General features: G+C 38.1%; 4 protein-coding genes and 1 long non-coding RNA gene across 9 annotated transcripts; 2 read left to right on the plus strand and 3 right to left on the minus strand.

Annotated features, from left to right (window-relative positions):
* Positions 1-5,422: 5,422 nt before the first annotated feature.
* On the plus strand, positions 5,423-8,929 carry LOC127447072 (stress-associated endoplasmic reticulum protein 2-like). Its single transcript, XM_051708584.1, has 3 exons — positions 5,423-5,506; positions 8,539-8,611; positions 8,750-8,929. Exons 1-3 carry the CDS (start codon positions 5,423-5,425, stop codon positions 8,788-8,790), a joined length of 198 nt encoding a protein of 65 aa, XP_051564544.1. The 3' UTR covers positions 8,791-8,929.
* Positions 8,930-12,303: 3,374 nt separating this feature from the next.
* LOC127447035 (TSC22 domain family protein 1-like) lies at positions 12,304-76,559 on the minus strand. 4 transcript variants are annotated; one of them, XM_051708506.1, is made up of 3 exons: positions 73,448-76,555; positions 14,157-14,208; positions 12,304-13,571 (listed from the first exon to the last, which is right to left on the minus strand). In XM_051708506.1, exons 1-3 carry the CDS (start codon positions 76,021-76,023, stop codon positions 13,314-13,316), a joined length of 2,886 nt encoding a protein of 961 aa, XP_051564466.1. In that variant the 5' UTR covers positions 76,024-76,555; the 3' UTR covers positions 12,304-13,313. The 4 variants fall into 4 exon arrangements, with proteins under 4 accessions (XP_051564466.1, XP_051564469.1, XP_051564468.1 ...); XM_051708509.1 differs by lacking the exon at positions 73,448-76,555 and adding an exon at positions 21,573-21,984; XM_051708508.1 differs by lacking the exon at positions 73,448-76,555 and adding an exon at positions 14,636-15,141.
* Positions 76,560-82,203: 5,644 nt separating this feature from the next.
* On the plus strand, positions 82,204-106,308 carry gtf2f2b (general transcription factor IIF, polypeptide 2b). Its single transcript, XM_051708566.1, has 8 exons — positions 82,204-82,272; positions 88,561-88,634; positions 88,724-88,742; positions 88,919-89,060; positions 103,487-103,568; positions 103,663-103,762; positions 103,846-103,989; positions 106,177-106,308. The coding sequence occupies exons 1-8, from the start codon at positions 82,204-82,206 to the stop codon at positions 106,306-106,308; spliced, it is 762 nt and encodes a 253-aa protein (XP_051564526.1).
* LOC127447061 (BTB/POZ domain-containing protein KCTD4-like) lies at positions 94,821-96,366 on the minus strand. Its single transcript, XM_051708564.1, has one exon. It carries the CDS (start codon positions 96,325-96,327, stop codon positions 95,467-95,469), a length of 861 nt encoding a protein of 286 aa, XP_051564524.1. The 5' UTR covers positions 96,328-96,366; the 3' UTR covers positions 94,821-95,466.
* A 1,529-nt stretch (positions 106,309-107,837) lies between the features above and the next one.
* LOC127447074 (uncharacterized) lies at positions 107,838-109,741 on the minus strand. 2 transcript variants are annotated; one of them, XR_007898278.1, is made up of 4 exons: positions 109,462-109,519; positions 108,745-108,893; positions 108,548-108,631; positions 107,838-108,313 (listed from the first exon to the last, which is right to left on the minus strand). It is a non-coding gene; the product is annotated as an uncharacterized LOC127447074 (long non-coding RNA). The 2 variants fall into 2 exon arrangements; XR_007898277.1 differs by having other exon boundaries at positions 108,745-109,741.
* Between the last annotated feature and the right edge of the window lie 34,438 nt (positions 109,742-144,179).

The following is a 144,179-nucleotide window of genomic DNA, read 5'->3' on the forward strand; positions in this document are numbered from 1 at the left end:
AAGATTCTGCCTTATTTCTTGTTTAGTAATCAAATTTTAACTTCTTTGTACAAAAGTGAACATTTAGTTTGAGTTGAGTCCCCATTACTGACTGCAAGCCAAATACGTTTACCTATAGCACTCTAAAGGATTAGATGAACATGCAAGAAAAGAAAAGAAAAGAAAAGAAAACAAAACAAATCAAAAAACAAAGCAAAACAAAACGGTCTTCTTACAAAAAAAAAACAAAAAAAACAACAAAAAAAAAAACATCTAAACAGATTGCAAAATATACAATTATTCTTATTTGCAGGTGCCTCTGAATTTTATTGGCTTTTCAACTCATACCCTGACCAATCAGTAAAACACAAAGACAATAGCTCATTGTACACAAAGTCTTTCAAGCAAGTCAGTCCACTGTCGGAGGCTATTTCCAGTCATGACAGTGCAGCTCCTATCAGCTTGAATGGGAAAAGACCGAAATCTCCTAAATATTAAGTTGAAAACGCAATTTTCTCGGCTTGTATAGCTAATGCGCATGTGCCTTGTGGATTTGATTGACAGGTGATGTCTGTATCTAAAAGGTGATAGGTGATTGGCTCTTTTACCTGTAAGGCAGGACTTTCTTTCTACGTTGGCCATTAGTTGCCATTGGGTGTTCCAATTTCTCCCATTAATGTTAATAGAAGTGGCCCATCTCTGCTAAATAATCTCTGTTGTACATGAATGTAAATTACTCTTCTAGGAGGACATTAGGCTACTCTTAGTTCTTTCAACCTGGCTAAACAGGTCTCCTGTAATTTGAGTGTCCCAGAGAGGCGGCCGTGGCTCCAAAAACCAGAGACAGCACAGCTTTCCACAAAGAGCCGAACAAAGATGGAAAGGGTCTCCAAAAGGCCCCTCTAGTTCAGTCTGCTCCTGAGGGACACATCTACAGTGTCAGCTCCACAAAGCTTAAACTGGGACAAAGACCTGAGTGATGTGACTTTTGAGGAGATGTGTCAGGGAGTACTTTGCATCATGACCTAAATATCTGTTACAGCTTTGCCTGTGCCTATAATTCACTGGGCTGGTGGAGGGGGAAGTGCTTGCCTCTGATCATAATATCTAGCCTGTAAAACTGTGGTTCTCAAATGGTTTTGCTTCAGGACCCAGATTGTACATTGCACATTAAACAAAAGTGTGTAATTTATTAATATTACCATGAACCGCATATGCCCAAATATATACAAAATTGTTAACATGACAAAGGCTATATCGGATGAGAAAATGTTGGTTTCTAAATTTCTTCTAAATGTCTTTATTTACAGCCAATGGTTCCCTGCCCAAAACACACTGTGGTCAGCACAAATCATGTGCATCCTCACTGCAAATGAACCTCTTTTTAATGTCATAAATTCTGTCTTCATAGTTCTTCATGGTAGACCGTAGAGCTTAATGGGACACACGGTCATTAACCTTCCTTTGATAAGCCTATTCATTTTGGTATCCTAACTATCCACAATTATATATGGTCATTTGTGTTTTATTATTTGCATTTGGCATTGTTTTGAGACCATATCAGAACAGACAGGTGACCCAGAGCTGTGATCCATTTGAGAACCACTGCTTTTAAAAAACACAAAGCAGGAGTTTTGACTGTATTGTTTGCATTGGTTGTCAAAGACTGTTCACAATTTGAAGGACCACAGATTGTGTGACAAACCCATATAGACTCAAACCACAGCACCTTTCACTTAGCCCTTGTTGTTGTTTTGTATCCTCCTGTCTTACTGTACTCCCACAGAGAGAAATACACAAAAAGACTGAAAAATAAGAGACAGGGAGGGAGAGAGATATGTTATACTGTGTTAAATTGGATTCTGGCATTGGCCTCTGATTCCTTGTATCCATCTGACAATTATGTAATTTATGAACTATGACTCAAGCAATCCGATAGTTTGGTTACTTTTACTATCTCCTGTTTTCCATACTATACCTACATATTATTTGGTGAAGACACAGCATTGACTCTAAGGATTTAGTTAGAGCATAATTGGACAAGTATTTTAGAGGTAAGCAGATCTCAATTTTAGGCCAGGCACTTCCTCTTTCTTTTGGCTCTTGGATATTAAATATGGATATTCTGGCACTACATCTCAGAGCAGCAGTCCAACTACAGGAGATTGGAGTGTACTTAAAAATATAAATAAATCACTGAGCACTTTTTGTTTCTCCTGTTTCTGTATTATACAGTATAGTTCATATCGATTCTCACACTACTTTGATATGCACAATTAAATTGAACAATAATCATCAGTCTCTATTAACTTTAATTGTTTAGTTGGTTAAGAGGCTTACTGTATTTAATGCAACACAATCATAGAGACCTGTGTTCAAATCATAATAAATTAGCATTTTCATTCAATTATGTATCTGGGCAAATTTGATTGCATTTATTATGATTTTACTTTATTAACTTGACCTGTACTGTACAGGACTGTACTCTGTCCCTTAAAGGCAAAACACAGTATTTTATTTTATACACATTTTGTCCAAATTAAGTTATAACCGATATTACATCTCTTAGACTATGATCTGTCCTGTGACGGACGGGTTTGGCTCAATGATGCTCAGATTCAGAGAAAACTAAGTGAGAATAAAATCCACATTTGTGGATTAAAATACAGAAAATACGTATTGTAAGTGCTGCATGCATTCTGTGATCAAATACTGTATCTGTGGTCCGCTATTTACAAGCAGTGTTTATGTTTTGTGAATCAGTTTCGCTATTGGTATGCATCTCAGTTTTCCTGTTTTGTGGTATGTGCTGTGGTCGTATTAAAAGGTAAAGCCTGAGTTGAATGCACAAAGTCAATGCAGTGCTTGAGTATGTGCCTCTATGATACATAAACATGCAACAAACAAGGACTCATTTTTCAAACTAATCATCTGCAATGCTCTTTGTTTAAAATCATTCAAATCTGGAGGTTAAAAACGGATGGCTAAACAAAGCAATATACAGTATATATATATATATATATATATTTAAATATTGAGTGTCGAGTCAGAGTGGTGGGCTGCTTGGAGGGACTTAGAGGTAAATAACCATATAAAAGGAAGAAAACACATTTTTATTCTTTCACGTTTATATTTTCATTAAACTAGGTAACTGGGGCACATTTGATTGCACATTTGACTTTTGTGATGTTACTGACTATATGCACAATGAGAGGCTTTCATGTGTTCAAATCCTGCATAGTTAAACATACATCATTAATAAAGTTGGTAGCTGGGGTAGGTAATTACATTTATTTATTTTTATAAAACATACACATGCATCAGAACATTTCAAAACAAATCTAAGATAGCAATCATCTAGTCAGCCATTATATTGCACAGCTATATGCACAATGTGAAGTCTTACGAGGCAAGATGAGTCTTGGACACAGCTGAAATGGAAAGTGCACCATGGACCCACATCACAATGTGGCTTATGTGAAGTGAAATCTTAGTCCGGAGGATGCCTGAGCTCACTGCTGTGACATTGAAGGTGTGCAATGCTTTGCACAACCCCCTTGATGCAGTTGCTAAGCAACCCCTTTATCGTATTGTAGGACCTGTGCTGATTGCTGAGGCAGCCTTGTATCTGATGTACAGGCACTATCTCAATAATATGGCAATATCTGGGCATTATTCACTTTGACAGTAATGGGAAAAATCTGCAGAAAAGTGTTATACTTCCTAAAGAATTAAAAATAGATTCAAAAGTCACCTGCAACTTAAAGTTATGTGGGGAAAATACATCTTGGGGACAGCTACAACACTGCATACTAGACAAATCCTCAGATAGGTTGCGTTGGAGGAAATCACGTTTATTTTATTTAATATTATTTTGTCAGGTTAGCTTTGAGTGTAATAAGAAACATTCTCAAAAGTATAATTACACAAATATTTGTTTTCTCTAGCAGTGGTTTTGTATGTCGCTTTCAAACATCTAGTTCAATACTTCATTTTTGTACATAATAATAGCTGTTGGGTTAACAATTGAACACAACAAAACTACACTGGCATCCATTCAGGAATGGGTCAACTGTATAATAAAGGTAGACTTTAACCGAAAAGCTGACCTGTGTTCTCGGGACACAAAAAGTTGTCTCATTTTTTGGTGGGGCGAGTTGTCGCTTGTGTATTAAATATAATATAAATGTACAGTACTGTGCAAAAGTCTTAGGCACATAAGATGTTTCACAAAAGCATTTGTCTTAAGATGGATATTTATATCTTCAGCTTTAGTGTGTCAATAGGAAATATAAATGTTAGACTCCCAAACATTACTTTTGCAAATAGAAAAGAATAGAATAGAAGAACAGGGAGCTCTGCAACAGATGTCAGGGCCCCCACAGAGCCCCCCACTGAACATCGAGTCAGTCTGAGATTACATGAAGAGACAGAAGCAATTAGAGAGCCTGAATAGATAGAAGAACTGTGGCGAATTCTCCAAGAAGCTTGGAACATCCTATCTGCCAACAACCAAGAAAAACTGTGTCCAGGTGTACCTAGGAGAATTGGTGCTGTTTTAAAGGAAAAGGTGGTCACACCGAATATTGATTCAGCTTTTTTATGTTTACTGGACTTTGTATGACATTAAGTGATAAATGAAAACTATTTATGGCATTTTTTTTAAAGAAATCCTCACTATGCAACATTTTTCACAAATCTTGATTTTTAAGCGTACATTATGCGACTTTAGCAGGATGTGACATTCCATATGCAACCCCACCCCCCATTTTACAATGTTTAATCAAAAATACGTATTGCTTAATTGCTGTTCTGCTACACTGGGTCTCTGAGGGTTGAACTGAATGAATCAGATTTATTAATTACAATATGTGTTGGCTAAAACATGGGTTTGATAGTTTAGGTTTAAATTTTTACAGTTGACATTTTCTTATTGTTTTGAGCCTCATAACTGTTTTACTGTTTAAATTTGGCTGAAAATCCTATAATAGATGACAGGTTCCATTGTGACAACTTACCCCATACAGTAGGACAACTTGCTGTTGGGGCGTGTTGTCATAAAAGATCAAAAGGCTTTATTGAACTGTAGCCTACCTTTTTTATTGGGCAAAAGCGGTGAAAATATTGAAGAGTTTTTTTTTTTCTTTCTTCCTTTTCTAGTATAGACCGATACATAAACTGAGTTGCAAACATAAACATAAAACTCCAGAAATATTGTCTGGAGTCAAGAGTGTGACAACTAGCCCCGGTCTCCCCTACAGCTGAGAGATGGAGCTCGTCCCTTCAGACGTGATTCGGCTACATGAGGGTGCACTTCCGTCCTGCATAATTCGGTTTAGGGGAGCAGGTGCAGGGAAAAGGGGACTAAAACATCACCGCAGATAAAGCAATATATTTGATTTTACTGTAGCGTTGCATTTAAACACATTTACCATGTCGGAAGATGGTCGCAAAACAAAGAATCCGGATGGCAAACGAGAAGCACAGCAAAAACACCACTCAGAGGGGGAACGTGGCCAAGACACTGGTAAGACTGTCATTTGATGTTGGAATGAACAGGAATACATGATTATCGTGGCATTCCTGAGCCGATTTCTTGTATATGCACTTAAGTGTTATTGTAATTGGTAAGGTCCTTTCCAGACAATAATCAGTGTTTCACGATGCTGTTGTAATAACACATATAGAGCGAGTATAAGTGGGTTATTAAAGACTTAATCCACTACCGCTCATTCTTTTAAATAAGGTGGCTAAATTCACACGTAATGTAAACACGCTATTGTTTTACATAATCATAGTCGCTGTGTGCTTTATGAGTCAACTAGTTGTAAAGCAGGCAGATGTTGTTGCCACGGTTGCATTGTAAAGCTAGAGTTCAGCCATTGTCAGGAACTTCATAACATCCATGTGAAGCCAAGAGAAGTTTAATGGTTGGTCCTATGTGGACTAAATGAACGATATCATCAGATAAAATGGCTTTTGCCACCTGAATTCCGTTTTTAATTCAAACAGAATGATTTCACAAATAACTGAGCATAACATGGTGGAATTTCGTGTATGGATTGCTTGTTTTTGTGGTCTTGGCTTAAGTTTTACTTACCATTGTTTCCACACCTGTTCTCCAATGGATATCCATGACCATTATTATTATTATTAAATCATTTTATAGATATTGCACTCACAAACAGCGATTTCTACACTGTAAAAAAACTGCAATTGTTCCCTTAAATTCATATTCCAAGTGGGGCGAGGAGGACATGTCCCTACCACTTTTTGAAATAGCTTTCATCAAGTAAGTTTGTAATGCAGAACAAACATCTCCAGTTCTTGAGCAGGAGTTTCCATTTCATTCATTTGTGTTATAATAAGTGGTGATCCAGCGCTGAAGTTTGTTATTTCAAATGTTATAATGAGTGCTCTTGCGGCTGTTATCAATGGCGTTGAGTGATAGTGGGCGGCAGGGCCGTAGCTAATGGGGTGAAAGGTGGTAACGAAACTAGCAGCCCACAACTAATTTTAAACTGTATTTTTTTTTTTTTTTTTTTATATTAAAGGGGCCCAGACCAAATATACAGTCAGAAGTCCCAGATTTTCTTGCTACGGCCCTGGCGGGCAGCGATCTTCACTCGTGCATCCAGACGGGTGCTCTTTTGGCACCACACCTTGAGCTCCATTCTAGTTCAATCGCAAAGCAAATAGCAAATATACACTCATCGGCCACTTTATTAGGTACACCTGTACACCTACTTATTCATGTGATTATCTCATCAGCCAATCGTGTGGCAGCAGTGCAGTGTATAAAATCATGCAGATACGGGTCAGGAGCTTCAGTTAATGTTCACATCAACCATCAGAATGGGGAAAAAATATGATCTCAGTGATTTCGACTGTGGCATGATTGTTGGTGCCAGATGGGCTGGTTTGAGTATTTCTGTAACTGCTGATCTTAGAATAAGTAGATGTACAGGTGTACCTAATGAAGTGGCCGGTGAGTGTATGTGTCCCCGTTCATGATATACATCCATTGACATTTAGATTTCGTTTGTTAAATTAAAAAAATAGATAGGGCGGATTAGAAACCGAAACTCCTTTTACTAGAGGCAAAGACTTTACCATATAAGACCGTTTATATGTCTGACAGTGTTAGTACGGATCAAGTTATCAAATTAATTATGTAAAATATTTATTTGAGCACTTGAATTGATCATCAAGAATTACTATCAAAACAGTAAAAGATTATTTGTCTTGCACCTAATAAATATTCACGTGTTCCACCACTTAACCCCCCCTTTTTTTTTTTTTAAAAGTGATGCCCATGATAACCACAAAAAATGTAGACACATCCCTCATTTATTTAAATACAGCAGTTACAATAAGACACTTACAATGGAAGTGAATGGGGCCAATCCATAAATATTAAAATACAAATTGTTTTAAAGGTACGTATAGCCACAAGACATAAACAATATACGTTTTAATATCACTCTGGTGTAATACAATCTCATGGGGTTTACCGGCGTTGTGTTGTCATGGTAACAAAGTTGTAATATTGGATGTAACTTTACACAGATATGGTTAGTAAGTGATTTTATCACACTAAAAATGTATATTGTTTACATCATATGGCCATACTTTTGTATGTCTGGTTTGGTTCAGCTATGAAATCGGATATCAGAAGCCTACAAAGGACAGTTTGGACTGCTGAGAGGATTATTGGTTCCCCCTACCCTCCCTTCAAGAACTATACACTTCCAGAGTGAAGAAAAGGGCTGGAAAAATCACTCTGGACCCCACTCACCCTGCCCACTACCTTTTTGAACTGTTGACTCCAGGCTGGCGCTACAGAGCACTGAGCACCAGAACCGTCAGGCACAGGAACAGTTTTTTCCCTCAGGCTATCCATCTCATGAACAGTTAAAACTGCCCCATTGAGTAATAATTAATGTGCAATGCTCAGTCTATTTATATTTATCCAGCACATCCAACCTCTTCTGCCATTACATTCCCTTGCATCTGTATATAACAGATTTGTATTTGTACATACATATATATATATATATATATATATATATATATATTATTGTGTATATCTATATATACTTATATTTTCTATTTTTTACTTATGTTTTTATTTTTATTCCATTTTTTATTATCTCTGTCTTGTTGTATTGTTATCCACTGGAAGCTCCTGTCACCAAGACAAATTCCATGTATGTGTAACCATACTTGGCAATAAAGCTCATTCTGATTCTTCTGATGAAGCACATTTTTCAGTTGACCTTTTTTCCACGTAGCCAAATATTTTAAAGCTTAGAACAACTAGAAAAAAACATGCATAGTCCCTATAGACATTTCCATGACTTTTCCAGGCCTGAAAATCAAAAATTCCATGATATTGGGAATGTGATGTAAAACATTAGGTGTTTAGGTGCAGGTGTTTAATTTTCTTTTTGTTACTGTAACAATATAATGCAGCCATACTGTATGTGTCATGTAAACAAATGTATCTACAGATGTTGCACTTTGTTTTGGTTTGATGTTCGATTTGCTCTGTTTCAGCGACCACAAGAGGAGAAATATCCTGTAGGGCCATGGCTCTTGGCACTCTTTGTATTTGTAGTTTGTGGATCAGGTAATATTAGAATTTGTATTTACCTACAATTTGTAATTATAAGTTATGTACTGATTGTTATTAAGATTAGAGTTTTTAATAACAATAACAAATGATAGACTGAATCTGGAATTTAAAAGTTGATATTCTTGTTTTCAGCCATTTTTCAGATCATTCAAAGTATTCGAATGGGAATGTGAGTCCCAGCATTCTTCACACTCTTTCCTGCATCTGAATGACATTCTTTGGTGATTGGATACAAACCAACAGAAGCCCAGATAGTTAAAATCCTTCTTGTGGGTCAAGTGTACAATAGTACATGACATTGTCACATGTGCTTACAGAGTCCCTGGAAAAAGGGAACAAGTTATTTTCTACAGAGCCATTGTTGTTGTAGACTCCCCACGTTTGATCAATTTTGCCATATTTATTTGTGATCACTGACTGCGTGCCATCATCTACGTATTTCTCTATTTAACAGTGTTTGCGTGACCTTTTTCAAATAAACGTCAAACGCATTTGGATATTGCTGCATATACGTTCTGCTTTTTCAAAACTACTTCAAACCCCAGAACTTTCTTTTGCGTTTACTGTGCTATATTTGTATCCATTTTCAAACATGGACGCTCATGAATGTGTTATATTAGATAATAGTTAAAAGCATCCAGTGAAGGATTTAAAAAAAACTTACAGCAATTTAGCAGACAGCACATTAACTGTATGGACAATCCCCCAGGAGCTGGCTGATGACGACTGTCAGGGATCTTTTTAAAGTTTATGGGTCATCTGGGTTGTAAGTCTTGATTCTTATTCTTTGAACATCCACTACCCTAACAAAATTCTTGATCTGGCTTTTACTGGCTAGCTTTGTAGTACAAGATACTGCAGAGAGTGAGGTCATTTTAAATCCAATCATTGCAGTTTAGATGTGTCAGTGTAACAATTAAGATAGGGCCTTCATTTGAGATAACTAAGGGGACACAACACGACTCAAGCTCATCTCCTTTTAAGTTTTGAGTCGGCGACTGGTCTGCGACAAGAAGTCTTGGATATCACGACGAAAGCTCTTGTGTGCGCGCACTCCTGCGACAGGATGAGACTAGTCCCAGTCGATGCGAAAATTTTCAAAACTGTCTGATATCTAGATGTCTTGTCGTAATTTGTGCGCACTGTCCCGAAGAGTGAAAGACGGACAATGAGCCAAAGCCATTGAAATATAGAGAGAGTGCAAGAAGAGGGCAAGGTATTAGGAAGCAGAAGACAGAAAATAATTAGAATTTAATAAAATGAAACTTCACCCACATCTCCCTACCCTCTGTCTTTATTATTTTAATCTGTTTTTCTTTTATATTTTATAATTTTATCCCAATTTGGAATGCCCAATTCCCACTAGTACGTAGGTCCTTGTGGTGGCGCGGTTACTCACCTCAATCTGGGTGGTGGAGGACAAGTCTCAATTGCCTCCGCTTCTGAGACAGTCAGTCCACGCATCTTATCACGTGGCATGACACCGCAGAGACTCTCAGCACGTGGAGGCTCATGCTACTCTCTGCAATCCACGCACAATTTACCACATGCCCCATTGAGAGCGAGAACCCCTAATCTCGACCATGAGGAGGTTAACCCATGTGACTCTACCCTCCCTAACAACTGGGCCAATTTGGTTGCTAAGGAGACCTGGCTGGAGTCACTCAGCACACCCTGGTTTCGAACTCGTGACTCCAGGGACGGTAGTCAGCATCATACTCCCTGAGCTACCCAGGCCCCCTTAATCTGTTTTTCTTAAATGTTTCCTTTTGCAAATAGCAAAATTGGCACAAACGTTCTTTCATTTTTGTTGAAAGAGGAGAGCAAGATTTGGGAAGACAAAAAAAAATTCGAAAATATCATCCATATCTTCCTATTCAGTGTCTTTATTATTTTTAGCTGCCTCTCCTCGAAATCCAAACACAAGTGTTAAAAAAAAACAACCAGGTGACCACGACGAATGGTCGTGTAGTTGATTCACTACAGTCCCTGAAGAAAAACTGGACTGTGAGTTGCAGAGTGCTGACTGAAATTCGTGTAGTGTACACTTGGCTTAAGGCCACGTCCACACTAATATGTTTTAGTTTGAAAACACATAATTTTCTCTATGCTTTGGTCTTCTGTCCACACTGAGACGGTGTTTTTGATATCAAAAACTGAGCTTTTCAAAAACGCTCTCCCAAGTGGATATATTTGTCTTTGCATTGTAGTATAGACAGGGGAAATGAAGACATCTGAAAACGATGACATATTTGCAGTCATGCGATCACCTTCACATTGCATTCCTTCAAAGGCGTTGGGAAGTTTACTCTGAATTGCTGTGTGGTGACGGAACACAAGGACAATTGTGTTTCAGACCATACATGGAATGATTTTCGCATGCGCAGTAAGGGGATTTAAGAGTTTTCATATGTTTCAGCATGGATGAGAAACTTTTGGAAAACGCTTGAAAACGGCAATGTGGATGGAGTGTGTTTAAAAACGGAACACAGTTTTCAAATGTATCCGAATTAATGTGGACGTAGCCTAAGACAATTGTCAAGTTCACTGTCTTCAGTAGGGAGTAATGTAAGGGGTTATTTCAAATATGACCCATTTTAGACAGCATCAATTTTTGAAAAAAGTGAAAAAAAAAAAAAATGACCAAAGCCTGTTCAGTTTGAACAGGTGATGAATATCGCAAGCCATTATGTACGTGTAGGATATGAATTGTAGATATCAAAAATAATTTTCACTAGTGAAAATACTAATTCTTAAAATCAGGAATGGAATTACTACTAGTGAAAATGCCAATTTTTTTTATATCAGTAATTTTACAAATGCATTACTAAAAATGGTAATTCTTGATTCTAAACAAATCACGTTTTCAGTGTGGATGAGAAACTTTTGGAAAACGCTTGAAAATGGCATGTGGACGGAGAGTATTTCAAAAACGCCTTTTTCAAATGTATCTGGATTAATGTGGACGTAGCCCAAGACAGCTGTCAAGTTCACTGACATCAATAGCTGTGATGCCTTATAAGGAGTACTGTAAAGGGTTATTTCAAATATGACCCATTTTATACAACATCAATTGAACATGTTGTGAAAAAAAGTGACAGAAATTGCCAAAGTTGGTGGAGCCGATTCAGTTTTGCAATGAATATTGCAAGCCATTTAATCATGTACGTGCAGGATATGAATTATAGGTATCAAAAATTCAATTTTCACTAGTTAACTAATTCTTGATATCAGGAATTAAATTACTACTAGTGAAAATGCTAATTTTTTATATCAGTAATTTTACATTTGCACTAGTAAAAACGTTAATTCTTGATTTTAAAAAATTACATAATTGCAGTAAAACACATTCCTGATATGGGAATGGACATTTGCAATAGTAACAATATAGTTATTGATATAAAAAAACAATCATTTTTACTAATAAGCAGTACATCACTGATATGTGAAATTGGAATTTCAATTAGTAAGAAATTAATTCTAGATATCTGCAATTGCGTTTTGAATAGGAGTAAATTACAGATCATTGTGAAATTATAACCGACCAACCAAAGATACAAAAGTTAAATAATCGCCAATCTATACACACGGTTGGCACTTAATCCTAATAAACACTTCAGCAATCTCTTTATCAATTCTCTGCCAGGTCAAATTAATGTCACGAAAGTGAAAGCTCCACAACCAGGTTCACAAACATGACTTTATTGAGAGTTGTGAAGTGCAACTGGCAAGTGCAATTACAATATTTTACAACTTATATCCTGGTTTGACAACATGCACAGAACAGAAGCATACAACTTGTACACAATGCAAAATCCATGTCAGCTATTGCATATGATAGTCAAGAGTAATTGTAAGTTAAAGGATTGATCCAGAATACTTCACTGTCAAAACTGAAAACAGAAATCACATGGGCGTAATACTTCAAATCATTTCAAGAGAACAGTAGTGTAAAATAAGTGTTAGATGAGTAGTTTCCATTTATCAGATAAACAGAGCAAGACTGAACCAGTTTAATGGCATTTAAAAAAAAAGATGTCTCCAGGCAAGCCAACAACTACCTCTTCTACCCTTTAAATCTGTACAACCTATATAGTGTCTCTGTAACCGCTTTGCATAATATCGCTATTTTACAAAATACTTACACTAATCATACAATAATATACATCAGCCTGCCCACCTCGCTATCCAGCTCAATTCTCATCCGTCATTCTTGCACAGATAAAGAGCCTTGAATAAATGAGGATTTTAAGAATCATACCTCCTCCTTTTCCTTCATTCAAAAAAGTATCATGATTACACCAATGCAGCTATTAAGTCATCATTGCATCTACCTTCCTATGCCAGATGGGGCACAGAGAGGCAGATGTTCAAAGTCTCATCACATTCGTCACCGTAAAAGTGCTTGCTTTATTATAAGAAGCTCACAGTCTAAAAAGACTGCAGTCTGCATAAGGGAGACATGGAAAACACCAACATTACTTTCGACACAGGCACAGTGATTCATTATGTTGTGTCCTCTCGGATTACTCTCTTCCCCCTGACAATCACAGTCCAAGGATTTTTGGCAACGTCCAATATCGGTCAACAGCCAACTGGATTGTCATTGGTGTGTCAAGTTTTGAAAGGTGTGCAAATTTTGTCAGTCTACATGTGAGTGAGGCATATGTCCTTTTCCTCGAACATTCATTCTGTGCTATGCCGATGGTCCAGAGATTTGTGCTGCCAGTTGGGCTGGCGGTGCAGGCGGCTGCACTCCTTGTGTGGACGAAGGCGGCGAGCCGCTTTGAACTTGTGCCTGGAACTGTGCAAGTTGCTCCGGACTGGCCAGGTTCTTCAGCAGATTATTTTCCTGTTCAAGCTGAGAATTTCTCTCAATCAGTTCTTTAATCTGTTCTTTCAAAACCTCCACTTCCTCCCGAACAGCATACATCAAGTGACTCTTCACCAGATCCTGAGAATGGACAACAAACAGTTATTTCAAGGTCTTTTTTACCACATTTATCATGTTGTTGAGTAGGCAAACAGATCATCTGAGCAATGGCTGTGGCCACAGGTAGGAGGAGTGTGTAATAAAGCATATAAAAGCATTGGCTTCTCTTCCCACAGTCCTTCCCTCGCTTTATGCCTCACCGCTCGGCGTCACTAAACGCACAAAATGGCCGTCCCACACGGCGTCCGGCCAATCAGAAGCCGAGATATTTTTAACTGGGTGTAAAAGCTTTGGGGTTTGCCTAGCAACAGTAACAAGGCGCACAGTTCGCGTCAGCAAACAAACACGAAACGCTTTACACAACATATCACTCGTTTATTACTAAACTATGACTATCCATTAATTTCTTGCAACGTAAAATAAATAAAAACGAAGCGAACAAAAACAAAAATATCTCGACGCTATCATAGAGCAACAATACATTTGATTTATGATTTCATAATTCATTCCACTGATACTGATGCAACTCTACAGTCCTTTTACGGCATGTAAACAAATGACGAAATATGTAATTTTATTTATGGTGAGAAACACAAGATGACTTACCATGGCTTGTTCAATCTTGTTGTCTATAGCCACAACACTGGCACCCGATGAGCTGTGGGGGGAAAAGTCAATCGTTACTTGACTGCTTAAATACATAAAGATAACAAAGACATCATTTCAAATCCATAAATGGTCGAAAAACATCGTTTAAAGGCACATCTACAACATAGCACCACATGATTGTCTCTGGACATCTCTACGCTGTCGTATTCTGTGGCATTAATAAACATGACACAATGAGAAAGGCAGATCTAGATGTATAAAGATGTTATAGGAAAGCTGACTTGTACAGCATCATCTTTTTTGAGACAGAGTGAAATGAAAACGTTCAACCAGCAATGTAGACGCGATTTTTACTAAACAAAAACAGCTTAAGTTTTTATTTTTTCTGTGATATTCTCAGAACACAGACTGCATGCAGGACACAAGCGTTACCCTTGTAATTAAATGTCAACATGACAATTCTGACACTTTTTTACCTATTGTCGAGCTTGACGGAAGAAGTCTCGGTCCCCAACAACGATGAGAGAAAAGATATTGAAAAATGTCTAAGCTGACAAACACCCAGATCCATCGCCACGGAATAGCATGGAGAATTCATGCTATTTTTCATCCATATGAATTTGACCACGGACGCGAATGTGTGTGTCCTTCCTACAGCCTTTCTTTTGAATATTACATCCTTTGTGAACGTTGGCAGAAATATTATGCGGTGAGCGCTTGACTCCCCAGCAGAAAAGCTCGCTTTTTCAAGAGACCGTACATCCAGTGCCGCAGCACAAAGAAACTCCAAGGTCAGCTCATCTCTGCGCTGGTGAATATCTGCAGCCTGTGGCATTTGCATAATTTATTTCACACAGCACTGCGCTGTACGCCATTGGCTGAGAGCGAGGTGCATTTGACTAATCTATGCAGTGACGCCACTGTTTGTCGCTCTTCCGACTCGGTCTCCATAATATATTCAAACACGGCTTTCCTTATAAGATTGTCGGGTTGGAGCAAACCGGTGTTGTTTCCATCAAAAAGATACACCCGCTCTAAACTGCCCAATTCTAATACTCAGCATCTAAACTATAACAATTATTCAAGAAGTTGTTATTGCTTGGGAGTATTTCTGGTCCACAAAAATAAGGAGATCCAAGTTTTTATTTTGTAAAACCACGTTGGCCAAAACGTTATCCAGGCTGTTTTGTTGTATTAAATACACAGACGAAAACAGACGATAATGGGGAATGTTTTTACATGTCCCAACTTGGAGGCAATGGGTGGAACTGCAGTGGAGAGGCGAGGACTCCCTCAGGAAGGGTTTCCAACCTTTACAGATCCCATCCAGACCCAGGGAACCCCTATATATATATATATATACACACACACACAGGTGCATCTCAATAAATTAGAATGTCGTGGAAAAGTTCATTTATTTCAGTAATTCAACTCAAATTGTGAAACTCGTGTATTAAATAAATTCAATGCACACAGACTGAAGTAGTTTAAGTCTTTGGTTCTTTTAATTGTGATGATTTTGGCTCACATTTAACAAAAACCCACCAATTCACTCTCTCAAAAAATTAGAATATGGTGACATGCCAATCAGCTAATCAACTCAAAACACCTGCAAAGGTTTCCTGAGCCTTCAAAATGGTCTCTCAGTTTGGTTCACTAGGCTACACAATCATGGGGAAGACTGCTGATCTGACAGTTGTCCAGAAGACAATCATTGACACCCTTCACAAGGAGGGTAAGCCACAAACATTCATTGCCAAAGAAGCTGGCTGTTCACAGAATGCTGTATCCAAGCATGTTAACAGAAAGTTGAGTGGAAGGAAAAAGTGTGGAAGAAAAAGATGCACAACCAACCGAGAGAACCGCAGCCTTATGATTGTCAAGCAAAATCGATTCAAGAATTTGGGTGAACTTCACAAGGAATGGACTGAGGCTGGGGTCAAGGCATCAAGAGCCACCACACACAGACATGTCAAGGAATTTGGCTACAGTTGTCGTATTCCTCTTGTTAAGCCACTCCTGAACCACAGACAACGTCAGAGGCGTCTTACCTGGGCTAAGGAGAAGAAGAACTGGACTGTTGCCCAGTGGTCCAAAGTCCTCTTTTCAGATGAGAGCAAGTTTTGTATTTCATTTGGAAACCAAGGTCCTAGAGTCTGGAGGAAGGGTGGAGAAGCTCATAGCCCAAGTTGCTTGAAGTCCAGTGTTAAGTTTCCACAGTCTGTGATGATTTGGGGTGCAATGTCATCTGCTGGTGTAGGTCCATTGTGTTTTTTGAAAACCAAAGTCACTGCACCCGTTTACCAAGAACTTTTGGAGCACTTCATGCTTCCTTCTGCTGACCAGCTTTTTAAAGATGCTGATTTCATTTTCCAGCAGGATTTGGCACCTGCCCACACTGCCAAAAGCACCAAAAGTTGGTTAAATGACCATGGTGTTGGTGTGCTTGACTGGCCAGCAAACTCACCAGACCTGAACCCCATATAGAATCTATGGGGTATTGTCAAGAGGAAAATGAGAAACAAAAGACCAAAAAATGCAGATGAGCTGAAGGCCACTGTCAAAGAAACCTGGGCTTCCATACCACCTCAGCAGTGCCACAAACTGATCACCTCCATGCCACGCTGAACTGAGGCAGTAATTAAAGCAAAAGGAGCCCCTACCAAGTATTGAGTACATATACAGTAAATGAACATACTTTCCAGAAGGCCAACAATTCACTAAAAATGTTTTTTTTATTGGTCTTATGATGTATTCTAATTTTTTGAGATAGTGAATTGGTGGGTTTTTGTTAAATGTGAGCCAAAATCATCACAATTAAAAGAACCAAAGACTTAAACTACTTCAGTCTGTGTGTACTGAATTTATTTAATACACGAGTTTCACAATTTGAGTTGAATTACTGAAATAAATGAACTTTTCCACGACATTCTAATTTATTGAGATGCACCTGTATATATCTATATATATATCTATCTATCCATCTATATATATATATATATATATATATATATATATATATATATATATATACATACATACATACATACATACATACACACACACAGTACTGTGCAAAAGTCTTAGGCACATAAGATGATTCACAAAAGCATTTATCTTCAGATGGTTATTTATATTTTCAGCTTCAGTGTGTCAATAGGAAATATACATTTTAGACTCCCAAACTTTTGCAAACAGAATAGAATAGAAGAACAGGGAGCCCTGCAACAGATGTCAGGGCCCCCACAGAGCCCTCCACTGAACATCGAGTCAGTCTGAGATTACATAAAGAGACAGAAGCAATTGAGAGAGCCTGAATAGATAGAAGAACTGTGGCGAATTCTCCAAGAAGCTTGGAACATCCTATCTGCCAACAACCAAGAGAAACTGTGTCCAGGTGTACCTAGGAGAATTGGTGCTGTTTTAAAGGCAATGGTGGTCACACCGAATATTGATTCAGCTTTTTTATGTTTACTGGACTTTGTATGACATTAAGTGATAAATGAAAACTATTTATGGCATTTTTTTAAAGACATCCTCACTATGCAACATTTTTCACAAGTGTGTGTGTGTGTGTATATATATATATATATATATATATATATATATATATATATATATATATATATATATATATATATATATATATATATATATATATAAAATATTTCTTCTGTAACACTTTCATTAATAACTTGTTACATTCTACATATAATGCTCAGGTCACTAATATACCACATTTAGAAATCAATTTCAAAATCTATTGCGTATTTTTAAAGGAAATATATATATATATATATATATATATATATATATATATATATATATATATATAATATATATATAGGCTATATCTGTCCCCAGGCCCAAAAGCATGGAAGCATCTCTAACACGCGTTTAGAAAACACTCTGTCCCATATGATTTAGGCGAAACTAACTAATCTCATGTGAGCTTTAATTAACATGTTCAACTGCACATCAGCGTGCTTCATATTATTTGAGCATGCACACAAGCATGGCTTGCATTGCTCCAAAACCGAAGCACAAAGATTCAGCTGTCAGAGAACAAGACATATATCTTAACTTTTAACAAAACGCATGACATTCATCGCAAATAACTTTTTAAAATAATTTAACCAGAATGACATACAAAAAGAAAATTATATTATACACAAGGAGCAGCATGATGCACCTCATCAATTTATCATTATCTTTGAAGGATGAACAGAAGTTATCCGTCATAGGACAGTTAAACACATGTGATGCAAACCATCAATCTTTCAATTACACAAAATCTGGCCTAAACACTTCTAGGAAAATAATCACACACTAACTTAAACCTAATAAGATGATTTATATTCAGATGTTGTACTGTGTTCTCCAACATCTGTGTATCTAGCTCTTTCATACATAAGCTTATTTCTCTAAGTTGCTTTGTAATAAGCATGTAATGTACAGTTAAACGGGTCATGAATGCAAAATAAACCCTAACAAGGTGATCAGTATTATCATGTATCGATGTGAAGTAGGCTCATTATAGGTTGCGCTATATTCGCAAAACTTCATGCTATTAGCCTTGCAGAATTAACATTGCGCTGTTACCATCTGAGGAAAAACAGTTATGAAAATAATGAGATGCTTGTGTACATTTTCTATCAATAATGGTAGCAAGAATTCATCAAATGATGTTGAAGAGCGTTATAACCTTGCATATTTCCATATGTGCAGTGTTTTCAAGTGCAATTTCTGCATATTAAATAGATGATTCAGGCATCTGGATTACAGTAGTGGATAGTACTGGGTAAAAGTATAGATTTTCCGATGCATCGCAATCTTCATTTGAACGATCTTGCTATCGATTCCTAAATCCAACAATCGATATTTTACAGTACTCTATGTGACAACTCTCTAAAATGCAAGAAAATCACTAGCAAATGAGACCAGATTTTGCACTATGCAACTAAAAATGTCTGTGATTAGCCACTGGCTGGTAAATGTTCAGATTTCACACACCAGTAACTGAGAAGTATATCGGCAAAGAAGTTTAGAATCATTTCACTGCACGTTTAGTGTAAAAGTTTGTTTTCAATTGTTCTGTGTAATGTGTGTCCAAAGACGAGATCCACGCAATCAATTTGTCACTGAATAATGTCTCTTTTAATACCCTTCTGTTCTCTACAGTCAGTTGGTGATCAAAAACAAAACATAATGATTTGATTCTAATCACGAATAGCACGGATGAAGTAAAGAAGCGATTCGAGTATGCACTCATTTACAAACGCTCTATACTGAAATGCCGGTTTTCTTAAAGAGACAGTGCCGGTTTTTAGCACATCATCAACAAATCAATTTAAATTCTTGTAAATAGTATACATTAAACAATAAACATGTAACACAATAAAATATATGCAACATAATATATTTATTGATGGAATAAATGGATCTGCACACTTTTAAAAAGCTAAAATTTACCAAAATTAGGAAAAACTAATAGAATATAATTTGTAAAATTTCTATTTTTGTAATGTACCTAGTTGTAGGGCTGGGCGATAGGGCGATTAGCTTTTACAAAATGGAAACAAGCATATTTACCTTCTCTGAGTTTTAAGCATTGTGGAATGGAGTAAATATGTGACCAGCTGAAAACCCATTCCGAGGGACTGCTTGTCGCAGACACACACAAGATGTTCCATGATACAAGAGACGTGAGGGGAAAGCGAAGAACCGATTGGTGCAGGTTTTAATGATAAATTTATTTGTATTACTTAGGCCTATTACTTGAGTCATGTAATAATACGTAACGGGCTCCGCAGTGGGGGCAGGGGGGCTGTAGATGTAATCGGATTTGGCTATATCTTTTTATAAAAATATTGTGAAAATATTTCTTACATATCACCCAGCCTTAGTCTCTTGTTAAATGACCAGCATTAGCTTTCTTTCATATGCAAGCAAAATGGACATTATTACTGAAATATGCCCATATTACATCGAATCGGGAAATCTGTATCAATAACCAGCCGTAGTAGTGGAGTGATGCTGTACAGTCCCTGATAAATAGTTTGCAGATCTGCATAAATCCATCAATGAATCAGGCGCTAAACTAGCGCAAATCGCGCATGCAAATAAACTGTGCTTTTAGTGGACGCAATTCATTCTTAGTGAATTCCCCTTTCTGTTAAAAATAAAGCAATGTTGCCCCACAGTATTCTACAGTAAATGAGCCCAAGGAGGAATGATACTTAGCTTAATCATTTTCATTAATAGCATCAATATGAAATAACAAACACAACAATACCTATAATTTTTAAATACGAAAAATGCCACTCTTTGAGTGGTGACATCTTGAAGTGTTGAATCAGAGTTATTAATCGAATCTTTACAACTGACAATTTGAACATACAGAAGTAAACTGAACTGCTGAAATGTTCAAATCAAGTCTCTGCTTGCATCCAGTATATATAGATCACTTATCCTAATTAAGTGTAGCAGAACACCAAATGAAGCACGAACCTAAGCAGCTCAGAACACCGTTAGCTGTTCCAGGCTCTTTGACTGGAAGTGGATTTAAGCAATTAAGAGTCCAAATATACCTCTGCTGTCCATGACCTGACCTCACTACTATCATTCAGAGCTCTCAACTGAAAGCAACCTTTCACTGACTTTGTGCGCTAATCACAGTTTGCCATCTTACTCGAGACCACCACAATTACGAAACCAAGACCACAAGCTACGAGCCACGACAAACACTCTAACTCCAGCTGACTACATGAAGCTATAATTTGACAAAATATGAACACCTGATTTAACCTCAATCGGTTTTTCTGGACTGAGTGTACTCATACAGAACGAGTTCTCATTCCAAGCTTAATAAAGAAGGTTCTGTCTGGAAATATGGTGCAAATGTCTAAAAAACTAAATATTCTACTACCATTTACACTTGGAGATCACTTCTGCCAAATACAATGAAAAAGGAGACACTGACAAGAAAGAAGAAAAAACATAGGAGAGTTTTGGCATATATATCAGTCTGAAAACACATCATCGCACCAAATTATAGACTACTTTGTGTATCTGGATATTTGGAGTTTCAACTTCAAATACTGCTTTCTGAAAATCTAAATATACTTGGATTCCCGCTCCATCTTCTCTTAATGAACACACTGAAAAAGACCGAACATAATTTTCTCATTAAAGCAGGCAGATTAATCTGACACATATATGATGCTCAGAGGAACCAAGCTCTTCTGAGACAACATAAAGCCAACAAGGCCTTTCATTCATCGTGACAATGTACTTGCTTTCAGAATCTTGATTAAATGCATACATCTAAACAGAAATACTGTAGAAACCTAATCTAAAAAATTGCAGCCACTAGCAAAAACATGCTCTCTTTTCAGCTATAAAACACATTACCTTTTCAAATGCTGTTCTAACTCCCAGAACAATAGCTTCATGGCCATTTCGTCTCGGCCTTGGACTCTGAGGACTGTTTCTCTCATTGATGTGTCAATCAGCAGACCCCCAAATACAGAACTTATTCCTCTATTCCCCACAAGGCTTAGACGCACACACATGCACATGCACAAAGAGGCATGGCAAATATTTCCCTTCCTCTATCTTCTTCAGCAGTAGTAAAGTAAAAAAAAACACAAAAAAAAACAAAAGGCCAGTGGCTTTGTAGTCCAATCTTCACCTTTCTCCACTGTTAGGTCTGTGTGTATCTTACAGGGAGATTCGCGAACGACTGGGTAAAAACAAGAGTAGGGCATGCTGTGATGTCACGTCACTGACAAGATCACATGACTGTTACATAAACCAGCAACGGAGATTGAAATATTCCCAGTGATCACTTCTCTCTCACACAGCCATGCACAGGGCTGTCAGTCCTTAACAGCTATCCAAACTATCCCGTCCCAATGTCTTTTTTCTTTTCCCTCCTCTTTTTCCCGGCACAGAAGCGTGCATTTCTCCCCTGTGGAGAGAAGAGACGGGCCCCTGCACTTGAGCCGGGACTTATCTTGTCACTTCTCATCAGTATTGTAGCCCGATGCAGGTTTACAGCATCCACGGCTGGTGAAGCACGTACACGTCTCCCTAGGCTTAAGCTGCTTGCAATGAAAAAACAATATGGATCCCAACAATGGGAGGATTGTACCTGTTCAAATAACACTCAGTGATGGCTTTGAATGGCAGTGTGAGGCTTCTGTGCTTACATATCTTTCTGTGGCCTACAAACAGCTCATCAGCAGGAATACACAGCCTCTGAACTTCAACTTGATGGCCACTACACTGACTGTAGCTTTCCACCATCTCAGAGACCTTGAGCGATGGCTTTATAATACTTCAGAATCTTTAAGAAAGCTCTGTGAGCTCAAAGCTCAAAAGGAAGTGATCTTCTAATCTACTATATTAGTTTTAAATCCCTGCATTTTCATTGACAAAGGCCTGTCATGTCACAAGTCATGTTATTACATAATGGCAATTACTAGACTTAATCGCAATAACCATGATCAACTGCTTTTATTTAATCACATATTGTTATCCAAGTAAGAACATTTTTGAGTCTCTCTTTCATTAGCATTATGCAAACGCTACGAGCACCATCTCAGGCCACATCCAAATGAACATGTTTTCGTTTGAAAACGCATTCATTTTGCTGTTTGCTCCTCTCATCCATACTGGAACGGTGTTTTTTCTCCACTGTAAATGGAGCGTTTAGTAAACACTCTCCATTACCACATATTGTGAAAAATGATGTTAGGAAACTGAAAATGGATTAGTGTGTACGTGGCCTCAGTGTTCTAAAGACAGTTCACCACATCCACACTATAACATTTTTCTTTCGAAATTGGTTTTGCAATGTTTATGGCTTTCATCCACAATTGAAGTGTTTTGTTTTTTTTCTCCACTGAAAACGGGAGCATTTAAAAAATACTTTCCATTACAGCATACTTTGGAAACTGAAAGCAAAGTTTTCAAACAAAAACAGATTGGTGTGGATGTGGCCAAAGTCAGAAATATGTAGGGATGTCCTGATACCGATAGTGGTATTAGAATCGGGTCAGATACTGCATTCATTAAATTGTTCTTGCGCTCGTAAAAATGCTCCGATACCAAAAAAAAAAAAAAAACAATACCATCTGACGTACAAATGTCATTCCTTAAACATTCAGCGCACAAATTAAAATCACGTTATGTCAGTGTGATTATTAAACCACAAAGGCTGTGATTTAATGATAAAAAATATATATAAAATATTGCATGTGCTGCGCACTTCAAATGTGAATGCTTGTAAATGTGTGGAGTCGGTGTTGTGCTGACAAAGAAATAAAGTGCTCATACCTCTTAGAGATCCTTGGCTCATCTACGGAAAACACCATCATGAGCACTGCATGCTCTGTTTGTAGTATATGTACATACAGACTACATATTAATACAATTAAATAGCAGCCTTTTGCGGTTTAATAATCACTTTGAGTCACATAGGGACTGGCTTTTCCAGACTAAAAAGCTACCATCATAACACAAACACTTCAAAATAAAAGCTCTGCTAAAATAAAAGCTCAATTTAAACTGAAATGAGTACAGCAGAAATATATCTCTACTGTAGTGTTATGAAATATTCACTGTAATACTACTAGTACTACTACTACTAATAATAAATCAATAGTAATTGTATTATATTTAAGCAGTGTCTCACATCTGTGATGCTTTGTTTTGCAGTACTTTATCTGACAAAAATAACTCTGTATTTTGGATTGTGAGAACTGTATTTTGGATTGTGCTGTGAGGTTCTGTATAAAAGCACTTCATTTGATAAAAATAATGCAATATTATGTTGAAAATTAATTGCTCTATTTTTATTTGATTAAAGTCTTAATTCATTTATTTAAACACCATTTTGATGACAATATTGAAAAAACTGTTGATATGGAAATCAGAAAAAATAAAACCAAAAAACAGGTATCCGACTGTATTGGTGAGTACCAAAAAGGAAGTATCGGTACAAAAAAAAAAAAAAAAAAAAAAAAATTTATAATAATAATAATAATAATAATAATATATATATATATATATATATATATATATATAAAAATAAATAAACAAACATTTTTAACCAGAACACATTATGATCTTAAGGAGGAGGAGATGACAGATTTTGAATGAGCAGCAAATTTGGAAGAAATACTAACTACACTGAAACTCAATATTTTTTTATTTTTTTTTCCATACAAAATGAAGAATGGAGTGTTTAACCTGACCACCTTAAAATGTTGTGTGAAAGAAATTATGGCAAAACTACACTACATAATTACATATTTATATTCTTACATCAAATATAATAAAATATTAATGTATATGAATAAAATACACTGCCTGGCCAAAAAAACCCCAAAAAAAACATTGCATACTCTAATATTTCGTTGGACCGCCTTTAGCTTTGATTACGCCGCACATTCGTCATGGCATTGTTTTCGACAACCTTATGCAACGTCACAACATTTATTTCCATCCAGAGCTGCATTAATTTTTGGCCGAGATCTTGTATTGATGATGAGAGAGTCAAACCATTCTGTAAAGTCTTCTCCAGCACATCCCAAAGACTTTCAATGGGGTTAAGGTCAGAACTCTGTGGTGGCCAGTTCATGTGTGAAAATGATTCCTCATGCTCCCTGAACCACTCTTTCACTCTGTCATCCTGGAATATGCCCGTGCCGTTAGGGAAGAAAAAATTCATTGATGGGATAACCTGGTCATTCAGTATATTCAGATAGTCAGCTGACTTCATTTTGTTGCCGCATAACATTGCTGAGACTTGACCTGACCAACTGAAGCAACCTCAGATCATAACTCTGTCTCCAGAGACGTGTACAGTGGGCACTATGTATGACTGGTGTATCGCTTCATGCGCTTCCCTTCTTACCCTGATGTGCCCATCGCTTTGGAATAGGGTAAATCTGGACTCATCAGACCACATGACCTTTTTCCATTGCTCCACAGTCCTCACTAACAAGTGGCTTTCTTGTGGTCACACAGCTGTTTAGTCCCAATCCTGTAAGTTCTCGTCACATTGAGTGTGTAGAAATGCTCTTACTTTCACAATTAAAACATAGCCGTGAGTTCTACTGTCGATTTTTACGATGTGACTTCAAGCGTTTTCGTGGTCTCCGATCACGATCACTCAAGATTCTTTTCCAGACCACATTCCTTCCACAAAGCTGTCAGTTCGCTACTATCCTTCCAGGTTTTAATAATGCGTTGGACAGTTCTTAACCCAATTCCAGTGATTTCAGCAAATCTCTTTAGTTGTTTTCTTTGCTTGATGCAGGCCAATAATTTGCCCCTTCTGAAACACAGTAACATCTTTTCCACGACCACAGTTGTTTAAGAAATGAGAAGCTACACACTGCATCAGTTAGGGTTAAAAGAATTGTTGCCAGCTGAAAAACATTAATCAATGCAATAATGATCCAATCATAGGCTCTTAAGTATCTGCTTATTTAAATCCAAATGGCAACTATTTTTTTGCATATGTGTATTATTCATGCCATTCTTATGAGTGTAACATTTGTTTTATGTGAATAAATTACTTCTTAGTCTATGTATTTGTATGATCTGTATGACAATTAAACGCCATCCAAAATGTCATTATCCTGGCGTCCCCAACCTGAAACCTGGGTAGCCACAACATTTACATGTAAAATAGACTAACAGGATTTGAATAGCTGCAGAGACTCGAGAGTTACGTAAAGAGAGCAGCTGAAATGGACACTGTTTAAATAGCTGTGTAGGAGCTTCTGCTACAGATGCAGCATACAGATGCCCTGCAGTCAGAACCTTTGAGACTCAGGAGTCTTCCATGCCACCAAAATTTAAAGGTTACACCAGGGCTCTTCAACTACTTTCTTGCAGGGGCCAGATTATCCAGATGAAAACTTGCTGGGGGCCAAAAAAAAATTCTGCATTCATCTTAACTAGCACTTTCATCGCAAGTAACATTTTACTTAAACACCCTTAACACTGTGCATTTATTTCTATTAAAATAGTCACAGGGTATACTGTATATTGAGTTTTCATGTTTTAAAGTACTTCATAAGAACTGGCTCTTAACCAACAAATAATTTTTTATCAACTTTACTTTGGGGGGGGGGGGACAACAAATCATTTTAACATTTTACAGCTATTGTTTACAAATTACGAAAACTGAGGAGGAACATTTAGATCTCCTGAAGCCCACTCACAATAAAGAAATGTCATGTATACTTAATACATTTACATTTAATGTCTACTCTTCCATTTTCTTTTGAAGTATCTTCCTGTTCAGTGAGGAAAAAATTAGTCCTGCAGATAATCATAGGGAAAACAATAAACTGAGTTGATGCTGTTCGTGATTGAAATGGCTGACTCACAGCTGTATGTAAAACCAAATATAATCTGGATATTTGCAGGTTCTGTTCTACATTATCACTTTTTACGAAACCCTGAACAGATGAGACAGGGCAATTCAAGAATAGTGAATAAATGCAAACCTTTCATTTCTTTGGACGTTCAGTTTTCATCATCGATTTATCTTTTGTTAACTGAGGTATGCTTATGCGCTGACAACATTTATGTAACTGCAGTGATCGTTTTTACATCTGTAGATTTGAACACACTCCACACAACTAAGCAATTTATAAAAATACATTTGATTGAAAAAGATGCGATTGAATGCTCACCTAAATGGTGTGATCCATGTTTAGCAAAGCAGTGTAACTAAACGATCACCAGAAAAGCTTAAACAGGCGTGCCGGTATCCAGAAAATCGATGAGGCTGAATGCTGCTGCATGCGCCATAGAGCGTTGTTAAACTCACCGCTGATTGCTGAGGTTAGCGCCTATGAATGCTGAGTTTTGCACATAGAGTGCTCTGGTATATTAGACGTGAGGCAATGTTATCAAAGATCAGTTGGAGGGCCAGAAAAAAATGATTGGCGGGCTGGATTTGGCTTGCGGGCTGCCAGTTGACTAGCCCTGGGTTACACGTTTAAAATAGTGTATTTAGTGTAAGCAACCTCTCAGTAACCAGTCAACCTCCAGTGTCTGTAACCTATCTGCAAGTCCGAGTACACATGCCATTCTCTACATAGCATTCACCTTAACCCTAGTAGATTCTGTTTTTGCCTGATTCAAGACACAATCAGGGTAAGAAATTAATGGGGGCTTGGGGCAAAAATGCCACTGAAAGTGACAAAAATACCCCTGAAATTACAAATATAGGGGCAAAAAAAATTCCCCTATTTCCTAGTATTTTAATCTAAGCCTTATACATATTAATACTTAAATTACTTAAATTTATAGGTGACAGTCTTGTTGAATTAATTAGATATTTATTTTAATACATTTATTAAAGAATTTTAAATAAAAAGATGACATTACTTTTTTAAAATGCCCTCATAAAGGTCACAAAAAGCTCCAAAAATCTGATACTAGGGGCAAATATTGCCCTATAATAAAAAAGTTAATTTCTTAATGTCGTTCTGAATTGTTGACCAGCTAAAAGGTGATGTGTTGAATTTTTTCAATGCTAAAATACTTTCTTTTCTGCTAAGCCAGCTTAATATGTAAAGACAACAATAAGTAAGCCACTGGTAGGCTGATTTTCCTGAAAAGTGTTAGTGCTACAGTGATATCAAAACATTGCTCTTTTAGTTTGAGCCTCTCAACCCGCCCAACATAGCAACATTTGCTCAACTAATGCTGCAAGTTTGGGGGGACTATCTGCTTGACCAACCAATGGTAAACATTATTTTTATTAACAGTCATTATTAGGTGCACAAATTGCACAGGTAACCCTACATACTACCAAAGAAGTCAGTTATAAATAGGAATTATAAATCAATAAAAAATTATTTACTCGCTATTATGTAAGAACATCACAAACTGCGCATCAACAATGCTTATAGTGGATTCCCAGAAACTGGTGAAAAGGAACATCTCTTGAACCTCTGGTATAGAGTGCAGATCACTGAGATCACATTGTGGGATTTCGACACAGACAAATGAGGGCCACATTGCCACTCTGCGTGAGAGAAAGTGTCATTTTGCCAATTGGGCTGACAGCAGCAGGTTGCACAACAGAGCTCCATCCTGTATTCTCCAGTTCAAACTCTGACAGTGCAGCACACACAGAATAGACTGGACAACCTCAGCAAGTTTCACTCCATGAGCAAGAGAAGAAGCATGTGAGAATAGCTGAATATTTATTGCTTACTATGACTGCACATTTATTGCTTTGTATAATATGGCAACGCTTTTCGTAAAGGGTACTGACAGGGGATGTTATTTATTTTAAAATTCCATGATTCACTGTGAAGGAAATTATATATGTTTAGCAGAGAATATAGGCATGTAGAATTTCCCTAAAAATGGAAAATTATTTTGCCTCTCCCAACCCTACTTTCCAGTCTACACTCTACTATAAATAAAGACAGGATAAAAAAAGGAAAATGATGACATGAAAAAACATTTTACTTCTGTTTTTTGTATCTTGCATGGGGCAAGATACCTCTGGAGTCCCACAGGTTTGGATGCTTGGCCGTTTTAATTTCTGTAGCGTAGTGCTGGCATCTAATATTTAGGGAACTAGAATGGTCACAGACTTCCTCGAACATTTGTGGTTATGTAACCGTGCTATTAGTGTGCACACAGATGAAACAGGTATAAATAATGTGGAGTGAATCCTGGAATTAACAGGATTAGTCATTGAAGTAGTTTCCACTACAGAAAGCATGAAGGCCCACGGCTAGAATAGTAGAAGCCTTCTTGCCTTGCCACTGTTATATGCACCAAATATGCACCCGTCCACCCTCTCCCTTTGTCTGGAAGCACTGTAGCCTTTATATAAAGTGACAGACAAGGCACTGTAAAGATGTCAGACTCTGGGAACTCAAGCACCCATTTTATTTTGTATTGTGTGAAACTTATTGCCCCTTTGCACGCAATATACTCTAGTAGTTGTGGATCGGCTGCTATTTAAGTGTACTTTTCTCAAGTGAACACTGCAAAAACTGTACAGTAAAGACTGAGACAAACAGCCATTGAGATGGTGTGGTTAAGCTCCAGTTCGTTGGGGCTGATTGAATGGGACAATGGCTGGGATGTGGGCGATTTGAGGGGGATCCGAAAGGGGGGTTGTTTCCATTGTACACAATGTTCTTGATACAGACGGCCAATCAAGCTCCTAATGCGATTTTTGGACTTTTCTGTATGTTTGCAAACACGGTCAAGATTTGGCAAATGGCAATATTATGTGGGTCTGCCATCATAAATGAAAATGTATGGTGGCCAAGTTGGCAACATCCCATTTCTATGATTGTCAAATTGGTGCAAAAATCTAGAGCAAAATAACCCTCCTTTAAAACTGTAGAATCTCATAAAACAAATATGGAACAATTTAGGTTTTATAAAAAAAAAAAAAAAAAAAAAACACAACAACACTTAAATATTCCCCTCATAATAACCATATAAAATTCTGTTCTCAAAGAAAAACAAAAACAAAAACTAAAGCTTACAAATATATTTTAATAACCCCATAAAACGATTGACAAGCACAGTTTTCTTTCCCCTGTTGACGTATTTGCCAGTGAAACAGAAGTTTGGGTGGGACATATATCTAAGGGGCTCATCCCATATTTTTTTTCATAACTTATGTCACAGGCATGAACCATGATTTGCATCTTGCTAGTTGGTTGCAGGTGGTATTAGAGGGAGTGTAATTTTAAGACAATAAAACAAAAACAAAAAATCATTTGTTTTTCTTAGTATAGAAAGATGGTAAATTTTAAATGCGCATATCTGCTAAAGGTTCATTTAGTCAGCATTCAGGTCTACACTAGCATACAGATGGCTTCAAAGCAAATAGACGTGAAATATGAGTCACAAAGTCAGCAAAAGTTCAGCCCAAGACGAATAAACATTGTCCAGGGTAAAGTTAACAAGCATCCATCTTATAATTACTTTCTCCCAGCAGCTTGTAGTGCAGAGTTAAGGCTAATAACTTTTATATATCAGGCATCTCACAGCAAGAAGACACGATTAAATTTAGACTGAAGTATGAGCACTAGAATAATGGGAGGATTATGGCTGAACAATTAAGCAATATAAATTTGAAATCATGATATAAATTGCAAAGGCTGTGATTTAATTAAATAAATAAATAGTCTGGACGTGCTGCTCGCTGCGCTTACTGTATGTGCATAGCTCTGTTCTCTATTGTGTTACTAAAAGCACGCGTGAGGCTAATGAACTGAGCATGTTATATTTACAGCGCTCCTGATTCACTAATTGCACATTTGTGTAATTCCAAATATGGCTGGCTGCTAAAAGTTACTGTCCAAATCTAAAGTAACCTCGTAACACCATTTGTTTGTGAACAGAAAAGTCGAGAGCATTTCTCTTACTTCATGTCTTCCAATAGTGTACCGGCAAAATAAAAGCTTCCACCAATGCTTTCCAAAGCCGTCGCATGCAGGTTAAGAAAATATTACATAGTTATGGTACTGTTTTATAATAATAATAATAATAATAATAATAATAATAATAATAAATATAAAAAGTTATTGTTAATATTATACAAAAATTATTTCCATAATTTAACTTTATTTATTTTTTTCTGTTTCGGAAGGAAATTGGTACTTTAATTCACCAAACTGGCATTCAACTGATCACAAAGTATAGTCAGGACATTACTGATGTAAAAAACATCATCACTATTTGAAAAAAGTCATTTTTATAGGGGCATGGGTAGCTCAGTGAGTATTGACACTGACTACCACACCTGGAGTCACGAGTTCGAATCCAGGGTGTGCTGAGTGACTCCAGCCAGGTTTCCTAAGCAACCAAAATGTCAAGGTTGCTAGGGAGGGTAGAATCACATGGGGTAACCTCCTCGTGGTCACGATTAGTGGTTCACGCTCTAAATGGGGTGCGTGGTAAGTTGGCCGTGGATTGCGGAGAGTAGTATGAGCCTCCATTTGCGGAGTCTCCGCAGTGTCATGCGCAGTGAGCCACGTGATAAGATGCGCAGATTGACTATCTCAGAAGTGAAGGAAACTGAGACTTGTCCTCCGCCACCCAGATTGAGGTGAGAAACCGAGCCACCACGAGGACCTACTAAATAGTGGGAATTGGGCATTCCAAATTGGGGAGAAAAGGGGATAATAATTTTATATATATATAATTTTTTATCAAATCTAGACAGGCCCCATTTCCAGCAGCCATCACTCCAACACCTTATACCCAAGTAATCATGCTAAATTGATAATTTGGTACTAGAAAATCACTTGCCATCATATCAAACACATCTGAAAGCTATTTGGTTCATTAAATGAAGCTTAACATTGTCTTTGTGTTTGTTTTTGAGTTGCCACATTATGCAATAGACTGGCATGTCTTAAGGTCGATATTAGGTCAAAAATGGCAAAAAAGAAACAGCTTTCTCTATAAACTCATCAGTCAATCATTGTTTTGAGGAATGAAGGCTATACAATGCTTGAAATTGCCAAAAAACTGAAGATTTCATTCAAAGGTGTACACTACAGTCTTCAAAGACAAAGGACAACTGGCTCTAACAAGGACACCTCACATGTCCTCAGCTGACAGCTTCATTGAATTCTACCCGCTCAACACCAGTTTCATGTACAACAGTAAAGAGAAGACTCAGGGGTGCAGGCCTTATGGGAAGAATTGCAAAGAAAAAGCCACTTTTGAAACAGAAAAACAAAGAAAAGGTTAGAGTGGGCAAAGAAACACAGACATTGGACAACAGATAATTGGAAAAGAGCGTTATGGATCATAACCCCCTTGAGCTTTTGTGGGATCAGCTAGACTGTAAGGTGCGTGAGAAGTGCCCGACAAGACAGCCACATCTATGGCAAGTGCTACAGGAAGTGTGGGGTGAAATGTCACCTGAGTATCTGGACAAACTGACAGCTAGAATGCCAAGGATCTGCACAGCTGTCATTGCTGCACGTGGAGGATTTTTTGATGAGAACTCTTTGAAGTGGTTCTGAAATTTTTTTTCAAATTGTAATAATTTTTCTTGTTATTAATGTCCTGACTATACACTGTGATCAGCTGAATGCCACTTTGGTGAATAAAAGTGCCAATTTCTTTCCATAAGAGCAAAATCTGTACATTATTCCAAACTTTTGGCCACCAGTGTACTTCTAGAGAAGTTGTTCTTTGTTTTTCGTTCAGGGGTAAATAGAAGTTCGAAACAGCCGAGCAATGGTATACAGTTTTTGAACATTCAGATATCCACCACACCGCTGTGGAAGGTGTTTAGAGGAGCATTTAAATGTGAGGATGCTACATGTAAAACATTAACTAATGTGACATTAAAATGTGTTAATGACTTAATGCCTCATTCTAGGAGTAGAATTCAAATGAGGTCATTAAAAGAAGCTGTTTTAACCGGATTTAGCTGTTTTTATAATATGCAGTAGAAAAGTTTGAATTTGTCTTGTTTACATTGTGAATTTATGATGCTAATGCGCCAACATGCTTTACGCGGCCATAATATGTGCCGATTACACTCTGTTATTGTAATTTATGATGACACTGATACTACTGCAAAAAGAGTGTTAATATTCAGAATACAGAAAAAAGAATGGTGATAGAGGCATATCTTATTTTAGACAGATGTGTGAATGGCTTTAGCTGCAGATGGCACATGAGTGAATGGGCACTTGAGAGTATTTGAGTAGATTTGATTCCTTTTGTAGACTAATAAATAAAATAAAAAAATTAAAAAAAATCTGCATGATGGTCTTGGAAAATATCTATGCGAATGATCATACAGATGTTGGTCAGTTTGCACCAGCTCGCTAATAACTTGTGTGTTCACGTTGAATACAGACAGGAAAACAAAGAAAGTAGTAGGTGGAGCTCTAGGTCACACCTAACAATGTCGTGGACCAATGTCAGTAAGAAGGTGTTTAGCAGCCGATAAGATTTTGTTTTAAATGACACCCTACCCATTCGTTCTTCAATATCGTATGAAGTATATCTGGGCCTTAAGAGGGCTCAATTGTGAACACCCTTTCTTTAACAGTATTTCTATTGGCAGTAGAGCATGTTTGCCCATTACTTAATTTTGGGAAAAAGTAAACACTCATTATTATTATTGTTTTAAATGTTAATAATCATGTTGAATATTTTCCAAAATAAATCACAATTAGATTTTTTGTCCAAACAGTTCAGCCCTAGAGAGAAGTCTGATGATCTTACACCATCTCCATCCATCACACTCTGATACCGACACTTAAAAAAAGGATGGGGTATCTTCTTCAGACTGCATAAGGGAACACAATGTTCCTCATGCAACCCTACAGGATGTGTATAGTGCGTGAACAGCACAAGATTAAAAGCACACGGTTCTCGGATGAAGTAGTGTTCAAGTTCACAGACTGAGCAGTAATTACCCTGGTGTAACAAGAGAGGTAACAGGCCTGCCTTTTCAGCTCATGAATTATATGGTTAAACACATTTTATCATTCCAGTTCAATTTCATGTGCAACTGAGGAGCAAACAACCCCTTAAACTTTAAGTAATGTATTTTTTAGTTGAAGTTGAAGTTGTACAAGAAGTGGTCATTTCACTTACTGTTAGTTCCTAAATATTCCTATAGTCTTGCCAATGGATAATGCACATTTTCTGTTTAAAGTTAATATTGTGTAAAATAAGTACAAATTGTATTATACAGTGGCTCAAAAAGTATATGGACACTTTTGGCAATCAGAAAGAGTCAAAATACTTTGTCATGAGCTTTTGAACAATATTAACAATTTATAACAAATATAGTAACTAATTTAATGTTACATATTTTGAAACCGAACAAACTTCTTTTTGCAAAGTTGTCCATGTTATGCACCTAGGGAAACCTTATGTAAATGCACACACAACAACTGAGGAAATCCACGTATTCACCCAATAATTTTCTCTGTCTCTGTTGTCTCTTTTTCTCTCAAAACTGAACGGCGTTGCCTGTTTTTCTAGATTCACAGAGCCGACTCCCCCGCCTGCTGCCGCTCTCCATCTGTCATGTCAGTTTGTGAAAAGCGTTCCTCTTTGCTCTGCCCTAATTCTGAGAAGAACATATATGTTCATCGCTAACCAGTAGAAGCCAGTTTGCTCTATGGAAAAGAGCCATTATGACAGCGCAGAGTTGTCGGGGCAATGAGGTGGGACACATTCCAAACCCTCCCTCCACATAAGCATCTCTGCAGTCGTGTGCTGGCCTGTGTGAGCAATCACACCTGCAGCAACACAGTATACACACTTGGCAATAACAGGCAAGTGACTCAGTGTAAGGCAACACTGAGTAAGGGAGCATACTGGCCACAGCATGAGAGACACAAAGACGTTGGCCTAATGTTGCCATTAGTAAGGCAGTAGAGGTTATTTAATATGCACTGAAGTGAGGAAATCCCAACACGGTGTCAGTTACTGTTGTTATTTCATTTCTGAAGGCTACTGTTATACTGTAGAACCAAGCTGTATTAACAGTAAGATTCCTCCAGCACTGGCCACAGAGGAACATAGAGGAATAATAATAAAACAACTATCTGCAACTATTGGCATAGATTTTTGCAGATAACTGTTCATATAAGCAAATGTACATTTGCAAAGCTCTAAAATGCATAATTTGGGGTCCAAGCACCAAAGTGCTGAAACTCTACAGTATTTGATATACATTACATACTATATACCATACTAATTTTCTTATTGTTCGTTTTTTTTCACCCTAAAAGTGTCTGGGTGTCAGAGACCGTAAATCGTAAAGATCAAAACTTGAGGGGATGGTACCAAATCCCACCACTACTCAGGTGCACACTCAAAAATCCATCCAGTACTAGGTGGTGCAATAATTAGCATGTTTGTTTTTTCGCTAATAGCTCTGGAACCGTATGGATTAGAATAAAATAAAAAAAAAATCCAAAAATAAAATGGTCATATGGATTACCATTCTGCTGAATCATTAGAGCTATATAAAGTTAACATTAGACAAAATATCCAACACATAATTCCTTTATCTGAAAGTTAAGGGAAAAAAGCCGCAGAAGAATTCAGTGCAGGGGCCATGTGTAGAGGAGAAGGGGCCCTGTGTCCAGGCCAAAGCAACCACTGTCTCTATGGAGACTACAGGAATCACTCATTTAATGGCATGTACCACTCTCCTATAACCCCTGTTCTCCACTCAAGTGGAAGAGAACCTGAGGGAGACTCCAGCCCAGCCTGTACTCATTGTGTTACATAACTGCTGCTTCGTTCTGCGAGGGGACCCCCATTCACAATAATCACTGTGTAGGAACACAGCTCCACTCCTTATTCTAGTCCTCCCCTTTCTGCCCTTTTGTTTAGACAGAAAGGGGGCATGGGCACAGGGTAAATGGACTGGCAGAATAAAAGATGTGTGCTGTGTGCACAAGAGAGGAGTGCGGTCAGTGTAGAGGAAATACACATTCAGACACATCAGTCACCGCCTTATTCATGCACCAGCCTAGATGCTTCTCGCTATGAGTTAAAGAACATGTCAGACTAATTTTGCATTACCCCCTTGTCTCGCAACTCGCATATGTTTTAGTAATGTCTCTGATTTAAAGAGTTGGTAAGATTGATTCCTCTCTGTGAATCAGTTTAAGCTGTTCACTTCAATTAATCGATTCAAAATGGATTCAACAATCTGTTTGCATCATCAGTCAATGAATATCAAGAATGTTCCAGGAAGTCTACACATTTCATTACAACAAAACAAAATGCATACATATTAAAATCTTTTAGTAAAAAAAAAGAAATGAATGTACGTAAAATATAGCTGATTATTACTGTGTTGATATAATGATGTGTAAAATGAAAATTTAAATGTTCTTCCCTGTACTCATTTACGGCTGTTTCACACCACAACTGAAAGCAGTGCATAAGCGGGTTTTTTCCGGCAACCATATTAACAGGTTAGAGTATACACACCTGGCACGTAACCCATGCGTCTCCGAGTAGCAGAAGTGTCCCAGACAGGACAGTGAGACAAAAGTTTCGCGTGGAGCCTATTATAGCTGCGTGTGGCGCAATAAACTCTGTTTTGCTCAAAACATGGTAAGCTTCAGTGTTTCTATAGACTGCAGCACTGTACAGGTCAATTCACACTGCCCCAACAAACTCTAACAAACATCAACATTCATGGATTTCCAATTTTCAGAAGCTTAACTGTTATTGTCAAAATGCCCCAAACAAACACCAACAGGGTGAACACACTAACCAAAAAACCCCCCAAAACATGTTTGTTGGGGCAGTGTGAATTGGCCTTTACAGTGCTGCAGTATACAGAGGCACTGTAGCTTACCATGTTTTTCAGCAAAACAGTCTCAAGCCCAAGTCTAACAAACGTAAGAATGTTCTGCTTTTTAGGAACCACATTAAGAGTTCGCTGATCTGGCGAACTGGTTGTCATTCTTGGTATTAATGACAGAAGGGATAGTGATTACTAGAGAGCATGTCCGGTCTCATGTCATTACTCTGTGCTCCAATAGTGTGCATGCAGACAGATCACATGCAAAGTGCAGTTGAGCAATTCAGGTAATGCTTAACATTACTACTGGGAAATAAGTTTACCTCGCAGGCTTACTGTGCGGTGTTTGTTAACTAAGGCGACCTTTGAAAACGAACTATAAGCTGGTTTCAGAGAAACGTTTTTTAAAGGCATTGTTTGAGTCTACTTTTTAACCTCACCCAATGTGATTTAGTGCTCAAGCCTGGCTATATTTACCCCGTTCACTCTCCTCTTCCTGTCACGCACCCTGATCACCACCGCATCTTATTAAACGTTCACTCTGAGAGAAACCAATATCCTAGATTACTACTAGTCTACGTCAGATGCAAATCCGTGACTTCTGCATCTTCACTGTAATCAGGTCTTAATCTCTGGGCGCTGTTCATGGCAATCGCTGTTTGTCTGTGCAGTGGTTTATAAAAAGTAAATGTATTGCGTGGGCCAACTAAACTAAAACTACAGTAATGGACTCGGACATTAAAGCTTTTCCTTATTGAAGACTGTCAACTTTCCACATTTTCCATTCAATGTTATGAGGCTTTAAAAGCAATGTCCTTTTTCATTGTGAAAGGATGCATTTGACATATACTATAGCAAAAGCAGGGCTCAACAATAAGGATGGTCTCTGGCCAATGTGAATGTTAATCCAATTGACTGAACTGTCACTTGCTGCATTGTCACTACATTGTATGTTTGTAGATCATGCACATATTGTTGTTATATGCCTTCAAAACTTAAACAATTGGTTTCCTGTGATGTATTGTACGTTGATTTGAATTTTGCTAATGTATGTAACCAAGGAAAAGATCAAGTTGGCAAACAAAAATTTGATTTTGTTGATATTCAAAGAATGACTTGTGATAGTCTACTTAGAATGGGTTAAAAATCATAAACATCATGGCATTATATAATACAAGCTGTATAATCTCCAGCAATTACTGAATATAAAAGCCCTCATTGCTAATTGCTAATGTATCATATTACGTGGCGAGGCTAGTGAAAATGTAAGTAAAAATCTGAATTACTGGCCTGACCAAGCCAGCAGAAAAACATCCTTACTGTTGAGCTCTGACATGTTTATCAACATTGTAAGGAGACGATGACAGCTCACCAAGTGAGACTGGGAGAAAGACCTACACACGATAGCTTGGGAGAGAAAGAGAGTGTGATTTGGAGGGGGAGTAGAGTGTGATTTGGAGGGGGAGTGGCAGAGCCCAGCTGGTTATAACCGGTCTTGTCGAATCAGTCGAGCTCACAGTCCCTATAGTACAGTTACAAAAAGACAGCTGGGTTTTCCCTGTTCAAATATATTCCTCACATTTCTATTTGTCTTTGTCATTTACACCCAGCTCTAGTGGCTTCAATTCATGATGACTATAAGGTCTCAAAGGCCCAACAAAAGGTCAAACAAACAGCAGTGCTTAGTTGATGATAGCAACACTGAAGCTAAAACCAACAAACAAAAGAACAAAGACAATATGGATGTAGGGTTAGACGCTATGACCATATATACAGTGCGATGGTAGAAATGCGTTGACCGGTACAGATTTTGCTATACCGCTCATTTATAGAAACAGATTTATTAGCTATCAGTAGGCAGGAATGTTTTACGTAATTTACATGTGTGAGTGATGAAAAATCCTGGAGAAATAGGAAGTTACAGTGTGGGATGTATCCCAAACAGGTCAAGATGAGGAAAAATTAGGCATTAATATGGGGGGGGGGGGGGTGTACGTTAAGCAGAGTTGTTATTTACAGTTGCCAAGCAACCTCACAATGAGCCGTAATGATATAAAATGTAACTAATGTGCAGTCACAGGTGTGAGTATATTGGTTATTTTACAATGGATTTGAATTTGGCTCACCTAAACAGAATTTAGAGTAGGAACTATTGGGGAATTCATCTAATAATGAATTGCACCTATTAAAAGCGCTGGTTTAGTGCCCAACTTACTAAAGGAACTATGTAGATCAGGCCCACAAAATCGCTGCTGCAATGCAATTTTCGTGTAAAATTCCGATCTTGCGGACCGATTCAGAGCGCTATATAGAGAAGGATGCAGACCACTGTTAACTGACACACTTTGGCAGGACTAAGCAGCACAGCTGTGATCCAGACACCTGAATCATGTCATTAACATGCCGAAAGTGCGCTTGACTACACCACACATCTGGATAAATTACAGGTTTTAATGCTCTTCTCCATCAATTGAGCATTATTTGATGAATTACTGCTGATATGATCAATAGAAATTGTACACGAACATCTCTTAAATAAAATTCATTTTACTGCCAGATGCGCGATCAAAATTTAACCGGGCAATTTTTGTGAATAAAGCACAATCTATAATTAGCCTAATTTACATATGATTTAATATTAATACTGAAGACGCAGCACAATTTCAGCACTGATTGCACGTGCTTAAACTAGATTGTGGGTGGTTAGTGAATACGATACAGGTGCTTGTGGCGAAATACCCTGCGCAAAAGTGGCTCAACTGTTTAGTGAATTCGCCTTTGTGTTACTTATGTCTGACACTAATACATTTTCGTTTGAAATAGGGTTGCCATCTTTAAAGTAAAAAAAAAAAAAAAAAACAGGTCACGGCCTCCAGTGGCGAAGTCACCTTAAACGGGGTCTGTCTGGCCCCGGCTTAAAAATATGGGACAAATCGTGTCCCGTATTGATTAGATATGGGACGCATAATTTCATCTTTAAATACAGGATGATCCAGTATTTTATGGGACGAGTGGCAATCCTAGTCTGAAAATGCATCGATTTTGCAATGTTTATACCTCTCTCATCCACACAAGTATGATGCTTTCCTCCACCGAAAACAGAAACGTTCAAAAAGGCTCTCCATAACTGCATACTTTGGAAAACGCTGATGTTAGGAAACTGAAAATGGAGGCTTCAACCTAAAACAGCTTAGTGAAGGTGTGGCCTTAGTTTTACTGTTTTGAGTATTCTGCGCTTTAATGCATACCTCAGTCTTTAGTGACCGGGACCTCATTCCACCTCCTGTACTTCATCTATTTATTGGAGTTCTGCCCACACCTCTTTAGTATTTTTTAGTATTGTTCGTTTTTTGAGCATCCATACATTTTACGATTATTTCATATCTATTCAAGTGTCCTATCACAGGACATCTACTTCATTGTTCATTAAAAGACAAATAAGTACTATATTCATACAAATTACTATATCACGTTGATTTTGTGTGTGACAGTGGTGAATTATCAGTATTCCATATGCGTGTACACATACATATTATACATGCCATTTCTTACTCAGGGTGGTGCAGATGTGTCAGTGATTGACTTGATTTACATTTGACACTGCAATATGAAGAAGCAGCAAAGTGGAAGTAAACTATAACAAGTGTAACACATGAACAGTATGATATGACTATTGTCATTTGGGTGTACTTCTGAAATTATGTAAGTTGCGCATTTATTTATATTCAATAAGTGCCTGAGAAAATACATATGTGTAGCTTGTGTAATTTATGTGTAGATTATGTGTTGTGTAGCTCAATTTGTGTTTGACATCCAGTTGAGTCTCATGAAATTTCAGTGTGAAAGTAATGAATCCTGTTCTAGATCATCTCTTTGATATATGAAAAATATATCAGAATATATCCTATTCTATTATTTTCTAAATTTCTTGAAAATTTTACACTATTTGGAGACACATCTCCAAAATTAAGTATTACTACATGGTTATTTAAAATACAAACCTTTTATTAATTATTGAATATTTAACAAAAATATCTATATTGTGATAGTATACAGTAACCATGATATAAAATCATTCGTTTAAGACTTTGGTCAAACTTATGAGTTAAGAACGGCTAGTAGATCTGTTCTGCCAAAAAACATCAGCATTAAAACAGGGTGGACAAGATACAAGCTTTATTGTCAACTTGACTGCCCCAGAGTGAGTGATCGACAAAGTGCTACATACAAATAAAAGTAAATTAACCCAAGAAACTTTAGTACATACAGTTCCGATTATCATTACCTACCTCAGGAAACAATTGCACAAATTTAAATACTTAATGTTTGAAATACCCTGGAAATCCATTTTGTTATAATGATATAATGTAATACTGTTTACTGTGTAATGGCCTAATGAACTTGCTTTTTTCTCCCTCAAAACATGAAAAGTAGCAAGAGCAGCAAAAAAAAAAAAAAAAGTATGCACAACAGTTCTAAGAAATCTAGTCCAGCAAGGTGTCACTACGCAGAAGATGCTTTCCCTAAAGACAAAACTGGAATTGCATATGATTTCATGGAATGTTCCCAGGCAGGTATGTACTAGTGAAACACAGATGTAGATGACAGCAGCTGTAAAATGGGTTCATTCGGGATGGGAGTGTAAAGAAGCTGATGATGTTTTGGCCATAATAAAGGTGACCATGCAGAAGTAACCTTTCATTTTGTAATTCAGCTCTCAAAAACATCTACAGTATCTTCCAGCATGACGAAAGCTGGAAGCAAGATCTAAAACCCCATTGTTAAAATGTCCTTTTAACTGTAAAAGGGCAGGTAGGAGTCACTCTGCCAGAGTGTATGTGATAATGAGAGGGATATTTCATTTCAAATTAACAAACTTTCCAAAGCAGCAAGGCTTATGACGTACCTTGCGAAACAAGTAGAATGTCATCTTTAGTAAGAGGAGTGTGTGGTTACTAATTTCGTACAAAACATTTCGGGAAATAAGCTAACGCATTGTTCCAAACAAATCTTGGGCTACTTTGTGTTTTCTCTACAACAATTTTGATTTTAGAAGAAACTTTACACCTTGGTCAATCATCTTTCATCAGGAAATGAATGAACCTGCCACCTAACCCAACAAACAGCACTCCTACTTCTCACTGGCTCAGCACAGCATGAGGTCAAATACTTGAAAAACAACTGATATTTTTCCATACACATCAATCTGAGAAAACAGACAATAAAGTGGCCTGATGAGTCACATGGCTTCATTGCAGATTCTGGTTTTTCAGTGAAGCCTCAATCGTCCCTGCTATACATCAACTGGACTCAATAGTCCTGAGTAAGACCTGTGACTACACTGTAAGCTTGGCTATTCATCTGGGGTTATTGTCTGGATTCAGCGATTCTCACAAAACTGAAAATAAAAAAAATAAAAAATAATAATAATAATAATAATTTTATATATATATATATATATATGAAGATGCTGTTGTATGATTATATTTTAAATTAAAATCAGCGAAAAATTAAAGGCGGTACCAAGGAACTATTACTATAGCCGTTTTCCCACACAATTGTGGAACTAGTACCAGAACTAAAATCAGTTTGTTGTGGAACTATACACGTTCTGATTAAATGTCAAGCATCGTTTTCCACCAGCGACACGAAAGCAGGAACTTTATTTAAATCAGCTTTGACATACAAGGATATGATGCTGTTGTGACGGCAATGCCTGAACTTGATGCGACAACAGCCGAGCCAACAAACTTCAAAACATAAACAATGGATGACTCCATGTAAGATTGTGTTGATTTTTATCATCCTGTTTTGTTGTGGAAAACTTCAGGTGATATTTCCAGGTTTTCCATGACCGTAGTTCTGACCATGTATGCCGAGCATTTCTACACAAACTTCACCATGAGGGTGTTTAATTTGTATGGTCTTATCTCTGATATCTTTGTTTGTGTTCCTCAGAACATTTACATTTATGCATTTGGTGGACACTTTTATCCAAAGTGTCTTACAGACCTACTTATTACAGGGACAATCCCCCCAGAACAACCTGGAGTTAAGTGCCTTGCTCAAGGACACAATGGTGTTGGCTGTGGGGATTGAACCAGCAACCTTCTGATTACCAGTTATGTGCTTTAACCCACTACGCCACCACCACTACCTGTATACCTCTTTTATAGAGGTATACAGGTAAGCTAAATGGATCTCAATCATGTAGTTCAAATACGTCTCTGGTTAAATGATGTTACCATGCAAAGCAGCAAGGCTGGTCGAAGCATTTACACGCAGTTTAAATGGTCACATATGCCCTCTACTGTTCATTTGTAGAAACAGCCAAACATGAAGTAGTCAACGGTCAATAACAAAATTACTTATTCACAATTTATACAGTATAAACTTTGAAAATGCCAGATTTCTTGGCATCAAGGGCATAGAAAATGTTCAGCAGCTAGGCCTATTATCAATAAAATATTAAGTGGGGCTTACTTATACCAAGGTTTTAGGATTTAATATAAAAAATGCAGAAAAGCACTGAAACAATGCAACCCATTAAAGGGTCAGCACACCCACCCAGTTGAGCCCCAATTTTCACAACTCAGACTGAGATACTACTTTAGTATTGGGTGGGAAAATATGTAAATATGTGGGCTGGTATTGTGGGTGGGAAGAATGAAAAACGGAAGGGGGTCAGGACCTACTTTCAAAAACAGACACAACAGAGTTGGCTGCTGAACCATGACATTATGAGTGAAGATGAAAACAAAAAGGTTTTGGGCTGTATATTAATCATGGGACAAAAGTGTGAAGAGTTAAGATGATAGAACAGTTTGCAAACCTGTAAAAAGATGTGGATATTTTGTACAAACCTTTAAGAATGAAGTGAGAACAGCACACAGAGCAGACACTACCATCAAAACCAGCACTGCTTTAAGACTTTACAATAATTCATTAGTTATTTATTCTTACAAGGAGTGTTTCGGGTTTAATACAAGTTAAGCTCTATTGACAGTATTTGTGGCATAATGTTGATTTGCCACAGAAAATAATTTTGACATCCCTCTTTTTCAAAAAATCAAAAATAAATAAATTGCGTGCAGTAATAAGGCACATAAACAGGTCCGATACAAAAAACATATACACACTGTTTTTTAAAAAGTATAGACACAATACTTAAGCATAATAAGTTTTAACATGACTCTATTGTGATAAAATAACCTGGTGTGTTTAAAATTATCCAGTATTTCAACTCCATTGTCGTGACGACATAACACCGGTAAACAGTACACAGTAAACAGTAAATCCGGAACTTTATGTAAAGTAGATCAAAGACATTGTTGACATGACTAAGTTTTGGGTTTTGGTCATGTTATCCTGTTTATGTTCACACATGGCGAGAAGACGTGATCGGTGCCGTCTAAACAGAACAGCCTCCCCAAATACACCTGGAATACACCGCTGCCTCATATTTGAAGTGTGACAGCAGCCAACCGACAGACATGCTATATTCTCAGAAACACTCATAACCTAGTGACGTAAATGCGTGCTGTCCTACCAATAATAACTCAGAGTTTGCACATATACCTCTTTTTTGTGAAGTTGCTTCAACTTTCCTTTTGAAACCGGAAGAACGAAATAACTCAATAAATACAAATAAATAAATACATAAATAAATAAATAAAACACTTTACCCTTTACAATAAACATAATGAGTGCTATCATTGTTTTCAGTGATGTGCATCCTGTACATATCTGTTCACATCTCAAAAAATTTGTTTTGGGGTTTCATGACTCTTTAAAAACAACTAAAAGATAACTACACTGGAAAAAAATTACTAGTAAGATTTACATACTTTTTTTTTTCCCCCGAAAGTGTTTCTAAGTAAATATTAACGGTATAAAACTAAGTAAAATCTACTTAACTTTACAGCATAATATTGATTAAAGTGAGTACAATTAACAAACATTTGAGTAAATGCAGCAACTTTTACTTACAAATATGATATACATGGTACTTAAACGTAATTTATTTTTTAAATAAACAATTTATTCCTACCACCCCTGGAGTCGCGAGTTTGAATCCAGGGCATGCTGAGTGACTCCAGCCAGGTCTCCTAAGCAACCAAATTGGCCCGGATGCTAGGGAGGGTAGAGTCACATGGGTAACCTCCTCGTGGTCACTATAATGTGGTTCTCGCTCTCGGTGGGGCACGTGGCGAGTTGTGTGTGGATGCCGTGGAGAATAGCGTGAAGCCTCCACACGCGCTAGGTCTCCGTGGTAACGCACTCAACAAGCCGTGTGATAAGATGCGCGGATTGACGGTCTCAGACGCGGCGGCAACTGAGATTCATCCTCCGCCACCCGGATTGAGGCAAGTCACTACGCCACCACGAGGACTTAGAGCGCATTGGGAAGTCCAAATTGGGGAGAAAAAGGGGAGACACATTTTTTTTTTTTTTTTTATTAAATAAAAATAAACAATTTATTACAACATGTCACGTTTTGAATGTTTAATCATGTACTACATGACATTTGGAAGCCTTCCAAAGGGAAGCCTAATGCATGTTATGCAAACATCACCCTGCATTACTTGTGATAGAAACAAAATATAGACCTGCTCACGTAGGCCTCAACGCCATGACGATGACAATTAACAGATAATTTCTAACGGGTAATTTGGAGTAGAAAATTAACTAAAGACTGCACAAAACAAGAAATTACCAAACATAACAAAATTAATAAAAAAAATAAAAAAATAAAACTATTTTAATAAACTTGCAAACAGTGAAAGCAAGCAAGCTCATTAATTATTCAAGCCACGCTCCCACAATCTAATATTGCTAATTGACAAAAAGAAAAATGTGTCATTCATCAAGAATTTAGCTTTTTCTTTATTAGTTTTCTAAACATTCTGTATTTCTTGTTTTTTTGACATTTTTCCTTATCCCTAGATGGCGCCATAACACTGCATGCAAGTATGCTACACTGAATCATTTGACCACTAGAAGCTTCTCTAGGCTAAGGCTAAGGCCAAACCTTCCACCTCTCAATAGCCAGCTAACAAGATAATAAGCAAAAATGATTACATGAGCTACTATTGTAATTCATACATCCTCTTTCCACTGAGTAAAGGTTACAGGGAGAACAAACATGTTTGTCCTAGGACCTAGAAATAGGCTACAGCTAATAGGAATCGGTTCCAAGTGCAGTTTGAAGAGCATTCCACAACAAACATTTGGAGTGATGCATGAAGTAAATAAATACAATTCACATCAAACAGAATATATGCAACACTAGCATCAAAACACTCGCTACGCACAAAAGGTGATCGAAAACTAGCTTTGATGAGTAAATAAAATGTTGGCCGGTACTGTTTTTTGAAACTAAAACATAATACATTATCTAACTGTAAAACATTTTTTGTAAACAATAGTCTGACCCTTGCTGATGTAAGTGATATGCACACTTCATATCAAAGACATACAAACATACAAATCAAAAGTTTATCTGGGAGCCTAGAATCTTATGTTCTTTTCTCTCTTTAGGACTCCACGTGCTTTCACTTTTGTGAAATAGTCCTGGCATTGAGCCACCAAAACAAATTATCAAGAACAAAATAATGACTTGTTTTATAACACGTGCAGTTTTAATGAGACTTGCGAATAACACATTGTCGTGTACTGTTTATCACAAACTTGCAAAAGCAGATAATATATGATAATAAAAGAGAAAAACAGTTAAATAATTTCAATGTCAGAGCGACATACTCTCATTACAATATAATGCAAAACACAGTTTAATGGCTGGCTAGAAATATGTGTAGCAAGTGAATCTCAATTCACCTGTCACAAACAGGAGTGGCATAAAGTTCATGTGCATGATGCATTCAATTATCATCAGCTTCAGTAATGTCAAAAAATGGCCATTAGAGGGCAATACGAGCATGGCTTGTGAAGACACCCATTCAACTCAATGCTGCCACATCCACAGATTGTGACAACACTGACCTCACCTGCCAAAACTCTCAAGCCAACATCATTGCATCCACCATTTTCAATAATACTCTCACCTCCATTACATAAACCGAGGGAGTGGCAGCTATAGAAGAGTTAATTTCAGGTTATCGGAAACAACCGGCCCAAAAACAAACAGAACTCCAGCAGTCCAATCACAAAACGCAGGTGGAATCCAGGCCTGTTCTATCCAGACATGTAGGAAAGCTATTCATTCAATGGTTAGTTCTTTATAATAGAAAAAGAAGTTTATGTGAATGTGACCTTGATGCCATCATGATGAGTGTCACACAACAATGCTATGATAAAAACTTGTTTCATGACCTCAGCAATGAAAGATATGAGTCAGATGTTGTCTTTAGAAAACTATGCAGCCTGCCACACAAGTAGCCAGTTCAAACAGCTTTAAACTGTGCACATTCACTTTTATTTTACTAGATGTTGAGAGGATTCCATCTCAATGTTATTCCGCTTACAGAAATGGCTTTTTAAAATGTCAACATTAACTCCTAAGAAATAGTCTAGCTCTGTAAATGAATCAAAAGGAACAGTTTGACTACAAATTTCAATTCCGTCATGATTTGCTCACCCTCATGTCCTTCCGAACCTGTATGATTTAACTGTTCAAACTCAAAAGGCAGAGACTATAATGTGACTGCAAAAAAAATCTATTCATAGAATGTGTGGCCTGACCTGGCAATCGCGGTGGCCTGAGAGGGCCCGACTGTCACATCCAGTCCTCATTAGCACTCTTATGCAATACTGTCTATCCAGTAGCCATAGTCTGTATTTGTGTGACTGTCTTAACAATCACAGACACTCTGCTGATGCTGAGAGCACAGGAGGCAAGCAGGGACACACATTCAAACAACTGAAACGTTCTATTTAAAGGCATATTCACAATAAGCCAGAATTTTGGCCATGAAAAACACGAACACAGAATTCAAAATATTGTGCTGCACTTTTTGAGGGGCTATGTGGATTTTTAAATTAAGCTACTAAACTACTGTATTAATTGAGGTGTGGAAACAGAATATTCCTTTAAATCGATTTAATCAAGTAAATATAAGAATCAAGTAAATTCTTAATGTTTGATTATGTAATTGTTATTTTTGTATTTATTATACAACTTATGTAAACTATTTTTTTTAAATAGCACATCATTTTGGCTTCAAAACTTGCCGATTAAACATGGCAATTAAATCTAACATGCCTGAAAACACCAGTGTGTTTACAGCACTTCAAGACTGGCTTACAGTGGCAAGAAAAAGTATGTGAAACCTTTCCTGCATTTATGTATAAATTTGTCTTAAAATCTGGTTTGATCTTCATTGAAGTTACAATAATAAACAAACACAATCTAACTAACAACACAAATTATTGTATTGTTCTTTTATTGTTATCTATATTGAATACATCATTCAAACATTCACAGTGTAGGTTGAAAAAAGTATGTAAACCCCTAGGCTAATGATATCAACAAAAGCTAATTAGAGTCAGGAGTTGGCAAACCTGGCATCCAATTAATTAAATGAGATGGGAGGTGTGGGTTAGAGCTACATTGACTTATAAAAAGCACTCAAATGAGTTTGCTTTTCACAAGAAGCATCTGCTGACGTGTACCATGCCTAGCAAAAGAGAGTTCTCAGAAAACGTACGATCAAGAATTGTTGCTTTGCATAAAGCTGGAAAGGGTTCAAAGTTATCTCGAAGAGCTTTGATATTCATCTGTCCGCAGTCAGTCAAATTATCTATAAATGGAGATGATTTAATACTGTGGCTACTCTCCCTAGAAGTGGCCGTACAGCCAAGATGACCCAAAGGGCACACCGCAGAATGCTCAATGAGGTAAAAAAAAGAACTCTAGAGTAACAGCTAAAGATTGAAGGAATTATTGGAACTTGTTAATATATCTGTTTATGAGTCTACTATATGGAAAACACTAAAAAGGCAAGGTGTTCATGGCAGGACACCACGAAGGAAGCCACTGCTTTCCAACAAAAGCATTGCTGCAAGCCAGAAGTTTGCCAAAGACCATCTTGACACTCTAATACGCTACTGGGAAAATGTTTTGTAGACTGATAAAAACTAAGACTGAATTGTTCGGGAAGAACATGCTGCACTACATATGGCTTAAAATGGGCACAGCATACCAACATGAAAACATCATCCCAACAGTGAAGTACAGTGGAGGGAGCATCATGATTTGGGGCTGCTTTGCTGCTTCGTGGCCTGGATCGCTTGCCAACAGAGGGAAAAATTTATTTCCAAGTTTATCAAGATATCCTACAGGATAATGTCAGGGTGACTGTGCACCAACTGAAGCTCAGTAGAAGTTGGGTGATGCAGCAGGACAATGACCCTAAACATCAAAGTAAATCCACTACAGAATGGCTTCAAATAAAGAAAAAACACCTATTGGAGAGAAAGATGTAATTTAATTAAATAATATACAGTCACATGCACTGTGCGCCACAGAATAAATGAGGCTCCCCTATGCTCTGTCATATCCATCACACAAACAGGCACACAGGCGTGCACACACACACACACACGCACGCACGCACGCACGCACCACACACTACTAATGCTTGATTTTCATGCAGTGTGTCCAATAGTATCCATCTGCAGAGCCATAGAGCAGTACGTTTAGTGTATAAACGGCTGTGAACTCAAATGACCTTTTTTACCGTTGCAGCTAGGATATTTCAGCTTGCGAGTCTTAGGAAGCTTCATATAACGAACCCTTCAAAAGCAGGAAGAACTACAAAGGTCTTTCAAAATAAGTCTCGCTGAAATGAGAGCTTTATTCAACTGGATGCGTGAAATTGAAGACATTATGTCTGTATAAAAGTGTAATATTAAAGTAGTAGCTATAATACTTATAATAACAATAATATAATATTAAATGGTTATATTATTAGTATTATTATCTGTAAGCAATATCACAAAAGCTGAATACCAGTACTGAATATCAGCATGTTGTGATTCAGCCATGGCAGCCTTTTGCCTCAGGTAATCAGATTGTTTTCATTTAATGTTTTCATTAATGCTGTACAGCTGTTTTTTTTTTACCAAAAATAATTATTAAGTTATTATATTTTCATTTAATTTAAGCTGTACAGTATGTATTTGGTTACACACAATTTGATCATAACATTTATTTAAAACATTTAACATGGAATCCAGAAAAATTAAAACAGAAAAGGCATAATTTTTATCTATAAGACCTTTATGCAGTTCTTTTTGTCAATAATTTTCTGTGTAATTTCATCAAAAATCTGAGTTTTTTTTTTTAATTTGTTGCCTAAGTAGTATCGATACCAAGATACCAGGGCTGGTACCATACCGAAGCCAAAATTTTAGTATCGGAGCAACCCTATAAATCAATAGAGATGCTATGGAATGACCTCAAGAGAGCCATTCACACCAGACATCCTAAGAATATGGTTGAGCTGAAGCAGTTCTGTAAGGAAGAATGGTCCAAAATTCCTTCTGAGCTTTGTGCAGATCTAATCCGCAGCTACCGGAAACGCTTGATTGAGGTTATCGCTGCCAAAGGAGGATCAACCAGTTATTAAATCCAAGGGTTCACTTATTTTTCCACAGCACTGTAAATGTTTAGTGGGTATGTTTATTCAGTAAACACATGAAAGATTATAATTGTTTGTGTGTTGTTAGCTTAAGCACCATAATGTTTGTCTATACTTATGACTTTGATGGAGATGAGATCATATGTTATGGCCAATTAATGCAGAAACCCAGCTAATTCAAAAGGGTTCACATACTTTTTCTTGTCACTGTAGATCACGTCCCTGAACTGCTCATATTTAAATGTGCATCAGTGACAGAGCGAACACCGATTTCACTATTTTTTTTTAGGTTTTTGACGTCAACCTCATACATTTTTCTGCGACAGCTAAATCCAAGCAAAAATCGTGTAGTGAGGGCACGGCTCCACTCGCATAAGTCTTGTGTGAACAGGCCTGACCTCATTCAACTCAATGAGCCAGCTAATTTCATTCATCTTCACTCTCGAAGGTAGCAGTGGGATTATTTTAAAAAGTCTAAATAATAAGAAAGTGCTTCAATAAGCATTCAATAATGAATTTGCACGGATCATGTCAGCTGACACCATGGTGATTCATCACAACAGCCCCGGGGGTCGATTAGTCAGTAGGGCCATCTACACCATCATTAAAACCTCCACCATCACCTAGATGCTGACTTGCAAGACTGCAGGCTTAAATCACAAGCCTGGTTTATCCAAGGGGCTGGTGAGAGGATGGTTCCTATGGATTCATGGTATATCACACTGAATGAGCTCAATTAATGAAAAGGGAAGTACTAGTCTTAATACTGTATTGACAGTCCTGTCCATTGTGCTTGTGGGCAGCATGTGACACAGACACAAGCAGAGTGAGGAAACACAAGTGAGGAAATGTGAGAGCAGACCACATCACGAGACCACATTTATATGCGTCTACCTCACACTCACACACACACTCTCACTCTCTCACATTACTTGGCCCCATGGCTGGGTGAATAGTGTGTGGACCCAAAGGAAATTTGTCCATCAATACTGCATGGTTGTCACTGGATCTGTGCCTCATGTGCGTTTTTGTTACTCTGAGAAAGCTGGTGTGTGTAAACACTTCTGAGTGTGCGTGGGGCCTGTAAACAACTGAACCTGTCATACTTTAGTAATAAATTATAATTTTCCACTTGGCTAACACAGTGCAAGCCCTCGAATAGAGCCATTTTTTAAACACAATCAGAAGAGAATAAACCAGCTCAACAACATTATAAAACAAAATATCAGCGTTTACACATAACGCACATCCAACACATTGCATCCAAATATATTAAACTGTTCACACAAGTACAACTGTTAACACTCACACCCTGTCTACACCGGACGTGGTGTAGTCCAAGTGTTTTTAACTGCCTCATCCTTCAATAACAGTTCCTTTGCAAAGCTTGAATTGACTGGAATGTTATTAGCCGAACATACAATCCACTCTAAAATACACTGAAGACACATCCACATCCAGTTTGAAGTATCATTCCTTTATGTTTTCATACACCAACAACTAAAAATAGCGCAGATGAGCGAAAGAACGCATCCACGGTGCGTTTGTGCTCAGCTGAATGACAGAGAGCTTCTCCTCTTCAGCGTTGTAACTTGACACCGCGTCTTTTAAAAGTGGCCCAAGATATGTACCAAGCGGTCAAAGACGTCTGTCTGTGGATGTTTATGTAGAAAACCATTTAAATCCAGACAGGCACATAAAGGTGTGTAAGTCCATTTAAGATGAATCTCCCATCTCTCTGCTTTTCACATGTGTGACTGACTGTGAGCACAAGTGGGTGGGGCCAAGGGTGCAATGACTGAAAAGTAGGCATTGCATATGCAGATGTATTCGGTCCTTGTGATGTCACAAGTTCCACGAATTCCAAACACGGCGTTTTTGCAACTTGGTTTAAATAAATGCTCTTTTTCTATTGAGGAAGAAGTTTTGTGTGGCGGAGTGGTGGTGTAGTGGACTAAAGCACTGAACTGGTAAGCAGAAGGTTGTTGGTTCAATTCCCACAGCCACCACCATTGTGTCCTTGAGCAAGGCACTTAACTCCAGGTTGCTCCAGGGGGATTGTCCCTGTAATAAGGGCACTGTAAGTTGCTTTGGATAAAAGCGTCTGCCAAATGCATAAATGTAAATGTTTTCAGTTCTGAAACTTACAGTATGTTTTTATAGTACAATGACCTCTTACATGTCAAAAGATCAAGGAAAATTTGATTCCTCATGTCATGACTCCTTTAAACCATATTGTAATGCCTATTTTTGGGTAATTCAGTCAGTGAATTAAATGCATCCAAATATTTCTTCTTGTATAATTAAAAAAAAAAAAAAAAAAGAAAAATTTATTTGGAGCTTGACAACAGTCAAAGTACCAAAAAAACAAAACAAAAAAAACAACAACTTGGTTTTAAATTATTCTTACCATAGATGTATTCTTGTATTCTTACCATAATAATTTCACATTATGCCACATTTCTATGTCTATGTTGTTGACCAATATCATTATAAACTTTCCTCAAGAAACTCGAGATCTTCCTAAAGCAATACAACATAGAGAATAATACAGAAGTAAAAATAAAATAACATTGATGCTGCAACGAAAATGAACACTTCTTGCAGAAAATAAAAATCTAATAAATATAAACACTTCTTGCAAAAAATGATGGCCGAATTAATGTAAAGCATCTTTTGGCTTTCGTAACATTCTTTTGGGTGCTTCATTTGAGGAGGTAAAACAGATTGCTTGTATTACAAGTGATTATCGTTGTGCGACACAGTTTGCAGATTACATTTTTCTGCTCTGTGCTGGCTATTGTGAACCCACACCAAAGATGTCGCATCTGTTTTAATAACAAGCTCCTCTATTAATTTTCTTGACTTGTTTGGAAGTCATCCCGTTCTGTGGAGATGCTTTTCTCAGGGTTTTTTTCTGGGTCAAAAATGATTAAGTAGCGCGAGTGATCCCGCTCCGCACTCTCCTATAAATATCGGGAATCCTGCTGGACTTGCGCACACTTGTGCTCTAGGGATAGCGCACACAGCACTCACATGATACACAGAAGCGTGAGTCAGATGTGAATGAAGCGCCGAACACGTGATGAATGTTATTGAACTTGCTTGGGCGGCCGCTGAAATTTTTTTAAACCCTGTCCATGTTTCTTAAATTCTCTCAGTCTCAAGTGAAGCCCTGCCCACTGATAGATAAGCCCACGCCACGCACATGGAAATGACCATATCTTAATATACACGATATAGCAAAATCTTTATCGACTGACACTTTATGATGATATATAGATTGTGGCGACAATATATCACCCAGCTTGGTCTACTACAGGCTTGGTTTGAACTAAAAGCAGCGCAGGATCACATGGCTTTACGATGCTACGAGAAGACCAGAACGGCAAGTTCCATTCTTTTTGGATTTAACCTCATTCTGTTAAACAGCATTCTGAGTGAGAACGCAACCAACCTTTAACACATCTACACACAAAGAGGGACAAAAACAGTTTGACACCGTTGACCACATCTTGAAAGGACGCCATTCATTGTCAACATGCTCCCATTCACTACAGTGTCCACACAGCCTACCTGATATGCCAGAACACATCCACTTACAACAGCCAGAAAATAGCTTATTCCAGCACATACAGTTTCATACTCTTTGCAACTGAATCAATAAATCAAAGCATCATCTTCCCAACTATCTAGCAGGGCTCCAGACTGCGACTAAAATGGTCGCAAATGCCACCAAAAATAATTGATTGTGACAATAACTTTAAATCTAGTCGCCACTGGCGACAGTCGGGTTGTGTGTGTTCATATGCAGTTTCGTCAGATATCATCTTGTGAGTTATTGTATATATTTTGAGAATGCACACAACCAGAGTTTCTCGCGCCGCTTTTCACCCGTTCTGTTTCTGACGAGCTTGCTGCACCGCATGCAACAAGTGAGTCGTGAACAAATGACTCTTTTGAACCGGATCTTTTTCATGAATCACCCGAAAAAGAACTGAGGGTTTGAACTCAGGAGCTCAGTGCCCGGTTACATAAAGCACCTTAAGTTTTTTCCTCAAGTATAACACTTAAAGTGTGATTTTCCCTTACCTAAGGAAATGACATGAGGGTGTTGCATATAATCCCTTAGACACTTCTCTCAGCTAAGGGAAACTGTTAAGGGATTTACTATAGTGAGCCAGATTTTATCCTAATAAAATTCTACTGTTTCCATGGATACGACATGTCCCTACCTACTTTTAGAAGATCGGAAATATCCCGACCAATATTTGGGCAATTTTACTACATAGAAAATACTTTATGCTATGTTTTTATTTTCTTTTAAATGACTATTACACTTCCTCAGTATCATTTTTTTTTGGGGGGGGGGATTTTTCCCATTTTTTCTCCCAATTTGGAATGCCCAATTCCCAATGCGCTCTAAGTCCTCGTGGTCACATAGTGATTCGCCTCAGTCCGGGTGGCGGAGGACAAATCTCAGTTGCCTCCGCGTATGAGACAGTCAACCCGCGCATCTTATCACGTGGCTTGTTGAGCGCGTTGCCACGGAGACATAGCGCGTGTGGAGGCTTCACGCCATCCACCACGGCAACCACGCTCAATTCACCATGCGCCCCACCGAGAACAAACCACATTATAGCGTCCACGAGGAGGTTACCCCATGTGACTCTACCCTCCCTAGCAACTGAGCCAATTTGGTTGCTTAGGAGACCTGGCTGGAGTCACTCAGCACGCCCTGGGATTCGAACTAGCGAACTCCAGGGGTGGTAGCCAGCGTATTTTACCACTGAGCTACCCAGGCCCCGGTACTTCCTCAGTATCATTATTAATGTGTAAATTATTGTCCGACCTCTTCTGAAGCGGCAAATACATGCACGAGGGGAGCGTTGTCACGTGACAGCTGTTACTTTTCTCATCGCTTTTCAGGCTGCACCAATCGTTTGTGATTACTACATAAAGATTTTTTTTTAAAACTAATTTCTGAAGGAAACACAGGTGGATTTCCATTTTTATGATGCTAAATCCTTGAAATTAATACAAACACTTTTTAAGGTCAAATCTTTCCCGTGTAAGTAAAAAAAACGTCTCGAGTTTTGCATGCAGACCAATTAAAGAAGGATTCTGCTTTTACAGCCGGTAAGAGCCCTCTTGAGAAAGACACTTTTGAATTTGAATGACAGTGCCAGGCAAGGGGTGCATGGTGGTGCAAGATGTTTAGATGCTTGTATAACTGTGCAGAGAACTGATTCCCATCCTAAATTATGAATATTAATGGTGGTCAGTAAGACTGTAAGATATATAGCCTATATATATTTTCACGATATATCGCAAATGAACTTTTGGCATGATTTTAATGCATCCATTTATACAGTTTATAAAGATGCAGAGAACAGAAAATACTAGGCACATTTCTGTGTGTTCTTATTAGATCGCCCTCCAGCTTGTTGGTGATATCTCATATTATGTGATGTTCAAATATGTACTCCAGCAACAGTTTTTCTATTGTGAGAAAAAAAAAAAAAAAAAAAAATTGTACTCTTCAATTGGTTCTATAAACTAAGCCATCTTGTTTTTTAGAAACCCTTTAACTCTTAATGTACACTTAAGATGAAGTTTTCCCAACCTTAAGGTTTACTTCGAAAAATGGCACTTAAGGGGCTCTATGCAACACATAACGTGTTTTAAGGGCGTTCTTAATTTAAAAATATATTTTTTTACTTGTAAAACCCCTTAAATAACACAATGGTTATTTTCTGCCACTCCCTTAAATTTAAGGGAAACTTTAGGGTGTTCTTAAGGGAAAATTACACTTAAGGTTCTTTATGCAAACGGGCACGTTAGCAGGTTGAATCAGATTCACTTTCTCGGCGAATCAGCCGTCAGTGAGCTCACAACTGGGAGTGCAGACATTTCAAAATAAGAGTCTTGTGTGTATTTCGGGCTTCATTATAATTAAGTCCCGTATTGTGTACCACTTTTTCTTCTTCTGGTAATTATTGATTGGGATTGGAGTAGCACAATAAACTGCATCTGATATTTCATTAAATTTGCACTTTTGTAGTCTCTGTGTCCATCCGGTAACAAAGAAAGACTAAGGCAAAATTTTAAAACAATTAAAATATATATATATATATATATATATATATATATATATATATATATATTCAAGCTTATGATACTTAGGACAATTGAAGGACTTGTAAACAACTATTACACAAGGTGCAAACATTCACTGATGTTCAAGAAGACAACACACTACTATATGCATACGATACTTTCTGTAAATATGTAATGAAGATTCTGAAGAGCAGTACTAAATAAAAAAATCTTTTATCTCTTATATTTATATAAATCATGAAAGGGGTGTGAACATTTATGAGACAAAAGGGAATGTAAGCTTATCTTCTCCACTATATATACCATTTATTAAACCTTCGATGAATGGGTTATCAGCTGTATTCCTTTTCTTTGCTGTTCAGAAACAAGATAGAAAGCCAATCTAAATCGAGAAAATCTGTGATTTGGCTACTAAAAACAGACATTAGGCTCCTTAATATTTCAGTTTAGGAGCCAATGGCTCCTAAGTAATTTTTTTAGTCTGAAGCCCTGCCTAGCTAACAACAACAGCCATTTAAGAGCTTTGGAAACCAATAGTCAACATAAAAAGCTAAAGATGAAAGATTCCAATATAAAGGCTAATTATCTATATCAGCTACACCTGTGATAATAAGTACACTACAAAGCACCAGTCAGCAATAAAGTATATAACATCATGTCTACACCAGATAAGATACATGCACAATCTTACACCAATTATGCTTAGTAAGCCGACAACATGTAAGGTCATGTAAACACCTGAAATGGTGTTCCTTTATTGGGTTAAGGTCATAAATGGTTTAAATAAAAACCTGATCGACACACGCAGATTTTTGCCCAATACCCTGATCTTACGTTGCATGTAAACACCTTTTACTGACGTTCATACTGGCTTATTCAATGTGCGCAAGTGTTGGGATTATAAACCATACAAAATAACCCTGGCTTAATGACAAAAAGGACAGCTTCCCACTAACCAGACAAGGACAGGGCCTGATTTGTTTAGTGGGCCATTTCTGGAAAGTCCCTGTTTGAGACTAGTACTCCAAATACAGATGGCCAGAGGACCCGTGGGACCATGCAGCAGGAACAGGCGGTTGTCTGAGAAAACAAGCTCTTGGTTACTGTTCCAAACACTGGCACTGCCCAGTTATACACCAATCATAGCTAGTACCTCTGCCTAGATAAAAAAAAAATTCAGTTGGCCAGGTCAGGTCAGTAGTTCAGATTTTAACTTGCCCTGCCAATATTTTCCCTGACCCCAAACACCCAAAAATATCCAGAAATGGTCCACATCCCTCCACTGAACACAAAAAAAGGATTGTATTTTTTGCCATATATACACACACACACACATACATACATTACATATACATACATACATTACATGTATTTATTTCACTAATAAATTATTCACTAATAATTTCTTAGATTTGAAAACTTTCCTTTTAGGAAGTTCTCTTTAAAAAATAAGTAAAAATACTACAAACAATTTATTGGGATTTTTTGCAATAATAGCTGGAAATTTTACCACTGTAATGTAACTCCATGAAAATTGAATTCATACAGACTTAAGTTGTTAAATAGTGGCATTTTGTGCAAAATTTGAAGATTTGTTTGATGAAGTCTCACACCCTGTCTATACCGGATACGAACGGTGTGACATCGCTTCAAAAGCAAATCGCTCCCACTGTAATCAATGTTGCTGTCTGCGACCATCGCGTCATGTTGCGCCAAGAGTTTAATTCCATTCCATTTCTGTTACGCAGCATGTGCTTCCCGCTACAGCTCACATCTGATTGTCCATGCTTATCATATTTTTTTTTTTTTAAATGTTCACTTCTATGCGTCCATTGTTGACAGCCTCAAGTTGTTATGACATAGGTTACGTTCAGTGTGGAGTAGTTGGCGAACAACGTGGCGCGTTCCAAAATTAGAAACAATTATTTTCTACAAAAGGTATTCAACACACCACCAATGCTCAGCGTCAACATTCTGAAGTGCCACAGAGTGCAAATCGCATAGTTTTCCATTAAATTCATTATCGAAAAGACAAACATTATTTACTCTAGCCATCACTGGATGATCTATTGTAAACATGCATCTTTCATTTAGTCTACACAATGTATTTTCAGTTACAAGCATGTCGTTTTGTGGTTTGACAGCTTGAATGAAACCTCTTCAAAGATGCATACAGAGATATTGCATAATAAACATCACCATTTGTAATCGTTCAGTTTGCGCAGTTACACCAGTTTCACTAGCCTGTAAACTGATCAATGTCACTTTGTTCATTCTTGAAGTACCAAAACTACCATCTCCTTTGCCGCTTCAGCTTGTCCTGTGTGTGTATGTGTGTGAGAGTGCTTTAGTACATGGTATATCGCTCTCTTGTGGTCTCCCAACGCTATTACACCAGACTGTTAGAGGCCAACTGAGTGAATTTGAAAGCACACAAATTAGGCTAATTTAATTGTTGGCTAATTTTAATATATTGATGCCTCAAAAATATAATCAATAAAAAAACGTGCAGATCAATAATCAATATATCGATATTTTATGACATCCGTTCTTTTTGGCCTTTGAATTAAATTCCTAAAAATATTTCTTTCTATGGACATTCATGTGCAAACCTTTGTAATATTTAAATACACTTCACAACAATGCTATGAAACCAAAGACTATGTCCACACTAATACGTTGTCATTTGAAAAAGCATTTATGGCCCTACATTTACACCTCTCATTTACACTAGAATGACCAAAAACAGAGACTTCAGAAAATGCTTTCTGCCGTACAACAGCATACTTTGGAAAATGATGACGTTAGACAACTGAAAAAAGAGTATTCAAACAAAAATGTCGCAATATAAAAATCACAATATGATTAGAGCCCGACCGATATGGGATTTTTGAGACTGATACCAATTTTAGAGGGGGAAAATTCACAGATTACCGATATAGTTAATTTTTGAGCTGAAAACAGACCTTTTCTATGTGGATTTTTCACCGATTTTGCGCCGATATGACTATGCAAAGATACTCAGAAGGCTGCTTTCTTAAACAAATATTTTTATCAAAGAATATTTGACATTATTATTATACATTGTCAACCAATTGAAATGAACACTGAGAAAATAAATACATACAAATACAATAAATATCTTAATAGTATCAGTCAGTAATAACTCAATATCAGTCAGTTGCTGACCATTTAAATAAAGAATAAATTAAAATTATAGCTAAATAAAAATCAGTACTGTATGTTTAGTATCAGTCAATGGCTGACTGATTAGAATTTAAATAAATAATAGATTAAAATAAAATAAATAGCTAAATAAACATCAGTAGTACTGTTTAGTATCAGTCAAATGCTGACTATTTTAATACTGCTAGTCAATTAGATGCAGGTTGTAAATCAAGAAGCATTTACACCGTATTCTTCTATACAAGTTCAGGGGAAACTTTCAACGGTGGTAAACCAGACTTTTAAATATTACATTTTGTAAATGCAATGACTGGAATTGTTCGGTTGAAGGGGGTACCAAACTGCGAATCCTGAACAAAACAGTTTGGTGAATACATGTTTACTCATTCGCTTCCACTCAGCTGACAAGCAATGAAAGTAGCTACGTGATTAGCTAGTTAGCTATAAGCTCGTTGTCACGGAGAGTAAAAGATGGACTTTATTTACTTTCCAGCATTGCGTCTCACCAACTAGGTAACAACATAGCATGAAATCAACACTCAACAAACACAACCCACCACCGCACCATTGTCTGCTGAGCTGCAAAAAGATGCTCTGATGTTTACCTTTCAATCTGCTACATTACTGACAGCACTGACAAACTATAGCTGGCTAACATAGCAAACAGATGTGATAAACATGAGTGACATGGTTGTCAGGGACAGGGTTAACATTATTTTAGTTGTATTGAAAAGGGAAAATGATGGGGTCATTGTTTAATAATTTTCCAGTATGTATTTCACAAACTAGTTAACAACTTACCGTGAAGACACCGCTTAACTCCGCACTGCCTGCAGAACCACTGTCACCAGAACCGTCAGCTCAGCTCTGTAAACAATGTCGTAGCGTGCTCTGCTGGACAAACTACGGTATGACACCAACTCTAAATCACCCTAAGCATTGTTTTCTGCATTATATGTTCTGAAAAAAAAAAAAAAAAAAAATTACATGTTTTCCGATATGCGCAGATATACGCCGATACCGATATATCTGTGAAAGTCTAATATCGGCTGACCAATAAATCAGTTGGGCACTAAATATGATATACGAATGTGGAATTTCTAAATTGCAGCAAGCTGCATTTAATTTGTATTTAATCAGAATTCTGTTATGTTTAATTCATTATTATGATTGGTGCACTGACTAACAAATCAGAATACAGTGCACAAAAAATACCTGTGAGAGAACAGAAATCAGGAAGGTGAAAAAAGAATAAACAGATGGGCATAAAGAAATATCTGACAATATAATCTATCACTTATTTAACACTGAATGGGTTACATTTTAAATTCATGAATAAGGACTAACAATAACCAAAAATCTCAATATCTATCAAAAAAAAATTATATTATATATATATATATATATATATATATATATATATATATATATATATATATATATATATATATATAAAAATTATCCATATTGCACAGCCCAAGTTTGCTAGGCATTAAAACACGTGAACAATGAATGCAATATAACTCTGTACTGGAGCGATAGGGTAAGTGACAGTTCCACTGACTTGCCCACAACTATCTCACACTTTCACCAAGCCATCCTTAATGTTGTGCCTTGATACAGCTAAATATCAACACTGCTTTCCCCTGTAGTTTTCCACTCTGCACATAACAGAGTGATCACAGACATGGACCAAAAGAGCCCCGGATGAGAAAGAAACCCAGAGCCCTCTGTAGGGATCTGTTCTTTATTCATGCTTTCTTGAAGAAAAGCCATGACAGGGCACAGAAACTGCCATTCTGCCAAACACTGAACTAAAGCAAAGCATAAATTTGCATATATTCTGCCACTAATTGACAAACAACCAAGCAAGCAATAATTCTATAGTCCTCTGATTCTTATTTCCAGCCCAAAAGGAGCATGGCATGGTTTTAAAACAGCAACCAAGGAATTCTTAGCCGCTGCTGAATGAGAGTAGTTTTTCGAAAGGCTGTGCGAGAGTGATGAAGACAACTGGCTCTGGAAGGGCTATGCAAGGGGGTTTTAGGGCTGTCGGTTGCTATAGCAGCTTGGTGGCAGCTCAGACGAGCAGGCAGACCGGCATAAAGGACAGGGATGCACAAGCGTGTGGGGGTCTGCACAGAAAGCGCGAGATGGCTAGCGGCCAGGCGACACTGGCAGCGTGGCTGAAACAATGACTCAGTGCTAATGGCTCACAGCGGCACGCTGTATGCTAAATACAGAGCCCAGAACTCATTCAGCCTCCTCACATAAGAGAGGGGGATTACGCTGGACAAAGTGATGGGAGATCGATGATAAACCCCATCGTGACCGAAGCATTCCTTACAATCAGATGAGTTCACATCAAATAGAAGCAACTCAATAAGATGGCACTGATGTTCACATTGAAGGAAAAAAAAAAAAGAAGAATCTGTCATTATTTACCCTATGACTTTCTTATGAGGAACACAAAACGAGAAATATACTGGACACTCTTTGCCATATAATCAAAGTGAAGGTCTCAGACTGTTGAGCTTAAAAACAACAACAACAACAAAAAAAAAAACATTATACATCGAATAGAATCAAAAGTAGAAGTAAAAGTCAGAAAAGTAGTAAACAAATATTTTGTCCATACTTGTGTAGTATATCCCAAGTCTTCTGAAGCCATACGAAATCTTTGTGTAAAGGACAGAGTGCAATTTAGGTAATCATTTCCTGATAATCTAGTCCTCTTTGCCATACAGAACTGTACAGTGTTTTTCACCTTAAACCCATTTGTGCTTTAAAATTATAATATGCAATGACAAATTTTAACCCATTTGCACATTTACATAAATGTAATTTGGGTCACAGAAATGTTTCTACTATGCTAGTCATGCTGCTGTGCTAAAGAGTCATGTCAGCCTATGCACAAAAAAAAAAAAAAAAAAAAAAAAAAAGAGAACTTACGTAATCAATACAAACGTGGAAAAAAAAAAAAAAAATGTTTGCCCTCTTGCAGCATGTTTCTGAGATTCAGAGAAACATCACCTGGGATGCACTCCACTAATAGACTATTCAGATTAGTGGTCAATGGATCACGCGTCACGTGGAGGAGGAGTCAGGAAGCGCGTCATTGTTTACATTGTTTATTATTATTATTACTTGGAAATGATTTTTTATTTTATATTGTTTTGAAATTGTTTTGGTTTGTGAACGGCACAAGTTTCTCTTGTATACAATGATGCGCTTCCTGACTCCTCCTCCATGTGACCTTACCAACGAGCTTACATCATCCCTCTCATGAGCGCGTATCACAGAGATGTATGGAAGCAAACATTTGTAGTTAAAAAGTATATAAGTATTGTTTTGTTTCTCAAAATAATCAATCGTTTACGTTCAGAAGAACTTTATTTGTCGACTGGAGTCATGTGGATTATTTTGATGCACCCTAAATATGCATTTAGGACCGTCAAAAAATGGAGGACATTCACTTGCATTGTTTAGAGGAGGAGGCCTGAAATTAAATCCTAAAAATCATAAATTCTGTTTTGATGAAGATAGAAACTCAGATACATCTTGGATGGCCTGAGGGTGAGTAAATTATCAGCAAATTTTCATTTTTGGGTGAACTATTCCTTTAATAAAAATGTATTAAATATCAAAGTATTCTTGTTTAGTTTTGTTTTTTTATTAGGCAACATAGCAGGAAATAAAAGGAAATACAAATTCTGTTAGGGTGGGAGCAAATGTCAAGTCAGGGAAATTACAAGGGTGTAGAAGAACACTGTGTTGATGAATATTTATAGTAATAAAAAGCAAATAAGTCATTAAAAATTCCATAATTTAGTAGCAGTAGTAGTAAATAGGGCTTATGAAATTTGGCTGATGACTAATTGTCAAACAAATAATTGCGATTATGACGATTAATTGTCTGTTTTAGGGCTCTCATGATTATGACGATTAATTGTCATACAAATAATGCTTTTGTCATAGGTGTGTGTGTACTTCATAAACCTTAAGAAGTCATTTATTCATATTAAGCTTTTACATGGTTTTCCTTAAGGCTTTAAAAACTATATAATAATATTTTAAATATCAACATATTTAAAAATACTTGATACATTTGTTCTCTTTTTGCTCAACTTTAGTCTTGGTCCATTTTGCATTTACACTGTTGTTGTTGGAACCCAGTCAACCTGAATAGCTATATTATATTATATTATATTATAAGTATTCAATAGTAAAATATTTCCACCCAAGATTCTTCACTTTCACACATTACTTTGAGGCTCTCCAATTAAACCCACGAGTCGTTATTTCACATGAAGACCTTTGAGAGTCTGTTTCTTCATTCTATCATCTCGGGCTCCTCTGTTTCACTGCGTGTCATTAACACTGCACATATGAACCCAAAATAGCAAATAACATTTGCCATTACACAATCGTCATATGAAAGTGAAACCTGAACGCTTTGCATTCACTAAAATCCTCGTTTATATTTTCACAGCAGACCTCCACAGACAGCGCACACATCACAGTGCTTCAATTTCGGTTCAGAAGTGGTTAATCTTCACACACTCTTCAGGGGCTGCATTTAGTGCGGTTCGTGGCGCGCCTCAATAAGACGATTGGAGTTCAATTGAATGAGACACTCAAACGTGCCATTCATTCCCTTATTTAGACAGTAACGTGACTGGAATTTAAAATGCATAATAATAGTGACAGGCCTAGTAGTAAATAACAATTACGGATGCACCAATCGATTGGCCACCAATCGCGACCTGCCAATCTTCATCTTAAATCTGTGATCGGCAATTGACTGATCGTGCCTAGATTCAGGGCCGATCTTTTTTTACATTGCAAAACGCACAAAATCACACATCCACTGCTACTGTAATGCATGAGCACTTGCTCAGCCCTCGAAGCATGACACTGTGACTGAGTCTGGAACAACATGAGGGTGAGTAAATGATGAGGTGAACTATTCCTCTAGCTGTCATTGAAATCTAGGTGGACAGCACCCAAATGATTGATAATCTAGACTCAGGTGCCTCTGTATTGCAGCTGCCATTACTTTGTGCACAAGCTGTTTGCCTATTAGCTGGTATTAGGAGTTAGAATTGTACAGAGGCAAGAACTTGACATGCAGATAATCTGTGTCACACATGGTGTTTGTTGTAGGGATGGGGAGGAAGTGGAGATAAGACATGCCGCACAGATGGAGCCATCCCAAAGGGAGCAGGCAAGGTGCTCGGTGGGAAAACCTGACAGGGCCATTTGTACAGTCTGTAAAAGTTAATGCTAAGCACTACAAAGCAATCAAATAAATTTGAACTGAAAAGACAACGGAGATGGGCAGTCTGACTGTATATACAGTATATACCGTGCAATGGTAAAAGTGTTGCAAGAGATTTAGCGATTTATACGCTCATTGAGCACTTTATTAGGAGCACCTGTACACCTACTTATTCATGCATTATCTAATAATGTCAGCCAATCGTGTAGCAGCAGTGAAAGTCATAAAATCATGCAGATACAGGTCAGGAGCATCAGTTAATGTTCACATCAACCATCAGAATGGGGAAAAAAATGTGATCTCAGTGATTTGGAGTGTGGCATGATTGTTGGTGCCAGATGGGCTGGTTTGAGTATTTCTGTAACTGCTGATCTCCTGGGATTTTCACACACAACAGTCTCTAGAATTTACTTCGAATTGTGCCAAAAACAAAAAACATCCAGTGAGCGGCAGTTCTGTGGACGGAAATGCCTTGTTGATGAGAGAGGTCAACAGAGAATGGCCAGACTGGTTCGAGCATACAGAAAGGCTACGATAACTCAGATAACCACTCTGTACAATTGTGGTGAGAAGAATAGCATCTCAGAATGCACAACACATCGAAACTTGAGGAGAATGGGCTTCAACAGCAGAAGACCACGTCGGGCACTTCATTAGGACCATGGTATTCCTAATAAGTGCTCAGTTTATAATATTATTTAATTGGTTTTAATTTAAACTGTGAATCCGCCTTTGCACTGATGATAGACTTATAATTTATGTGTTATGAATATATTTTGTTGTTAGCACCCAAGTTCTAAATAAATAGAGAATATAATTTAATAAGATAAAGTAGTTTTCATTTGAAAAGTACTTGGGCTAATTTAATGGATTATCCACAAATAGCCATTACCACGTTGTTATTTAACATATAAATCACTTTCTATCTGATACATACTGTAACCATAACATAAAATTACTCGTACCATGATCATACCACCCACCCCAAAAAGCCAGATAAAATAAAATCACAATTTTGCATTTATCTGAGGTCAATAAGGTGTCAAGCTGTGAAATGAAAAAGCGAGGCGAGAAAATTTGCTTCTGCAGTGGCTGCCATTTTTCCATGGAGAACTTATTTGACTCCATCCAGCCTGGTGATACATGTAGAGGAAATCTCATTGTACGTTTAACAGTGCAAGAGTGCGACAAGGGCACATGCTCAAGGTTGCATGCAAGATTTCCTGGCCAGTCTGAAACCACAGCTAAAGGCAGCTTTCCAACTATGCTGACTCACGTGCAGACTGATCTTAGAAAGCCAAAATAAAAAGGGATAAAACTTCTTACAGGCTGTAGCTGAGGCATGAATAACAGCTTTGGTTGGGGAGCCGTTTAATTTCAGGGCAGCAATCTGGATTTCGCAAAAGGCATTTTAATCAGGCAACACAGAACTGACCCTTAAATGAAAAGTATGAATATTTTCTCATGTCAGAAAATGAGTGTTGGAGTTGGGAAGATAAAAATGTTTGAATGATAAAAAAAAAAAATCTATGCTAAAAAAGCATATGCTCTTTTTCCCCCTATTGTTTTACACTAATTCTGTTCCTTTTAAAATAATTTCTGAGGATTATAGAGCAAGTAATCCTGAAACAAAACACAAGTGGCCAGGGCATGGTTATGCAAATACAGCATACATTTATAGACAGATCTACTGATAAAACAAGACCCTTGCCATCAATTGCTCAACGCAAATTGCTAATTCCTCTCATTGTTGAACAAACATTATTAAACCAATGAAAATAAAAACTAAAGATGCCATGCACTTCAATGATTGTATCCAGCAGATCAAAGCAGGACGTTAATTGTCCACTATAACATGACAATGCAACAGCCTCAGAGCAAGCTACGCGGAGGTTGTCTCCATTCTGCTGTTCAAATCGTATATAAATGGGGCTGGCTAAATAGGGCAGTTGAAAATATCCACTTAGCAAATATGCTTTAATAAGTAATAAAATGTGTGGCCGTGCCCTGGCACTTTCCTTTACACTTTGTGTAGAGGCGTGAGGCTTCATAATAATGAAATGTTTACATGTGAATGTGTTGCGTAGTGGCTGTCCAATTTGGCCTAAACAAATGAAATCCTGCCTGGACTATTGACAGCACTGAACAGGGCTAATCTATTATTAAAAACAAGAAACAATACTTTTACTAGTTGCAATCATGCAGATATCTTTTATAACTATATCTCTTGCCTAATGTGCATTCAGAAATCTCAAAGGGACTTCTCGAAGTGAGTAAAAGATGGCAGAATTTTCTTTTTAAGAGTCAACAATGTCATTTATCTGACACAAACTTCACCAATCAAGCGATGTAGGAAGTAGCAAAGCAATTGAGGATCGTATGTTGTCACCTCTGAGAAAGAATATACAAGCCAGCAGATTTCAACCTGAAAAGAGTTGAGACAAGCGCAAATGCCTGTTGTGAATGTGTTTGAGAAACCAGTTCAGCTGACCTCATGCGGTCTCTGCCCCTATTAGCTTTCAGTCCCTAAAGTACTTTTGCTGTGCTCTCTGCTCTCAAGTTTGGAAGGACAGGTTCTAATCCAAATGACATCATCCTAAAAGAGAGATGTGTGTACAAAGAGCTTTCTTTGGAAAAAAGAAAAAAAAAAAGAAAAAACTTGTCTTGGATTACACACCAAAAGAAATGCTTTGAATTTACGATTAAACCATGTACATCAGTGTCACATGAAACAATTAAGTTACATCAACATTTGTTTTCCTCTTGGTTTAGCTTATTAATTCTTTGTCAGAAAACATATTTGTTCACATAATTTCAACATAATGGAATAAAGTTATTTTTAAATGACCCAATTAAGCAGCTTCAAATTGATTTGATTTGTTAATATTAGTTAACAAGAACTAACAATATACCAAACATTTACAGCATTCATTAATCTTGATTAGGGCTGAAACGATTAGTCAAAATTGGCGACAAAAATTGTCATATAGTCGTTTGAAGTCATTTAACGTAACATGAGATAATAGGAGGAGCACTGCAGTTCACGCCTGTATGAGGAGAGGAAGAAAACACATGTCCAGACACACTCTAAACTTTCCAAACAGCTTCAGGTGATGTAGATCGCAAAGTATGAGGGAATTATAATGCAAAAATACAAAATAAGTAAATACAGAAGCACTGTCATCGTGAAATAAATCAGAGCCGGATCTGGCATTCCACTTAAGCAAAATTTGCATGTCAGAGCATCTAAAAGCAAACAACCTGGCGTTATATCTTTAATGCATCCTTTATTGAAGTTCAAATAATAAGGAAGTGGGTCATAAACAAACCCTGAAAATGGCATTTCTCTGTGCGGTCAGCGCCGCTTCAATGAGTCGTGTGAAGGGGCAGAGATTGAAACTGCACCCGATTGAGGCATACTCTGGTGTGGAGACGCACGTCCCTCGTGCGCGTTTGCTGCAGCTAGATTGTAACATGATGGCTCACGACACAGTGAAATATCTATATATCTATATATATATATATATACACACACACACACACACACACACACACACACACACACACACACACACTACCGGTCAAAAGTTTTGAAACACTTATTCTTTATTATAAATTTTTTTTCACATTTAGAATAATAGTAAAGTCATCAAAACTATGGAATAACATAAATGGAACTATGGGAATTATGTTATGTATGTCCAAAATAAATCAAAACTGTGTTATATTTCTTATAAGCATCTTCAAAGTAGTCACCCTTTGCCTAGAATTTGCAGAAATGTACTCTTGACATTTTCTCAACCAACTTCTTGAGGTATCACCCTGAGATGCTTTTTAGACAGTATTGAAGGAGTTTCTATCTATGTTGGGCACTTATTGGCTGCTTTTCTTTATTATTTGGTCCAAGTCATCAATTTTAACAAATTTTTTTTTTTTAATTACATTTTAGTTTTATAATGAAATAAATTAATATGGTGGCACAATTATATTTTTGTCTACAAAACTAATTTCAAACATTTAAGCATACACCTTCAGATCAAAAGATTTTTAAGATCATGAGAAACATTTCAGTCAAGTGTTTCAAAACTTTTGACCGGTAGTGTATGTATTCCTCATAATATACTGTATGTGTCACAGTGTGTATCTTACTGTGAAGAAAATCAGCGATACGCAGCTCTATAGACCTTTTTCACACTCCGGGTTTTGGAAGGCGGAAGTAAACGTTTGCAGGGTAAACTTCCTTGAAAAGTTTTTTCCTTGTAATTCAGTGAATGTCATTTAGAGGTATTATTTAAATAATTTCACTGTTTATAACTTTATTATTAGTAAGCACATTTAATACAACCTTTTAAGTCGGGGCACAATCTGAATAGTCGGTTAAGAGCTAATGATTAATCGTTGCAATAATCGCCCCAATAGTCGAATAATCGTTCTATTAATCGTTAGATTAGTCGATTATCAAAATAATCATTAGTTGCAGTCCTAATCTTCATTAATGTTAATATCAACATATAGTAATGCATTTTTTTTAAATCAAAAGTTGTTTATGTAACATTAGTTAATGCACTATGAACTAACAATGAACAATTATAATTTTATTAACTAACATTAACACAGATTAATAAATTCTGCAAAAAATATATTGTTCATTGTTAGTTCACAATACCAAATGCATTAACTAATGTTAACGAATAGAACCTTATTGTAAAGTGTAACCAGTGATTTTGTGTGTCCCTAACATGATTCATCTCTTTAGATTTACATAATATTTTTGTGTCACATTTCTGATTTATGTTATAAAGTTATGCTAGTTAGCAAACTTTTAGCTAGCAATATCAGACATTACCATGCTTAGTATTTGCTACTTGAGTTAAGCAACATGCAGCATTACTCTCTGCATTAATGCCCCATGCAAAGCATGCTGGGAACTATAAATCCCCTGCCCATGTTATTGAACAGACTTGATTGGTTTACATACACACTACATAATGCAATCTAGTAGAGTGCACATTTTAGAGAATTACATTAATCCAAAGCAAAGAAAACAAGTTTAGAAGAGAAACGATTTTGTTGTGTTGATCACAAAGAATTATTTATTAAATCAGACAACCTGCATTTTCCCATTTTTTTTCAGTGACCCTTCTGATGTTCAGTAATAATGTGGCTGAAAACCACATTAAAAGGGATAGTTCACATAAAAAAATAAAACTTTTGTTCTCATTTACTCACCCTCATGTCATTCAAACCCTTTATTATTTTCTTTCTTCCATGAAAACACAAATGGATATGTGAAGCAGAATATCCCAAGCTCCAAAAAAGTACTATAAAAAGTATAAAGTACTCCATAAGAATTGTGCACTATCTTGCAAGTCTTCTGAAGCCATAAGACAGCTTTGTGCAAGGAGACAAAAGTTGTTTGCTGAAAATCTTCAATTCTGATTCACAAGCTCTTCAATTGATTCAATTCTGATTCATTTGTGGATATTTTTTTAGTTATAATGAAAGAAATTTTGTCTCATCTAATGCTGTAAATTACTGTAAGTTTTTGTACATTGAGAAAAAAAATGGAAATTTAAAACAATTAACAACAGGGCCCAAACTATTATGTTCAATTGCTATTTATTTAACAGATATAATAACACAGCCAAGTTTACTGAAGTAAACTTTTAAGTAAAAGATCGATCTTGTAATTTTAAGAATTGAAATAAAGACTGTTCAAATGAAGCTTGTGGTTAGTTGGACTCTATAGTCGAAAATCTATATTTTTACCCAGTCCTACAAATTGTGCCACGACAAGTGTACACATCAAACAGTAAATTAAATTTGAGAGCAACAGCAGAGGGGAACATTATCAGTTAACTACAACAAACCATTTCATTCTTTTCCTCCAACAAAGCAATTGTCTGGTTTCATTAGACTTGGAATACAGAGCATGAATAACACGGACAACTTCTGTTTGTGCTCAGACATTCTAACACCTCTTTTTCCTTTTGTTTCACAGAAGAAATAAATGGGGGGTTTAAATGACATTTAGGATAATTATAACGCGTTTCAATATACAGGAGAACTTTTCCTATGGAGACAGGAACAGCAGTGAAAATGACTATCATTCAGGAACCAAAAGAGAAAGTACACATGGTCAAACTCTGTACTGCCACTTCAAGTTCTGCCACATTATCTGCTGTGGCCCGATCTGGCTGAGTAAAAGCATTTCCTCTCCTCTCCTATTCCATAGGGTCATTAATTGGAGATGTAAATCTACTTTCTCTCCACACAATGAGTGATTCATTGAGACTCTCATGTGCAGCTTTTATCAGTGCCAAGAGCAGATTACAAACAAAAAAAGCAAATGTGAGATGATAATCTTTCAATATGAGGCTGCTGGTCAACACAGTTACGAACGTGAAAAAGAAAAAAAAAAGTACATGCCCTGACTTAATCTGTTATTGAGCATGAGCAAAATGGGAGAAAACTAAATGATCTCATCCGTTATAGTGAGCTCATGCTCTACACAAAACAGTACTGGCTGATAGTCTTTGAAAACAGAGAAATAAAGAATGAAACATCAGGTTGAGATCTAACCGTTTTCTAATTGAGAAGCAAAAGGCTCTTTGTAAGTCATAATTCAAATGGCTGGCTCTCTTGAAAGCAGTGCTGAAGTCTTTCATCCAAACACACCAAAAATATGCCAACAGGTCAGCTGGACAGCTATGTTACACACAACCTAACAAAATAAGCGTTACTATTCCCACAGGAAAACCACCCTTGGAAGACCCAGGTGTGTTAGTGTTTCACATCACATGTCAATCACATGCTTTAACTTCAAAAGGATATTAATCATTTTAATTAGTTTACAGGCAAGCTGTTGTTTATTTTCTAATTAGCTACATAATGTCAACATTTATTAAATTAAAATGTAACTATAAACTTGCTCTTCCTTATCTGCAGGAATCAGGGATGGGCGATATATTTAATATTCAATATATTGTGCTGATTTTAATATTAAGAATTATTATTAATAATGTTTTTAAAGTATTACTATACTATACAATTCTTCCTTGTGTTCATTTCGTGAAAAACAGTGTGAAAAAAACATGCCTGGATTATTTGTAATGTTTTTTACTTCTTGCATTAAACTTTTTGAATCTTTTAGGGCAGGGTATCGGCATCCACTTCACGATATGATACATGCAATACAGGTCAGGATTCGATATCAGAATACATCTAGCTGTAATAAGTGGGCATCTATAAATTCATAAGCTCATAGACTGACCTCCTAAAGATGCCCTGATGTTTTGGGACCACCACATTTCACTTTATGTCTGGAATATGAGAAAGACATGAAGAGCTAGCGATCTGAGATTGTTATACAGTAGAGCCAGGTAAAAAAAAAAAAAAAAGGAAAAAGCTTTTACAGTAGGATTACAACCAACACCTGAAATAAACATTTGGTGCCAGAATGATGTGTGCACTGTGACAAATCTGTGTTTCATTAAGGAGTGTCATATTATAGAGCACTCTGTCATCCCTGGGACATCTGTTAGACAAGCTCTGTCAAGCACAGGAAGAAGAAAGCATAAAGACAGTACAGTTTAAACATGCACGTCTGTTTCTTGACAACAGCTTAACATAAATCTTGACACTTGCAAACATGTTTCACACTGCCTTGACAGTATGTCTATGTGCATTGGCAATGCATTACAGTCTTGATGATTTAAGTTAAGAAATGTACTGTAAATGCAGAGCTTGGTTTCATACTGCAAGCACTTTTGGAACTGCAGTGACAGAAGACAAAAATCAAAAGGACAAGACTGAAAATATAGTTTACAGTTTCTTACTCTACATGTAAAAAGGCTCTCTTAAGCTCAATGGAGTTATGATATGAGAAAATATTTTAAGGTATGTTTATGTTCATTTGCTGCTGAGGTCTACCACACACTTATAAGTGTACACTGCTATATCTGCACAAAATCGAGACAACCCAACCACTGAAACAGACAGTACACCATTGATCTCTTTTGGATTTAACCATGTTATAGCTTATAAGCAATCTTGTCACAAAACATCAGTTATTATAATTTTAAAAGCATTAGAATTAAGCTATATTATAGTCATTTAGTCCCAAAATGCATGATAGAATGGATTTAATGAATAGGGGTTAAGGCCTGAATTCTACTAGTCAGTGGGCCAAGGGACAGTTCACCAAAAGTAAAAATGTGATAATTATTTACTCACCATCATGTTGTTCCAATCCTTTGACTTATTTTCTTACGTGGAAAACAAAAGGAGATGTTAAGCAAAATGTTAGCCTCAGTCACCATTCACTTTCATAGTATGTAAAAAAAAAAAAAAAAAAAAAAAAGATGCAATGAAAGTGAATGGCGACTGATCCCAATATTAAACTCCTTTTATGTTCCACAAAAGAAAAAGTCATACATGTCTGGAAAAACATGCGAGTGAGTAAATGACTTAAATTTGTGAAAAAAAATTTTTTAATCCTTTTAAATCCAGCCTGAGAAGCTTTATAAAGAAAGCAAAGCAACAGTATTTCTATACAGACGACCACACTATAGTTCTTCCCAACAGTCCACAAAACCGCCTCCTGTGATAATTAATGCACGCCATCAATTATGTTTATAGCACTAGATTAAGCCATAACTCAGTGCCTGTGTGCATAATTTTTAACAAAGATAATCATACTGTAATTTTATAACAAAGGCAAATGAGTGGGAAGCAAAGTATAAGATTTTAAAACATGACTAAAACTTACCCATCTTCCTCTCCATCTACTGGCAAGTTCTTCAGCAGGCTGGCCGAGGCAGTTAAGGCACTGACTCCACTGCTTCCCTCTTGACCACGCAAGGTGCCGGTCTGGGAGGCACATTCACTGCTGGCTGGCTTGGGTTGCATGAGCAGGGCCTGGTGCTGTAACAGAAGAAGCTGGGCATCCTCAAGCAATGTAGGCATCACAGTGGGCCTCGGCCCTGCCTCTTTTGAGCCATTCTGCATCAAACTGGACTGGGGATCACTCTGAATGTTATGAGGCACGCTTGATGTGGGCAGGCTGGAAGTCACAGCTGGAACAAACTGGGGGCCACAGCCTTGACCGCTGAGCTGTGATTGCTGTTCCATGGAGGGGTGAGAGGTGAGCTGCTGCCCCTGGATGAGACCGGTCCCGGTGGACTGCACCAGCTGTGGCATAACACTGCCAATGGGCACCTGGACCATCTGGGGGGCAGGTGTCTGTTGCGACTGCAGAAGTCCTTGAGGAAGTGGCTGAGCAGGAGCAGGGGTTTGCACAGTGCCCACAGGTTGCTGTGAAGTGGCTATCAGCTGACCGTTTCCTGACACTGTTACAGGTGGGATGGATGTAGCCAGGTGGGGCAAAGTTTGTGATGGTGCAGGTGCCACAGCTTTGATGATCTGCTTGGATTGAGGGAAGTCAGGTGGCAGGCTGCCAACTGGTGCTACCTGGACTGGTGCAGCTGGCTGCAGTGCAGGCGGGTAGCCCATCTGCTGCTGGGTGACCACAGGCAGGGCTTGAGCAGATGATGATTGCGCTGCCTGAGCATATGTCAGCTTGGGCATATGAGGGGGCACAGCAGTAGACGAGAGACCAATAGTGGTCTGCAAGCCTGCCTGCTGTTGAATGCCTGCTGGCATTGGGGCAACAGCATTAGTCTTAAGATGTGAATGCACTACATCCTGGGGTTGCATCTGGGACATGGGGGGCTGCTGGAAGGTCTGCTGCTGCACAGCTGAGGGGCCACCCTTCTCACCACTGCCCAGGCTCTCAGTGTAATGGCTGGCTGAGCTGCTGACAGAGCTCCCACTTACACAGTCTCTCTCCAGGCACACCACATTCTCAGGCAAAAACTGGCGGATGCTTTCCACTGTTCGGGTGCTGGGGGTGTTCTCAGGGGCCTCCTTGTCGTAATACTCGGCGCACGTCCATCTACCTTTCTTAAAAGGCTCAGAGGTAGAGTCCAATTTTACCACCCTGAAACGTGAGCTGGTGGAGGCAGGAGTAGGCACTTGGGCCTGTTGAGGCTGGGCATTCACCACAGGGACAGAGGGGGCAGACACGGCATGCTGACCAATGACAGCTGGCCCCACTTGCCCTGCACCTGTTGAAGTGGTACCAGAGGTGGCCATGGTGAAGCCCACGCCAATTATTCCACTCTGAATCTGTGTCAAGTTTACATTTGGGTTACTAACACTATTCAAACCAGGGGAGTAATTTCCACTGCTACTACTGGTGCTGATGCCACACAAAGCAGGCACGCTGGTGGAATTTAACATACAAACATTACTTGTTACAGGATTTCCAGTACTAATACTGGCACCTGAAGCCATAGAGATCATTCCAGTTCCTGAGGCAACAGTAGCCAAAGGCTGACAGTTGACACTGGTTGTGCCTGCAGAGGCATTTTCAATAATTCCCACCACATTTGAAGGCATTTTCTGGCCAGTGCTGGCTAAAGCTCCAGAACCTGAGGTCACAGCAGATATCACTGCAGCACCCAATGATTTTCCAATCTGTGTTCCACTAGCACCCACCACAGCAGGAAGGGCTTTACTGGAGGGAGTGGGATGTTGCCCATGATTGTGGTGGTGGTGTTGGTGTATGGTTCCATTAACCATAGTGCCATGTGAATGTCCTTGGGTGAGGATGGGTGGTTGGTTGGGTGACACGGCCCCTGGGGTATCCGCCTCATGGAAGTTATTGAGTGTTTCCTCCGAGTAGCTCCTATCCGGTCCTCCAGCATTGTTAGCCTGTGATAGGGACACATCCAGGATCTCAGAGGAGGACAGATCCTCAGTGTGGGACTCATCCAGGTCATCACAACTCTCTGTGTCTTCTGTAATGCTGTTGTTAGTGCTGACAGATGTCTGAGCCGGGGTAACGCTGGTGATCTGAAAGCCACTTTTCTTCTTCATCTGTGCCACTGCTGTGGGCAGGGTTGGGGGTAACAGGGTTGACTGTAAAGGAATACTCAGGCTTTGAGGAGGGTTCTGAGGCCCAAGTGAGGATGTGGCCGGTGTTTGAGACTGAATCAGCACAGGTGGTGAGTAATCATCCCCCAACATCAAGTTGTTGCTGTTAAGGCTAGTGCTACCCGAAATTGTCAATGAGGAGGAACCACCCCCCGTGCTGCTGCCGCTGCTCTCCCGTCTCGCCGGGTAAACCATTTTTCGGGCACTAGCGGAGTCCCCGGATCGGTCGTGGTGATTCATGTCGAGAGGATAGTCTCTGTCAGAGGTATAAATACAGCCTAAGAGAACCGCCGTGTTTAACAGCTCTTTTTCACAAGGAACTTTAATCCACACGAGTAATTTCCACATATAACCAACACTTTCCAGTAACTGCCAAGATAATTCCACTTGAGATGTGTTTAAATGTCCACCATGAGGAGCAGGCTAATGTCAATGCTAAGTTAACAGCCGCTAGCCAGCTAGCTGACACGGATTGGCTTCAGCCGCTCTTTTAAAGCGTATATACTCGCAAAACACTTCAACACAGCATATGACGTTTAAATGTGAGGAAATCTACACAGACAGCCACGAGATAAACAGGGTGATCAATATCCAACGTTACAACGGCAGAGTCTCTCCCATCACAGTTCAAACTGCCAGGCGCATTTTGAATTGTTGTCTAGCTGTCACCAAAGCGCGAAATCAGCCAAAACAAAGTCCTTCAGCCGGTGTCAGATGACAGTGAGAAGCCGTGCGACTCTGTACGGTCCTGCTTTATTCCATCACGTACTTTCTTTTGTTTTAGTCCGGTGTTAGCGGTGTGACTCTCTCCCTTTCTCTCTCGCTCCCACTATGATCCTATTCACCAGCTGCCTCCTTGTAATGTAGACTGTGCTAGTGCTATGAGTCTCTGACGAGTCCCCCGAAAGAGGGAGGAGAGCGCGATAACATGGCCACCGCGCATGGCAGTTCACGTTCACAGCAGCGGCCAGACATAAAGCCGAGCGAGTCTGAGGATGATGGGCGGAGGGTGGGGGGGAAGGTCGGTTTCATAGAGACGGCTGGCGAAGAGTTCCGTAAAATGCCGAATGGAACCGAAATAAAGACAACTGCTTTGTTGAGGGACGTTTCTTATCATAGCCATCGGTAAATATGCCGTGGCAGCAAACTCTCAGAATAACATCTTTTGTCCGCTGTTGCTATTATTATTTGACATTGAAGAAGGGATGTACGGACAAAAAAAAGGGCAGGACAAAATAGGCTTTTTATCAGGGCCCCATATAGCCACTGTGTAAACTTTTTGTAAACAAAACGTTTCAGGATTAGGATCTTATGGATGCCAAATTCATTGTATATGTTCAAAAGCAATAGCTTTTAACCTACAACCTTTAATAAAAAATTTATTTTAGGTTGTGTTACTGTGTGTAGTCTTCTACAGCGCTAAATCAACAAGATATAAACAAACCTTTTGACCACAATGTTGTCAACATAGTCCAGAGATTCGTTCTGTTTCTACAAAACAGCTACACTGAAAGAGGAGCCAGATATTTCCACAGACAGAAGAGAACAACCAAACACATCCACACTGACACAATTATTTCCCACACTGATTGTTAGTCTCCTCTGTTTGGGGAGTAGAGAACTAAAGTTCCAGCACACCTACACAGAATAGATAATGTGTCTACTATTCATGTGTTTTGCTTTAAACTCTTGATATAAACTTGTATAAGCCTTGCATTCAAATATAATTTGAACCCCAGATTGACATAATGACAAGGCCCCAGACGTCGTACACACCATCTTGTCATTTATTATGGCAAACACTCACAAATTGCTAATTTACAGTTTAAGTACCTTTAGAAAAGGTTGACACATCCCTATGCCCTTGCCCATCCTGTGCTCTTAAATTTGTAATGGAATGAGTGATTGTAATGCAACCCAATAAGTATGAGGAAATAAGGTCTGACAGTCCCAAAATGGGCATGTGCCCTGATGTCCAGACCAGGCAGACAGGCTGTGCCCATCCATACAAATTTACGAGGGAGAGAGCCAGCGAGAGCTGATTGCAATGTAAGCGTCTGGTGCTGTCAGCAGCTTTAAAGTACACTGGCACTCCACAACAAAAAATAGAGAGAGCTATTGTGCTCCTGAACAATAATGGCCAATTTATACACTGGAGACTGCTTTCATTTTTTTAAACACTTATTAAAACAGGTATTTTTGATTTTATATATATATATTATTAAAAATGAGATCCTTTATAAGAATTAGCACTGTTCTTTGTATTTTAGGGCCTTAATGAAAACTAAGAATCCTAATGTATGGAAAGAGTAGTGGAAGTTTATTTTTATCATGGTCCTTAATTATTTCATTGTGACCTTAACAGTTTGTGCAGCAAATTTTAGTGTGGATTGTTTTGGAAACTGATCAAAATGTAATGGAGACTTTGCAAAAAGGCTGTTACTGAAGGATGAGTGGAGCAAAACACTGTTACTCATTTCATATATGAAAAGGGCGTAGGTATAGAAGGAAAAAACTAACTTCATTCAGTTATGTACACTGGCAGCCAAAAGTTTGGAATAATGAACAGATTTTGATCTTATGGAAAGAAATTGGTACTTTTATTCACCAAAGTGGCATTCAACTGATCACAATGTATAGTCAGGACATTAATAACATGAAAAATTACTTTTACAATCTGAATTTTATTTTTCAGAACTTCTAAAACTACTTCAAAGAGTTCTCATAAAAAAATCCTCCACGGGGGGCCTGAGTAGCTCAGCAAGTAAAGATGCTGACTACCACACCTGGAGTCACGAATTCGAATCCAGGGCATGCTGAGTGACTCCAGCCAGGCTCCTAAGCAACCAAATTGACCTGGTTGCTAGGAAGGGTAGAGTCACATAGGGTAACCTCCTCGTGGTTGCTATAATGTGGTTCTCGCTCTTGGTGGGGTGCGTGGTGAGTTGTGCGTGGATGGCGCGGAGAATAGCATGAAGTCTCCAAATGCACTATGTCCCCGCGGTAACGCGCTCAACAAGCCACGTGATGAGATGTGTGGATTGACATCTCAGACGCGGAGGCAACTGAGATTCGTCCTCTGCCACCCCGGATTGAGGCGAGTCACTATGCCACCACGAGGACCTAGAGCACATTGGGAATTGGGCATTTCGGCATCTGACTGGGGTGGGGTTGGGACCCCAATGGGACACGATCAGGGATGGTCCCCCCCCCCCAGTTTCACACATTTCTTGAGGAACCTTAAAGACGAAGTGCCCTGTACACAAAACCACTGAGAATGATCCCCAGCCATGTGCTATTCACTTGTTTGAGGCCCAGAAAGCAGTGTCTGAAAGTAGTCTTAATCAACAGGCTTTTCAAGAAAGTGTAAAGCAGGAAAAAAGCAAATTAGGTAAAAAAAAAAAAAAAAAAAAAGCACACACACAAAAAAACAACAAAACAGTCAGTTAAGAAATAATGAAGATGATCAGCTACAGCTGAAGTCAGAAGTTTACATACACTTAGGTTGAAGTAATTAAAACTCATTTTTTTAACCACTCCACAGATTTCATATTAGCAAACTGTAGTTTTGGCAAGTCGTTTAGGACATCTACTTTGTGCATGAAATCAGTAATTTTTCCAACAATTGTTTACAGACAGATTGTTTCACTTTTAATTGACTATATTACATTTCCAGTGGGTCAGAAGCTTACATACACTAAGTTAACTGTGCCTTTAAGCAGCTTGGGAAATTCCGGAAAATGATTTCAAGCCTTTAGGCAAGTAGCCAATTAGCTTCTGATAGGAGCTGTACTGAATTGGAGGTGTACCTGTGGATGTATTTTAAGGCCTACCTTCAATCTCAGTACCTCTTTGCTTGACATCATGGGAAAATCAAAAGAAATAAGCCAAGACCTCAGAAAAAAAATTGTGGAACTCCACAAGTCTGGTTCATCCTTGTGAGCAATTTCCAAATGCCTGAAGGTACCACGTTCATCTGTACAAACAATAGTATGCAAGTATAAACACCATAGGACCACGCAGCCATCATACCACTCAGGAAGGAGACGCATTCTGTCTCCTAGAGATGAACGTAGTTTGGTGCGAAAAGTGCAAATCAATCCCAGAACTGCAGCAAAGGACCTTGTGAAGATGCTGGAGGAAACAGGTAGACAAGTATCTATATCCACAGTAAAACAAGTCCTATATCGACATAACCTGAAAGGCTGCTCAGCAAGGAAGAAGCCACTGCTCCAAAACCACCATAAAAAAGCCAGATTACAGTTTGCAAGTGCACATGGGGACAAAGATCTTACTTTTTGGAGAAATGTATTCTGGTCTGATAAGACAAAAATTGAACTGTTTGGCCATAATGACCATCGTTATGTTTGGAGGAAAAAGGGTGAGGCTTACAAGCCGAAGAACACCATCCCAACCGTGAAGCATGGGGGTGGCAGCATCATGGTGTGGGTGTGCTTTGCTGCAGGAGGGACTAGTGCACTTCCATAAATAGATGGCGTCATAAGGAAGAAAAATTATTTGGATATATTGAAGCAACATCTCAAGGCATCAGCCAGGGAGTTAAACCTTGGTCACAAATGAGTCTTCCAAATGGACAATGACCCCAAGCATACCTCCAAAGTTGTGGCAAAATGTCTTAAGGACAACAAAGTCAAGGTATTGGAGTGGCCATCACAAAGCCCTGACCTCAATCCAATAGAAAATTTGTGGGCAGGACTGAAAAAGCATGTGCGAGCAAGGAGGCCTACAAACCTGACTCAGTTACACCAGTTCTGTCTGGAGGAATGGGCCAAAATTCCAGCAACTTATTGTGAGAAGCTTGTGAAAGTCTACCCAAAATGTTTGACCAAAGTTAAACAATTTAAAGGCAATGCTACCAAATACTAACAAAGTGTATGTAAACTTCTGACCCACTGGGAATGTGATGAAATAAATAAAAGCTGAAATAAATCATTCTCTCTACTATTATTCTGACAATGCACATTCTTAAAATAAAGTAGTGATCCTAACTGACCTAAGACAGGGAATGTTTTCTATGATTAAATGTCAGGAATTGTGAAAAACTGAGTTTAAATATATTTGGCTAAGGTGTATGTAAACTTCTGACTTCAACTGTAAATAACTTATAAATTGCATGGCAAGTTACTAATAAATACTTTATGTAAACATGCTCAAGCAGGTTTTACAAGTTTACTAACATGAGCCAGTGTATTTATGGGGCATGTGAATAGGCAAGGCAAGTAATGGATTAGAGGCATTAAATTACATTATCCGTTTTTACTTGCAACCTGACAAATTCTTCTCCTGTTCTCTGTGTAGCCTGCTGGGTAACTCAAACATTATTCTGTAATGCTGTGTTTCAACGCTTGTAATGACCTTAAAATGTTCAGTTATCGATATGTATGTCTGAATGAATGCAGCTCATTCCAGTGTCCTCTACCTCATGAGATGAAGTCCTTCACAATTAGAGCAAGGACAGCTGACCCTACATTTCAGCACTGTCTAATATGCGAATAATCTACCCAAAGCTACCTGTTTCAGAGAAGGTTTGAATTCATTTGAAATATGAACACGTGGTGAAAGAATTGCATTTTGGTGTAAACCATTTGTGTCCAAGATGATCTCTACATTCTCAAAATAGGTAGATATCGTGAATTGAAATAAGATCACATAAATAAAACCCAGAAGTTGGAAGATACTTGACTACAGTATCAAACAATTAACTCTTTGACATTAAGAAAATGCAAACTGTGTCCTTTAATGTCAAGCAAAAGATATTAAAGCTTTGGTTGAGTCTCTCAGCTTCTCTTTGGTTTATTTCTCCATGTTCATCTTTTTTTTCTTTTCCTTTTTTTTATTATTATTATTATTTTTTTTAATTATTATTAGTATTTCATTATATCTGTTTGCAGTCACTAATGCTCCATCATTAGCAAGTTTACACTTGCGATTTGACTGTACATGTGCATGAAAAAATCTCAATATGAGTTGATATAAAGCCTTTAGAAACAGGACCAGCATTTGAAAACCATGAAAACATAAAAGAGGGTCAAACAGCTACATCTAGTGGCAGCTTCATAAGCTTTCACCTTACAGGAAAAAACATAACAAAACGTTCATATTTAAGTATATAGTATATATAACAAATATAAAATATATATTTAAATATGGGTTATTTTCACAAGTGCCATCACTTTATGTAGCCTATACCGAATAAGACATATAATAACTTTAGACATGGATATCGTTTAATTTTAGTGTTAATGAAATTCGGCCGGCTAAACAACAAATGTAGGCTACAAGATTAGTCTTCAATTGAACACAAAACAATGCAGAATCAATGTCTTTACGTGGCCACTAGATGGGGGTGCATACAGATATATAAAGTCTCTCAGACGTTCAGCAAGTTACTGGTGTCAACCAACGTGCAAGTTGTCTGAAGCGTGATTTTCTTTCATATACCAAGAGCATATTACTTTAGTTCAATAAGGGCTTTCTTTAAAAAACAAAAAACAAAGTACTTCAGACATGTCTGACAAAGGACAAGACGTCGATCTAACTAGGGCCAAACAAAATACAGGAGTCTGGCTGGTGAAGGTTTGTGATTTTCAAAGGTTGGTTTCTGGGATGTAGTATTGTCTAATGGTGATTGCTAAGGCAAGCATCTACTGTTGCTCATACTTTGGCTTAGGGTGTTTTCAAAATGAACACAAAAATTTTAACTTGTACCGTTTTTAAATTAATTGGTACAGTACATGAATGGTTAAAATCGTGCTGCATGTTTAGAAGAGGTACACTTAAAGCAATATTCCGGGTTCGAAATAAATAATAAGAATATTAACAACAACAACAAAAAGCTCAATCAACAGTATTTGTGGCATAATATTGATAACCACAAAAATTTATTTTGACTTTTTTTTATTTTTTTAAAAAAAGCAAAAAGCAAAAATGTGGGTTCCAGTGAGGCAATTACAATGGAAGTGAATGGGGGCCAATCCGTAAACGTTAAAATACTATTTCCAAAGTATGGCCACACGACATAAACGATATGCGTGTTAACATGAGTTTAGTGTGATTAAATTTAGTTATATCCAATTTTACAACTTCGTTGCCATGATGATGTAATGTCAACAAACCCTAAAATGACTGTAAAAATTACGATTTAAACAACTTTACAGCTCAGATAATACAGAAAATTTAATGTAAGTGCTTTTATAAAATTATAAGCTTTACATTTATGCCTTAAAACCTTCCAAAAATTGGCCCCATTCACTTCCATTGTAAGTGCCTCATTGTAACCTTGATTTTTGCTTTCTTTTTTTTTTTTAAGGATGTTAAAAAAAATTTTTTGTGGGGGAATCAACATTATGCCACAAATGATGTCGATTGAGCTTAACTTGTATTGAACCCAGAATATTCCTTTAAACCCAAAGTATACATAGATTTTGACGAACGCTTAAGCTGGCTCTACACTAGCTGATTTTTCCAATGATTTTCAGATGTTAGCCTCATTAACATAACACCGTGTAACGTTTTTTTTTTTTTTTGGTTCCTGGGTAGTAAGTGTTATTTCCTAATTGCTTATGCCTCAAAAATATAGAAAATGGCTATTATTCCCCACAAACTTTGCTTTTGTGACCAGGACAGTGATATTTTGAAATTTACCTATTTAACTTTCTAGAACTTTCCAGTAATATAAATAGTATTATAAATACAGGGGCCTTAAGCCCAGCAGTTTAGTTTAGTATTAAGTGGATACATATCTGCATTTTTCTGAGATGGCATCAAGAGGCTGCAAGCATCCGCCAGACTCATTTTGCTGTGTCTGCGGCCAATTTATCAAGACGAGTGAAAAAGTACTCCGTGGAATCATCTGCCAAGATGTGTGAGGCCTACAAGGCATATTTCGGCATGCCTGTCGGGGATCAAAACAAACACTGGGCACCTAATTTCACCTGCGAGCACTGCAAAAAAAACTCTGGAAGGTAAGATGGACAATTGTTGCTTGGAAATTTATGTTATAAAATTTGTTAATTTAAAAAAAAAATTATTTTAAAATGTTTTACGATTTTCAGTGTTGTTGTCGTATATGAAAAATGTTGCGAGAATCTCTTACACATGAGTCATGGGTGAAATAAATGTCTTTTTGTAGGATGGTACAGAGGGGAAAAGAGAGCCATGAAGTTCGCTATCCCAAGAATTTTGCAGGAACCCACTGACCACTCAAGCAACTGCTACTTCTGCATCGTGGACCATTCCAAACATCAGACTGGCAAGAATGCACCTGCTATCACGTATCCGGACCTTCCTTCATCCATCGCCCCGGTGCCACACTGCCATGAGCTCCCCGTACCCACTCTTCTGGAGAGAGAGCAGCCGTCTTCAGAAGACAGCAGCAAGTCATAGTGCGAGGAAGACGTTGTAGACCCAGATGACAATTTCAGAGGTGGAGCTGAGGAGAGAAACCCGTACTACCCCAACCAAAAAGACCTCAACAACTTGATTAGAAATCTTGGTCTCACTAAGTCCAATGCCGAGCTTTTGACGTCTAGGCTCTAGCAGTGGGACTTGTTGGATGAAAGTGTGCAAGTTGCAGATCAGAGGAAGCATCACCAACCTTTTTCCAGCTTCTTCACCCATCAAGATGGGCTCTGCTTCTGCCACAATGTGACCAGTCTGTTCGAGGCAATCGGAATCGCCTGTAACCAGAATGAGTGGCGCCTCTTCATTGACAGCTCATCCAGGAGCCTCAAAGCCGTGCTGCACCATAATGGTAACAAGTACCCGCTTCTTCCCCTGGTTCACTCGGTGCACCTCAAAGAGTATTACAACAGCATCAAGATCTTGCTGGACGCCTTGAAGTATGATGAGTACATTTAGGGGCTGATTCGTTAAAGTGATTTCCAGTATAATCGTAAATCTCGAAAAACGACTCTCTTCTAAATCTGTTGTAGTCATTTTTGTATTACTTTAGTATAAATACATGTTCATTTGGATTCATATATTGTTTTTTTCTGACTTTATGTGAACGAAAAGACACATTTGCCCGTTTTCTCATTGGAAATAGGTCAATTTCAAAATATCAATGTCCTGGTCACAAAAGCAAAGTTTGCGGGGAATAATAGCCATTTTCTATACTTTTGAGGCATAAGCAATTTGGAAATAACACTTGCTACCCAGGAACAAAAATTGTGTTACTTGGTGTAATCACCTGGAAGGCAGAGGGAGACAGAGTGTGCATTAGCACCTCTCAACGGGAGGTGTTAATCACTTGATGTTGGGACTCCCTGCTGAGTTAATGGCTTCAAGCACTGAAAAAAACAACAACATATTTTTGGTTTGGAAAAAATAATTCTGTCACTGAGAAGAACTGATAAGATGACAAGCTGATCAGAACTTTTTTTTTTTTTTTTTTTTTTTTTTTAAATCACACTCAGCTGCAAATCACACATGCTAAAATCAAGTAAGCTACAGGTCTGAAGATGCCCCAAATCACTCTATTGCAATTGCAATTTTACTCATGTTGTTATTTTGTCAGAGAGAGATAGTAGCATTGTGTCGTTATGTGTGTCACCCCTCCACCATTTTAATCAGCAAGTGTGTCATACCTCTGACTGAAGAGAGCGAGATCTCTGCAAAAGAGTCTGCATGTATGACACCCTTGGCCAAGATGAGTTGTTTTGAGTGTTTTAGTGTAGAGCCAGCTTTACTGGACGTGTCCACTGGATGACGCTCGCAACGCTTGAGAGCTGCTGCTTTGAGGCATGTTTGTAACATGCAAAATGATTGTATTTTGTCTGTCAGTGTTTTCAGAACACGAGCAATAATAATAATACATATGTGTGATTACAGTTTTAATTGATTCAACTTTTGTTTACCCAGCCACATTATTGGCACAATGAATGTGTGCAGTCACCATTTGAAGTCTGTTTTAAGTCCGAAATAAACATAATGTGATTAAAGCACTGAATACAGCAGAAACTTAAGCATTATTGTCAGATTTTGAAGCTCTTATGACAGACGCCACTACTCTCAGCTCTCAGCCTCCCTGGCGTTTTCCGCTTCTTATTTGCAAGAGGTTGAGCATTTCTCAACTTTTTGGTGCTCTCGACCGCCCTTAAGGTCAATGCTTTCTCCACACCCCTTTCAATCCCACAATCCACATTGCGAGCATGGCAATGAATTGAAAACGTCCACTCAGCTCTCTGCTGCACTCTGCTGAATACGTCCCAGTGACCACATACGGTTAGCGTATGTGTACAGTCGAACGAGCAGCGTTTCAAAACACGGGCGTCACTTTTGTTTAGAAAGTGGTGGGGACAGTTTGTGAAGTCACAAAGTGGTGAAACTCATGAATATTAATTAGGTTATGTGACCAATTCAAGCACTTGAATATTTCACACAGTTAATTTGATATCTTGATCCAGACGTGAGACACCGTCAGTACCGGGATTTTGTTGGTCAGTGGATAAATACATGGATCAGTACAGCATGCACCTGAATGACTAATTGGTCTTATGGTGAAGTTTTCAGCTCTAGTTCAGGGTTCTAATATGCCCTAATACAACTTTTGAATTTAATAAATGAAGATTGTATCTGTAGTGGATGTATATCATGAGCAGGGACACGTTTGTTCGCATTGTGCTTTGCAATTAACTGGACATGAGTGCAAGCTGCGGACAGCGGAATAAGTACAGCGTGTGTCTGGACGCACGAGAGAACATCAGAGCCCTCTGCCACTAAACACCACTGAAAACAGCCGCAACAATCACTCATCATAACATTAAATACTTAAGCACTGGATCGCCACTTATTATAACACAAATAAACGAAATGGAAACTCCTGCACAAAAACTGGAGATGTTTATTCTGCATTAGACACTTACCTGATGAAAGCTATTTCAAAAAGTATTGGGGACAAAATTGGCAAAGGCAAAAATTGGTAGCAACATGTAACCTTCCCACCCATAAATGACGCCTATGTTTCAAAGTATTCTCCATTTGACTGTGTGCATACACAGGTGGTTGGCGCATGCACGCTACGACTATGATGAGACACTGGACTGTTTCTCTTCAGGAGTTTAGATACATAAAGATATCTTTATATTCCTTCAGACTTGAGTTGTAATCTCCAGACCTCCTCACACACGCGCTCTTGACTTGCACATCCACTGTTGTTGTTTCCACCTTTGTCTCCTGCTGTTTACTGGCGATTACATGTTCTTGCACTTCTTTGTGGAAGCAACGGCTCAGTTATGAGTGTTGCCACCTTGTGGACCCACTAATTACTTCAAATAATTCCAGGCGCATGTGCTGTTCAAAGTACGTGTGGTTATAAAAGCCGGGCCACATGCGTTCAGTGCTCGAGCTCTCTGCTGATGACGAAATTTACATCACACAACCTGTACACAGATGCCTGGCGTTCGTGTCTAAAGGCTCTGGTATACTTTGTTTTTCTGCATTCTGGATTGCTACGCACACGGTCGAGTGCTTAGCCTTTCAAAGTATACTCTTTTGACCACAAGCTAATACGACTGCATCCAAGGCATGCACATTATGACTACTTTCTGATACTCTTTTAGTACAGTTAACAGCAGGCGCATGTGCTGACAATGCGCACAATTGAGTACTGTCTGCTTATCGAGAAAATCTGAGACGCACGTGGATAGTCGGCGCAGACTGTTCTGATAACGAAATTAACATGACGCCACTTTGCATCTGTAATGCGGACAACCAAAATATAATTTGTGCAATAAAAAGGCAAAAAGAATTCTGGTTCAGACCGAACATGTTCTTGTTCTTGGGGAAAAAAAATTTATAGAACAGACCCCAAACATTTAAGTCATTTTAAACTTGACATAGTGTCGAAAAAACACAGTGCCCCTTGCCCGAGAAAAACTCTGAAAATAGTGAAAATAGCACCTACCACAGTTTGGGTTTGTCAATCACAAGCATTCCCTTCCTCATCTGAGAAGAATGGGGTGATTGCTTTCTGTTGCAGCTTGGCATCGGCGATGTGTAGATTGTATTGCTCCACTTACCCGTACGAATATTAACCATGGTTTTACTATAGTAATACTGTAGTAAGCATGTTTTTTTTTTTTTTTTTTTTCACAGAAACCATAGTTTTAATGCAATTAGCCATAGTGTCACTATAATATGGTGTTATAGTAACCATGTTTAATTTTGTGGTTCCTATATCACTACAAAATACCATGGTGATACTATGGTTGCTATAGTAAAACCATGGTTAATTTTTGTAAGGGAAGATTAGGTTTAGGGGTAGGGGTTGTAGGGTGTCTTTGGGACTCTGAATAAACACACTGCAGTGATGCCCCTGTACTGTATGTTCGTATTTAATTAGGGGTGTATATAGCATCAATCACTTTTTGGACTTGGTGTACATGGCTTCTGACAAAAAAACAGTGTGAAGTAGTGCAACAGTCAAAAGCATCCGCCTAGCGCATAATTACATAGAAAAAAACAGCACGGATGGTAGAAAAAACAGCACGGACATACACAAAAACAAATTCGGTGGCCCTTACACTGTAGGAGGGACCAGAGTTGAGCTTTATTTATGGACCAGAATATCACGTGAGAATTGGGGTTGGACTCTTTTGACTTGGACCAGTAAGCAACCACCCAGCAACGCCCCAGCAACTGTTTAAAACACACTATCTACTGCATAACAGCGAGCTGAAAACCACACAGAAAACCGTAGCAACCACATAGCAACACTGGTTGAGTGGTGGTGTTTTTTACATGCGCAAGGACCACTAACATAATCTTCAGAAAATGTAGTTGGTTTCAAATACAGTACAGATGCTTGAACAGAGATATCTTAGGAAACCGAATAATAGCTAGGGTATATTCACTTTTCTTTAGGTTCCCAAATACCTTTCTCAGCAATGGGCCAAAGCTTCTGGAGGAGGAGAAGTAGGCAAACTTAGAATCGGCAAGTAAGGTCTATTTTCAAACAAATAGAAACACATTTTTTTTTCCTTTTGTGTATTAAATCTTTGCACCCATACCCTTTTCTCTCTCCAAGAGCTCAAGGGAAGACTGTGGTAAGCTTTTATTAATATTTCTAAAGACACTTTCACTTATGGGTTATGTTTGCTCCACATCTTTTATTAAGATGTCACTGTTGATTTGCATAATTAGTATGATAGGAATCCTTTCTGATACTGGGCTTGGGAGAGAGAACTTTGTTTATATAGGGACTGATTGATTATTTCCTCAGGTGTCGTTCAATCTGAATGAGGAGCTGACAGTTGTTGAGTGCTCTGGTGAGAAGGTTTCATCAGTGCGCTCCCCCAGAGAACACCCCTTTACCATACAGGCGGTGGGGGGTCAAACCCTCGCTGTCTTTACAGAGAGTTCAGGTGAGTGTAAGAATTGTCTCAGACACTGTAATTAGTATTAGGTAAGGGTTGCACTAAGGAATTTGATAATTGTGACACCTTTCTGTCCAACATCAAAGGTTAAGGGATAGTTGTGGCCAATTTCTAATTATATGAATAACTCCTATATATTGGCCAATATTAGCTGATTATTTGCCTGATATCTGACTATTTTGAGGTGATCAGCCTTGGTCAATTATTGCGCCTGATTAGCCAATTAACAGAAGTTGTCTTTCCACCTGGTGTCAGTTCCAAAGTCTATGACCTTGGTAATGGATTCACACATTTTACACTGATGAGCCAAAACATTATGACCACTCACAGGTAAAGCGAATAACATTGATCATCTCCTAACAAGGCCACGTGTCAAAGTCTGGGTAGATTAGATGGCAAGCGAACAATCAGTTCTCATGGTCAACATGTTCAGTACAGGATAAATGGGCAGGAGACCTGATCGACTTTGACAAGGGCCAAATTGTTATGGCCAGTCGCCTGGGTCAGAGCATCTCTGAAACGGCAAGGCTTGTGGGATGTTCCCGGTCAGCAGTATAGAGTACCTACCAACAGTGGTCCAAGGAGGGCCAAACCTCAAACCGGCGGCAGGGTGTTGGGTGCCCAAGGCTCATCGATGTGCAAGGGCAATGAAGGCTATCCCGTCTGGTCCGAATTGACAGAAGGTCTACTGTGGCACAAGTCACAGGGGAAGTGATGGCACCAGGATGCACTGTGGGAAGACGACAAGCCGGTGGAGGGAGTGTGATGCTCTGGGCAATGTTCTGCTGGGAAACACTGGGTCCGGCCATTCATGTGGACGTCTATTTGACATGTGCCACCTACCTAAACATCGTTGCAGACCAGGTACACCCCTTCATGGCAATGGTATTCCCTGATGGCAGTGGCCTCTTTCAGCAGTATAATGCGCCCTGTCACACTGCACACATTGTTCAGGAATGGTTTGAGGGACATAATAAAGAGTTCAAGGTGTTGCCCTGGACTCCAAATTCTTCAGATCTCAATCCGATTGAGCATCTGTGGGATGTGCTGGGCCAACAAGTCTGATCCACGGCGCAAGTTGCAGGACTTGAAGGATCTGCTGCTTATGTCTTGGTGCCAGATACCACAGGACACCTTCAGGGTGAACATGAAAAATTATCACCAAACGAACAACTTAGAACAAAAACATCAGTGCATAATTTTTGTCATAATTTTAAGGCGAACTAAACAAAGCCTGTTTGCCCTGTGAGTAAGCATTTCTTTTTAAGTCACATAAACTTGCAGTCTTCAGAGGCCATTGTCTTTTCTTTGAAACATGTTGATTTTATGTCATTGCTCTATAGATCGCTATACTGTATAACAGTGCAGCTCATATGCACAACATAATAATAGCAGCCTGACTGAAATTCACACAATGCCAAGTGTGGAATTGCAATTATTGTGTTCTGCGCTTTTATTCACTTAGGATTATAATTTTTTTTTAGTTGTCTGCTTAGCGCTCACAAGCCCCAGGTATTGATTAAGCGGTTGCTAAGCAACAGGTAAGCCACCGAAGTAGGCTCTACTTGTACAGTTAAAAGCTTTTTCTGGGGGTGGAATGGTGGCAGTGTGTTTTTCTCAGTAAGTTATGAATTGAAATAGTTCAGGGTTTTGAAAGGATTTGTAGGATAATGCAGTGCAAAACACTTCTTTGCTATTTATTTATTTTTATTTTTTGTAGTATTGAAGAAGACTTGGAGCTGTTTGAGAGACGGCAGTCATACTGTACGTCATTAAGTGATTAGGGAGCAGAAGGACATGCTTGTTTGTCTGTGTCTTAAAGGCCAAAACTAATAAAAAACCCCGCAACTAGGATCATGAACAGTGATTACTTTCAACTGCTCTTAACATTTATTTATTTTCATTTCGTAACTCTTCAGGAGAAACGGCAAGCAGAGGTCAAGAGTCACGTCTAATGGCTCTTGGTTTAAAACATGTGATTCAGACATGGTTACACGTGTCTTTGGCTTTTAGCTCACTGATTTATAGATGCACAGACTCTTGAGTGAAATGTTTGTGCAGATTTTAGGTTTATCATTGGAATACTGCATCCTTAAAACAAGATACATTTACCTGAAGCAAAATTGCATTATATTGAGTTTTTTTTTATTATTTATTTTATTTTTTTAATTTAACATGATTTTATAAATTTGTTTTCCCTTTGAATTGAGGTTTTTTTTTTTTTTTTTTTTTTTTTTTTTTGCATAATTTTCACTGAATTATTTTAGATTTCTCTGAAAGCAAGTATTAATCTTTTGTCATTTTGCTTCTCAAATGTTGCTTCTTTTAAGAATGTTTAGACAAAATGACTGAGTTAGAAAAGGATTTTTGCAGTGTAAATAGAAAATGTAAAACCTCACTCCCTTTTTTCCCCTCATATAACTGCTCGACTGCTTTTGTGAGCAGTCGGTCTGTCAGAAAGCAGAAGTGGATATACCAGATGCCCTGTTATTTTGATAAGCTGTCAAGGTTGAACTTTTTTTTTCTTGTTTGTGAACCACACAGAGTCCTCCACAAGGTTGAAGAGAGGCAGCTTGACTTGATTGACATGGCACATAAAGCCTGTTGCCAGGTTGAAGTTAGACCCAAAGAGTTGGACTTGATCACACACATGTGCAGTATCTTTTTGAAAGTCGAAAATTAGGTTTTCTTTGTTTACAGTAGCGCAGATTTCCAACTGTGGCTAGAAATAGAAATGTCGCCTTTCAGCTTGCACAAGAGTCATGTGACCATGATAATCAGGGGCCATATTATTCACAAAGATTTTTATCTTACCACTAGGAGTTCTCCAAAGAGTTCCTAGTTAGGAGTTTTTGCTTAAAACCTATTCACAAAACTGCTAAGAGCAAGTTTTAGTAAGGAAATCTTAAGATAAGTGTAAGGCAGAGTTGACCTCGTTGCTATGGATGGTCACGTTTTATCAGCGCACTCTTTTAAATCACCCTCAGTGAACCGCTATTTGTCAGTTAAAACAGACAACTAATATATAATTTTTTTTTTATTTAATTTTTTTTCAGTTCATGAACATTTCTTCATCCTGTGTTGATTTAACAAAATGAGTGTGCATCCCGTCAACAGCATCAAAACACTGGGCTCTCTGCAGCGAGAGCACATCCACAGGAAGAAATACGATATGAATTGTTGGACGATGTGCGGTCTGGAGAGGACATATATAGTTTGATAGATGATTCTGCTGATGGGTGACAGAAATTTCCAATTCATCCGCGCTACACAGTTTTATTTTTATGTGGCCAGAGAGCGCAGAGTTCTTAACTTTATCTCCGGTGTAATTGGGTTGTTTCAGTTTGTGGGAGAGTTTAGTGCATCTCTAAGTTCACAATAATAAAAACACCCTCGCGGTTCAGGCAATACCTTTATTTTAAAGGTCAATGTCAACATTTTACTATTTATAATATCACATTATTAAAGTACATCGACTCAATTGTAATTCAGGCAATACCTCTTTAAACGGTCAATGCCATAATAATATTCTAATATATTGTTTTTAATGTGGATTGACCATGCTTCAGATCATTTGTTAGTCACTCTTAGGGAGTTAGAAGTCCTCAGGATGACTTCTAAGCTGTCGTGGGTTTAGGAGCTACTTTTAGCATTAAAATGCTTCATGAATTACTCTTAGATAAAAATTTTTACGAGTCCTAAAATTAGGAGTGACACGCCCCTAGTTTTAAAGAGTTACTCCTAAATTTCCACGTTAGCAGCTACTTTTAGCCTTAAGATTTTTTGTGAATATGGGCCCAAGGCTGAATGACGGGGGTAGGGAAGAGAGTTGATTTAATTTTTTTCCTCAATTGCATGTAGATATGTGAACATATCGTAAGCGTGTTTAGTGCATTAAACACTTTAAATTCCATAAGATAAAAAAAGGTTATGATTCATTTAAGCATTTCACTCTACTTACCACTTGGTAACAAATGTTTCTATTTTGAAATCAGCAGTTTCACTGTTTCTTAATATGAATCTAGGTGGTAATAGATGGGTGGATGCATCTTCGGTTAATGATAATCCTCTAATCTAAAAGACTTGTTGAATTATAACCAAAAGCCAATGAAGTGCTTCATTGTACATGAAGTTAATTTGACCTAAAGATGGACAAAGATCAAAAGGCTTGTGTTGACTTGTGTGTACTATGTATACGGACAAAATATCATGGTGATTGTTAAAATGTCCAACTGTTTGCAAGTGTCAAGGTACATGTGAAATTGAAGGTGTTTCATTTGTGCTTTGTTGTATTTGTGTCAGCCTTTGGCACGTGCAGTTTTCTTTTCCACCACTTTCTAAAACTATTCTTTGGTTTGATTTGTTCCAGTTGTGCCTTTCTTTTACAGATGACCTTGACTATTGCCCATTTCGCATTGTTCTAACATGGTGTGTGCCTTTATTAAAGCTCATGCTTTGAAAAAGTACATAACCAGAAATCTTTGTGCTATTTTCTGTTACTGACAAATTGGTCTCTTAAGGGCGTACGCGTTCTTGAAGCCACATGTTAGCCTGACCGCTAATGTTGATCAATTTGAAAAGGAGCCATTAGTCATGCCTCCTTGGGAGCACTTGATGAGAATATTTGGCGTCTTTGTGGTATGTAGGAGTCTCATTTGCCTGGCAACAATTGCATGTGAGACTAATCCATGAATATTTCAACCGATAATGGGTTTCTTCCATTTTAAATAAATTGCAGTGGGTTAGAAACACATCAGCCACAGATGACGGCTTATAAGCCCTGCCGTGTCTCATCAAAAATGAATGACTGATATCTGCAATTAAAAAGGACCCTGTTTTTGATGTCCACACAACAAACTGTGGTGATTGAAGATGTTTCTGTTTCCTAGTGTCAGAAATGTGCTCTGACTCATTTTAGTGGGAGATTGCATGACAGATTTGATGAAAACAGATGGATAATAGTGTGTGGAGATGTCAGCTAATCCAAAGTGAGTGTAACCATATGTCTGCCATTGCCTAATTTTGAAAGGGGCAACTTAGTACTGTAACTGAATTTAGCTATGTGTTAAACAGAGATGTTTTTCTCCTGAATGCACTCTGAATGTTTTTGTTGCAAACTCTCAGGATGATTAGGGCATTCTGAACTTGATACATTCCCATATTTATTTTCATAAGTTCTTCTGCAACATTTAAATACTCCTAAATATGTTGTTGTCCTGATTTAAACATGAGCTTGTTCTGTTTTAAAGGGATAGTTCACCCAAAAATTATCCATTCTCTCACCCTCATGTTGTTTTAAACCATATAACTTTCTTCTGTGGATCACAAAAGGAGATGTTTGGTAGTATGCTAGTCTTAGTCACTAGTGTCACACTTTCATAGCATATTTGTATTTTTCCACAGAATGAAAGTGAATTGTGACAGAGGCTGTCATTCTGCCTAAAATCTCCTTTTGTGTTCCAAAAGAAAGGCATAAAGGTTTAAAACAACATGCTGGTGAGTAAATGAAGAGAGAATTAAATGTATTGACTGAACTTTCCCTTTTAAATGTCCTACTTATGTCCTACTGGGTATACAGAAGAATTGCTTCAGATGTTGTGTTTCAGAAGCAGTGCACAGATACTGGAATATTAGTGATTGATGTATGTATGTAATGCATGTATGCCATATGCTCTAAAATTGCACTCATACCCTTTGGATCAATGCTGGAGGAAATTTGACAACTATTAAACAGCTTTGTAGGTCACGTTTTACTGCATAATAATGAAAACTTTCAATTTAGGACAGTGGTGCTATGTCTCTTACAAGCTGACTTAACTGCATATAAGAAAAAAAAAATGTAGCTCTATTTATACAGCACACTGTAATTTGTCAAGTTACATTGCACAGCCATAAGATTTATCACAGTTCACAGACAAACTCATACACAGTCTTACAGTCCAGACTGTCACCTAGATTCAGTCAGACTTTTTTTTTTTATAAACAAACATTTAAACAGTTCTTTAAATAAATTATATTCTGGCTTTATTTTGAATAAATCTCAAAGACTCAAAATTACAACCTGTTGTTCACTACATTGTATCACATTACCAGAAATCACAATTTGCTCACAAATGAAATGATTATTGCACTTGCATTCAGCCTTTTGATAGTACAGTACTCCGCAATCATCATTAACAGTATATACCATTCTTCTGGTAAAAACAACTTGCAAACAGCAGAAACTACTAACACAAACCCCACAAAATACATAATATCTTGTTTTTCAATGCTGTTAGTGCATGTCATGTAGAAGCAGAGTGGAGTATTCCAGAAGAGGTTCTCAGCTGATGACACTGGTGTGTTTATAAATGCGATGGTTTTTCAGCAGGCCATGTGGTTAGTTCTGGTTGGGTCACTTGACAAAATGCAGAGCCTCACACTGAACCACTGATCCACGACCACTGTCTAGGCTGGTAAGTAGACGAAAGCCGCCTTTCAGAGCAAGCATCACGGTCTCCAGCTTCAGGCACTCTACTGTACACACAAATGTGCTGTCCTGCTTTAACACAAGCCGAGAGCCCTGCTCCGATTTGATGAAATGCCGGAACTGGATGATGTTGGACGACACCTCGAACTCCTCCGGAAAGCCATCTAGCCGGCTCTTGGAGATCTGCACCAGGCGATTCTTCACCTTCTCAATGAAGCTGGTGTCACTACAGTAGATCCTCAGACCCTGGGAGCGCTCGTGGCTATCTGTCACCTCCAGGAAGGCGGGTTCACGTTGCGTGGCTTGCTGTTGCTCCCAGTCCTGGAGCGCTTGGGCCAGCTCACTCAGCCGGTAGAAGTCAGCCTCGCGCCGTAGAAGGCCCACTTCCTTGAAGTCATCGGGCAGTACCAACTCACCCAGACGCAAGAAGTTTAAGACATGCCGGAAGATGGGGCCATCACGGTCAATGAAGGTGTTGCCCATAGAGTCCACGTGCACCACAGGTTTCTTCCCGCTCACCATCTCCTCCAACAAAGAGCCAGGGTGCTTTGCCAGGGTCTGCCGCTGTGCTGCGTACAGGTAGCCCCCCACGTTGATGGTGATGGTGCCCGAGGAAGGTTTCTTAAAGCTCTTGCTGGGCTGCAGCAAGTCTGGGTTGATCTGTCTCAGTTCGCTCTCCATCCTTCTGAGATTCCATTCCATGCCGTTCCTCACACCCAGCCTGGTGGAGTGTGTGCGTGAGTGGGCGGGTGAACAAATAACAGCACAGCTGAGCGGCGCTGGCATGGAGAACAGGAGCAGTGTGCGCTGCCAGCAGTGTCTGAGCCTTTCACAGCCACACACACACACACACACACACACACACACACACACACACACACATATATGTGTGCGCATGCACTCTTACATTTGCAGTAGGAGGAGGGGTGTTAAGGGTGGGTTCTACTGTGTCAGTGGTGTGGGCTCGGGAAAGAGAGAGCGCATTACACGCTGCCCTCCACTCTACATGCTGAATTTAATCACCTTTCCACTTCAGCACCTTCTTTGACTCTGGCTCGGCAATTAGCGCTGCTGTCCTGTGATGAAAGAGCTCCTCGGTTGGGTGGCTGCACGTGAACTCACCGAGAGGGCCAAATCACAGGGATCACACATAATGAACAACCTATGATGAAACTGTGAGAAGTGGGAGATGTTTTCATGTCTATCTTAAGTCATTGCTTTGAAGAGCCATCGGTGTGATGTGCCGACAATTGGCAGCGTTATCGGTAAATGATGGCTAGATGAAGTACAATGTAGGTGTAGTTATGTAAATTATTTGTCTGTTCTTCATTTCAAAAGGGATGAATGCATTGAAACGTTCTCACTCTCTTTGAGGGAGAAAGGCTGCTTTTGCTTTGATTGACCCAGTTATTAATGTTGTACGGTAGAGCCACGAAGAAGCCTTTAAGATTAATCTTGAAGTTATGGGCACCGAGCCCGTAATTGACCTCAAGCCATCTTTAAGGATGTTAGACATGAAACGGAGACGTATGGTGCTATGTCACCAAGTAAACCACCCAGTGATGAGAACCTGGAATTGATATTCTTATCATAACCCCATCTATACATGGGCTGTCTTACAGAAAAGAGCCTGAGCCTTTGTCTGTCTCAAGGAAGACATGCCCTTAAACAGCAGCAGAATTACTGTGACATCTCTTTGAGTAATGTCACTAACACTTACAAAGCCTGTCAGTCATTCTTGAAGTATGCCATGTAAGTTGACTCGAAACAACTCTATAACAGTAACGGCAGTCCTGGGGAGAGGGACTCTTTGGAGCCAACTTTTGTGCAATGCACGTCATTGTCAGCTGAGATGGGGTGGAGGCTAAATTGCAGTCTGTAGTTGATTTGACTTTATTTAAACCAGCTGATATACAGTATACATAGTGTTATCACCCAAGACACATTCTTCTCACTTTTTCACTGAAGGATTCTTAATTTTGATAAAACGACAGATAGTCATAGGCATCATTTACGGTCCCCACCACTTTTTAAAATGGCTCAAGAGTTTTTATTTTGTTGGTGTGCGTTATCAAGTGATCTGGCAGTGGACTTTTTATTTATTTTTTTTTTATTTTTTTTTAGTGGTGGTTGTGGTTTTCATTTGTGGCGTAAAGTGGCAATGTCCTCTCCTGCACACGGCTCTCAGATGTGTGCTCTATTTGTTAGCTGTATGTTTAAGTAAAAAACTAAAAAACTAAATTCAAATAAATTTGCCCCTGCTCCTAATATACAACTACTAACACGAAGCTGCAAATTTGGTTTATTAAAAATTTGAACTTGCAGACCTGTTTCTGTGATGGCAACTCACAAGATGAGCTTCGAAGAACAGAACAATTTAGGATTGTGTCCGATTGTCAACAGTTAAATCCAGTTAACTCCGTAATCCCTGTAAATAACCCTGATCAATATTTTGCATTAAGATATATATATATATAGATATATATTTTTTTTTTTTCAAAACAATAAAGGATCATAAATTATTTAAAGATAGTCTAAATAATATTCAAGAGCTAAGCCAAATAAACAGCACAAATGTTTCCGGCTCCACTGTCCCCACCACTTTTTAAAAACAAAGTGACGCACATGCACATAGCTATGATTACTGATTCAGTGACTGTGCATTATAGTCATATGACTGATTATGTTATAGAGGATGGCTCAGTCATGGTTTTAATCATCATTTGAAAACTGGTTTTATTCAGCTGCATCTGAATTGCAAACAGGCATTAATTATGTCACAGAAAATAGTAGTCGGCTGACCTGCTTTTCCATATATCTCATTATTTTAATTAGTGCACTTGTTTGTGCAACTTAGGGAGGCCCAAATTAATTTTAGTTTATTAGTGAACAAGCACAAGAAAGCAAATGTAGATCAGAGCACATGAATAAGAAATTCTATTTAGACTCAAAAGAATATGACGTGTCAACAAGTGCAGAGTCAATCAGAGGAGGCGACATGGAGCAAATGCTGTGCTTTTTAGCCATACCAGTGAATTGTATGCTTTCAACTTTGAGGCAACAGTTTGGTGTGGGCCCTCTTTTGTTCCAGCATGACAGTACCCCTGTGCACAGAAATAGTTTACTGAGTCTGCTGTGGAAGAACTTCCCGGTGAGGAAAAAGTCCAGATCAGAACACAATTGAACACCTTTAGGATAAGTTGGAATGCCAACTGCCCAACATAAGTGTTTAATGTTTTTAGAGCTGTACAGGTTGTAGTCCAAAAACCAGGAACAGAGTTCACCATGGGTTCCCTCTGCATTTTTCTATGGGTTTTTATAATAGGGTTTTTCAGTTTATAAGTAAAATAAGGTCTACATTACTTGACGATACATGGACGTTTTGTTCTACAACATATGTAAATTACACACTTTCATACTTCAAACGTGAATTTTGAAGCTCTAAAAGAATAGCATACTTTTTTAAACACATGGCAACTTCAAAATTCACACTTGATGTATAAAAGTGTGTAATTTATGTTGTAGAACAAAACATCCATGTAACGTCAAGTAATGCTTACCACAGACCTTATTTTACTCATAAATTGAAAAACCCCATTATAAAACCCTAAAGAAAATTCCTTTGGGAATAAGCCTTCCGTGTTCGCCTACAAATTGACATCATGGTTAATTAGCTCTATTGTGTCTGTATGTTTGCAAATCAGGAAAGTCAGAAATCTTGAAGTAGTGTTTGATGATCAGTTGAACTTCACGGACCACATCACAAAGACAGCCCGATCATGCAGATTTGCACTGTACAATACTAGAAAGATCAGACCTTTCCTGTCTGATCATGCTACACAACTTCGTGTACAAGCTCTTGTCATTTCTAGACTGGACAACTGCAATGCTCTTCTGGTAGGACTCCCTACATGTATAGTCAAACCTCTGCAATTGATCCAGAATGTGGTATATGTTTGGTTTTCAATGAGTCCAAGAGTACACGTGTCACGCCTCTCTTCATCAAACTGCACTGGCTGCCAATGCTTGCTTATGTCAATTTCAAGGCATTGATGCAACAGCCACTGGTTCTGTGCCCCCATTCACTACTTCAAGTTTACAGTATGTGCCCTCCGGAAGCTTTCAATCGGCGGATGATGTGCGCCTCGTTGTGCCAAAAAAAGCGCTTTCTCTGACTTTCACTTCCACCATTCCTCGCTGGTGGAACAACCTTTTGAACTCCACCCAAGCAGCTGATTCTCGAACTACTTTTAAGAAACTTTTAAAGACGCATCTCTTTTGTGAGCACTTGGCCCTATCCTACTAATGCACTAACTGTCTTCTTAAAAAAATTAAAAATACAACAAATGCATCACTCCATTCTTTCACCACTGTCTCTCACCTTCCTCCCTACTTGTACTTCTATGAGCAATTTGAAACTCTGCATTGCAGCACTTCTCATGTTACTGCCTCCTTTGGACCAATCGCTTTTGCTGTATTCCTCATTTTTAAGTCGCTTTGCATGAAAGCGTCTGCTAAATTAATACATGTAAATGCATGCTAATCCCCACAACTAGACTAGAACCTATATAGCAGAAAATGGAGGGATGAATTCTCATGGCTTTGAAATTAAAATCTTATCTAGCACATATAGGTGTGGTGTTCAGGTGTTTACATACATTTGGCCTTGTAGTGTATGTACTACACCCATGACTGTAAAATGTATGCATTATTTAGTGTTGTCGTCTTAGTCTGTAAGAATGGCAACCATAAGAGAAAAAAAACTTAATTTACTTGGTTTGCTATCTGTGCGTAATGTTTGCAGACACTGAATTATCAAGTGCGCAGTAGTTCAAAACAAATATGGAGATGGAGCCAACAGAGTTAGAGTGGGAGAAATTGTGCCACACACATTATTTAAAAAGCCTCTGAGGCAGATGATTTAAGAGTCTTATTACTTTATTGTCATATATCTCCCTCAACTCCCTCAGAGGTAACTTCACAGTGTTATGGCACCTATGAAATTTCAGTGTTGAAAAGACTGCTACTCGGTCAAAAGCCAGGAGTGTCGCAACTAATGAAAAATCTAAATTAAAGCATAAATTAAATGCTACAATGTTGTAAAATTTAGAAAATATCTGCTAGAAGATACAAATGATCAAAATAGCAGGGGCCGTGATGAGTGATGAGCTAAAGAGACCTTGAGGCTTTGAAAAGACTCTTTGCGCTGTTCTATGCTGATGAAGAGACATCTGAAGAATGAAGCTGCAGCTGCAGGTGGGTGTGTGAGAGTGGAGGAAGGGAGGATGTGTCCTGATGAGGGCTGTGAATGTTGCTGCTCTTTTTTTTCTGCATCTGTGGAAGGAAATCTGGTGGGATCTTTTGAGGAGGTGGAAGATTGACCCCCGGTAACCTCGCTATCATCTCAGCAGCGGAACTTCAGCCCACCAACAGGTTGAACAACTCGCGCCACCCCCAAACAGTCCTACTCCATTGAGCCCGTGTTAATGCATCTCCCACTGATCTGAATATTGTTCCTGTGGAAATACTTATGTAATGTTACAGGGCTTGTAAGATGCTGGGGGGGGGGGGGGGGGTCACATGATGTTTGGGGAGGAGATGTGAACCTTGAGGTCTTGGATTGCCCTGACCCCTCTTCATAGCCTCTAGGTAATTGCGAGGAAAATGGATGCTTTGTTGAAGTTGTGAAACACAAGTGGGCGTTTTTATGGACTTACTCAACAAGTGCTCCAACACTCATCTGGCAATAATTGACAATAATTGAACGCATTAGTGAAGCTCTGATGGATTTTGTGAGTGAAATATTTCTGCCCTTTTTAAAGGCCTCAGGGGCAATGACCGCAAGGTATTACAGACATTGCTGTACAATTAATACAATCAAGCCAATCCATTAGACTAACTTCACAGTGTGCCAACAAATGGGAGCCGGCTGACAGCTGAGCAATGCAATGATGTTGCATGGGAGGTACAGAGAAGCTCATTGGAGTTTGATTAAAATCATCACTCATTGCTGGTTCAAACACTTCAGGACAAAAGCATACAATCCCACTGGCTGAATCATAAAATTTCAAATGTCAAGTTGAATTTGAAAAGGGGGGCTTTTTGTGTTCCATTTAAAGAGCGCTTACTTTTGAAGTACATTAATGTTCAGTGCTAAGTGGAGCCATTGGTTGTCCTGGGGGGCCTGGCAAAATTCACATTTTTGCTTATCTTTTGTACTCATTGAGTCATGGTGTTATGCATGACACAATGGTGAGTGAGCATCACTGTGCAATGTTAAAGGAATAGTTTCTGCAAAAATGTGAATTGTCATAATTTCCTCTCCTTCATGTCATTCCAAACCCTTCTAAAGTGTTCAAAGCTCCAAAATAAAAAAAAGCACCTTAAAAGTTTCGTAAAAGTAGTCCATTTGACTTGGCTGTATTCCAAGTCTTCTAAAGCCATACAATATGTTTGGGTAACGAGTAGTCTAAAATGTAATTTATTAAATCTTCCCCTTTTACTGTAGCTCGCAAATCAAATATGGTGCCACTGGACGCGCTTTGTCAATGGTGTTTATTTACGAGACACGCAAGATTCAATGGCATTTGGAGTCAATGGTGTTGACACGCCAGTGGATAGCGCCTTGTTACGCATGCATATTACCTCATCAGTTCTTTGAAACAATGTAAGGTCATAAATGGCTTAAGAAGAAACCGATCGCCACTGGTAGATTTTTGCCCATTACCCCGATTTTGCGTTGCATGTAAACACTTTTACTGGCGTTCTTATCCAATGTACGCAGGTGTTGTGCGCATGCCTCTTTGCAATTTGACGTTAAAAGCAGAAGATAACTATTATTTCAAATCTCATGTAAACGCGGTTTTCATGCTTTTTTTTTTTTTTAAATAATCTGATTTTTGGGAGTTAAAAGAGTATTGGTGAGCATGTAAAACTGGCGCCACCCTTGCAAACTCAAAACAACTCTTTTTTTTATTTTTTTTATTTTCATGCTTGCCAAATGTTTTGCTGAGATCTCGCTCTCTTCAGTCAGAGGTATGATACACTTGCCGTGGCAAAATGTTGGAGGGATGACACATACCAACTCACCACAACTCTCTATGCCCTGTCAGGTGGAGCTCGCCGAAATTACAACAGGAGTACCACGTGAGCATAAACAATTATAAAAGAGTGATTTAGGAAGTGATTCAAGGAGAAACCATGTGTGATTGTGTTTTTATTCCCCCCAAGGCTTTCCATGGAAAGTGTATGTCCATAATATACAGCTTTCAGTGAGTAAAGAAATGTCTTTCCTTAAAAACAGACTGTTGTGCATCCGCTTTCTGATTTCATTGGTCAATTTTGTAGGAAAAAAAAAGCTTGGTGACGGAATCGCATAGATTACAATCAGCGTTTGTGATGTTATGCAGCTGAGTGGGATAAAGACGTTCAGATCAGCTTGAGGTCTTGTCAGGTCTGAAAATCACTTAAAATCGGCTAGTGTGGCGCCGGCTTAAACGGGCTCATTGACGGCTTGATAAAACCTGCCAATAGTCCCACCTACTGGCCAGAACAGATAATGTTCAACAGCTGGCTATAAATGCGAGGGCTTTAAAACTCAGTGAAATGAATGCACAAGAGGTAATCTTCCATGGCCAGTGCTTACCGCTTTTCATCCTCTGTTCCTTGTAAAAAGCTATCATATGGCTTGGAATATAGTACAAGTGTCATATGGATCACTTAAAAAAAAACAAATCTGTAATTTTGGAGCTTCACATTATTTTCATTATTTATGGAAAAGAGCGATCAGGACATTTCTTTAAAAAAATCTCATTTTATGTCCCCTGGAAGAAAATCGATACAGTTTGGAACACCATCAGGATAAGTAAACGAGTACAGAAATATACTGAACTATTCCTCTAATTTTGTGTAAAGAATAACAAAATGTAATATCCTTGTTGTTCAGACAAGCTGGCTCTTGAAGGTATGGTTGTGCAGCGAGCTGAGTGCAGACCTGCAGTCACTGAGAGCTACATGAAATTAAAGAAGTATGTCTGTCTTCATTCAGAATGATCTGATCCTGTCAAATACATTTCAAATCACATACATCTGACCCTCTAGAAATGTATGTTTTATTCCCAGGCTGCAGATTGAAGAATCCACCAAACCTCTTCGTTTGTCTCAGAAGCTTGACAAAGCTGTTACAACCAATTACAAACCTGTGTCCAATCACAGCCATAGTGTAAGTGCATGATCGGTGTGCAAGAGAAAGATGTCAGAAATACAGCAAGATGAACACTCTTGATTGCTTGTGTTTCTGTTTAGGTGGAATATGAGAAGAAAAAGAAAGAGGAAGGCAAACGTGCGAGAGCTGACAAACAGAAGGTTCTGGAAATGCTCTTCTCTGCCTTTGAGAAGCATCAGTACTACAACATTAAAGACCTGGTGGACATCACAAAGCAACCAGTGGTGAGTTGACCAGTTAACTGCAACCTCCTAACTAGGTGTTACTTGATAAAGTGAAAATCACAGAAAGCTCTCTTCCATGTAAAATTTCGAATTTTTGTCCTAACCAGCCATGATGAGCGACAGGACATTTGGTTGATTGCTTTGTTTCTATTTCTGTGGTATCAAGCTGGGTAGCCCGACCCACAATGAAATCTTACTGGTTCAAAATCCTGCTCCATTTAAGGGCATTTAAACTTTAAATAGCTTCTGATCGCACATAGTTAGGATGAGTGTAAAAACACAGTTCCTTATGCTCAAGAGCTTATGCTCTAATGCAAATGTGATATTTTGAATCTTCTAAATCTGCATTTGCATACTGTCTTATGTACAGACATTTTAAATGGGTAAAAATGAACAAGAAAACACCAAGAAAGCTATGCATGGTTGATTATATTACAAGTAAGCTTAATGTTCCTATGAATAAATGCCACTTAACCACTGCCTCAAAAGGATTGGTGAAACTTAAATGTGATTGAAGTTCGATGAGTCATAACTGTATAAATGACAGAACCTTAACAGAACAGAGTACAACCAAAGTCCCTTTCAAGGCTAGTCAGTCCACTTGGCGGCCATCTTTGGAACGTTCCTGGGGCTGCTGTACAGCTATTTATATGGATACCAGCTAATGTGCATGCATGTGCTTGTTTTGATTGACAGGCGATGTCTGTATCTTAAAGGTGATTGGGTCATTTACCTGTAAGGCGGGACTTCCTTTTCTATAGCTGTTGGGCGATTTTCTCCCATTCATTTTAATAGAAGTGGTCCGTCTCTGGTACAAAATAGACATAAGTAAATTGGTACTTGCCATAGTGGTCTTTTTCAGGGAACAGCAATCATTGTATTGGATTCATTATGCAAAATAAAGCCAAAATTTAGGATGATTTCCTCTAAATAAATAAATACATTGCTCACTTTTTGAGAATCCCGAAATATTATGTATTGTGAAAAGCACTATACAATATAAAATGAATGGCATAAAATGGGATTGGGACTATCTATTTGTTAGATGGGGGAAGTATTCAGAGAACCTGTTTGAAAACAGTCATAATTTTTGAGATTCTATTTGGTGCCACAAGTGGTGCAGAATTATAAACTTTACCTTTAACCACATGAGACCCAAGCATGACAGCTGTGTGTGCCCTTTCCATTTCCCTTTTTGATTTGTAACTCTAAGCACCTAATAAACATGCAAAAATAAAATAAAAAAAAATTCTAGTGGAAATAGTTTTCCTAAAAATTGATGGCAACATATGTGGACTAAGTTGTTTTATGTTTGCAGGAGTGTTGTTTATTCATGTTTGAGACATTACAGACATTACATCAGAAATTAGCATAATTAATTCTGATTCAAAGTAATGGCCAGCATCAACCAATCACTGCCAGCCATGTTAAAATAAAATTATACATAAACTCTGAATCTATGTACTGATTACCATTGTCCCATGTCTGCCAAACATCATCTGCAGCCTGAAACTGAAGTTTTAGATGGATTTTAGGATTGAATGCATTTAGCTGCATAGAGAGCTATAGGATGCTCGCTTGCTCCCTATTTAATGGATGATTTAACCTCCAGTGTGCTGTCTGTCTGCACTGGTCTCAGAACAGTTAGAAATGCACCTTATTTTCATCCTAACTCCATATAAAGCCTCTGAAAGCAAAATTTTTTCAGCTTTAGGACAATCCCATTGATTCTCAATGTGTAAATGCACAGTAAATATAGGATGTCTAATGAAAAAATGTGCTGAAGGGCACATTAGAGTACATTTTGTTTAGCAGCATGGCGTTTTGCGATAAATCGCTCAAATAAAAAAATGGCATATCAGATGAAACTAGAGACTCTAATCATTTGACTCAAACAGGTTTCAATTTAAAAACGTAATAAGGTTTCTTACCAGATGTAGTTTTGTTGGCGTTTCTGCCAAAGACAAACTCTTCTGTGATTGGTGCCATGTTGTTTGGTCACATGACTCCTTGCGTCGAAAGTTTAACCTTTTACTGACAACACAGAGTCTCCTGAACTGAGATCAGTATGATTAAATTAATTTGAAATACAACATCCATGCATGTGTAAGTGGGGTTGCACAAGGTTAAGAGTTGCATGTATGATTAGATTCTGGTTGCCTATTGATTTACCTTTCTTTCCTCTAGATTTACTTGAAGGAGATTTTGAGAGAGATTGGAGTGTACAATTCCAAAGGGCCTCATAAGAGCACCTGGGAGCTGAAGCCAGAGTATCGCCACTATGAGGAAGGACAGGAGGATGAGGAAAAGATGGAATAATGCTGTATAAATGCCACTGCTCGCACAATACCTAGTTGAGTTTTTTTTCACCCACATACTGTTTCTTTTTGTGCCAGATCTGTTTTGATCTCTGAGAAACAGACACGAGTATAAAAAAACAAACAAAAGAAAAAAAACTTTTTTTGTGTGTGTGTGTGTAATATTCATCAGTATACTTTGGCAACTCTTGTTGCGTCCTGATTTTTAATTTTTGTCATCATCGTCTGGTCACTCTATGCGAGTGTCGCTGATACGCAAGCAGTTCGGCAAAGTCATACACAACTAGCTAACTGAATCACAGTCATGAAATTAGCCAGTTAGGAAGTACTAGCTGGCTAGCGGCTACCTAGCCCTGCAGTCATGTAAACCAGTAATGAGACTAGGGGTACGTTTACATGACAACGATGTACTAAAAACTTAAAAGTTTTTCCTTTTGCGTTTTTGAAAAGTTTCGCGTACAGACGACAAGGTTGTCAAAATGATCCCCGTTCACACGGATCCGCGAAAATGACTAAAAACGCTGGCCAGTAATTGCCGATGTCATTTGTAAAGAAACACTACATGCCTGCGCACATAAGCATTCTTCCACAGAGTGGTGAGTACAAACAATGAAGATGGCTAAAACATTGAGCAATTTTGTCTGGACAGACGATGAGGTTGCTTTATTACTACAGTTACTTTGCTGGAGAAGCGTCAATAAACTCAATCTTGAGCAGCACAAACACTGTCCTGTAGTCCGCCATTGTAGTTTTGAATGTCTCGCGCATTGTTTTGAAGTACTCACGCGCATGAACACATGATAAGCGTGTGCATGACGTCATCGTTTCACAGATTCGTGTTGTTGTATGTTTACACGGAGACAATAACGGCATCGTTTTCAAAAACTTGCACTTTGAAACCCGTTTAAAAAAAAATCAAACAGGTTTCAATTTAAAAACGTAATAAGGTTTCTTACCAGATGTAGTTTTGTTGGCGTTTCTGCCAAAGACAAACTCTTCTGTGATTGGTGCCATGTTGTTTGTCGTGTAAACGAACAGCCAAAACACACAGTTTTCCATTTTTAGTTAAACATTGTCGTGTAAATGGCCCCTAGGTAGCTAGCTAACTATCCGGCTAATATGATATCGCTGTGTGCCGAACAAGACAGCACTGACAATGCAATACAGCTACTGACTGAACACAACAGCAACTCTGGCGTCAACACCATTTCTGTTTATTAATGTACTATTTAGTTAAATGCCATTTAGCCAGTTTTGAGGTCTAACAAACATGTGGAATGCATTTCCTGTCCCATGTATGTTATGAAAGCTCGAACGATATGAAAAAAAAAAATATTGTTATAATATTTTTGGCCATATCCTCCAGCCCTAGTTGTTCAGCTTCATGTACTTTTAAGTATAAGTACAATTATTATACTTATGATTTTAGGGTGAAATATGGGCTGGCTTTGTAAGTTTCACCTGCAAGTCCTTAGATACTGTTAGTTTAATGTTCGGTCTCTGACTGTTAACAAGCTTATTAAAAATGCATGCCTTTAATGCATGACAGAAATGCTTAGTTTTGACATTTTATACATTCTAATTTTTACAAACGTGTGTTAATGAGCTGTGATCATTAAGATGAAGTTCACAAAGTCATTTATTACTTCATAACATGCATACAACAATCTTATAACAGCAGCATCCATAATAAACAGCAGTGTTTATTATGAAACTGGTCGAATATCATTGTGGGAGAACAAAGCATTAGATAATTTAATAACTTTAATGTCCTGTATATAATAAAGGGGGCATTTACATAGCTGTTCATCTGGGCTTTCTTTCCAAGCCCTATCTAATGTGTGAAAGTCATGTGTGGTAGGTACTGTAGGTGTGAAATTCAATTTCATCACCACCTTCATAAATGTTTCAGTCTTTCGGCCCTCCTTAAAGAAATGCATTTATTTTTCTTCTGCTTGGGCTGATCCATCATGCTATTTGGATTTATAGTTTTGTCTGTGGAAAAACTGGCAAGGAAACAGGAGTCACAATAGAGCCTTCAGAACTTAACCTATAAACCTCCACAGAAAGCATGTGCTCAGGTAATACATGCTATTATGTAGTTTCACCGGTCGTGACCTTAGCAGTTTGCAGTAATCATTGCACATCTTTACAGTGGTAACTTCTTGACATCTAGTCCATTTTGCCAAACCATTTACAATGAAGATATACAGTCTTCAGCATAGTTTAAAGCCTCATACCTTACAATCCTTTGAGTTATTTAATATCCTCTTTTTTTTTTTTTTTCTGCCACATTCATGGTTGACTCCAGCTTGGCTTTACTTCTGCAAATATAAAGTACAGTATTAAGCAAATTTACCATCATATGATCCAAATAGGTATAATGTGTTTATATGATGAGGCACAAGGGCTCTTGACATAGTTTATGAACACTCACATACTAGTGCAGTCCTTGATGGTACAGATAACAGCTGTCTCCTATACATATAAATGCATTTTTATTTAAAAGGGCACCATCCACCTGCTCTCAACTGATGCACTGACCCTAGTGAGAGAGCCATCTATATCCTGTGTTCTCAATTCCATCTTAGTGAGGAAGAGGGAGGTTGCATGTCAGTTTGTTATTTCATTACTCCATTGATTCAGTCTTTCATACCTGATAATCAAATGCATGATCGTTCATAAATAAGTGTTAGCAAAAGTAAAAACAGCAGCTCTCCCTTGGCTCAATTCATCACTTTGATAAAAAAGTGTGAATCATCTATGGATGATGTCACCTCAGTTCAGTAATAAAGTGATTAAGCACGTCAAGGAGTTAATTAATCTCTACAAACCAGCTAAAGTTCAGAAACCTTCGAATTTGGACGGATGCTACATCAGCAGCAATTAGTCATAATAGTGCAACAAAGTTCAAGGAATGAGGAAGTGGGAGACAGCGAATCCAACTCAAAGGTAGATTTATTCTTCACGCAAAAACACATTTGCTTGACTGTGTAACAGTAAAACTTCACACAAACACTCAAACGATATATATAAATTAGGACTGGCAGCGGCCAACACACTCGAAGCTTCAGCTGGTCTCTCCCCCTCACTCTGAGGTGTGGGCCCTTTCAGTTCCCCCATCTCTCACTGCAAACAACGAAACCGCAATTACCAGCAATTCATCTCAGGTGAAAACCTCTCTTCCCAGACGAACGCTCGACCATGCCCTCGCCTCCACATACCCCCACCGCCCGACTCAGGCCGGGGCAAATGTTTGGCCCCCGAACATACCCCCTCCCCCCCACCTTCTGGAGAGGAAGTCGCCCCCGACCTGTGGACCACCTTGAACTTAAATGGCTGGAGTGCCAGATACCAACGGGTGATCCGGGCGTTGACATCCTTCATGCGGTGGAGCTATTGGAGCGGGGCATGTTCCGAACAGAGGGTGAATGCTCGTCCTAACAAATAGAAGCGGAGAGTGAGGACCGCCCACTTGATGGCCAAGCACTCCTTCTCTATGGTGCTGTACTTCGTCTCGCTCATAGAGAGCTTCCGAATAATGTACAGCACCGGGCGCTCCTCCCCTCCACCACTTGGGACAGTACCGCACCCAGCCCCCTGTCCGATGCGTCGTCTGCAAAATAAAAGGGAGAGAGAAGTCAGGGGAATGCAGAAGCGGCCCGCCACAAAGTGCAGCTTTTATCTGCGTGAATGCTTGTTGGCACGGGTCCGTCCACTGGACCTGGTCTGGAGCTCCCTTTTTAGTGTGATCAGTCAGTGAGCTGGTGATGATGCATAACATTCAACATAATATAAAAGACACAGCCTCATGGTCTTTTCTTTAATTATTGCATATTTGTATGGAATTCAGGGTTTCTTGTGCATGGTGAGAAAAAGAGCACCGTTACAGGAATACTTTATTTTATCTTTGCAATAGAAATAGCAGTGTGGTTTGGCAATTCATTTTTCTACACTTGTAGTAAAGAATTGCAGTTTAAAGAGTCTTTTTATGTGATATTTTTTATAAGCTTAGTCCACAAGAAATGCTGAACCTCACTGCTATTTGTAATGCCTGGATAATATAACAGGCACAAATATTAAATAATAGGCCTACACATATTAAAAAATTTACAAAAAAAAAACTGGTATATTATATAATATGAGGTCACGGCACATTACATAAATATTCTAAAAAAGAAAAAGTGTTTACAGCTTCTATATTATTTATTTATGCATATTTGCATTTAATTCAGAATTTTTGTGCATGAGAGGAGTAAAAGAGTGCCTGTGTTTGCTAGTTGATTAGGAAAAATGACAAAAAGCTCTCATTTCATTGGCCAGTCAGTTTTCATCACAGTCCGAAGGAAAGAAATCGGACTGCTCTCCGTAAAAAAAAAACTTCGGATTGTCTGCGGACGATTTGTCGGACTTGGTGTGAATAGCGCCATGGGAATCCATTGTTCTTATTCAAAGGCTCGTTAGCAATGAACATTCGCACCGCAAATTCAGTCTTGGTTTGAATAGGCCTTTACACGGACCCTCAATGCTAGAGTTCTGAATTTCTTCTTAATCTGAAACTTTGAACCTTTAATTTTATAATCTGAATATTTATATCTTATTTCACATGTAAAAAATTCAAAACAAAAAAATCTGATGTTTAAAAATACCAATTTGTAAAATATGCCTCAGAAATCTCCAGATTAAATGTCACATATCTACAATTTAAATTAAAATGTAAATACTTCAGTCAATGTCTTAGCTCCATACATAAAGCCTGATGTAACTGTCAGCAGATAATGTTCCAATCTATATGCATTATAGATTGTTGTTAAAGTTTGGGTTACCTGTTATGATGTCATTGGTCATTGTAGCACACTGTAATGTGAAAAAGTAAGCATGTGCTTCTTGGGCTTCTGTGGAAGAACACTTGAGAAGCAGGAAGTTCATCACACTCTTGATGTGCACCTGTGCACCCTCTAAAGAAACAGCGGGTAGGTACTGTTTCTGCCAAACATATCACAGAAACAACATCACAGTATTTTGAGTCTGTCCTTCGTAGCCTCGTTTTCATTCCCGTCAAAAATTAAATATGGCACTACTCTGAATGAAGTATATAGAATACATATACATTTGATATCAGATAGGAAAATATCAATGTCTTACAGGGAAAATACCAGTGCAAAATGAAATGAATTCCATAGGAAACATATAGGCCTTTTGGGCATTTCCATTGAAAACTACTGTAGGGGCACTAATACAAACCACCTCAAAATACAGGAAATAGCACTTCACATGAAAACAGTTAGATCATATTATCAGAGGTTAATTGTGGAATTCCTGCAATACTAGATGATAAAACCACATTATGTGAAATAAATAGCAATCAGATCAGAAACATGTTAGGGTTAATGTCTATCAATATATTTCTGACACATTCAGTGTAATGTCATTCCAGGTTTTACAAGATACTCTATTAAACTAGACATTATAGGCTATTGGATAAATGCAATCTAGTTTACATTTAATTCTTAAAGCAACTTTACTCTGTAACTTTCAAAGCAGCAAAGTAGTTTATCACCATGACACTTGACTAGAACCTTGCCTTGGAGAAATGTACTTGGAACTAAGAGCTATAAAACACTATAGCCCCAAAATACCTCATATACTCTGAGTTTAGTAGGCCTGCCTGTGCTCTGATCTCACTATGTAACACAATTTTTGTTCCTGGGTAGTAAGTGTTATTTCTTAATTGCTTATGCCTCAAAAGTATAGAAAATGGCTATTATTCCCCACAAACTTTGAAAAAAATAAAAAAATAAATAAGTAATAATAATAATAATAATAATTGTTACACGGTGTCTTCAGCAGGTGGTGCTGTTCAACCAGCCATGGTGCAGATCAGCAGTTCTCAATTTATTAGGTCTTGATCACCTTTGAAACTAGCTACACTCTCAATTTTGATATAATAATAGAATAATCTTAATATAATCTGAACTTTTTGTCATTAGGCCTACATTTTCTGTTATTCCTGTGTAACATAAATAAACTAGGTTTATTTACTTGTATAACATCCAAAAATTGAATAAATAAAAAAGTGATAGTGCTTGCAGTAGCAATGTTAAAGGGATAGTTCACTCAAAAATGAAAATTCGGACATTATTTTATAACCCCATATGACTTTGTTTCTTTTTCTGAACACAAAGGGAGAAACTGAAAAAATGTTGTGCTCAGTGATGTCATACAATAACAGTTTATGGTGACCACCTCTTCAAGATTCAAAAGTATAATTCAGACGTCTAATGAATTATTCCATGAATAATTTCATTCCATGAAATGTTTCATTGTCATGAAAGCATACGATAAGGTTTGATGAGAAACAAACCGAACAATGGCAGTGGAACAATGATGGTGTGTATTTTAACTTTTATGGACAAAATAAAGAAAGACAATGTGCAAGACCAAAGGATTTGGATTTATTGACACAAATTAATTACTTGCTCACAGCCACTTCCAAGTCTCCTTTGGCTTATTGGAAAGTCAATACAGCATCAATTCTTCGACTACAAACTCTTCAGACATGTTTAGTAAGTTCGGTTTTCTGGTTTGTGTGCAGCTGTGTTGTGTTCTTTTGTCACTATCACTGTGGATGACCTGTTTTTAGATAAACGTGTTTTCGCTTGAACGCCCCAATACCACGAGGGGCCTGCGTGAACTGTTGCTCTCGTGCCCTATCATGAACATGCACAGGAGATCAACAGTCAGTGAACATTTTTGCTAAATAATACATTTGTGTTAAGAAAAAGAAAGAAAGTCATATGGGGTTATGACAACACAGGGGTGAGTAAACAATGACTAAATTAAAATTTTGGGGTGAATTAATCCTTTTTTTCTTCTTTTTTTCTCCTCAATTTGGAATTCCCAATGCGCTCTAAGTCCTCGTGGTGGCATATTGACTCGCCTCAATCCGGGTGGTGGAGGACGAATCTCAGTTGCCTCCGCGTCTGAGACCTTCAATCCGCGCATCTTATCACGTGGCTTGTTGAGTGCGTTACCGTGGAGATGTAGCGTGTGGAGGCTTCACGCTATTCTCCGTGGCATCCATGCACAACTCACCATGCGCCCCACCGAGAGCGACAACCACATTATAGTGACCACGAGGAGGTTACCCCATGTGACTCTACCCTCCTTAGCAACCGGGCCAATTTGGTTGCTTAGGAGACTTGGCTGGAGTCACTCAGCACGCCCTGGATTTGAACTCGTGACTCCAGGGGTGGTAGTCAGCATCAGTACTCGCAGAGCTACCCAGGCCCACCACTGAACTAATCCTTTAATATATAATGGCTCACCATAAAAACAAAGAATTGTCATAATTTACTCACCCACACAAGTACAACTTTTTTCATCTGTGAAACACAAGATTAAGGGATGAGAGGATCGTGTTTGTGTCAAGCTCCAAAGGCACATAAAAGCACCATAAATTTTGCCCATGTCACTTGTGCGATACAGTAGGGGGCGTACACTGTAGTAACTATAAAAAAATTAAAGGATTATTCAGTGTTCAATACAAGTTCAGCTCAATTGACAGCATTTGTGGCATAATATTGATTACCACAAACATTTATTTTGACATGCCCCTCCTTTTCTTTCAAAAAAAAAAAAAAAAAAAAAAAAAGAAGCAAAAATCTGGGTTACAGTGAGACACTTACAATGGAAGTCACTGGGGCCAATCCGTAAACATTAAAATACTCACAGTTTCAAAAGTATAGCCACAAGACATAAACAATATGTGTGTTAACATGATTGTAGTGTGATAAAACCACTTACTAACCACATCTGTGTAAAGTTATATCCAATTTTACAATTTCGTTGCCATGACGACTTGGCCTCATTGACTTCCATTGTAAGTGCCTCACTCTAACCATGATTTTTCCCTTTTTTTTTTTTTTTTTTTTTAAAGAAAAGGAGGGACGAGTCAAAATTATTTTTGTTGTAATCAACATTATGCCACAAATGCTGTCGATTGTGCTTAACTTGTATTGAACCCGGAATATTCTTTTAAATTGTAAATAAACTTATAGACCCTAAACCCTAGGCTACCACATTTTACAAGACTACTGTTTTCAACAATGTTGATGATCAACCAATAATTTATATACTACAGTAAGTGCAATTTAATCTAATGCTGGAAAACTGTGCTGTTAGGGGCTTTTAAGCACAGACAGAAGATTAATGCTGCCCCTTTTTGTAGAATTAGTGTCTGGGCAAAATTAAGACATTTGCAACCAATTTCATTTTCCCTCGGGAAATAGATAAAGTAAACGAACCCTATGGGTTTGTACAGGAAAAAAATTCACTTTTCCTGTTCAATGTTGTGCTTCATTGCCAGATAACAAAGCACAATCTGCACTTCTCATGTATGTAAGCAGCACTACAAGCCAGATGAGGGCAGTAGTACATTACTGAACTTGCGTAGAGAACATAAAGCTACATTATACTCTTAATAAAAGGAGTTTCACATCTGTAACCAATACAATAATTGATTCACTATGTCCTCCAGCAATGTTTTGACAGTGAAATTATAGTAGATAATATGTGCCAGTCATTTCTTGACACCACACTTCACGTCCGCACGGATTCAGAGATAACAAGAAAAGCAATCAAATTCTGAAATTACCAACATCTTCCCATGTTCAGCTGCATATACAATTATCTTTTGCCCCTTGATACAACATTTAGTGACTCAATTACAGTAAAAATGCTTACACTCTATGGTGAACATTATTGTCCCTCAATCTGTGTTGGTTTGTGTATCCTCAGAGACATGCTGCATATGCAAATGAGTTGCAGTGGATGATATATGTCCAGTGCAATTAAAGTCTTCAAACTGGGGATAAGACAATCAGTGATTTCTCAACATCTCAGACTAAGTCAAAAGCCTTTAACCCATTCATATAAAGGCTGACAGTACATTCAAACCAGTCAATATCCTGTTTAAAGCTCAAACATTCTGCATATGACATCAAATCTTGCCTCACTGGGGATCCTATACTGAGCACTCATGCAGACTTTGGAAAATTAAAGTTCTGCAATATTAAAGGTTTCAAAGATTTACTTTGACCTTTCTTTTATGTTTATTGGCGTTTCATTAATGCTGTCATGTTATATTTATGGCCGTAATTTTATTGTATTTAATTGGAATATGAATATTTTAATGTGTAGCCGATACCCGTAAGCTGTGGGGGACTTTTATAAAATGTGATTTTAATCACAGAATTATAAAGTGCCTTTAGAAAGGGGAAAGTGTTATACTCTAAAATCATAGGATTTTATATAAGGTTCATTATTGGCACAGTGCATGAATATTAACTTTATTATATTATTAACTAAGGACTGTACGATTCACTCATCAGATTAATATAAATCTGCTCTGGAAATCTGTCTGGAACTGATCAAATTTCAATGTTTTACATTTCCATTGAGTCATTTACAGGTACATATGGAAATCATGAATAACAGGTGCGCTTATCTTGTATCTGTGCCAGAAAATGAATTTCTGCTCTCAAGCTTTTTTAGATGTATTACAGGTTATCTTAGAACTCTTAAATAAATCAGCTAAAGAATTGTCTGAATTCTGTTGTGGTTTCTCAAGTTCACAATAATTGAGCAAGATTATATTTCATTATCTTCACAATGAAAGATGAGCAATTATTGGTTGTATCAGTGTAAGAACAGATGGCTAAATGAAAATCTTTGTTCTAACCAAAACCTGTTAATTCAGAATTATTTAGCAAATGTCAACTGAGCAATTGAGGAATCTGACAAATATTGTTTTGTAGTTTTTGGTTATTTCATTTACATTTCTTCAAAACTTAGTCGGACTTGTAGGGTGTCCCGTCATCTGTCCCTTTAACTCACTTTAAAGGGGCATTCAGTAGTTCTCTAGCTAGCGCTAGCATTGCTCTTCTTCATGTACTTTAAGTACTGATACGACAGTGGTGTTAGACACTGTACTGCCATCTATCGACGTGGATCAGCATGATCAATTCTGCTGCCCCCTCCAGATCTGGAATATCATTTGCATCTGGAAAATGTCAGAGTTTGAGGTAAGTTATTTATTACTACTATAATATAACTGCTTTGCCTAAAAACAAACATCAGAATTCAAGTGAACGAACTTCTACAGTTAAGGACAGATTATTATTGTCCCTCATCTCAATAATCTTTGGAGACTATTTACATTTCACGCTATTACTAAAGACAGTTATTACCTTTATTAGAGAACTGCTTAGCGTGAAATAAACCTCAATTATCAAGCGATACAGAATGTCAAGGTAAAGGAAAGTTTAGAATTGTTTTTGATGATCATATTTAGCATGTCCATGAATACTGTATTTGAAGAACTCGTTTTGTTTCCAAGCAAACCAACGTCATGGTTTACTCAAAATCCAAAACAATCACTGTGCCAAGCTACTTTGCACTAAACGAATGAAGACATATGCCATTTCATAGAGGTGGAGGTATATGGGCCCCCTTACTATAGCTGTGATCTTTAAACCTTGTGTATGCCGTACCGATCTTTCTGTCTTCTTGCTATGGAAACTTTTGGTACTTCTTCGGCAGTACAGCTACTGAATTTCCTGTTGTCTCCGCTGCTAAAGCACGATAAAAGTATGTTCCATTGTGTTCTTTTCGCTCTTCGCATCACCAAACAACACTGTGCTAAGCATAGACACGTGTAGCTACATGGGCGGCAGCCAATGTGTGTGAGGATTTTCTTCTTCGATGTTTAATGAAACACAGCGGACCATGTTATTTCAACATGGCGAAACATATTGAAGGGGGTGACCCGCACCATATATAATAAAAACACTTTTTATAGAAAACTATTATGAGTACAGTCTTCATCTCTTGTGAGTGTACACCATTCAGATCACTCTTCACAAAAACACAATTCATTCGTTAAACTTTTTAAATTAGCCCCAAATTACTGAAAGAAAGTCATAGTGGTTTGAAATGATGTGAGGGTTTGTAAATGATGACAAAGTTGTCATTTTGGGTGAACTATCCCTTTAACTTGTATATTTAGTGTACTGGGGACTTCGGTCACTTTCCTCTACTAGATTTGACATAACTCATATTGTTTTAATTCCTCAATGGTTAAGTCAGGGTAGTCTGGGGCCACAGTGCCTTTTTTGGGAATGTCATGTGAGTGGGCTGATGTCGTTTTGCCTGAAAATAAAGTTGGAGCTGTCTGGAAGTTGTGGAATGTGTGGCGGGCTCAGGGCCAGCGCTGTGTTTGGAGACAACTGGGCTGGATAGCAGGGTTCTCAGGGACACCCAGACAGACGGGAGGCAGGTACTGCTGATCTTCATCATTTCCCTCCCATAGCATCCAGTTATGAGGAGTATGAAATAAGGAGAAACTCTTCTAAGAATAGCCTCCATAACACTTGAGCAATATCCCATTATGAATCTAAATGGTTTAGTCCATCGTTTTTTGCAGATTGCTCTTTTTCTGCTAAAGGGAGGACACTACTGTTGATGTTCTTGTTTTAGGGCCAGTGCTTTGTGATGCATTTTGGCAAAGTGTAGGCACTAATGGAGATATACTCCTCAGCCTCTCCCACTGTAAGGGATAGTTCACATTAAAATTCTGACTTCATTTACTCACTCTTATGCCATTCCAAGCCCGTTTGACTTACTTTCTTTGGGGAACACAAAAGGAGATATTTAGCAGAATATCCAAGCTGTTCTTTTCCATACAATGAAAGTGAATGGGCACCAGGGGCTGTCAAACTCCAAAATGGACAAAAATGCACCATAAACATAGTCTTACCCAAGTGATTCCAAGTCTGAAGCTATATGACAGCTTTGTGTGAGGTAATGACCGAAAGTTCTCACTATTCTCTGAAATCTTGCTATGAAAATCTTGCTTGACAGCTGTGGTCACCATTCCCTCTTATTGTATAGAAAAGAGTGTCCTGGTCATTCTGCAAGACATCTACTTCTGTGTTACGGAGAAAATATCAGTAACACTTTACTGTTCCATTTATTGAGGGTTTATAAAGGGATTCATTAATGACTAATAAGTAATTTACAAATGCATTACAAACCAGTGTAAAACAGTTATAACAACATGAATGAAAAGGGCGAATTTCATACAATCATCACGTTAAGCCAAATAGTTAACATTTGAACTTGCATGTTATAAATGCTTAGCAAATACACTTATTCAAACTTACATTCATCAGAACATAAAATGCCCTTCCCTTTGTTAATAGATAATAAAGGGGTTCATTAATGATTAATAAGTAATTTACAAATGCATTACAAACCATTGATAAGCAGTAATAGCAATATGAATAAAAAGAGCGACTTTCATGCAATACTTGCAAAATAGTTAACATTTTACTTCTAGACACCTAAAGCACTCTGCAAAAACACTTTTCAAGTCTTCATGCTCATTTACAGCATATATCATAAAATAAGCCTGATGACCATTAAGCCATACTGAACTTTATCAACATAGGTTTTTTAAAGTTGGTAATTCCTTAATAAATGCTTCATATGCATCCACTTTACATTAAAGTAAATTTTCATAGGTTTCTAATGTTAATTAAGTTATATTAAATATGTATAACGTGTAAGGTGAAATGGCTCCCTATTTGGCAGGTGTTGCATGAAAGTTACCCTTTTTATGCATGTTGTTATAATCAATGATTTAGAATGCATTGTAAATAAATTATTAGTCATTAATGAACCCCTTTATAAACCCTTAACAAAGAGAACATTAATTTAAAGTGTTACCGAAAAATCAAATGTGTTTGGAACACACAGACTTTTAGTCTTTTTGGATGAAAAAGAGAAGTGGAAGGTTCTCTCTTCATCTCTGGCCCTCTTCAGGGCATGTCTTAATGACCAATCCCATCCCTCAGTATACTGCCTTACACGTCTTACAACAAATAAAAAAGTCACCCATGCAGAAACAGACACTCTGCCTTACAAGCCAAATCCCAGGTGGACCACAACAGTTAATTCCTTTCATTATTTTATTCCCATGGCAGGGGGGGTGATAAATTTAACATCTTGAAACTATTCCAGAAAGTCCCAGAGCAGCCCTAAGGTTTAATGGAGCGTGCACGCTCTTATCTTTGGTAAGGGCCATTCAGCTATTGGAGGATGGGAAAGGAGTGGAACATTAGCACATTGTCATCATGTATTGTGTATCTGAGGGTATGTGATGTCGAAGTGATCACATGCTGTTGGGGGTTTGTAGTGGGCAGAAAATAAATGCACTTCAATCAAGGAAATACATTGCAACAGTGTGTCTGACTTTAAGGAAAAAACCATTTGAATGTGGATGTGTAATGAAACAGCAGCTTTTTTCCACTGACGTTATGACAGCTGTGAAATGTTTGGCAAATTGGAGATTATTTCATGATCTGAGATGCTTAAAGGTCCCATGAAATAACTTGACTTTTCTGTTTTGAGGTATTGCCCATAGAAACAGGAAGTTGAGATGGGTGGGACCCTATTGAAAGGCTTGTCCCTTTTTTAAGTAGCCAATATTGTTTAGCTTACACTACAGCTGTGAACCATGATTGCTAGTCAGAGGCAGGTGGTAATAGGTGGACAGACATTCTCTTCTGGAGACACATCCATGAGTGCAGGATGAGTCATCAATATTTTTGGTTTCGAGTACAACTAACTTTTTATCAAGGACAAAATTGCTGCAGTGTGGAATACCCACAAGCCATTGCACTTGAATAAATGATGTGTTTGGTCAAAACAAGGGAACTTATTTAGAAAAATAATAATTGTTATTTTAAAATTGTATGACTATAGTTGTTGTTTTGTTGTTGCTGGTTGATAGTTGTGATTTGTGTGAAGTCACCATTATGGTGATTATTGTTTCCTCTGGTGAACTTGGAGCTTGTTAAATTTAAGCCATTCCTCTTTAATCAACTGTATTTTACATAAGTGCAGATTTATGTGCACTAAGAAGTCCTGCGGAGAATTCAATGTGCCATATGGCTAACCAAGATTCCAGTCATGATTTACCTTATACTGTATAAGATGTGCTATAACTCAGTTTAAATAATTAAATAAAAACAATGATACTTTTGGGGGCCTGGGTAGCTCAGCAAGTATTAACGCTGACTATCACTTCTGGAGTCGTGAGTTCAAATCCAGAGTGTGCTGAGTGACTCCAGACAGGTCTCCTAAGCAACCAATTTAGTCTGGTTGCTAGGGAGAGTAGAGTCACATGGGGTAACCTCCTTGTGGTCGCGATTAAGTGGTTAAGAACCACGTGATAAGATGCGCTGATTGAGTCTCAGAAGCGGAGGCAACTGAGACTTATCCTCCGCCACCCGGATTGAGGTGAGTAACCGTGCCACCACGAGGACCTCGAGGACCTAAGTAGTGGGAATTGGGCATTCAAAAATTGGTGAGAAAAGGGGATAAAAAAACAAAAACAATGATATTTTAATCACAGATGAGTTAAGTTTACTTGTAACTAAATAACGTTATTGAAAATTAAGTTCAGTTTACTTGAGCCAATTAAGTATGTTTACTTAGATTTTTAAGGCAATTGATTTGCATGCTTTTTCTAAGGTCAACTAATTTGATTTTACAGCGTAGTCATGGTAATATCACTGCAACGCACGGCCTCTCGTGGCTTGTGTTCATTAACAAGTATGACATCATTAAAACAAGTTTAACAATGCACTTAATGTAAAATTCATGTTTGATGTTGTTCTAAAAAAATACATTCTCAATGAGATAAAAGCTTTGATTATGTCCTCCCAGAAGAGTTTTGGTTTGGAGAACAAATATGAAAATAAACAAAAGGGCATTTTTGTTTGCTTTGGGATGTTGGGTGTCTAACAGAAGTTTTCTGGTGCACAATTAATGCTTACATTGCACAAGTCTTTGATGTGTGTTATCTGTCACATCTGTGCCATATGTCAGGGAACGCTTGTGAAGAAGATATAAACACTCTAAATAAGAGCAGATTCAGGTTACAGCTGCACAATCTAAAAGATCAAGCAATGTACCTATAAGCAAGCTGGCCCCACCAGCTGGAGGTGTAAGTTTGCCAGGCTTGAGCTCTGTGACTGGGTCTGATTGCACGTGCATATGTGTGAAAAAACTTGTTTGCACTTAATGTGTGTACTCATCACAGCTTCACGTCAATTATCTGTTGATGTTGTCACCACGTTATTAACTTTATGCTCAAATGTGCAGGATTTCATTACTTTCTTATTTAAAGAATAGGGTGAGTTTGCTGGAAGAAGTTAATGGGACAGTTCGTTCAAAAATTAAAATTCTGCCATCATCCACCTCACTCCCATATCGGTCCAAACCCGTAAGACTTTCTTGCTTCTCTGGAACACAAATGGAGATGTTAGGCAGAATGACAGAAGAAAGTTGTAGGAAAAAGGGAGGGGCCCTGGAACATGGCAAAGAATGATGTTTTGTCTTAATAAAATCCCTTGTTTTCTGTTGGATGGTGAAAGGACATGAAACCGGCCCAATTCCAGCCTCATTACCGTGCCCTCTATGATAGGGTTCAGTCTGCTATAATGTCAGCTCTGTTGGCAGAGGTTCAATTTGCACAATGTTCAATCTTCCCACAATAGCAGGGCAGAGTCGATACACTACAAACTTGCATTTAGATTATATTCAGAGGCCTTGGTCAAAGTATTTAGACAAGGAACAGGAGAACTGTGATCATTGTGGATAAATTAGATCAGGGGTTCTCAACGTAAGTAAGTCAGACACATGAAATGGCGCCCAATTCACTCAACCTCCCCGTCATTGCAAAAGCCCCATCAGTGCATATCCCAACACATTTTTCCCAATCCACTTTTGCATTTTGAATTAAATGATCCAAGACATTTAAAATCGCTTTGCCAGTTGTGTGGGATGAAAGAGGATGACAAAACAGAACATATTCCTCAGTATGCTCTTTCACAAACCTTACTTAAGTGAGTACTTTTGTTTGCCCAGCTACATCCGTGCTCTCATCCCCAGATGCATAGTATGGTTTCTGCATAACTAAGTCTAATAATTGTTCTTTAACATCATTGGCGAGATCTGATATTCTGTGACTGATGGTGTTGTTTGACAGTGGAATTAAACCATGGCCGCGGCCGCCATTATTGCCCAGCAATACTATTCTCTGTTATTTTGGCTTTATTAACCTGCATTTTTAGCTCTGGTAGTTCAAAATAAAATCCACATATGTGATCCAGTCCTGACTTTACCTTTCGCGTTGTGATTGGAATCATTGTGATTTGTCAAAATCAATTGGTTGTCCTGCTGCTTAATTGAATGCGCTGCTTCAGAGCAGCTGTATTTCCCGCCTGGAGAAGATGAGAAGCATGAGCAACGAATGTGAGAGGATAAATTATCTAACTGTATAATAGCTGTATAATAACGTTGTATTATTCTAAAAGGCTAACATTTAACCGTACATGTGTATAGCATGGTTAAGTGAGTCAACATACTCGCATTTAACTTGATAACCAGCGGAAATGTGTCAGGAGTAATAAAACAAAATGTGGATTGTCATATTTAGCATTAGGTAAATTGCTTGTATGTTTAATTTGCTTGCTAGCTTGGCAAATGTTGTCTGTTGATTAACTTTTGAGCTTTTTTCTATGCAGGAGTGGATGATGTTAGCTAGCCAGGTTTTTGTGAGCCATTTCCAAAACTACCATGAAGATTTGTCAAGGGATGTGGGAGGCTAAAAGATAATGTCAAGAAACAATTTTAAGTGACTTGAGGTGGGCGATATACCGATTTCAAAGAAATGTGTTAACCACAAGAACTTTTTGTGTATCCTTGCTATTGCGGTGACGCAAAGTGCCGTCGTTTGGTAGGAAATGTGCATTTGTAGCCAATGATAGTTGGTTGTGCATTATTTTTCATTTAAATGTGAACTTTTCTCGGCGCAGGGAGAGTGCAGACACCTAAAGATGCTTAAAATGAAAACTGACTGAAATTTAAAAATGAAACAGGTTCTGTAAATATTGAAACAAAGAGCTTGCCAACTAATAATTAAAAACAATATTTTATTTAAGTCCTTTCATTGGACATAGTGGATATGGAACTTCTACCATTACTCTGGACATTGTTTTAAATCAAAAAGGATCTTGATTCTTTCAGAAATTTAATCACTTTCAATAAAAAAATGTGTATATCTCGATATTTAATCAAAAGTTTTAAGAACTTCACAGTACAATATTTGCTTATATCGCCCACCCCTAAAAGTGACAATTACAAACATCAAACTTAATGAGTGCAGTAAGATGTCAGGTCCAAATGAGTATGTGTTGTTTTTGTAAACAGAAAAGGAGACAGCTGGTGCCTCATCACCCAGCAGTGAGAGTTTGAACAGGTTAGTAAATAGTTTAGTATGTAAGATGAAGTAAATGTTCAAAAAAGTAAGTTAAGTGATGTTTAGAATCATTAAACCTAAAAACACCTTAAAACAAAATGCAGCAGACAGTGAAAAAAAAAGTCACCTTAATGGTCCACTCAAAAAGAAAACAAATAATAATTCTTGAACCGTTCAATTATCTATATTAATATATGATTTTATGTTGCTTGCAAAAAACAAAAGAAAAAAAAAGAAAAAAAAAGAAAAGATTTACAAATTTGGCAATACTACTTTGTGGCATGTGATGGCACCCCTGAATTAAACTTAATTGCACTGCAGAGATTTCACTGAACATGATTCTGCACGTCTTTTTCAGAAGGCAAAACCAATGTCTTGCTAATGGTGTAAGGTTTTTCCGAGTTTAGCAATGCGTTGCGAGACCGCGTATGAAGCTTCAAGCCATTTACTTGGGACAATTGTGTGGGCTTACAGGGGTTTAAACCCCATCCCCTGTCTGACGACTGGCAGGGCCCAGTGAAATGTAAGACCCTGGACCTTGGAGTAAATTAAAGCGACCCTGTTTGTGTATCTGATAATGGTAGACCTAATTATTTATTATAAATTTGTAGTAGTAAAACTAAATGTAAATTTTGCAAGTGTTATAATTTACAATACTCTTGGTAACCCTTGTTTTCCCCAAATGAGTGTCTCTTCAACATTTTTTAATGTAAATAACATCACAGTCATGCACACAGTACTTCAGTAATTGGCACAAAATACTTTTGTAAAGTCGATATGTTAAACTTCTTCTAAAACTATTTTAAACCGCATTTTACTTATTCCTTATTATGCATGCATCACCTTGTATTAAATCAGATACTATATGGTATAAATGTACTTGAAAAACATTCTTTGCCACACTGCAGGACGTAAACTAAGCATATAGAAAAAAAAAAAAATAAATAAAAGAAAAAGAAAAGGTTATCAGGAACAATGGTAAATGGCTGTGTGTGTGCGTAATCAAATCCACTCATATAACATGAGATGGAAATTCAATTAGTTTTGCCCCTTATGGTTGCAACTGGTATCTAATTCAACTCAGCAATATCCAGCGATTTTATCAAACCAGAGATATTATAAAAGAAGCATTAGGACATTGAAGTGTTTTCCGCTACTTCCCAATGTTGTAGACTGATTTAAACGTATCCAATTTTTTTACTCATCCTGTTTTCCCGTTCAGCAGATGTGGATCACAGATACATGCAGCAATGGCCAAGAAGTAACCTCATTTTATGACCCCATGGTACATGGTTGGACGACAAGTAATCACAATCTAATCCTAATTGTATACCCGAATTGTGCAAATTGCCATGTCAGAAGTTGTTTTGCTAAATAATTTGCCTTTAATTTGTTGGATATAATATCTGATCACTAGAGTTGCACCACATCAGCCTATGTTTTACTGTACTGTTCATGTCTGAATGAGGTCATCAGCAGGAGCTCGCATTCTGTGCTAGTCCTTCAGCCTCCACAGTATCTGCCAACACAATGTACAGCCACACAAAAAGAAGTGCGAGAGCAAGAAGGAATTCTTGATAAGCCTTGAGCACAGAGGAAGGCCCGATGGGGAATGCTGGCTATGCAGAGCATTCACAACAATGTGTAGTGTCACTGGCAGGGCCCCACAAAAGCGCTGTTCTCTCAGCTGTCAAAGACGCCATTGTGGCATGAGCCGAACAGAACCAACCCGCCAAGGGTCTTTATCACTCGCACATTCCACTCATACTGCCCCCTGACGCACAAGAGAGTGCATTCCCCTCCATTCACCCGCTCTCTTCAGAGGAGCTGATCTCTTTATTACACCTGCCTTGTGCTCCTACCTCCAGCTGACATGCAAAAACTAAACGGAAGCTGCCGGAAAATTTAGATTCCTGAGTGTCGTAAAGACCCCTCAGCACCTGAGGAGAGTTGTGCCATGACAGTTGATGTGTCCTGAAGAGTTGACGTCTCCCGGGGCCCGGTGTCAGTCAAGCATGGGAAGCACCAGTCGACGTGCGCACACCACCCAAAAGCCACACCACAGCTAAGATTGTAATCTCTTTAAGAAAAAAGTGGGATAACAAGGGCTTTAGGCTGCTTATCCCTCTCATGCCTCAAAGCAGGGATGTGTCGCTCAGCAGAGAGGAGCTCCTAACAGGATAAGACGTCTCAATCCATAGGGGAAGTAATACAAATTGGAAGCTAACTCCATTGTCCCATATTCACACCCCATTATCTTGCCATCCAGCTTCGGTCTTCGACAGCAACAGGGCTGATCTCTTAGGGGCCTGGCAGTTTCGCTTGTTTAGTGCCTGGCTTACCCACGGAGAGGCTGTTGCAAGTTTGCCTGGCCTGCTGGGTTGGGGTAGGGTCTGGATCAGCTCCCCTGCCGGGCTTGTCTTAGTCTGAGCGACAAGAGCCCCGGCCCAGCACTGCACACACCCACCTCACCTTCTCGGCCTCCTCTTGGCTCCTAGAGCAACTGATTGACACTTGTTTAAGGGGCCTGTCTTCATGAAGACATTTCACATATGTGAGGTGCCTCCTTCCTGTCATGTCAGCCCTCCCCTGACTCTCATGACTGTGTTAACAGGTGCAGGTGGTAGCATGGGTTATGAAACTAGTAAATATGGTTAGCGACACTTATTCTGTTAACACCCATTGCACCTGGAATGTCTTCACGTGACTTCACATGCATGTTTAGGAGACACAGACAGGTATTTCTTTAAATGTGTGATGGATGGATGGATGGTTGGTTTTTTTGGATGGTTGGTTGGATGGTTGGATAGATGGATGGATGGATGGATGGATGGATGGATGGATGGTTGATTGGTTGTTTGGTTGGTTAAATGGATGGATGGATTGAAGGTTGGTTGGTTGGTTGGATGAATTGATGGATGAATGGATGGATGGATGGATGGTTGGTTTGATTGTTGGATGGATGATTGGTTGGTTGGTTAGACAGTTAGTTAGTGAGTTAGTGAGTGAGTTAGTTAGTTAGTTAGTGTGTATTTTCTTCTCCCTTTTTAAAAGTTGCAAATCAGCAACCCTAGCAGAACAGACCTTTGACCCACGAGTATAGAAACACTGGCCTAATACCTAATATGTGTCAGAGAAGAGGTTGGCAATGGTGTCATGTTTACATTAAAAGGTAGTATGCCATAGATTTGTTTTATGGGCATGTTGGATTACCTATACATCAATTGTAGCTATATTCTGAACACATATGCATTATATGTGCGCAATGGATAATATGTTATTTAATCAGGCCCATACTGTAGGTAAAATGTGAGAACAAACCCATTTGTAAGTCAATGGGCTCAATTCTAAATCCAATGCACTATTAAATTCAAATGCTGAATTGTAAAGGGCCAGTCCAGCTGATGAGCCTAATTGGGGACAAGACAGGATTTTGACGGATCACTTCCTGCATTAACCTCAGTGTCTGTTCTAACTCAGTTAGTTGACAATGATTGTGTTTGTAGGAGTAGGGTAGAGTGTGGGACCACTGTGGGAGAGCATTGGCAGTTTGTAGATATAGGCTGATTCGACTCTTCAGGGGGCCATCAGAAAGCAGCAGGTCGATGAAAAGGAGAGGAAAAGAGACCCCACCACCCACCCAGTACACTGACACGGCCCAAGGGCATGGCAACATTTAACCACTCTGTATTAAATGGTTAGTTCACATCAACATGAAAATTTAGTAATTTACACACCCTTATGTTGTTCCAAACCCTTATGGCATTCTTTCCTATGTGGAACAAAAAAGGTGAAACTTTGAAGTATATCTTGATGGGTTCTGGCGAGCTGCAAAGTGGCAAAAAAAATCAGCATAAAGTTATCATAAAATTCCAAGTCATCTGAAATTACTGTATATAATACTTTTACACGAGGGACAAAACAAAATTCAATCATTACTCATTTAAACTCTTCCCTTCTGCTGTAGCTCTCAATTCAAATATGGCACCTTTAGACGAGTCGCATCATGTTTGACGTCAAAGAGGTTTAGTCACGAGACAAGTGAGAATCAATGTTGTTTGATGTCATTGATGTCAAACCTGAAGTAGTGTATCACATAAAGCTATTGTATGGCTTCAGAAGACTTGGAATATAGTGCACAAGTCATATGGTATACTTTTATGATACTTTATGGTGCTTTTTATTTTGGCTTGATAGCAACCTTCCCCCTTTACTTTCATTATATGGAAAAAAAAAAACAGCCAGGATTTTCTTCAGAAATTCACCTTTGTCTCCCATGGAAGAAAGAAAGTTAATGAGTTTTGGAACAACATGAGGGAAAATAAATTGAATTGAATTATTATTTTAAAAATGGGACACTATCTTTTAAATTTTAACAATGGTAAAAATGAACAAATCTGGCCAACATCAGAGTTGTCTATACTTATGCGCTTGTTTTATATTCAACATAGTGGAATAAGAGTAGTATTGACTCTCATTCCAGTAAAATTGTCCATTAACAGGTGAAGCAATTCATGGGGATTATTCATGTCCTTGCCATCTGAATGAGATATATGTTCTACTAGGCTTAATTTATTTGTTATGTTGCTTGTACTTTAAAGCTGCTGTAATCCAGCATGGCCTAGGGAATGGTCTCAACCTCTTTCCCTTGGAGGTCTTAAGGAAGCCAGCAATGAATGACTGGGCTGTATATTACAGGCCTAGGATGAATGATTACATTACAGTCGAGCTCTGCTCTGGCTTGTGCTCTCTCCTTGTCTTACCTGTGTTGAGTCATGGGGTGTGTACATTTTTGTGAGAAAGTGTAGTCAAGGTCAGTGCAGCATATCTCTGACTGCTACATACCTCAGTGCTGCTCAGCCACAACCTGTAAATGATTTCAGATGCCTGTCTGGCACTCTATCCGAGTCTCCCATGTCAAGTACCATCTTAAGTTTTTTACATGTACATGGGCTTTTATTTCAAATAGCATGTACCACATCTTCTACTTCCACCCCAACCTTCTATATCTACTATCTATAGTTAGGATCCAACATTAAAGTTCACCTAAAAATAAAAATTCTGGGTCCCACTTTATATTAGGTGTCTTTGACTACTATCTACTAACATTAAAATACATACAATACAATGTGCTTATTGTGTAACTACATGTTGTTCTGCAAAATTCTCACAAGGTTCACATTTGCTGCTACTGAGGTTGTGGTACGGGTATAGGTTTAGGGGTAGTGTTAGGGTTTAGATTAGGGTTTAGGGTAAGGGTTGGGGTAGGGTTAAGGTTAGGGGTAAGGTAAACAGTGTAACTACAGATGTGTTTAAATGCAGGTACTTTAAATGTACTGTAATTACAATGCAACAACACTTATGTACACAATAGGTACATTGTATCAAATGATTTTGTAGTTAAAGTCACCTAATATAAAGTGTAGGTGTGTGCAGCGAAGCCATTATTTGTATTTGTATCTGTATTTGTTCATATGACAAATTATCTGTATCTGTATTCGGATAAAACCGGGTGTGGGCGGGGCTTAAACCGGAAGTGCGTCAAAACTAAATGAAATGCCCATTTTTAAGTGTTACTCTTACATCTATAGTTTCTGTTAATAAAATATGCCTTGTATATGCCTTTTCATAGTAATAGCCTAATAATAATTATTATTATTATTATTTATTTTTAAAATTGAAATTATATCCCCATTTTCTCCCAATTTCAAATGCCCAATTCCCACTACTTAGTAGGTCCTCATGGTGGCGTGGTTACTCACCTCAATCTGGGTGGTGGAGGACAAGTCTCAGTTGCCTCCGCTTCTGAGACAGTCAATCCACGCATCTTATCACGTGGCTCGTTGTGCATGACACCGCGGAGACTCACAGCATGTGGAGGCTCATACTATCTGCGATCCATGCACAACTTACCACACGCCCCATTGAGAACGAGAACCACTAGTCGCGTCCACAAGGAGGTTACCCCATGTGACTCTACCCTCCCTAGCAACCGGGCCAATTTGGTTGCTTAGGAGACCTGGCTGGAGTCACTCAGCACACCCTGGATTCGAACTTGCGACTCCAGGGGTGGTAATCAACGTCAATACTCACTGAGCACCCAGGTCCCAATAATAATAATAATAATTATTATTATTATACAATTATTATTTAAAAAAATATTATTTTATCCATTTTTTTTCTTACCAAATTAAGCTGAATTTGTAGGCTACATTAACTGTGGAATATGTTGTTAACTTTGGTTTCTCCTAGTATTTCAGATATATAATTATATTAATATCTGCATGAAACAGTATTTTTGTATGTCTGTGCATGTAACAACATTATTCTGGAGGCAAGAGGTGTCAAGCAAAATGTAAAATGTCAAGCATACATTTTGCAGTGAATAATAAATACAAATTCAAACATTAAAATAAATTTAAATAAAATCAACATAGCCTACAAACAGGTGAAATTCCCGTAAGTCTATTTTTACGATGGGACACCATTATTTAGTTAAATAATAATAATAATAATAATAATAATAATAATAATGTTACATTTATATAGTGCCTTACCAGAGTTCAAGAACAGTTAGCATTTTCAAATTTAGTGCAGATTAAAGAAGAAGAAGAAAAAAAGATGGAGTTTCAGTTTCTTCGTTTTACATAAGCAGGAATATTCCAAACAGATGAATACTCTATGGAGCATTTAAACCTTTATGGAGCATTTTAACTTTTTGTCGGAATAAAGTCTTAACCAGTTAATAACCTTAATCGCCAATGTGGATATAAATTAGGTCAATGGAAAGATGAGCTCCGACATGAAATCATCACTTCAGATCAGGAATTTAACATGGTGCTCAGGTTTAGGCTATAAATAAATACATGTGAATCATGTGTGAATCATGTGATACATTGACATAGACATTTCAAGAAGTGGAACATGTATATGATGTCGTATCTTAGTTAATGTTATACTTGATAAGCTCAAGACACAATTAACAGAGACTGCAAGGCCATCCATTCTGAAATCACACCGTGAGCATTTTCATTCATAAGCTTTACACTTTGGAAATATTGGTTGCACAGATTCATAAATTTGTTGTAATTTTGGATATGTTTATTTAAAATATCACTTTATTCTTGTCTTTTTTGGATAATCGGTCATACAAATATTTTTTATATTATTCGGATGAATCCGTTATTTGTTTTGAAGTCATTATTCTTGCCTTTCCGAATAAGGTATTTGGCTTTGGGAACATCCTTAATAAAGTGTGTCTAAATTCTGTCAATATTTATTCATCCTAATGTCACTCCAAACCTGCATCACTTTCCTTCTTCCTTTGGACAAAAAAACAAGGTGAATTTAATTATAATAATAAAAAAAGGCATCACAGCATTCCTTTGCCATACTGTACATGTGTATAATGAATGTGAATGGTGACTTGTCTGTCAAGCTCAAAAAAGGATGAAAATTGTATGGCTTCAGCAGACTTCCAATAGAGCTGTATGATTACTTTTAGTGTGGTTTATGTCATTGTGGCATGGGGGGCATGGTCATGTGTCTGAAAGCGGGAGAGGGAGAAAAAGGTGTTAATCACAACCCATGTGACAAGCCTTACTGCTCGTCATGCCACGCCCATGCCACAGGCGTTCTTTTTTTTTTTCTTTTTTTTTTGCTCTTTTTTTAGCTTTACGGACCGCAGTCACTATTCACTGTCATTATATGGAAAATACATTCTGACATTTAAAAATGTCTCCTTTTGTGTTCCACGCAAGAAAGAAAGTCAAACAGGTTTGGTGCGAGTAAATATTTAATATTCTGACTCTTTCTCAAGGAAGGGAAGTGCAAAGACGTATAGTACAAACGGTCTACAATAAGAAACATCTATCATGACTTGTACGTCTTCAAATAACTTCTACCTCAGAAGTTTATCAAGAATGCTAAAAACTTAATGTGGTGACATGTAGAAAACTCCTCAAAGTCCAAGGCTTTATTCATGAGGCCAGGGACTATAAATATAAGGAACGAAATCACAATGGGTCTTCACATTTTTGTGACGGGAGCAGTTTTAACGAGAGACAGTCTCATCTCATCATGGCCAGTAAGAATATTTTTGGTCTGTAAATGATCTCATTTCACCTGAAACTGAAAGTTCATTTTGGACCCTGACTACAGTACCATTCATCTCTCACAGCCAATGAAAGTTGTTTTTCCCTTTTGAGCCTACAATGTAACTGGCCCCTTATAAGTAGATTTTAAATATGTGGTGGTGTTGTGAATTTACATTCCCCTGAGTTTATTTACTTTGCTGTGGTGTTTATTGCGGGCTGCTTTAGGCCCTATAACACACATTGATGTCATTGTGAGCACAGGAAGCTTGTAGCCTGGCACTGTGATTGAAAAGCACAACGTGCCAAACAGATGTAGAAGCTGCACTCTTTCGCTGAGCCCACTCTGCCCGTTGCCAAGCGCCTGAACCCTAGAAACAGGTGGAGGGTGCCCGCTAATCTCTTATTAAAGTGGAGAAATATTTAAGCTATGCATATGCTCCACTCTGCTATTCTAGCCCTTGGCTGAGCACTGCTTTTCATTACTTTACAGGGCTCATGCGTTGCTCACAGACTCTGTTAAGTACCTCTGGATTAGAGCGAAAAGGAACAAGAGAATAGACATGTACTGCTAAATCACACTCCCCTATATAATTGGTAATTTGCTAAATTAAGTCAAGTTTTATCCAGCACAGCTCACATTTCATGTCAATCAGAACATTATTTCATTATTAACTCACCCTCATGCCATCCCAGATGTGTATGACTTTCTTTCTTCTGCTGAACACAAACAAAGATTCTTAGAAGAATATTTCAGCTCTATAGGTTCATGCAACTGAATGATGATCAGACCTTTCAAGCTCCAAAAATCACATAATTGCAGCATAAAAGTACTCCATATGACTCCAGTGGTTAAATCCATGTCTTCAGAAGTGATATGATAGGTGTGGATGAGAAACAATATTTATGTCCTTTTTTACCATAAATCTCCACTTTCACTTGTACTGTACATTGTGAAAGGGAAAGTGAAAGTGAAGATTTATAGTAAAAAATTATTTAAATATTGTTAAATCTGTTTCTCACCCAAAGTGATTGTATCACATTTTTTTTCTGTGTGCATAAGAATATATATAAAATTAATAATAAAATAATAATAATAATAATAATAATAATAATAATAGTAAAACAATAATAAAAAGAAGAAGACATAATTTTATGAATTATAAAAGACATATTTGCTATATGGAAACAATAAATAGAATATAGTTACATTTAAAAACTGGCTTTTCATTAGTCTTCCTGGTTAAGCCCCAGATACAGATCATTTTGCCACTGCAACAGATACAGGCTTCGCTGCACCAGAGACTATTTAGCAGAGACGAGCCACTTTTATTAAAATAAATGAGAGAAATCGGAACACCCAAGGGTCAACGGATGTAGAAAGGAAGTCCCACCTTACAGGTAAAAGAGCCAATCACCTTTTAGATACAGACATCGCCTGTCAATCAACTCGAGAACATGCATGAGCATTAGCTATAAAAGATGGGACAATTGCGTGGTTTTTTTGTGTAATCTGAGGTAAAGAAACACAATTTATGATTCCAGTGTTGCCAGATTTGACTGCTGATGTGAAATATGTTCTTTGATCGTAATCTTGACCAACCGTTTTGGAGATTTCAGTCTTTCCCCATTTTGTTTATATAGACAAATAGTTGCCCGAGAGTGTTCCAAAGATGGCCGCCAGTGGATTGACTTGCTAGAAAGACTTTGGCTGCACACCCCTACTTATTAGGTGATACATTTTTTATGTTTGATTTACATAATCATCTACATTTATAAGCGTGTTCGAGATAGCTTGCATGGTAGATCAGCTGATTTTAATGTTTGCGATGCAAAGGACCTGGGTACGAGTCCTGATTGGCATGCTAGTCAACATACAGTATGAGACGAAAGTGTCATAGAAGCACCACAAGATGACGTAGTTGCATCAGCAATTGCATTTTTCATGTCACATTTGCTTTTTATGACACTATCGGTTAGGTTTAAGTTTTTGAGGAGGGAGGTAGGTTTTGTTGAGTTAAAACTTGATAGAGCGTTAACCTAATAAACCTCATCTGTTTGGGAGAAAATGTAACTGCTTTTAGTGCCACACAATGGACATTTCACCTCAGTACTGCCGTGATACTTTTCATGAGATCAGGCTGGTATGATAGTAGGAGATTAGATTTGAGGCAATCAAGAAAAAGTGAACTGAAAGAGAGTCATTCCTGTTGAAGTATCAGCATTCTGTGCTACGTTCTGCACTGGCTTTCACCTGTTCAATTCATCCATCAACAGACCACAGAGTTTTTGACATGAACTGAGGAAAAAGAGGTGGCAGCCTGAAAACGGGAGCAGAGCTCCTAATGAATCACTTCCTCTCATCAGATGACCACGAGTCACAGTGATAAGCACCACTAATGAAAATGTTTGGTCTTCAGCTCTGAGTGGAAAGGGGAATCCCTCTCAGGGCTTCATATAACGCTTGTAAAAGCTGACCATACCCAGACCCCTCTCTCCTTATGGCCCAGGCCCAGAGCTCACATATTTGGATGTATAACTCTTACCGTGTGTCTGTATCCAGATTAGATGCCACAGTCCTGTGGACAGACTCTTCACGGAGAGAACTGGAGTCTCAGTTGGAATGTTAAACAGAGTTTTGCGGGAGGAGACTTTGTATTGGACTCTAGAGCCCTACTCAGATTTCCAACATAGCATTCAAACTTGTGAAAAGGTTAAGATGGATGGGGTTTGCAATAACATGTTTAGGACTAGGCAGTCATTTTAAATCTGCTTAGAATTAGATGATCTTGCAAGAAAAAGTCTGATTCAGCATTCTGTCTCATTTATAAAAAGATGTGGAATGCAAATTCATCATGTTAAATGTAGAGCAATATATGTTATTTGTCTCCTGTGTTTACAGTGTATTGATTTAGGCCACTCTAAGTGGTGTTAATTCAGAACAATAGTATTGCCACCATAGCACGCAGGTTAGGATGTGGTCTAAAAAAGGGAATAAGAATTGTGGTTTGTGTGTCCTGGTGAGAATGCAGAATGTGATGGGTGGGGAACATGCCTGCAGCCTGATACCTCTTACTTTCAACATGTTCAGCAGTGAATCTTTTCCTTTCTATATCTTGTTTTTTCAAGTGTGCATTTGTCTTTCTGTCTTTTCCTTAAAGGAGTATATTTATAGACATTTATTATAAGAGACTGATTGCTGTCCACAGCTGTGCTCAAGTTGAGTCACAGCTGCCAGGTCTGTGAGTTAATTACTGTGTATTTCACTAAATGTAGCCAGTTTATATTCCATATGAACTCTCATTGGCCTTAATCTACTTGAGTTAAAACTAGTTATTGTACCAGACTAAAACATTTTCTCATCTGTCTTTGAATAGCGATAAGATTTGTATCCCTAAATGAAGATACAAAATGAGAATGAGTATCTTTCTTAAACTTACTTATCATTGCATTGCTCATCAAGTAAACTACATTCTTGTAGCTCAACTGGTAGAGCATGGCAATAGCTATGCCATGATCATGGGTTCGATTGCTAGGGAACACACAAACTGATAAAATGTATAACATGAATGCACTGTAAGTTGGGTAGGTTTTGTGTAGAGTTTTGTGAATGACAGCCGTTTCATTTCTAAATGTTGCTACTGAATGTTCTAGTAACCTGACATTGGCCACATGAGGCCGAGTAAATGACAAGTGGCATCCCTCATTTTCACTTCAAGTGTGTTTATGTTCTCCTCTGGCATGACCAATAGCATGTTGCGTCAGCAGTGTAGGAGACCTGAGTTCTTGTCCTGTTTTGAATCCAGGAATTAACTGAATTTGCGTAAGCGATGATGAGCACGATTCAGAGGTTGCATTTCCCGTCTAAGATTACATTTTTAATCCACTGATGGTTAGGTTTAGGGTTGGGGTTTGGGGGTTGAGTTAATAAAATACGCATTCCCTATTCACTGTATTGCATCATTTGCAGGTAAAAACAACACACTTTGGGTACCTCTCTGTGGGCATTTCACCTGGAAACTAGGATCTCACACATGCCCATTTGTTCAACACTTCTTGCTTTGGCCACTGGGGGAGTGCTTTGAAATTCGGTAAGCTGTTTGCAAAGTCTGTGCATGCACTTTCTGTGGACCTACTGATAGATAATAGTTAGTATATTTGTTCTTTACGTATTATAACATATAGAGCAAAGATAATTTTGAGACAAGGGATCTACTCAAGTATGGACAGTCATGGCAAAACTAGTATAAAGGTGACTAGCTATGATGCTACAAACCAAAATCAGGAGTTGTTTGCTTTTAACCCTTCTGTTTCGGCAAAACTTCCAAACAACTGTTTTGGTAGAGTACAGTATATGTACAGCACCTCCTTTTTGATTGTAAACATGAACATTGGTTTGTTATTCATAAACACAGGCTTTAAAAAAAAAGCATTTCATCTGGAAAGAGCGCCACCTATATATCAATGATGGTATTATTCTTTTACAGTACATACCCCCTGAGGCCCCGCATCCACATGCGTGGACATTACGTTTTGGCTTCGCTTTAGGCTATGCATAATTTAATTAAATTTAAAATAACTGATCTCAGTTCAGGAGACTCTAGGCTGTTATTACAAGGTCAAACTTTCGACACAGCGAGTCATGTGACAAAACAACATGGCTCAAATCTCAGCTGAGTTTGTCTTTGGGAGAAACTGCAACAAATCTACATCTGGTAAGAAACCTCATCAAGTTTTTACATTAAACCCTGTGTGTGTCAAAAGATTAGAGTCTCTAGTTTCATCCAATATGCCATTTTAAAAATGTAATCAATCTATTGCGAAACGGTACGCTGTTAAACACAATGACCACGAACATGGACTATAGGCTAATTTTCCTTAAAATATCGTATAATCACTGTGCATTTTTACATTGAGAATCAATGGGTTCTACCAAAAGAAAGTTCCTTTCAGAGGCTTTATATAGAGTTAGGATGAAAATAAGGTGCATTTTGAACTGTTCTGAAACCAGTGCAGACAGACAGCACACTGGAGGTTAAGTCATTCACTAATTTAGAAGCAAGGGAGCATCCTATAGCATAAGTGCATTCACATCTGGTCAAAGTTCAATTTCAGGCAGCAGATGATGTTTGGGCCACTCAACATGTTTAGCAGACATGATGGGACAATGGTAATCAGTACATAGATTCAGAGTTTTTCATGCAAAATTTAATTTTAACATGGCTGGCAGTGATTGGATGATGCTGACCATTATTTTAAATGAGAATTAATCATGCTAATTTCTGATTGGTAAAATGCTTCAGCTCTGGTTATCACTTGTTTGTTTGATTGTGCAGAGAGCATATTGAGATTTTGTTGCCAAAGTTGAAAAAACATTGTAACATAAAGGAAATCAAGACAAATTTTTATTTGTATAGTTTTTTTATTTGTGTTTTTCCCAATACACATTGTTCTAAAGCAGCTTTACAGAACATCAGCTGTAGTGTCTGTAACATCTCAAAACATGAATAACCAACACTCCTGGAAACATAATAAACAAAACAAAAATCTGACTTTCTATTGCTTTGTATTTAAAATGTAAAAACTTAGTCCCACTGTCCACATAGGTGGACATATATTTTTAGGAAAACTATAAAATTAAACTAATTTTTAGAAAAAAAATATATACATATACATACATATATATATATATATATATATATATATACAGGTGCATCTCAATAAATTAGAATGTCATGGAAAAGTTCATTTATTTCAGTAATTCAACTCAAATTGTGAAACTCATGTATTAAATAAATTCAATGCACAAAGACTGAAGTAGTTTAAGTCTTTGGTTCTTTTAATTGTGATGATTTTGGCTCACATTTAACAAAAACCCACCAATTCACTATCTCAAAAAATTAGAATACATCATAAGACCAATAAAAAAAACATTTTTAGTGAATTGTTGGCCGTCTGGAAAGTATGTTCATTTACTCAATACTTGGTAGGGGCTCCTTTTGCTTTAATTACTGCCTCAATTCGGCGTGGCATGGAGGTGATCAGTTTGTGGCACTGCTGAGGTGGTATGGAAGCCCAGGTTTCTTTGACAGTGGCCTTCAGCTCATCTGCATTTTTTGGTCTCTTGTTTCTCATTTTCCTCTTGACAATACCCCATAGCTTCTCTATGGGGTTCAGGTCTGGTGAGTTTGCTGGCCAGTCAAGCACACCAACACCATGGTCATTAAACCAACTTTTGGTGCTTTTGGCAGTGTGGGCAGGTACCAAATCCTGCTGGAAAATGAAATCAGCATCTTTAAAAAGCTGGTCAGCAGAAGGAAGCATGAAGTGCTCCAAAATTTCTTGGTAAACGGGTGCAGTGACTTTGGTTTTCAAAAAACACAATGGACCAACACCAGCAGATGACATTGCACCCCAAATCATCACAGACTGTGGAAACTTAACACTGGACTTCAAGCAACTTGGGCTATGAGCTTCTCCACCCTTCCTCCAGACTCTAGGACCTTGGTTTCCAAATGAAATACAAAACTTGCTCTCATCTGAAAAGAGGACTTTGGAACACTGGGCAACAGTCCAGTTCTTCTTCTCCTTAGCCCAGGTAAGACGCCTCTGACGTTGTCTGTGGTTCAGGAGTGGCTTAACTAGAGGAATACCACAACTGTAGCCAAATTCCTTGACATGTCTGTGTATGGTGGCTCTTGATGCCTTGACCCCAGCCTCAGTCCATTCCTTGTGAAGTTCACCCAAATTCTTGAATTGATTTTGCTTGACAATCATAAGGCTGCGGTTCTCTCGGTTGGTTGTGCATCTTTTTCTTCCACATTTTTTCCTTCCACTCAACTTTCTGTTAACATGCTTGGATACAGCACTCTGTGAACAGCCAGCTTCTTTGGCAATGAATGTTTGTGGCTTACCCACCTTTTGAAGGGTGTCAATGATTGTCTTCTGGACAACTGTCAGATCAGCAGTCTTTCCCATGATTGTGTGGCCTAGTGAACCAAACTGAGAGACCATTTTGAAGGCTCAGGAAACCTTTGCAGGTGTTTTGAGTTGATTAGCTGATTGGCATGTCACCATATTCTAATTTGTTGAGATAGTGAATTGGTGGGTTTTTGTTAAATGTGAGCCAAAATCATCACAATTAAAAGAACCAAAGACTTAAACTACTTCAGTCTGTGTGCAATGAATTTATTTAATACACGAGTTTCACAATTTGAGTTGAATTACTGAAATAAATGAACTTTTCCACGACATTCTAATTTATTGAGATGCACCTGTATATATATATATGTATGTATGTATGTATATATATTTTGCATGTTTCTTAGAGGCTACTAGTTACAAATCAAATAGAGGAATGGAAAATGCATACAGCAGTCATGCTCGGGTCTCAGGATGATACAGTAAACCCTTCATTTTGAGGAAAAAAATTCTAATTTGTTTGAAACAAATACAGAATCATGGTTTTTATTCAAAAACATTTTTATTTCAGAATATAAATGTCTGTATGATGGATGAAAAATGAGCAAAAAATCCCATAGACTTCCATTGAAAAGGTCCCCCAACAAATCTATGAATCAGGATGTCATAGAGACTTGGGGATGGTCTCTTTTGACTTGGGCCAGTAAACAACCATCTAGCAACCATTTTTAACGCCCGAGCAGCCACTTAGCCAAAACACCCTGACATTGCATAAATATAAACATTTATTATTTTTTTTTTTTTTACTTAATCATTTATTAATTGTAATGGAGAATCCAAAGGCATTTTGATGAAATACAACAATAGAATTCATTTTTTTAAAACTGTTTTTAACTCTTCTTTGGGTCAAACATGACTCAAACATAACAGGAGGGTTAATGCAAGCTAATGCTGACTATTTTAATATAATATCTTAGAGCTGTCCTCGTGGAGGTGGTGTAGCTTAGTTGTTAAAGATTAGCGATGAAAGGTTGTAGGTTTAAACCCCAAGAGGATACATTTACGACTATCACCATTGTACCCTTGAGCGAGACACTTACCCCCAGGTTGCCCCCAGGTACAGTAAGTCGCTTTGGCTACAATCATCCACCAAATGACAAATTAGTAATAAGAGCCAAACATGTGAAGGCTGGACGATTACAAAGCCGAATGTGCTCAGTCACCCTTACTTGACTTCCTCTTGCCCATTTATCTCATTAATATCCAAACCACTATAAATTGGTTTAGAGCACTATTAGGAAGCATATTATCATGCTTTCAAAAATGTGACTCTTAAACCCCTGCATATAATATAATTTATTCAGTCCAACACAAAATCTATTGTTGACATACAGTATTTAATGCAATATGGACAAATTATCATCTTAATTTAGTTATTTGCATATTAAATAAAGTAAGGCCACTATCAGGTATTAAATATTTGATTGCATTATTAGGCTTTTATTGCACAGTGTGAAATGGGGGCACTAAACTTTCATTAAGTGCGAGGTATGCGCTCTCATTACGCTGTGGGTGGGCATGAGCTCTGCAGGTGGAATCAGCAGAAATGTAAATGGGATATTCCTATTAGGCTGAGTTTCAACACTCATCAGTGTTGACTTAAGCCCATGTATTAGGTCTATGTTTCACTTTGATTTACTGCCATGCCAGCTGCCAGTGTTTCAACAGACCACATGTTCACACCACTAATTTAACAGTACTGTGCAAATATGCATTTTTCTACAAGCGATTGCACATGTATGTAAACAGTCCTCATGTTTTTGAAAAGGTGGATCCCACTGTATTTTGGCTCTTGGTAATCAGACAGGAAAGTGGTTTAAAAGAAAACAGTTTTATGTCCCCAGACCATCTTGAGCTTTACATAGAGACATATATAGGAAATATAAGAGCATAAACATTGCTAATGTAACTGTCACACTATTTAAACTTTAAGTTGAAGTGTGTAATTTCTGTGCCTCTTGTGGCACCAAACGGAACTACAAAAATTATAATTTTCAAACAGGTTTCCCCGAACACTCTCCCTGTTTGCCATTAGTCGACCAAACGGATAGCCCCGCCCAAAATAATGCCATTGGTTGAGCCAGTAGTGCTGTGTTGGGCTAATCAGGATGGTTTTGATAGTGTCACAGAGTCAAGAAATCAACCCACAATGGATTACTTATAGCAGTCTTTGCATATTAAGCCGAGATAGGAGAAAGCATTTACTATCGAAAAGGTTACACACTTTACCTTAACAAATCAATCCACTGATAAGTTCAAATGTTTTCATGGGGAGAACTAACATTTACATTTGCATTCATTTTTTTGGCAAATGCATTCTTACCAAAGTGACCTACAAGAAAATGCTAAAGTATTTACTATGGTGTATACTCTATCAGACATGTGTTTACATATGATTCATCATTACACTATACAGTTAAAGTAAATGAGGATTTGAAACCACACAAAATCAATTATGAATTACATATCATAGCATTTCTGTGGACGTTGCTCACAATTTCAACAAATATTATTGTTATAAAGACTGGTTTAGTGCAATACCAGTCATTTAGTTCTAAGCCACTGAACAGTCTGGATTTACTTAGTTAACTACTGGATGGTCAGGTGGCACTGAAAACAACCACGAGCCCTAATCAAAGGACAAATGCAGTTTAATTTAACCAGCACGCTCCATTTCATTCAACTTATGGGTGTGTTGACATATATTGGCTAGAGAAAATGGACCCTGCCCTTCATATCCAAACAAAGTCAGACTGAAGTGTTTCATCTCCATTGGCTTGCATGAGGAAACTAAATTAGCCAAAATATATCCCTCAGATTGAAAGGGATATTGGCATGTTGATGTGAGAGATCAGATCAGATTTGGTTGAAGTGATCTTTATGATTGCCATATGCTCATCTACATTGCTGAAAAAACAGAGTAGTGCCAAACGAGTGGAATGAAACTGGGATGCCTATATTTAAGCAGTTTCACATTCTGGCAGCTGGCATTGTGTTGGTGATTGTTAGACTAATCATCGGCTCAATTACAGAGGAATGTGGGTAAGAGACGAGGAAGAAAGCTCTGTTTTGACAGATCAGCACTCCAGCTCTCTCCCGGGGCAAGAAGTCGAGCCCTTCTGCAGGCTAACCTTCTTTTACTAATGTGGGAATTTGACACCATGCTTTCCATGTATTTAGTTAGTATTAAGCACAAAAAGAGGATTTTTGAATCGGTCTTTCTGCAAAATATTTTAGTAAGGCCTGAAGTGAGAAATGATTGTGCTTAATAGACTGAAAAATCATGCATGTAGCACCGATTCTTCAGACAAAACACGTCCCACAACGTCCCATTAGTTTTAAAAATATCAACATTTCCATTTTCTCTTAATTTTATACAAATTATGACTATGATGACGATGTTATCATTATACTGTCCATTACACTTAAAACCACCTGTCCTCAGTGTAGTGCAGAAAAAATTTAGATTCAAATATATATTAGATTAATGAAAAACAAAATATAAATATGTATCTTTAATAGATACTTCACTACTATGCCCTGACAGAAGGAACATGTGAATTAAAAACATATATAATTTTTCAGGTAATTCTGCTTTATATTTTCTCTGGCACAACTATCATTTTTAAACATTGTTATCCAATTTTTAAAGAATTTGTGACTTTTAAATAATTTTCCACATTTTAAGTGTGTCCTATTAGTAACTAGCAAATAGCAACACCATATATATATATATATATATATATATATATATAGTCATTTTGTTGATGCAGACAAATAACTATAACTGTCAGATTTTCTGTTTAACAGTGGTGACAATTTAATAGATGGAGCTGACAAATTTTAAACCATCTTGTGTTCCCAATGCATTTTTTTTTAATGAAGAGAATGCTAGATTTGCCTATATTTATAATACATATTTAAAATTACAGTCCTTTCCTTTTGTTTCTTTTTTTTTCTTTTTCTTTTTTGACTGTGTTGGCAGAGCGATAAATGAAGCAAGGGTGATGAAATGAAATGAAAGACAAAATAATTCCTTCCTACGAATTTTATCCCCTTTTCTCCCAATGTTGGAATGCCCAATTCCCTCTGCTTAATAGGTTCTCGTGGTGGCGCGGTTACTCATCTCAATCTGGGTGGCGGAGGACAAGTCTCAGTTGTGTCCGCTTCGGAGTCTGTTAATCCATGCATCTTATCACATGGCTTGCTATGCATGACACTGTGGAGTCTCACAACATGTGGAGGCTCATGCTGAACTCCGCGATCCACGCACAACTTACCATGCGCCCCATTGAGAGCGAGAACCACTTAATCGTGACTACAAGGAGGTTACCCCATGTGACTCTACCCTCCCTAGCAACCGGGCCAATTTGGTTGCTTAGGAGACCTGGCTGGAGTCACTCAGCACACCCTGGATTCGAACTCGCGACTCCAGGGGTGGTAGTCAGCGTCTTTACTAGCTTAGCTACCCAGGCCCCCTACAAATAATTCCTTCCTAGTTGTCTCAAATCAGTGAGCCTATAAATATAGAAGCATAATGTAATATGGTAAGCTTTACAGAGTCTTCAAATAGTTTTAAAATGGCTGTATGATAATCAACATAACTGCAAATGTTGAAAAGTACAGTTGTGCTAACAATCTTTCTGACAGTATGGCCAATCAATGCTCTAAAAAGAATTATAATGAAATATGTGACTCAAGTGCTTTATCTGGCTATTTTCAGAGTCCTGGGATGAACTGGCGTGGCTGTGCAGCCTTTACGCACAGTGCTTTTGTTTGACACACAGTCAACCCATTCATTTGATTTCTGTGACTTTAAAGGAATTATTTGGGCTGATTGGCTGTTTCTAAACTGTAATGAAAAGAATTTATTCATAGACTTACCCCAGCACTTGGGTAGTAAGTAGTAGAACTTTCAAGTATGTTGAGACAAGAATGTCTTTTTAAGGTTTTGCTGTTTTTAGTCAGTAAAATAGGCAAATTTGCACTTGATATAGAATAGAATTAATATAGACAGATTTGAAAGAGTATTAGGCTACGTCCACATTAATCCGAATAAATTTGAAAACAGTGTTTTCATTTTCAAAACGTTCTCCTTCCACACTGCCATTTTCAAATGTTTGCCAAAAGTTGCTTGTCTACACAGAAACGTCTGAAAACACTTAAATCCCCTTACTGCACATGCAAAAAAAACCGTAAGGAGTGTGGACCTGCGTCATTTCCATGTACGGTCTGAAACATCTCCGTACAGCAATTCTGACAGCAACAACGGCTTTAAAGGAATGCAGTGCGAAGGTTGTACAAAGTCAAATTTATTTTTAACAATGCTCTTAAATTGGATAGCAGGTACAACAATGGCGATATAACATGGGCCGCCATCTTGATTGTTTGGAGTTGAATGGATCACAT

The sequence above is a fragment of the Myxocyprinus asiaticus genome, chromosome 10 (assembly GCF_019703515.2).
Source record: "Myxocyprinus asiaticus isolate MX2 ecotype Aquarium Trade chromosome 10, UBuf_Myxa_2, whole genome shotgun sequence".
NCBI lineage: Eukaryota > Metazoa > Chordata > Actinopteri > Cypriniformes > Catostomidae > Myxocyprinus > Myxocyprinus asiaticus.

Bases quoted from the DNA above. Each gene is read 5' to 3' on its own strand.
- LOC127447072 (XM_051708584.1), top strand. From the start codon at position 5,423: ATGGTCGCAAAACAAAGAATCCGGATGGCAAACGAGAAGCACAGCAAA. The intron at 5,507-8,538 runs GTAAGACTGTCA...GCTCTGTTTCAG, and splicing joins GGAACGTGGCCAAGACACTG to CGACCACAAGAGGAGAAATA. The intron at 8,612-8,749 runs GTAATATTAGAA...TCTTGTTTTCAG, and splicing joins ATTTGTAGTTTGTGGATCAG to CCATTTTTCAGATCATTCAA.
- LOC127447035 (XM_051708506.1), bottom strand. From the start codon at position 76,023: ATGTGGAAATTACTCGTGTGGATTAAAGTTCCTTGTGAAAAAGAGCTG. The intron at 14,209-73,447 runs GTAAGTTTTAGT...TTCCCCCCACAG, and splicing joins GTAGATGGAGAGGAAGATGG to CTCATCGGGTGCCAGTGTTG. The intron at 13,572-14,156 runs GTAAGTCATCTT...GTCCATTCTCAG, and splicing joins ACAAGATTGAACAAGCCATG to GATCTGGTGAAGAGTCACTT.
- gtf2f2b (XM_051708566.1), top strand. From the start codon at position 82,204: ATGTCTGACAAAGGACAAGACGTCGATCTAACTAGGGCCAAACAAAAT. The intron at 82,273-88,560 runs GTTTGTGATTTT...ACTTTTCTTTAG, and splicing joins CAGGAGTCTGGCTGGTGAAG to GTTCCCAAATACCTTTCTCA. The intron at 103,990-106,176 runs GTGAGTTGACCA...TCTTTCCTCTAG, and splicing joins ACATCACAAAGCAACCAGTG to ATTTACTTGAAGGAGATTTT.
- LOC127447061 (XM_051708564.1), bottom strand. From the start codon at position 96,327: ATGCCAGCGCCGCTCAGCTGTGCTGTTATTTGTTCACCCGCCCACTCA.